This window comes from Amborella trichopoda, chromosome 1, assembly GCF_054954075.1.
Source record: "Amborella trichopoda isolate Santa Cruz 75 chromosome 1, AtrichopodaSantaCruz75HAP2 v2.0, whole genome shotgun sequence".
NCBI lineage: Eukaryota > Viridiplantae > Streptophyta > Magnoliopsida > Amborellales > Amborellaceae > Amborella > Amborella trichopoda.
The window spans coordinates 10,227,115-10,371,293 of NC_142336.1; the positions used below are offsets into that span (position 1 = coordinate 10,227,115).

Genomic DNA, 144,179 nt, shown 5'->3' on the forward strand with positions numbered 1-144,179 from the left:
CAAAACACTTCTTTTTCATTTAGCAGTTACCACAAATATAACTAACTTAGCAATTAGATAATTGGAGTTATCGTGTTATTGGTATAGGATTTACCCTTTTAACTTTAGGTATTTTTTTAGGAGCCAGTATGGGCCAATAAGGCATGAGGATCCTATTGGAATTGGGACCCCAAGGGGATTGGGATTTTATTACTTGGACTATATCTGTAATTTATTTACATACTAGAACAAATAAAAGCTTGCAAAGTGTGAATTCAGCAATTGTGGCTTCGATAGGATTTCTTATCATTTGGATATGCTATTTGGGGTCAATCTATTAAGAATAGGCCTACATAGCTATGATTCATTCACATTAAGGTAAAGACCTAATTGAGAACTTGAGAATTGATCTTGAAGAAACAATCTAAAAAATATATTTAGGGAACAACGCCCTATGTCCTATTAGAATATGAAAATATAATAAATAGAATAGAAATAAATAGAAATTTCGTACGCTTTTTTGAAAATCATTCGAATCAAGAAGTGATTCGAATGATTCTAAAAAACCCCAGATGTACCTAATTAAAATTCTCCTTTTTTAACTTTCTTTTAGAGAAGAGAAGCAAAAACAAATAAAAATACTAGAATACTTCTTTTCTTTTTCCTTTTTTCATTGTCCAACGAACGAATCAATAAAAGAAACATCCAAAAACAAATTTATTTGATTTTTTATGCTATCCATTAAAGTAATTTGCTAAAATAGCTTCTACCTTATCAACTGAGAGCTAAAGAACGAAATCAAGATAAATACCAAAACCCATTACAAGTAGAAAGATAGATATTAAAATAAATATTTCTTGCGGTCCAGAAACTACAAAGTAAGAATTTGGAACATTGAATAGTTTGCATCCATGGAACATCTGGCATGACATAGATAATAAATAAATTGGAGTTAATATCATTCCAATTGCCATTACAATAGTAATTAGTATTTTGGGGATGAAAAGATATTTTGGGCTGGTAATTATTCCCAAAAAGACAAAAAATTAGGATCGATTTAAACTAGTTTATTTTGTATATGATTCAGCATGCCAACTATTAAACAACTTATTAGAAATATAAGATAGCCAATCAGAAATGTTATAAAATCTCCCACTCTTTGAGGATGCCCTCTGTGTAGAGGAACATGTACTAGGGTGTATGTGCGACTCGTTCAGATCATGAGCTAGAATAAACTAGATGATTTTTCAGTAGCAATGAATAGAATGGAAGAATTCCATTCACTATCTAAAAAGATCTATCATATACTCTTATTGCTTATGGAATTTATGGTTTCCATTGGTGCAAATCCAATCATCTCGATGTGAGATGAAAAGCAATTCCTCATCGGTAGCAAACAGGTATCCATTAAGCGGGGGATATGGTATTAAGAAAAGCAGAAAGATTATGCTCTTAACTGTTGCAAAAGCGGACTAACAGTGTCAGCTGCCTAGCCAACCTTCATAATTAAATGTCGTCATTGTATGGATAGATTTTATTGTGAAAAGACCTATTACTGGATAGTTGATGGGTAGAGCCGAACGGTATGAATTGTATGAGTTATCAATAACATTGATTAAATGAGAGGGGCTCCGGTGTATAGAAAGGGCCTCACCGTTTAAGAAGTACTCATAGAAATGAAGGAACCGACTACATTATTTTAGTTAATTTATCCTTATTTACTATTCAAGTTGAAATGACTGGATAATAAAATGTGGTTGAGAAAGTCATAGTGGCAAACACCATTGGAATTTTTATTTTATACATTGGAAGAATCTGTTTTGTTATTAATCAGGGCAAAGGGAAGAATGACTGAAAGAAAGAAATCAATTAGTTATTCATCTAAAGTTAAAGTGAAATTCAATCAAGTTAAATGACCAGAGTTAGACCCAGATATGTAGCCTGCAGACGTCGAACAAAAATTCGGTTTTTTGCATTGACCTTTCGAGGGGCCCATTCAAGACTTACTCAAACTGCTACTCAACAGAAAATGAGGGTTTTGGTTTCCACTTATCGGGATAGAGGTAGGCAAAAGCAAGATTTTCGTAGCTTGTGGATCGCTCAAATAAATGCAGCTACTCACAAAAATGGGGTATCCTATAGTCGATTAATAAATGATATGTACAAGAGGCAGTTGCTTCTTAATCATAAAATACCTATACAAATAGCTAGATACAATCTAAATTCTTTTTACATAATTTCCAAAGAAATCATAAAATAAAAAAGGGATTAAGAGGAATCCATCCGCCAGAATTGAAATGAAATGATTCCAACGGAATCGAAATGGAATGATTCCAATAGAATCTCCTATAGATTCCCTCGGGGAAGGTTAGAGTAGAAATTAACATGATAAAATAAAAAATATATATAAATAAAAAAATTCAATTCAAATTAAATTAATAAAAAATCAAAGTACTAGGTAGTAGGAATGAATAAATATATTTCAATATCCATAAAGAAAGAATGAATATTTCTTTCTCCATTTTTTCTTCCAATGTAACAATCGAATCTACATCAACCACTGCTTTTTTGAACAGAACATCCATTTAAATTTTGATTTGAGTTCTAATCCAGTAGGTCTATTTCTTTATAGTTCTAGTACCAATAATTCTAGGGAGGGATTCAGTTCTCTCAAATTGTTCCTCATATTTAAGAAAAGGTAACAGAGATAAAATACGCGCTTGTTTTATAGCAATAGTAATTAATCGTTGTTGTTTTAAGTTCAATCTATTCACTCGTTTGGATAATATTTTTCCTTGTTCGCTAATAAATAGATCAATTAAACTCATGTTTCTATAATCAATTCGATCCCCCGATCCAATTGGGGGCAAACGCCTACGAAAAGATCACTTGGATTTATGAAAAGGTTACTTGAATTTACTGATGGTTTATTCCTTATCTCCAAAATCACATTTTATTTCTTCATTCATCTTGATCCGCTCGAAATAGGATTTGATTTGTTCATATAGAATATTTCATTTCTTCCTATTTCTTGGAATGTTGGCACACATTCTATCTATTTCTTTATCTCCACGTGAATCATATGCTTCGAACAATAAGGACATAATTTCTTTAATGCCGATCGACTAGGTGTATTGTGTCAATTCTTTTAAGTAATATATCTGAAATGCCTAGTGATTCTTTTTTAACATTAGCACCATTTTGAGTACAACTGGTACATTCCAAAATAACTCTTACTCTGGCATCTTTACCTTTGGCCATGAACCTCCTTTGTATTTTGGATTCACTCAACTCTTCTATTTTTGATTCGAACAAAAAGAAAGAAATATGAGTTGTTCACTTTAAATCTAATTATGAAAGATATGATTTTGTTGCAATGGAAAAGTAATAAGTAATACAATTATTTCTAACTATCAATCATTATTCCTAAACCGGTATTTCATTGCAATATCTGATATGATCTCGAGTAGCCTGCCTTGGATCCACTTTTAAATTTTTGCCCTCCCCTCTATTCATTCTATCCCAAACCTATGGTCGACAAGTATGATGGTTGTAATGATGATCCTGCACGTATTTCGTGGTTATCTCACAGGCGGATTTAAGAAACCTCGTGAATTAACTTGGGTTACGGATGTGGTTCTGGCTTATTGACTGCATCTTTTGGTATAACTAGTTATTATTTACCTCTAGACCAAATTGGTTATTGAGCAGTCAAAATCATGACCCGCGTGCCTGAGGCTATCGCTGTAATAGGATCACCCTTGGTAGAGTTATTACGTGTAAATGCTAGTGTGGACCGATCTACCTTGACCCATTTTTATTGTTTACACACCGTATTTATGTTAATGCATATTCCAACGATATGTAAGCAAGGTATTTGGGTCCTTTATAGAGAATTTAATTTATAGAGAAAATAGATCATAGACATTAGTAATAGATCATATATATTTCAGGTAGGCACAAACAAAACAATAGTATTTCATTGCTACAAATATGGATTATTGAAATCGAAAAGAATAAAACATATTCTTTGAATATTTCTCTTCAACTCCTAAGCATTCTTTACATTATATTATACGAATAGTTGAAGCAGATCCTCGAAAGAGAAGCTGGGTTCTGGGAGTGTTTGACTTGAACGGTTGATTGGGCCATGCAAATATATGAATTTATCTGCTACATTGAAATTCACAATCAAATGTGTCTCTGTCCAACCACCGCGTAAATTCTCCCTACAGAAGATAGGTTGGTTCTCTTGAGGAGAATATTTTCTATGATCAAACCTGAATCATGTCATGCATGAGCAGGCTCTGTAATATCCATTAGAATAAGTGAAAGTGATTTGACATTATTCAGATTATGTTCTATCTATTTCACTTACCTAGAACCTATAGGACGGAAGTGCATTCATTTCCCCTGCATTGATCCTCGATCTATGATTCTATCGGAGTGAAACAAGAGATCTAAGGAAGAACATAGGTTAGACTTTATTAATAACAAGTAAATCCTTTGTATGCAACAAAAAAAGATTTGAGATATTGTGGGGATAAAAATCAATCACAAGGCATGAGACGATCCAAAAAGCGGTTGATAATGATCAAAATTAAAATTGCAAGCCTACATGGGTATTGAGCATTTACTTGTAAGAACTGAATTCCTTGTAATGGATAGTTGTAACTTCGTATAATTGAATCCGGGAAATCTCTTCTTACATAAAGTCATATATATATGTGTGTGTGTGTGTGTGTGTGTGTGTGTGTGATGTGGTGGATATCTATGATTTTATTTTACCATTTCATTTGATTCTTTTGTTGCTCGAGCCGGCTTATGAAAAATTGTCATGTCCGGTTCTTTTGGGGATGGATCCGTAAGAGTTCACCTAACCCAATAACAAAGAAACCTGACTTAAATGATATGTATTAAGAGCTAAATTGGCTAAAGGGATGGGACATAATTATTATGGAGAACTGGCATGGCCTAATGATCTTTTATATATCTTTTTAGTAGTAATTTCAGGTACTATTGCATGTAACGTGGGTCTAGCTGTCCTAGAACCTTCAATGATTGGTGAACCAGCATATCCATTTACAACTCCTTTGGAAATAGTACCCAAATGGTACTTTTTCCCCTATTTCAAATACTCCGTACAGTACCTAATAAGTTATTGGGTGTCCTTTTAATGATTTTTGCTACCAACAGGATTATTGACAGTACCTTTGTTTGGAGAATGTCAATAAATTCTAAAATCCATTTCGTCGTCCAGTAACTACAACACTCTTTTTGTTCAATACCATAGTAAGTCTTTGGTTAGGTATTGGATCATTATATTCATGTTAACTATTTTTTGATAAATACTATTAATTGATATAAAATATAAAAAATATAAAAAATATAAAATTTTAAGTATTTATCACTAAATTTATATATGTATCACTATATGGTCAAAATAGGATAAGTAATATTTAATTCAAATGTTGATAAGTAATTGATAATACTATTTAATTATTTATCTCATGTTCCCTCTGCAAATCACATTAGCAAATAATAGAAATATCATAATAAATCAAACCAAAACCGTTAATTTTTTACTCAATAATTCAAAACAAAATCCTGCAATTTTTATTCTAAATACAGGGATCTAAATTTTCTAAAAAGTCTATATGCAAAAAATAAAAATTATCTTCTCTATCAATCATTTGCCACATTTACCCAATTATTCATGTCATCCAAAAAAATAAAATAATAATGAGCCCTAATGAGCCCCTTTTTCCAAATAAAAGTTAATGTCACAAATTATCCAAGCCCAATAATGTAATACATCAAAGTAAATCTCCTAGATCATATGTTCAAAATGCCTAGTAAAATAATGTGTAAAAAAGAATTAAAATTCGTATAAAATAATAAAAGACGACTGCAAAACTCTAATTTCTTAAGGAATAACAGAAATCATACCTCATAAGACAACACATGGCATCATACCTTGTATGACAACACATGGCATGCTTTCTCTTCTTCCGTCTTTTTCGCCATGGCCTCTTACTCTCGAAAAACTCCTAGCTACAGTAGATCACTTTTCAAATTTCATAATGTGTGTATGTACATGTGATTTATACTTAAGAAAAAGAAAAAACAACCTTCTTCCATGATCAAAACCTTAACTTGTTCATCAATGGATCAAAAATATCATGTGTTTGGCCCACAACAACACAAAAGAAGAGAAAACGAAACATGAGAACCAAATAAAGGACATAAAATAGAAACAAAGAGCACCCATCATTTCTTAAAAAAAAAAACATGAGAACCAAATAAAAGACATAAAACATAAACAAAGAGCACTCATCAATTTTTTAAAAAAACGCAGACACATGCACAAAAAGAAAACAAAAAGAAGACACTAGATCGTTACCAAGCTGAATACTAGATCGAGAGAGAGAGAGTTAAAAAGAAAACAAACATTACACACCTCTAGAGAGATTAGATGGAGAGAGAACTAAAAAGAAAACAAACTTCACATACATCTAGAGAGAGAAATGCTATATGTTAAGTGCTAAAAGAAGAGGCAAAAAAGTCCAACAGCTTCACGCTAGAAAAACCACACACCTCTCTTTCCCCTTAAACCAGGCTCATATCTCTCTAAATTTCTTGTTCTCTAATTTCTAACTTTCTATCTCTCTTTTCTTCCCTTAAACAACACACCACTCTTTCAAAATTTCAAACTTTTACATATCAGCTCTCTCAATAACTTTGTATATATCATCTCTTTTTAGAAATATGTATATGGAAAAGGTTTCTATACTTCCGTTACAGAATAAAAGATCTATGCTTTCCCTACCATCCAGCTGTCCAATTTTGATCTAGAGAACCACTCACCGGTTGATCTTAGATCCGACGTCTCAAAGTATTTTATTTTTAGTTGTTTCTATACAAATTGTATGAATATGAAATTTGCTATGTGTCATCTTCTCATTGGGGCGCACCTATAAAAAATATTAACAAAAACTTCTTGATAAAATAAAATGACCAAAATATCCCTTGAAAATTTCAAGGGTATTTTGGTCATTTTATTTTTTGAAAATATTTTTTTAAATATTTTTCACTAGTGCGAGTTTAATAGAAGATTGGACGTCACAAATTAGGTGTTAAAATAGTTTATAAAAAAAAATTAAAAATAAAATAGTGTACAGACGTGACATTGAGATTGGGGCAATCTTAGCTCTCCATTCAGAATGGACAGTTGGATAAGGGGAAGTATATAACTTTTATGTTGTAGGAAAAGCGTAGAAAGCTTTCCCTATCTACATTATGTAGAGCTACAAATATTTTTTAGAAATAAATATATTATGTAGTGATAGAGATGTTTATAGAGAGACATGAGAGAGATGTCTAGAGAGATAGAGAAAGATAAAAATTTGTGGGTTAGATGAGATGGAGATGTCTACATAGAGACATGAGAGAGATGTCTAAAGAGAAAAAGAGATGTGAGAGAGAGAGAGATGGAAATTTGTGGGAGAAATTTAAGGAAAGAGGTAAAGAGAGGAAAATAGATAATGAGAGAGATAAATATATGCAAAGAGACGTGAGAGAGATAAAAATTTATAGGAGAGATTTAAGGAAAGATGTAAAGAGAGGAAGAGAGAAAATAGGAGAGAGATAAATATGTAGGGGGATATTAATGAAAGAAAAGAGGGAGAGATATTATGGCTTTGGAGAGAGAATGGACAGAAAAGGCAATTATATAAAATAAAAGAACAGGTGGTGCAAAAATAGCGATGCTATTCCTCTCACTTAATATAGAGTAGATATAATCCCTTGTTATATATGGGTGTGGTTTCCATAAGGTTGTAATCTTAAACAATCCAATTAAGGTACACCTTCAAATTTTACTATAACATATAATTTTGATGTAAAATATTCTTAGGATTATCTCAAAATCTAATTTTCCATCTAATTATAAATTTTAAACTTTAAAAATGGTTAAAATCAAGTAGATCTATAAACATGTGAAAATGTTGAAAATGGACAATCTAGATAATGTATTGTAAGATGCACTATTTTTGGGACTCAAAACCTTTTTTTGTCCCATAGTCATACATCTCAATATTGAGATGATCAATTAGAGGGTTTCCAACATTAAAACAACCTTCTCCAATGGATTTTTGAGGTGCATTCGTATTTTAAAGTTGCAACCTTATATAAACTTTTTTCACAATTATATTATACTATACTATACTATAAGTTATTCATTAAATATATTATTTACTAGATAATATACTAGTTAAAATATTAGTGAAAATACAACTTGAGAAATGTTTTTCCATAAGGTGAGGTGTAGTGGTGTTTTTATAGAAAATGGACTATTATATGATAAGGTATTGGGAAAGTATAGAATGAGACTATTTACCTTTGGTACAAGGTAGTCACATTAATCTTGATCATTAGATGTGACATTGGGTGGCTACAATTATTCCATTGACCAAGCTCAAACTTCAAAAGAATTTTTCTCGAACTTTGTGACACATCCGAGTAATCAAATTTCACATTGGATGGTTGTAGGTTATTGTGACTGCCTTATATCAAAAGTAAATGGTCTCATTGTATACAATCCCTAAGAGCGTGTTTGTTTTTCTTAAAGTATTCTTTCAAAAAGTATTCTTTCATATTTTTAAAAAGTTTCCCATTTATTTCACATTTTCCATCTAATGTTTGAAAACTAATCTTTCAATAAAAGTTCTCATTTCCTTGTTAAAAATTGAAAGAACAAATTCCTAGGTGGGGGTAGCGACATAATCTTTTAGAACTTTTTTGCTGATCATTGTTCACTCTGCATAATATAAATACATAATATTCGTATTATTTATATGATATAGTATAATTCTTTTGATAGATTGCTGAGTAAAGCCAAACTGTCTATTTGGTCCTGGCTCTCAATTACTAAGGAGGGTTGGGGATTTCACCACCAGATGTTCTATTGAATTTGTCAAATTTTTCTTTTGATGGGTAGAATAAAGATGAGACCAATGAGTATTTGGGTGGCACCAGAGAGTGGGGGACTTAAGTTAAATTTTGATGGGAGTACTCTGGCTAATCCAAGTTTGGTAGGCATTGAGGGTGTGGGGCGATACTGTTTTGGAGAGGTCATGTTCTCATATGCTGGCCCTATTGGTATAACCACGGCTAACCAATCAGAGTTAATGGCATTGTTGCAAGGGTTACAAATGTTTATCACTAGAAACATTGGGAGTAGTTGCATTATTGAAAGAGACTCTATGAACGCATGTAATTGATGCAAGAAGAAGTAACGTATTCCATGAGAACTGAGGTCTAGCTGGCTGTAAACCATGGATCAGGTGGATCCACTTTCAATTCCTTTCTTTTATGTTTTTCGCGATGTGAATTCCTTGGCTGACTTTCTTGCTACAGGAGGGGCTTCTTTGTTCGCTTTAGTTATTTCCTCTTATGTAATTTGTTTTAGTAGATTTTATAAATAAAATACAGAATATTTGTTAAAAAAAATAACATGTAATATAATATAATATTACTATAACATAGTATTACATAATATAATATTATATAATTATAATATATATTATACTTTTGTTATATATATTATATATTTATATTTATATGGTTAATATATTTATGTTATGAAACGCAGTACCCAAAACTTTCTTAACATTCCAGTAGGTCATCAAACACAATACATATAACTTATTTAAACCCTTTAGAACAAAACATTCAATTTTTCAGAGGATTTAAAAATATTCAACTTTCTGGAAGATATCTTTAAGAAAAAAAAACACACCCTAAAGTATTTTATCATGGGTTTTATTTTTTTTAGAAAACGAGCTTGGGTTTAACTGGTTAGCGCTTGACAATTTACATTGCTATGTTTTAGGCTCAAACCCAGCCCTCTCGCAATTGATTTATTTTTAAAAAAAAGAAAAAAAAAGCATGTGTAAAGGCAAATTTTTTGTTAATTCTATATTCTATAATATAGAGTTGACAAGTTATATATATTGTTTTCATAATTAGATTCACATCTTTTACGGTACTATCTCGACCGGCTCTGAGATTATCTGACCCCCCTCATGCGAGGTGCTTTCTGGTTAATAATCATCAGATGCAAAGTCTAATCGACCTCAAAGACATGGCCAAATCATATGACTGCAGCAATGAAGTGTTTGCGGCACCCATTCGCGTGGTCAATCTGTTGCACCTCATACTGATTACCATTTATGTTCTTGACTGCAATTTCCCCAATTTATTGCAGTAAACACCACCTCACTCTGATTTCATACATATATACATATATTTCTTTAAGTTCAGTTAATTGGAGAGTCGGGAGATCGTTTCAGTGAGAATCGTCAAGGTAAAAACACCCCATCGTCTCTTTTATTTTTAATTTTTACTGCAGGGATGCAATATGAAACCCTAGATTTCACTCTCCTATTCCCCCTCTATGTTCTTCCCCTCCATTGCTTCCGACCCATTATTTGATGCATACTTTCATCATAAAAGTTTATATTAAGTTCGTGGTAGGCTGGGAAAGGCCGAACCTCTAATCATAATGGAAATATCAGTATGTGGTGAAAAGAGTCTACCATGAAATTCGATATTCTAGCTCCTATGCTCATTTTATTTTTTTAAATATTTGGCACTAGTGCGAGTTTAATAGAGGATTGGACGTTCAAAATTTGGTGTTAAAATAGTTTATAAAAAAAAATTAAAAATAAAATGACGTAGAGACGTGACATTGAGATTGGGGCAATCTTAGCTCTCCTTTCAGAATGGACAGTTGGATAAGAGGAAGTATATAAGTTTTATGTTGTAGGAGAAGCGTAGAAAGCTTTCCCTATGTATATTATGTAGAGCTACAAATGTTTTTTAGAAATATGTATATTATGTAGTGATAGAGATGTCTATAGATAGACATGAGAGAGATGTCTAGAGAGATAGAGAGATATATAAAAATTTGTGGGTTAGATGAGATGGAGATGTCTACATAGAGACATGAGAGAGATGTCTAGATAGATAAAGAGATGTGTGTGAGAGAGAGAGAGAGAGAGAGAGAGAGAGAGAGAGAAATTTGTGGGAGAAATTTAAGGAAGAGGTAAAGAGAGGAAAATAGATAATGAGAGAGATAAATATATGCAAAGAGATGTGAGAGAGATAAAAATTTATAGGAGAGATTTAAGGAAAGATGTAAAGAGAGAGAATAGGAGAGAGATAAATATGTGGGGAAATATTAATGAAAGAAAAGAGGGAGAGATATTATTGCTTTGGAGAGAGAATGGACAGAAAAGGCAATTATATAAAATAAAAGGACAGGTGGCGCAAAAATAGCGATGCTATTTCTCTCACTTAATATAGAGTAGATATAATACTTTATTATATATGGGTGTGGTTTCCATAAAGTTGTAATCTTAAACAATCCAATTAAGGTACACCTTCAAATTTTATTATAACATATAATTTTGATGTAAAATATTCTTAGGATTATCTCAAAATCTAATTTTCCATCTAATTATAAATTTTAAACTTTAAAAATGGTTACAATCAAGTAGATCTATAAATATATGAAAATGTTGAAAATGGACAATCTAGATAATGTATTGTAAGATGCACTATTTTTGGGACTCAAAATCTTTTTTTTTCCCATAGTCATACATCTCAATATTGAGATGATCAATTAGAGGGTTTCCAACATTAAAACAACCTTCTCCAATGGATTTTGAGGTGCATCCGTAGTTATAAATTTTAAAGTTGCAACCTTATATAAAATTTTTCCACAATTATATTATACTATACTATACTATAAGTTTTTCATTAAATATATTATTTACTAGATAATATGCTAGTTAACATATAAGTGAAAATACAACCTGAGAAATGTTTTTCCATAAAGTGAGGTGTAGTGGTGTTTTTATGGAAAATGGACTATTATATGATAAGGTATTGAGAAAGTATAGAATGAGACCATTTACCTTTGGTACAAGGCAGTCACATTAATCTTGATCATTATATGTGACATTGGGTGGCTACAATTATTCCATTGACCAAGCTCAAACTTCAAAAGAATTTTTCTCGAACTTTGTGACACATCCGGGTAATCAAATTTCACATTGGATGGTTGTAGGTTATTGTGACTACCTTATATCAAAAGTAAATGGTCTCATTGTATACAATCCCTAAGGGCGTGTTTGTTTTTCTTAAAGTATTCTTTCAAAAAGTATTCTTTCATATTTTTAGAAAGTTTCCCATTTGTTTCACATTTTCCATCTAATGTTTGAAAACTAATCTTTCAATACAAGTTCTCATTTCTTTGTTAAAAAGTGAAAGAACAAGTTCCTAGGTGGGGGTAGCGCCTTAATCTTTTAGAATTTTTTGCTGATCATTGTTCACTCTGCATAATATAAATACATAATATTCGCATTATCAATATGATAAATATAATTCTTTTGATAGATTGCTGAGTAAAGTCAAACTGTCTATTTGGTCTTGGCTCTCAATTACTAAGGAGGGTTGGGGATTTCACCACCCGATGTTCTATTGAATTTGTCAAATTTTTCTTTTGATAGGTAGAATAAAGATGAGACCAATGAGTATTTGGGTGGCACCAGAGAGTGGGGGACTTAAGTTAAATTTTGATGGGAGCACTCTGGCAAATCCAAGTTTGGTAGGCATTGAGGGTGTGGGGCGATACTGTTTTGGAGAGGTCATCTTCTCATATGCTGCCCCTATTGGTATAACCACGGCAAACCAATCGGAGTTAATGACTTTGTTGCAAGGGTTACAAATTTTTATCTCTAGAAACATCGGGAGTAGCTGTATATTGAAGGAGACTCTATGAACGCAATTAATTGGTGCAAGAAGGAGCAGCGTATTCCATGATAACTGAGGTCTAGCTGGCTGTAGACCATAGATCAGGTGGATCCACTTTCAGTTCCTTTCTTTTATGTCTTTCGCGATGTGAATTATTTGGCTGACTTTCTTGCTAAAGGAGGGGCTTCTTTGTCCGCTCTAGTTATTTCCTTCGATGTAATTTTATTTAGTAGATTTTATAAATAAAATAAAGAGTATTTGTTAAAAAATATATCATGTAATATAATATAAAATTATTATAACATAATATTACATAATATTATATTATATAATTATAATATATATTATATTATGTTATATATATTATATATTTATATTTATATGGTTAATATATTTATGTTATGAAACGCAGTACCCAAAACTTTCTTAACATTTCAGTAGGTCATCAAACACAATACATATAATTTATTTTAACCTTTTAGAACAAAACATTCAATTTTTCAAAGGATTTAAAAATGTTCAACTTTCTGAAAGATATCTTTAAGAAAACCAAACACACCCTAAAGTATTTTATCATGGGTTTTATTTTTTTTAGAAAAAGAGCTTGGATTTAATTGGTTAGCGCTTGACAATTTACATCACTATGTTTTAGGCTCAAACCCAGCCCTCTCGCAATTAATTTACTTTAAAAAAAAAAAAGCATGTATAAAAGCAATTTTTTTGTTAATTCTATATTCTATAATATAGGGTTGACAAGTTATATATATTGTTTTCATAATTAGATTCGCATCTTTTACGGTATTATCTCGACCGGCTCCAAGATTATCTGACCGCCCTCTTGCAAGGTGCTTTCTAGTTAATAATTATCTGAGATTATATGAACCCCTCATGCGAAGTGCTTTCTGGGTAATAATCATCGGAAAAGTCTAATCGACCTCAAGACGGGGCCAAATCATATGACTGCAGCAGTTAAGCGTATGCGGCACCCATTCGCGTGGTCAATCTGTTGCATCTCGTACCGATTTTCATTTATGTTCTTGACTGCAATTTTCCCAATTTATTGTAGTAAACACCCCCTCACCTTGATTTCATACATATATACACATATTTCTTTAAGTTCAGTTAATTGGAGAGTCGGGAGGTCTTTTCAGTGAGAATCGTCAAGGTAAAAACACCCCATCGTCTCTTTTATTTTTAATTTTTACTGCAGTGATACAATATGAAACCCTAGATTTCACTCTCCTATTCCCCCTCTATGTTCTTCCCCTCCATTGCTTCCGACCCATTATTTGATGCATGCTTTCATCATAAAAGTTTCTGTTAAGTTCGTGGTAGGCTGGGAAAGGCCGAACCTCCAATCATAATGGAAATTTCGCCACAAAAATTCGATATTTTAGCTCCTATGCTCAGAGATTCCTCTGCAAATCCCACTTCAGTGAAGCTGCATGCTGTTCTTACAAACCCAATGCATTTCTCTGCAAAAAAGTTGAGACTGGTCCTTTCTGTTCAAAGCTTCCCCGGAAATCGGCCACTAATGGAGCTCCGAGTTGTTCTTACGAAACCTAATGCATTTCTCCACAAAAGAGCGAGATTGGTCCCCTCTGTTTGGAGATTCCTCTGCAAATCCGCCATTAATGGAGCTCAGCTTCTTTGCAATGCAGTCCTTGCCAATGTTTCAGTGCTTCCTCTCAAAGTCTGTCATTAAGGGAGATCGGAGTAGCTCCCGAGAAAATGAGCTCCGCAATAAAAGGCTTCTTTTAATGAAGCTCAGGGCTGTACCTTACCGAGAGCTCCTTCTGCAAATTCCACCATTAATGGAGATTCAGAGTTGTTTTTGCAGAGGAAAAGGAGAGAGAGATTGCTGTCTGGTAGAGAGAGAGGGGCATTAGAGAATTCTGCTTTCTAATACACACACTCACACATTTCTGATTTCTGCTTAAATATTTTGAATATTTGAAACTCAAATATCTAAGAAGTATTATGATCGATTATCATTCTAGAGGTAAATGCTCCATAATGTTTTTGTCGCCTCAACGAATCATACTTCCTTTGTGTACATCATTTCTTCGAGTTATATGTGATATGCATGGGGTTTGTGCCTCTTTGTCCTTCTCACTTAGTTTTCTTGGTGAACTTTAGATGTCAATTGGTGAAAAAGATCGGACTGAGTTACAAAAGAGCCACTTGGACGTTTTGGGAATATGTTGCATTTCAGAAGCAGCTCTCATTGAGCGAATTCTCATGTCTCCCAAGGGAGTTCACAATGTTTCAGTTCACGTGCCTTCCAAGAGCGTCATTGTCACACATGACCCAGCTATGATATCTGAAGCTCAAATAGGTTAGCATTTCATTTTATACTCTTGGCATCCAAAACTTTTAGTGTCATTAGCATTTCATTGGGGCATCTGGATTATTTGGTTGTGTCAAAGAAGTAAAATTCTTTTTCATTGTTTTGTAAACAATCATATTTTCATACTCTTGGCATCCAAAACTTTGAGTGTCATTAGCATTTTTTTTGGGGTATCTTGGTAATTTGGTTCTGTCAAAGAATAGAAATTCTTTTACATTGTTTTGTAAACTATCATCATCACCACCACCACCACCACCACCACCACCACCACCACCATCACTAAGGAAATTCATCAAATCACACTACAGTGAAACTATTTAACATTTCCCTGTAGGTATTCTTGGATAAATTTCAAAACCCATAATGATATTCACTTGATGGGTTATTTGAAATTTGATCAACAGAATGATGGGTTATCAGAAGTTTGATCAAAAGATATGAGTAGGATGTTAAATAGTTCACCTCTTGAGTCAGTTTTGATATTTTGTCCTTATTATTATTTACCAATTGCTTACAAATTGTAGTTTGGTCACTCTTAACTATTGAGTTTTGAGAGTTTTTATTTTCCTTGTCATAGTCAACAAATAATTCCTTACTTGAGGCAAATGAAATAAATATTATGAAGACATCCACTAAGGGAAAGTATACTATTCAAATCTCATGCATGAAATTCCGGACATCCCTTAGGTTTTAGTGATTGAATAGCAACTTAGAGCTCATAGGGATTATCAAGGTAATCAATTTTTTAAGATTATTGATCTGAATCTAATGGGATAGCTAACACGTTGATCATGTATTGCTTTCCAAATATACAACATAGATGTTGTGAAATCATGGAATGAGAAGGTATATCATACGCCAATGGTCTATGATGCATCATCCGGACATTGCTAGCTAAACTATAGACCTCTATGACGGACATTGATCTTGATATATTCAGTTGGTTTGCTACCTATGAAACACAACTATTTGAGTGGATACTGTCAATTATACTGTTTTGTGCTGTTCTATGGAACTTCATTACGACCCTTAGGCTAATTTTGGTCTTCTTGAACAAAATCTTGATTTTATTTTATTTTTTTGCGCCGTATACTACAAATCAGAGAATCCTATGTGCATGGAGATATCCACCTTTTGCTCTCAATGATAGGCAATGGTGATCAACTGTACTGGGAGTCCATCCATTGTTTAACTTGTATACAATTGAACTCCTAGATCTGGCAATGCGAATTGATGGTGGATGTTTCCAATGAGTATATCATACTACATTAGTCTATGGTATAGTACCACAATTTTTCTTAGAATTAGCATTAGTAGGCCAATGTTTTCTCGGGGAAATGGGCTGAGGTCACGGTGGTACTACCTCCAATGACCCAGAAAGAGGTCTCAGACTCAATTCCCATCAAAGTCTGAAGTTACTATTTATAAAAAAAAAAAGCCATTTTTTTTTCTTTGTAAAATCCAATTGTATCACTATAATTTATAGAAAAAGGGAAGCTATTTGAAAACTCCTTTCCCTTACCTCTCAGTGGTTTTCTATCATTTTGTCAGGTTCTTTACATGATTTTATGATATGAAGGCATTGTTTGTTTCCTTCTCTTATCTGTATAATCTTCTTGCAGTTGCGATACTAAACTCTGCAAAACTAGAAGCGAGTGTTCGAGAGCTCGGGACGGTGAAAAATAGAAGAACTTGGCCCAGCCCATTTACTGTAGTTTCTGGGGTTCTTCTCCTCTTGTCCCTCACAAAATTTTGGTTTAAACCCATGCATTGGTTGGCTCTTGGGGCTGTTGTTACTGGACTTCCTCAAGTTGTTGTGCGAAGCTTCGCAACCATACAACAAAAGATTTTGGATATTAACAGTCTCATGTTAATTGCAGGTAAATCACAAACCAATAGTGTTCATATTTCCACCCACTGAAAATAAAACTTGACTTCATACTACTCAATTAATAGATAGGACTAATAGGCTGGAGTTCTAATGCAGGAAGGTAAGAAATTAAATCCACCTTTTCTCCCAATCCTCAAACAAGAAAATCTGCAATAAAGGGTAACCGTGGCTGTAAATCAAGCTAAGAGGAGAACAACTCTCTTCTTTCATAAAATAATTTTCATTAAAAGATAACATCGACCTCCCAAAATGTGACATCTAACCTGTTATGTGCCTATGAAACCCTAACATTAACTTGAGATCCAAGTAAATATTTTAGATTTTAAAATGCCCCAAAACAATACTAAAATTTCAGAACTACCCCTTTGAATAGTACCATTGAACAATACCTATGAATAATAGTAGGTGAATAGTATGTAGAAATATATAAAAAAAAACCTAGAATCACTAAAAAACTTGAAAACCCTAGAATTAGACCTTGAAACTAAGATTAAACTATGCATCCTTTGACATTAAATAATATTAAAATAAAAATAATCTTGTGCTGCATCATTATCCCCTAGTTGGGGAAAACTCATTCTCGAGTTTTAAAGTTGCTAAGATGAATTTAGCTTCAAAAGCACATGCTTCAACCTTCTTCTTCTTTATTGGCTCAAATATTATTCATAGTAAAGGGAATTCCTCATATAAACGGATCCTGATATGGATAATAAAGAATTACTACAAACTTATCAAATTCGGCTATCCCTGAACTTGCGTTGAAAATTCCATCCGGAACTTTAAATGCAATTTTTTTGTCTTTTAGGAGCTTCTAGACATCTCTTTCATTATTCTCTGAAATCAGGGTCAATTTGTTGCTTATGACTCAACCACATTTCCATTGCACTACTTTAATTCCAATGCCCTAACTCTCTTGAATGCTCCACCTCTTTGATATCCTTGAGATCTTCAAAGGTCATGGTTTTGATCAGTTCCCCTACTGTCTTTTCTCTCCATATTCTTTTGAGCAAGATCATCTTCCGAACATATCCCTGTCATAGATAGGTTCTTGAAATTCTTCAACTTCGTCCCATGGTTCATCAAAAATAGGATCACCATTAAAGAGAATACCTGGTTCTTTATTAAAAATAGGATCAGTATCAAAGATAAGACCTTCTACTGATTTCAGGAACATTGAATCCGATTGAAGATTGGATCCTTGTTGTTCTCCTTCAAAGTTTTGCTCATGTTGACGCTATCACGCATCAAACCCATCGTTAACTTCACACATCATCTCTTTGTTTCCACTTAGTCTTGGGTTGTGATTCATGAGATTGTCCCTAAAACCCTTAGGAATTGGATCAGTCCCTGGAGATTCCTCTTCTTTAAGGGCATGTTGGTGCTAGTCTCGCTTGTGCAACAACTGTGTAACCCTCTCCATCAAGTTGTTGATTTCCTTATGCAATCAGATCAGATTGGCATTCCTATGACTAATACCTCTACGACTAGCCATCAAAATCTTTAACCGTCTTCGAATCGAGCTCTGATACCACTTGATTAGGAAGGAAAAGTATGAAATTAAATCCACCTTTTTTCCCGATCCTCAAACCAACAAATCAGCAATAAAGGGTAATCATTGCTGTAAATCAAGCCAGCATAAGAAAAAATTTCTCCTTTTATAAAATAAATTTCACACATAACATTGGCCCTCAAAATGTGACATCTAACTTTTTATAAGCCTATGAAACCCTAAAATTAACTTGATATGCAAGTAAACATTTAAGACTCTAAAATGCCCCTAAACAATACTAAAATTCTAGAATACCCTTGTTAATATTAACACATGAATAGTACCCGTGAACAGTAAAAACACCTATGAATAATAACCAATAAATAATAAATAATAAATATAAAAAAAACCTAGAATCCCTATAAAACTTAAAAACCCTAGAAATAGGCCTTAAAACTAAAATTAAAATATGCATCCTTTGACATTAAACAAATATTGAAATTAAGAATAATCTTGTCCTTCATCAAGTTCTCTCTTCGTAAGAGATCATTGTAAGGAAGTGTTCAAGCTGACTATGGACTAAATATAATTGAAAGGTTGAAGTTGTTTCCTTGAAAGCGGCCACTTCTCCGCTAAAGTAATCATATCAAAGGTAAAAGTTTTGGTTTTAGTTCCAAACCAAACAAATCAGTGTTACCAACCCTAAAGAAAGAAGAACAAGTGGTTTGGACAAAATGATAAACCAAATTGTGTTGGGCGCATTTAAATTTTTGTTTTGAAATTTGAACTTCTCCTAGTTCTAGCTGCAGTGATGCATATACATATATACACACACACATATGGAAGCCACTACGCAACATCTATGGATAAAAATGAATAGTATTTTCACCCATAGGCTCGGTGCCATCCGAATTTTTTGGACGGCGTGGATAAATCGATTGTATTGGACATGCTACCTCTGCGGTCAATTTTTCACGCAAAAACACGGGAAACTACAACGGCTCTCGTAGAGCTGTTGTGGGGTGAAACACTATACATTTTCACCCTATGGCATTTTTAAGCCCTATATATATATACATATGTACATATATATATATATATATATATATATATATATATATATAGAAGATACTACAAAACGCCTATACGCGAAAATGAACAGTGATTTCGCCTACCCTCATCACCATCCAAACTTCATCGCACGGTCACAGTTGTTCAGTAGTGTTTCAATTTTTTTTTTACTAATCGGAATGATCTGAAATTTAGAGCGTGTGTACATCTTAGTGAGGTGCACCTAATAAAAATATGAAAAAATAATTTACAAAAATATAATAGATCAAAATACCCCCATAAATTTTTGATATATATATATATATATATATATATATATATATATATATATATATATATATATATATATATATATATATAGAAGATACTACAAAACGCCTATATGCGAAAATGAACAGTGATTTCGCCTACCCTCATCACCATCCAAACTTCATCGCACGGTCACAGTTGTTCAGTAGTGTTTCAATTTTTTTTTTACTAATCGGAATGATCTGAAATTTAGAGCGTGTGTACATCTTAGTGAGGTGCACCTAATAAAAATATGAAAAAATAATTTACAAAAATATAATAGATCAAAATACCCCCATAAATTTTTGAGGGTATTTTGGTCAATTTATATTTTACGAATTATTTTTTTTCATATTTTTATTAGGTGTGCCTCACTAAGATGTACACACGCTCCAAATTTCAAGTAATTTGGATTTGTAGAAAAAAAAATAAAAATTGAAACACTATCGGACAACTGTGACTGTGCGATGAAGTTTGGATAGTGATGATGGTAGGCAAAATCACGGTTCATTTTCGCCTATAGGCATTGAGAAGAGTTTTCTTATATATATATATATATATATATATATATATATATATATATATATATATATGTGTGTATGTGTGTGTGTGATTTCATTTTCGCCTATAGGCGTTGGGAAGAGTTTTCTTATATATATATATATATATATACACATATAGAGGAAAATGCTGAGATTAGCCTACTAGCTCATATGAGCCCAACGGCCCAGATTGAATTTGGATCGATCTGACAATCACGACCTCATTTCATATTTTAATTTTAATATTTTTTCTACAAATCCAAATAACTTGAAATTTTACGAGTGTATTATTCAAAAATAGGATAATCTAATAAAAATATCAAAAAAGTAATTTAAAAGAAATAAATTGACAAAAATACCCCTGAAACGTTTCGGGTTATTTTGGTCAATTTATCTATTGCGAATTATTTTTGAAATATTTTTATTAGGTGCGCATTGATAAGAAGAATGGACGTTTAAAATTTCGAATTATTTGGATTTGTATAAAAAAATTAAAATTCAAACATGAAATGAGGTCGCGACCGTCAGATCGGCCTAGATTCAATCTGGACCGTTGGGTTCATATGAGCTAGTGGGCTAATCTCAGCCAACGACCCAAATTGATTTTTAACCAACAGCCAAAAAAGGATTAGATGGTCAGCTTTCAAGATTTTCGTATGTTTATAGATCTACTTGATTTTAACTATTTTTGGAGTTTAAAATTTTATAATTAGATATGAAAATAGATTTTGAGATAATCGTAAAATATTTTTACACCAAAATCATAGGTTATGATAAAATTTGGAGGTACGCCTTAATTGGATTGTTTAAGGTTGCAACCTTATGGAAACCACACCCATATATATATATATATATATATATATATATATATATATGAGCAATGATCCGATGCAACTGTTGTATGACAGTATAATGCAACGACACTTCCAGAAAACTATGTTGTGGTATTTGTATGACATCAATTTTGCACACACACTCACTTCATCTCAATAATCAAAACCCCCAAAAAGAAAAGGTTCAATTTGAACCCTAGATATGGTCAAAATGAGTCCTCTCCAAAAACGAATCTAGACCATTCATTTTGTGAATTTCAAGATCTTAGCTTTTATAAACTCAAAATCATTTTTTTTTTTTTTAGTGTTGTTCATCTAATGATAATAAAGCCATCCAAAAAAATTGGAAATGAAAAAATCCGTCTAAGGCTTAGATGTAAGCATCTCACCAAAATGAACGGCCTATGTTAATTGGCCTAAAAAAATACTTTCTAGATTGTGTTTTCAATTTTTTTTTTTTTTGTGATTATTCATTAGAATGAAAAGAAAGTATATTTCAAAACTTGGATCAAAAAAATGGCCATAAGATGGTATTTAAGGTTGTTGCATCATATTACCATACAACGGTTGCATGAAATCATTGCCCATATATATATATATATATATATATATATATATATATATATATATATATATATATATATATATATATATATATATATATATATAGATTTGTGTGTGTGTGTACGTGAGAGAGAGACTCCTCACTGTTTTCTAAAACTCTGGGTGGTAATGGTGTAGTCTAATGCCACTACAGTCGTCTAGTTTTTGCAAAAACATTACAAGATTTGCAATTATTTGTAGAGATGCATTTCTATAATTAAGTTACTCAAGTTACTTCTGTTTTTTCCAAGTTTACTTCAAATAATTCTTCAAAAGGAACTTCTTTTTATCCCACTTGAAAGCAAGGTATTTTTTGTGATTCCCTATTCATTACAAATCTCCCATTTTTGGCAGTGGCAGGAACAATTGCTTTAAAAGATTACGAGGAAGCGGGATGCATTGTATTTTTGTTTGCATTAGCAGAATGGCTGGAATCCATGACTAGTCAGAAGGTCTAAACTCTGCTATGTTTATTTATGTTTGTTTATTTTGTCATAACATTTTAAGAGAAAATCCCACGAGTTTTTGTTTTAGCAGGTTGGATATATCAGGATTCAAATGTTTTGGAACTGGATATCCAATTCCTACATGACCATGGCAAAGGGCGCTAGAGGAGCAATTGACGATATTGATATTTTCTTTTAAAGCATTAGATTCAAGCAAATTAAAAGGTTTTGGAATACCTTTATTTTGTGGGAGCCTTCTAAATAATTGCCATATAAGTGCCTGTTAAAACACGTATTTTGTGAGGTCAATTATCCACTGCTAGTAAGTTCTTCATTCTGTTTCTTTTAAAAAACATAAATATTTCATTTTGTTTGTGAAAAGACATGACCAACTGTGAAATACAAATATCATTGCTTGTTTAAAAAGTACCTATGGAATACCAGAGTTTCAAATACTCTGTTACATTTTTAATTAAAAACAAGAATAATTAAATGAAAAATTACGAAAATTTATAGTACCATGTTTTCATTGCTTGAGATAAGGCACTCATGAAATATGGCATATTTCAAACTAGCTTTATTTGAAAGATAGAATGGTGGTGTTGGCGAAGTATCAAGATCATCAATTGCCCCCTGGCACCCTTAACTATACAAACACATACACACACAAGAGCAAAACAATTTGGTCCCCCTAGTTCTTAGGTTGGACCGCCAAAGTGTATGTCCAACTGCTTTTTGGGGGGTTAGGGTCATATATTGGGGGCATCTATTCTAAGATAGGGTCATGCATTACAGGAAAGAAGACGATGGTATTTGATCAAAACCTTAGGGTGGTCTCTTTATCCCCAAATTATATATATGGATCTTATAGCATGAGACTGTTTACCTTTGAAACAAGAAAGTTAAAATCACTCGTAGCCGTCAGATGTGAAATCAGGCAGCTAAGCGTGTGTTACAAAGTTTCAAAAGAAGTTTTTGTGGACTTTGCTTACAATCAATCACACACCCTCAATAATTTGATTTCGCATCTAATGGCTATAAGGGTAATTGTGGCCTTCTTATACCAAAATGCTAGGTCTTATTGGTTTGTACATGATAAAGTGAATGTAAATTTCTATTGTACTTGTTGCACATGACCCCAAACATCTGGTGCTAATATAGGATGGCTGGGGTCCTCCAGAAATTTGCCAAATTTTGCAGACTTTGAGCAAAGGAAAGACTCTGTTTTCGACTTCTGACTGTTTGGGTTGTGGAAGTATTATAGGAAAGTTAAGTGCTCTCACGCAGTATGTCCTATGGATCCATTTGAATATTGTATAAAGTGCTCATAAGGCAACTTTCTACATGGCCTTCATACAACAACTTTATACATGGCCTTCATAGCATGAAGTTTTTAATATGCGGCTAATAGTTACAGAATATCGGCCCCACTTGTATGGAAAGATACCGTTCTATAGCTTCAGAGAAGATGTTTTCCTTCCATTGCTTATAAGTTAGTCACAACATCAAAATAGACACTAGACACACACAACTGCCTGTTAAGAGTATTTTTAAATTTAGTAAATATGGGATTCTTTTGCCAGGCTCAAATAACAATGTCAGCTCTGATGAATATGGCACCTCAGAAGGCTATGTTGGCCGAAACGGGTGAAATTGTTGATACAAGAGAAGTGCCACTCAACACTATTCTTGCAGTGAAAGCCGGGGAGATGGTTCCAATAGATGGAATCGTGGTCGAGGGAAGAAGTGAGGTTGACGAGAAGAGCCTTACTGGAGAGCCCTTACCAGTTACAAAAGAGCCTCAATCTGCGGTTTGGGCGGGTACTCTGAACTTAAATGGTACATCCACACCTTAGCATCTCTCTCTCTCTCTCTCTCTCTCTCTCATGTAATTGTGAAAAATGTATCTATCTCTATTTCACATTGAAAATGCGTTCCCAGACCTTGTGAATGTGCATATTATTCCAATGCAAATTAAGATAGAAAGGAATTCCTTCAGACATAGTGAAACTCTGCAAATTTTCCCTAAAATTTAAAAATGTTTTTGTTTTGGGTATGATTCAACCTTATGAAATCTATGAAAGAAATTCATCTTCTCTATGTAACTTGAAGCAATGATTGCAGAAAAGAAACTAAAGTTGGATGGTTGTCTCTTTAGACAATTATCGAGTTTTCCACAAAAGTTTAAAGGGTTTTATATGTTAGTAGCATAGGAGATTTGTTTGAATTGGATGAATTAACTTTGTCCACTTTTGTTTGTGAAGAACAGTAGTATATTTGTGTAGGTTATATGACCATAAAAACGGTGGCCCTTGCTGAGGATTCAACGGTGGCGAGGATGGTAAGACTTGTAGAGGCGGCTCAACACAGCACCTCCAGAACGCAGCGGATTGTGGAGGTGTTTGCACGATATTATACTCCAAGTAAGGAAATTTTGAAACTTGTCTTTTGAAGAAGAGGGGCATATTCCGCGTCTTTTGCACCATTTATGCAGATATCCTGGGATGCTCCAAATGTTCCTACATGCTATTAGAAAAGGCAACAAAATCAACCAGCTGACCTGTTCTTTTTCTTAAATTGGCAGGTGTACTGATAATTGCTGCAGGGATGGCAATAATCCCAACCATAATGAGAAAGGAGAATTGGCACAGCCATTTATATATGTCTTTAGTTGTGCTTATATGTGCGTGTCCTTGTGCACTTGTCCTCTCAACCCCGATTGCCACTGCTTGTGCCTTGTCGAGGACAGCGTCCGAAGGGGTACTAGTGAAGGGCGGAGACTTTCTTGAGACCCTCGCCAGAGTCCGAATTGTAGCTTTCGATAAGACAGGAACTATAACGAGCGGGAAATTTTCAGTGGCGGAAATGGTGTGCCTCATTGAAGAAGACGACATCAGTTTAGACATGTTGCTCTACTGGTAAGCTTTAATACAAATATTTTCCTTTATTTGTTCATTTTTCTTCTCTTTTTTATGAGTTCCGCTCCTGAATCGAAAAAATTGGAAATTATTCTTTTTCATTTTTTTTCTTCATATTTTCCACTTAACAATGCTTTTCATAGTTGGGTTCCATTCCTCTTGTAATGAAATATAAAAAAGATGTCGAAAAAGGGCAATTTATCCTCATGAAAATTTCTCAAAAGAGTAGAAAAAGAAAGAAACCTCATTTGCTCTACAATTCTCATGGACCATTTTGGACTTCAGAATATTTCGGCCCAATATATAAGGTAAAAAATTGGAAGCATGTTTTTGGCCCAAACATTGATTTTCCTCCCATTAACCATAATATTGTGTTCGAGTGTCTCATAACACAGTTAAATGTGTTTCATTTTATACATTGAGGTGTACCCTTTCATGCATGTAGTTATCACCTTAAGGAGAAAGTGGCATCCTGACTCTATTATAGTTCTAAGTATGTATAATAATTATTGATTGCTTTATATAAGGCCATACCATATTAATAGTGGATGGACATATATATATATATATATATATATATATATATATATATATATATATATATATAGGGAAAAGATTGAATGTGTGAGGTCGCGTATGTGGGTTGTATATGCCAACTGTTGGGATCGCTCATCTCAAATCGACGGTCCACTTCAAAAAAAACATTTCCCTGTGCATCTCTCTGTCAACTCTCTCTCTCTATGCCCCCTCTCTCAGCAACTTTGTCCACTTCAAAAATACATTTCCCTGCGCCTCTCTCTCTCAACGCCCTCTCTCTGTAAGCCCCCGCTCTCTGCAACTTTCCCTGCACCCCTCTCTCTCCCATGTTGTCCCTCTCTTTCTATGCCCCCTCTCTCTGCATAAGCAAGCATCAATCATAAGCATGCATCAGTAAATCACGTGTCTCTCTCTCTCAACGCTCCTCTCTCTCCCAGCCGTCCCTCTCTCTATGCCCCCTCTGCCTCTCTCAAATATCTGAAGCACGCCCTCTCTCTCTCATCGATAGCAGGCATCTCTCTGTGAAATCTAAATCACGCGTTTTCAGGTATGGATGGCCATTTTTCATTTTACTGATACTTCACCATTTTACCATGGCCATTTTACTTTTTACTAATGCTTCTTATGGATGCCATTAGCAAGGTTACTAATGCTTTTTATGGATGCCATTTTACATTTTACTGATGCTTCTTATGGATGTTATTTTACCATGGTTGCTTATGAATGAATGATGCCCATTTTACTGATGCTTTCTTATGGACGAGTGATGCCATTTTACTGATGCTTGCTTATGGATGAATGATGCTTGCTTATGATCTGTACAAATTAATCGATCACATATTTCTTGGCCACATTTGGGGGTTTCGGTTTGTCAATGGTTGAATGCCTTACACAGAGCATAAAAATTTCTTTAGAAATAGTTATCTCGTAGATTTTGTGGCCACATTTGGGGGTTTCGGTTTTTCAGTACTTGATTGTCTTACACAGAGAATAGAAATTTCTTTAGAAATTTGTGTCTCACAGATTTTGTGGCCACATTTGGGGGTTTCGGTTTTTCAGTGCTTGATTGTCTTACACAGATCATAGAAATTTCTTTAGAAATTTGTATCTCATAGATTTTGTGGCCACATTTGGGGGTTTCCGTTTTTCAGTGCTTGAATGTCTTACACAGAGCATAGAAATTCTTTTAGAAATTTGTATCTCACAGATTTTGTGGCCACATTTGGGGGTTTCGATTTTTTAGTGCTTGAATGTCTTGCACAGAGCAACTAAACTATTGTGGATGCCATTTAACATGGCCATTTTACTTTTTACTGATGCCTCTTATGGATGCCAATTTACCATGGTTGCTTATGGATGAGTGATGCCATTTTACTGATGCTTTCTTATGGACGAGTGATGCCATTTTACTGATGCTTGCTTATGGATGATTGATGCTTGCTTATGGTCTGTACAAATTAATCGATCACAGAATTTGTGGCCACATTTGGGGCCATAAGACAATCAAGCACTGAAAAACAATTAAGCACTGAAAAACCGAAAGCCCCAAATGTGACCACAAAATCTGTGAGATACAAATTTCTAAAGAAATTTCTATGCTTTGTGTAAGATATTCAACCATTGAAAACCGAAACCCACAAATGTGGCCAAGAAATTTGTGATCGTTTAATTTGTACAGATCATAAGCAAGTATCATTCATCCATAAGCAAACATTAGTAAAATGACATCACTCCTCCATAATAAAGCATCATTAAAATGACATCACTCATCTATAAGCAACCATGGTAAATTGGCATCCAAAAGAAGCATCAGTAAAAAGTAAAATAGCCATGGTAAAATGGCATCCATAATAGTTTAGTTGCTCTGTGTAAGACATTCAACCAATTAAAAACTGAAACCCCCAACTATTGCCATAAAATTTGTGATCGATTAATTTGTACAAATCATAAGCAAGCATTAATTATCCATAAGCAAGCATCAGTAAAATGGCATCACTCGTCCATAAGAAAGCATCAGTAGAATGGCATCACTCATCCATAAGCAACCATGGTAAATTGGCATCCATAAGAAGCATCAATAAAAAGTAAAATGACCATGCTAAAATGTCATCTACAATAGTTTAGTATCTCTATGTGATACATTCAAGCATTGAAAAAGCTAAACCCCTCAATGTGGCCACAAAATCTGTGAGATACAAATTTCTAAAGGCATTTCTATTCTCTGTGTAAGACATTCAAGCACTGAAAAATAGAAACCCCCAAATGTGGCCACAAAATCTGAGAGATACAAATTTCTAAAGAAATTTCTATGCTCTGTGTAAGACATTCTACCATTGAAAAAGTGAAAACCCCAAATATGGCCAAGAAATCTGTGATCGATTAATTTGTACAGATCATAAGCAAGCATCATTCATCCATAAGCAAGTTTAAGTAAAATGACATCACTCGTCCATAAGAAAGCATCAGTAAAATGACATCATTCATCCATAAGAAACCATGGTAAATGGCATCCACAAGAAGCATCAGTAAAATGTAAAATGACATCCATAAAAAGCATCAGTAACCTTGTTAATGGCATTCATAAGAAACATTAGTAAAATGGTCATGGTAAGATGGTGAAGTATCAGTAAAATGAAAAATGGCTATCCATACCTGAAAACGCGTGATTTAGATTTCACAGAGAGATGCCTGCTACCGACAAGAGAGAGAGGGCGTGCTTCAGAATTTTGAGAGAGGCAGAGGGCGCATAGAGAGAGGGACATCTAGGAGAGATAGACCCGTGATTTACTGATGCATGCTTATGATTGATGCTTGCTTATGCAGAGAGGGACGACATGGGAGAGAGAGGGGCATAGGGAAAGTTGTAGAGAGAGGGGGCTTAGAGAGAGAGGCTCTGGGAAATAATTTTTTGAAGGGGACAAAGTTGCAGAGGGGGCATAGAGAGAGAGAGGCTCAGAGAAATGTTTTATTGAAGTGGACCGTCGATTTGAGATGAGCGATTCCAACCGTTGGCGTATACAACCCACATACGCGACCTCGTGCATTCAATCTTTTCCCATATATATATATATATGAGAAATGATCCCATAGGACCCTCTTCCACCCATGTGTGTAGGACCCCAAATGATCATCATTAAATCTGGCACGGATCTATACAAAAGTCAAATCCTACACCCATGTGATAACTTTTCTGGAGGTCCGTGCCAACTTTAATGGTGATCCTTTGGGGTCCTACACATATGGGTGGGGGAGGGCCCTAGAGGATCATTACTCTATATATATATATATAGGAAAATGCTGAGATTAGCCGACTAGCTCATATGAACATATGAGCCTAACGGCCTAGATTGAATCTAAGACAATCTGACGGTCACGACCTCATTTCGTATTTGAATTTGAATTTTTTTTTCTATAAATCCAAATAACTTGAAATTTTAGGCGTCCATTCTTCCCACCAAAGCGCACCTAATAAAAATATTTAAAAAATAATTCACAAAAATAAATTGACCAAAATATCCTCGAAACTTTTCAGGTGTATTTTGGTGAATTTATTTATTGCAAATTATTTTTTTGATATTTTTATTAGATTCTCCTATTTTTGAAGAATACATGCTTAAAATTTCAAGTTATTTAAAAATAATAATTCGTAAAATATAAATTGACCAAAATACCCCAAAAAAGTTTTGACGGTATTTTGGGCAATTTATATTTTACAAATTATTTTTTTATATTTTTATTAGATTCGCCTACTTTTGAAGAATAAACGCTCAAAATTTCAAGTGATTTGAATTTGTAAAAAAAACATGAAAATTCAATTACGAAATGAGGTCGTGACCATTGGATCACGCCCAGATTCATTCTAGGCCGTTGGGTGACACTGTAGCAGTCAGCCCTTGGGCTGACAAGATCGTTTCCCATATATATATTTATTTTGTTTAGTTTTTATCCAATTTTTAGCCATAAATGTCTTACATGTTCATAAAAGGTTTTTTATTTTTAACTTTTTCATGCATTTTATAAAGGTTAGTTTTCTAATATTAACAATTATTGTGCAAACCAATGTTCAATTTAAAACAAGAAGAAAATACTTTTGAATCACATTTTGAATTTAAAGTAATTTAATGTTTACAAATATGGCTTCTTTTTTTTTTCAAAATTTTCCAAAAATTTATTTGACAATGTGATTTTTTACATTTATAAAGAGTAATTTATGGTCAAATATTTGGGAGTAGGAAACTTAAATCACCTTTAAGAGTGGGCTTGCTAAACTATGCCCTTATTCGTACCATGGTGGGAGTAACTTTGGCAATTTTATTTTATACTATGCTTTAAAAGAAGCTGTGAATTTTGATACGAGTATTAATGGATCTGGCTGCTCCCATCTGGAATGGTTTGTGAAGTCAAAATCTCTTGATATGCTCATATATCAGTGATTTTGGGGGTTTATAATGGCTGTTTTACATGGGAATGATGGTTGATATATCACTTTCTCAAAATTTGAGATCAATGGGCAACATAAACCCACGGTATCCAATTCTTTGAAAAAAAAAAAAAACTCTTCTTTTATCTTTTATAACTTAATTGATTCTGGAATATATTAATAAAAAGGATGACACGACTATCTTATCTATCATAAAGTTCACTACATCATTCAATTATATCTGGCCTAGTATTTGAACAACTAATCATTTCTTTTCATGTTTGAAGCACTTATATATCAAACAATATGAGATTATATTTGTTGAGGTCCCAGTTGCTCCAAACCTTTATGCTGGTCTTTTGAATATCTAAATCTAAGTGAATAAGAAGTGTGTATGTCTGCATGTGTGTGTGTGCATATATATGTATATATTCAGGGTTAGCAGTGTGGAGAGCAAGTCCAACCATCCGATGGCCGCTGCCTTTGTCGATTATGGTAGATCGAGGCAAGTCGAACCAGCTCCGGAAAAGGTAGAGGACTTCCAAAACTTCCCAGGTGAGGGCGTTTATGGCATTGTTGATGGGGCTGCTATCTACATCGGAAACAAGAAGATGGCATTAAGGGCTGGGTGCAACTCTGGTATGGTCTCTTGGCCTCTCGTTTTTCTCTGTTTAATTCATTTTCCTTTTCAGATCTTTACTTTTTTATCCTGCATGATCTCTTTTATGGTTGATGATGACTTCACGAAAATATGTTCTATGAAACTTTTTTTTGCTAAACATGTTCAATAAAACATGCCTTTTTTTTTCACTAGATATTTTTTCTTAGTTAAGCATGTTTATTGAAGATTGATGATATTTTTGTTACTTTCTGGGGGTCAGATTTAGCCACTCACGTTCATTATCCACCAAATGTGATGGGTGACTAAAATCCAGAAAACAGTGGGTGGGTATTAAAACTTGATTGGCTATAATAGGAGTAAATTGTGCACTCCTTTGGGGAAAACACCCACTTTCAGGGATCTCTTTAATCTAAAATTTTAAGAAAAATCTTAAAATGACTGGATTGGTAATTCCAAATATAAAAATGATACTGAGTTTCCAAAACACATTTCGAAAATGTGACGGCTTGTATCCACACTGGGACTAGATCTTATATAGGCAATTTTAAAGCTTGATTTTAACTTCTTTTTCTATGTTGGTTGCTAGGGTTGGGTAGGTTACACCATTCCCAAATACTCCTAGGTAGGTTTTTTCTAGGGAGAGCACGTTTACAACTTGCTCATATGAACATTTCACAATATTCCTAAACTTGTGCCCCCTCACCTCTTGCTCTTCCTCCTTCACTGCAGCACTCCTATTCTTGTCAAAAGATGCCTCCATTGAGAAAATTGATTCTAATGCCCTTTACAACATAGCACCATTCAAAAAAAAAAGAAGAAAATTATTGTTAGAGTATATTATTGGAAATTTGGAAGTTTTCAACTTCCACAATAACCACAATGCCCATGCATGCTGTGATTGCAGATTTCTGTTCTCAAGTTTTCTTGATACATTCCCTCAAAAAAGAAAAAAAGAAAAGAAAAAACGAAACAAAAAAAAACTTTATGTTCTCAAGTTTTCTTGATACAACCATCTTATTCTGATGGATACGTGATGTATCATTGATTTGGTTTTCCATTTTTTCAGTTCCAAATATAAACGAACAAGAGCAGGGTGCTACACTGGCGTATGTCTTTTTGGGAAGAAAGGTAGTTGGGATGTTTAGCCTCTATGATGAAGTCCGACACAGTGCGCTTGGGGTCATTAGGGAGTTAAAGAAATTGGGAATCAAAATCGTCCTGCTAACAGGAGATGGCCATGCAGCGGCTACTCGTGTAAATGACCAGGTACTATTAGACCACTCTCTCTTTCAATTTCCAATCAGCAAAGCACACGGAATTCTCTTTCCACTATCTTAAAATCATAATCAAACAAACTCCAACTTATGACATTGTAGACATGGCTCCCCCAACAAATAGAATGCTATTGAAACCAACCAAGACTAGGGCACAATTGTAGCTATAGGTTTTTACCCAAAGTCCAATCCCAACCTCACGAAAAACTCTACCTCACATGATCCCATTTTATCTTTACAAAATAATATTTGAAACCATCATTTCAAATATTCTATAGTGGATGAAAAATGCCTCCAAAACCACAGGGGTTATTTGGGTATTGCCAACCCAACAATCTCCACCTTGATATAAAAGTCACATCCTTATCTTGCCAACAATATCCACTCATTATGTTGTTCCAAGAGCTAGAGAACTTAGCCAATACCACGCGATTTTTAGCCAAATAATATCTCTGAACATGTGTTGCCCAGCTTCCTTCATGACTGTTTTCCCCATGCTAATTCCACATTATTCAACTCCTCGACCTTAAATTTTTGAGGCCATGTGGCCTCCTTTCATGCTCTAAATGCAGTTGTTGTTTCACAACTACAAGAGGAATTGGTGCTTGATCTCTTGTTACTGAGATCTATTGCATAAGCCATCTTTATGAAGACTTTCACATGCTAAAAATTATGGCAATATTTACACACATTTTAATTATCAAAGTAGCCATATTGCTCTATTCAAAATTTTTAATTCTAAACTGACCACATGCCAACTGAGAAACCATGAACAAGTGTTATGACCAATCTCTTACCATGGTAGTTCTCAAAATCCCAATTAGAGTGGTATACAAACCTCTAGTTATACCCCTCTTTCTTTACTAAACTTTCAACATTGGTTTGAAGAAAGTTCAGAATGAGTGGCATTATAACTGGCATCACATCCTCGATTGGAATCTCCAAAGCATCATTTGCTCCGTCGTGCTATATATTCTTGCTAAGAAATTTTTTTGTATTCCCAATATCTTCCATTGCCAAACCATGTTCCCAATAAATTTATGCGAGCTTCTTTCCATGACTCTCTACATTATAACTAAAGCCCTCTTTAAACAATCTACTCCACCTTGCCAGATAAATTTTTAAACTTCCAAATCGTGAGAAGCAATATTAACTCCTTTAAATCATGTGCATGCCTCACATTTTTAAGTGTTTGGACCATCCTATCATATATCATTGTACAAACTAAGCTCATTCCATCGATTTTCGCTGATCGAGTTGTTTTCCTTTGATGCCGACCTCCCTCACATGGCTCATATGCATTAAACCTGATCTATAGAGGCACGTATGATGCGTGACTCCAATATCAAGAATCTAACTTTGACGACTTTATCATAAGGCCACCCGGAACTTTCATCTGAAATGAGACTTACGACTTTCAGGAATTTTTTGATGAACTTATTGCCTTCATCTGATCACGCTCATGCCATAAAAATATCCATCCTTGGGTTCAGCGGGCCATCTATCAATACCTTCTTTCAAAGTTTAGCGTAAAGAGGGCAGTACAAAGCAAACCCAAATGGTGGCTTCTTGCTTGTTGCAACACAATGTAGAAACAAAATTATCACAAGTCTCAAATAATGAACAAAGCAACGTTATTGCCTTTTCCTCATATTTCATCTACTCCTTGATAAACTTGAGTTGAAAAATGATGTTAAACGCGTTCAAAGGTTTCGACACTTTCTCACCCTCTCTTATTCTCAGAGAATACACATTTTTATTCAAGAAAATCTGATTGCTGACACCTTGCCATAAAACCACCATCTAATAAACCTCCACTGATGATGTTGTCTCCATAAGACCACCATCGTACAGACCTCCATTGTTGATATTATTGCCATGGCTCCACTAGTGGTTGAAATTACTGAAGAAACCACCCAAGACTATGGGAGAATGGTGGCTAGGTTTATGAAGTTGTCCCCTTCCTCAACCTCAAACCTCACCCAAAACCATCTTATAACATTACCTTCCTCTCTTTACAAAATGAGCTTTTCAAGGTTCAAATAATCGACTCGGCCAAGGTACTCGGGCCCTGGTCAAGGCGATTTACTGAGGTGAGTCTGAGTAACTTTCCCGAGTCCAACTCCTTTTGTGAAGGAAAATGAAGATAAAAATTTAATGTATGTATATATATATATATATATATATATATATATATATAGATTATGACTGGCACAATTTATCACATAGCAAGTGATTGGCATTGTGGTTATCGCTCCCTGCAAAAAAGGCCTATCTACAAGAGGTATCAAGCTCCATTCCGCTGGGGGTTACCTTTTTTAAAAACTCAAAAAAAGGTTACGTTTTTGAAAGGTGTGAAAAAAAGGGTCTAATCATGGGATTCGAACCCTGACATGCTCGAATTGTTTGGGTTAGCAATAACCGTAACGGCACTTTAACGCATTTGATTAAATGTTTAAGTATTATTATAATTAAACTAAATAAATATGATGTACCACCTACTCGCCTGCAGGGCGAGGCCGAGTTCCCTTGGTCGAGCTTGAAAATGCTGGACCTTTTAAACCCTTATGTCAAATAGTTTTATTGTGGACAAAAATTCCTTTTAAGAAAAAGAAATACCGTGGTGATCTTGGCATCGCCCCACCCCACACTAAGAGGTGGGATTCTGTGTGGACTTTAAAATTGCAATATCTTTGTTTATGCACTTTCTTTAGGCACCCTGTATAAAGTGATTCAAAGAGTAGAAACTTGGAAGCACTACATATTCATCGCAACAAGGGCTTCTCTACTTACCCAAAAAAAAACAAGGGCTTCTCTGTCTTGATAGGCTGTTTTATTAGCAAAATTTGTCTTTTCAAATGTAGTATGCATCCTTTCTAGTGACTAATTGCAGTCATAAAATGTCTTAGCTTATAATTTGTTGGTATAACAAGCAAGTTTATCCAGAAGCTTTTGGCGGCCAATGGCTCAAGCAATTCGGTGGGTTAAAAATTTGATGCCCATATAACAATGGCCTCCAAGACCTTGAACTCTGAGGCTTTTGGCCCTCCCTGCCTCCTCAACTCTAGCTCTACTCTTCTCATCTCTATCCCTTCCACCTCCGCTGCCAACCTCGCAAATCTGTACAAGACGTCCCTAGTTGGTGTTTTTCATCCCCAGAGTCCAAAGGCATTGAAAGATGGGCCAAGGAAGGCTGGAAGGAACCAGGGCTCAAGGCTAGAAGGAGCCCTGGCTTCTCTTAGGAGTTCCTCCCTGGTCTCGTTCAAGGGAGCCTCCCTTCACCTTTCCAAATGGAAGGAGGATTTGGGTGCTTTCCGTCGGCAAAAAGTCTGGGTAACGGCATTTGAGATTCCTCTTCACTTCTGGTGCCTTGACACTTTTAAAGCTATCGGCAATGCTTGCAGCACCTTCGTGGTTGTACATTGGCAATCTATGGAGAGCATTGCACTCAGGTCCCTTCTTCTCATAGTAGACGTCCTGAACCTTCAGACCATCCCACCTTTCCCCTGGTTAGAAGTGGCTGGGAATTTCTTTCGGGTCTTCCTCTCTTGGTCGATGGCCTCCCCTCCCTCATCACGTTTCGTCTCTCCGGTGGACCCTTTGCAGGGAGAGAACCTTCACAGACATCTGTCTGCTTAGTCCCTCGAGCCTCAAGACAACTGGACTATCGTTTCTAGGAAACGACAACCACGCAAGCTCCATCATCAATATTTCCCGGTGTGACGCCTCCTTCTCTGCCTTCCACCTACCACCCCCTGTCCCCCATCACGAGGCCGCTCGTACCCAGGGTATTCCGAACCCTCCATCGACCCTTCACGCTTAGATCCTTTTCGGCTCTTTGCCAGAAATGCTTCACCTACTACTCACTGGTTTGTACTCTCTCTCCTTCTCAAAATCTCTCATCACGTCAACTACCGTAGCCCGCCACCCTTTCGCTCACCCGCCATCATCACTATCTCCAGAAGCCTCGTCCGGCCCGGTGGACAACACTCGGTCCCAATCCTCCAATCCCTTACCCATGGCACCTTTCTCTCTCCCTTTAACTCCGGACCTGACCCTGCCCCTCCCCCGTCCCCCCTCCTAATCGATTTTGACTTGGATAGGGGTGCCAATCAGGACCACCTCGACCCTTCTTCCTCTGATCTTCCTGCAATGGCAGACTCCTCTAGAGCAGAGAAGAACTCGCAAACAATGGATCCTAGCATGTTGGCCAGCCATGTGCTTCCATCGGTTATAGTTGGTTTTCCTGCCGACCCTCTTAGCGGCGACCCCATCATCATCTTTGTTCCTCTGGTCCCTCTTTCTCCCACCCCAGTTATTCTTCCAAACTTAATCCCACTGCCCACTCCACCTTCACCTATTCCCTTTCTTGACCCCTTCGCCGCTAATCTACCCCCCAACTTCTCAAATCCTCTTTTTTCGGCTCTTGTTGGGGAACCTTCTAGCCTCACTACCTTTTCCCCTCTTCCCCCTTTTCCTGTCATCCCCACTTGCTCACCAACCTTTGGGTTAACTCCACCCTCTGTACCTACCCCCCACTCTCCCCACCTCTCTCCTTCCCCCTCCTCCCTTCTTCGTAATAATGTCCCTCATCTCACTATTATGTTTTCGCTTCTGGGTCGGTCTCTGCTTCCCCGCTGTCATCACCTGCTTCTCTGGGGATTTCTTCTCCTCCGCCTCCCCTCTCTCTGGCTGAACCAAGTGCCCCTTCAATAGGGGATCCTTTTGGTATTTCGACGGGTATTTTCAGACCTACTGCGGCAGATGGCCTTCCTTTTCCAGTGTTGCCGACTCTACCTACGCCTTTTGTGCTCTCCTAATCGGATTCAACAAGATCATATCTCTTGGTCGATACCATGGGGGATCCTCTCTCCCCCCCTTCGGTGGACTCGGATTGTCAATGGCATCGATGCAGGACAAGGCCAGATCCGGGGTGTCATGAAAATGATGGGTTCCCCCCACACCGGACCCGATGGACCTTTCCAAGAATTCTTCAAGGCCGATATGCAGTCTCGCATTCGGGTAAGCAAGAAGGGTTCTCGCGAGTTAGCTAATCTAGCTAGCAGCATAAACTACGACAAACCTTCATACTCTCCTTCCTAAGGAACACACTAGAGGTCTTTTGGTGAGACGTTCCCTCAAGAACTCTCCTCTCTCTTTCACCCCTCAATCCTGATACTCTCTTGGAACATTCGAGTACTCGGACTGCCCCTCAAGAAGCAGGCAGTCAGGGATCTCTGTTTCAGGCACATGCGCACCTTTTTGGCTTTGATCAAGACGAAACTACCTAATCCTTCCCTGTTACTGGTCCGACAAGTTTGGGGGCGCCGACCCTGTCAATGGGTTACTCTCCCCGCTGAGGGTGTCTTGGAGGGAATTTGGGTTATTTGGGATCCCACAGCCCATTCCCCTGGATTCCACCCACTTAGCTAGGTTCTTTGTCTCCATTCTTCTGTCTAGGATCCTTGACAGTCTGCAGTGGAAATTTTTTGCGGTCTACAAACCCAATTCTAATGCCGATAGACCTGTTCTTTGGGATGAACTTAACCTCGTTGTCCAGCTTCCTCACCCAGTTTGCTGTATAGGTGGGGACTTCAATGTCACTAGGTGGTCCCATGAGAGAAATACCTCGTCCAGAATAACCCTGGCTATGTCAACTTTTTCTGACTTCATCACCCTTAATAACCTGGTCGACTTACCTGGTCGACTTACCCACTCAAGGAGCTCAGTTTACCTAGTCCAACCACGTCTCCAACCCGTCCCTCTCTAAATTGGACTGATTCTTGATTTCCATTGACTAGAACTCCACTTTCCCTGGGACTCGCTCTCTAGCCCTTCCTAAACCCACCTTAGATCATTGTCCCATTCTATTAGACTCTAACCCAGTCGAGAGTGGTCCCAAACCTTTCAGATTCGAGTAGGCCTGGTTAGAAGAACCTTCCCTTCTAAACCAATTTTCAGACTGGTGGTTGTCTCTTTCAAACCTGGTAGTCAGATGGGCCGACTTCAAACTACAGCGCAAGTTGCAGTTATTGAAGGCACAACTCAAAACATGGAATAGGGGTCTTTCGGGGTTCCTAGGGCCACATAAAACCTCCACCTTCAGTCCGTAGACACTCTAGAAGAGTCCAGATCTCTCTCAGATCTTGAACTCCTTCAAAGAGACAAACTCAAATTACAATACCAATCCATCCTCAAGAAAGAGGAAATTTTCTTGTATTAGAGGTCCTGGATCAAGTGGCTGAATGCCGAAGATCTCAACACTGGCTTTTTCCACAGGACTGCCAATTGTAGGCATAGAGACAACACCATCTCCCATCTTTTAGTGGGAGAAAACCTGTTAAAACAACCTCCAGAAATAGAGCAAGCCATCCTTGGCTATTTCCAAAACCTTTTTTCTGCTCCCTCTGGTCGTTGGCCTCTCATGGGGGACCTTGAGTTCTTGGTTCTACCTCCAGGCAAAGCCTGTTGGTTAGAGAGACCTTTTTTCGAAACCGAAATCCTGGCTGCCATCTCTGATTTGGATTGGGATAGAGCCCCTGGGCCCGACGGCTTCCCCATTGCACCTTTCAAATTGTTTTGGGGATAATTTAGAGACAACTGTCTCATTCTCTTTGATGAATTCTTCTCTATGGGGATTTTACATCGGGCTTTGAATGCTACTTTCATCATGCTTATCCCCAAGATGGAAGGTGCAACCCAACTTAAAGATTTCCGCCCTATAAGCCTAGTGAATTCCACCTACAAAATCCTAGCTAAAGTTCTGGCTTCCCGCCTCAAAGAGGTCCTCCCTCTAGTTATTTCTCCCTCTCAAAGTGCTTTCATCAAAGATCGTCGGATCTTAGATGGGGCCCTTGTGGCCCACGAATGCATACACTCCAGACGCTTGGCCAATGACCCTGGTATTGTAGTCAAGCTTGACTGGAAGAAGGTTTACGACCATGTAGATTGGGACATCCTTGAAGAAACTCAGTCTAGGATGGGTTTCGGTATGAGGTGGAGAGCTTGGATGAGAGCATGTTATTCTCATCCTCACTTCTCCATCCTCATAAACGGAACCCCTAAAGGATACTTCCCTTCAACCAAAGGCCTTAAGATAGGGAGATCCCCTTTCCCCCTTCCTCTTCACAATCGCGGTTGAGGTTTTCAGTCGATCCATTTCCAAAATGTATACGACTGAATGGCTGCATGGCTTCTCAGTTGGACCCCGGGGGCCCCCAAGGTCTCTCATCTCTAATATGCAGACGATACCTTGGTATTCTGCAACGCCACACCCGAAGAGATCCACTACCTATGCTTCTTTCTTAGGTGCTTCAATTTTGCAATTGGCTTCAAAGTCAACTTTGACAAAACCACAATGATGGGGGTAGATGTAGATTCAAACAACCTCACGAACTTCGCTGATAGGTGGGGTTGTGGGGTTAAAGTCTTACCCTCCAAATACCTAGGGCCACCTCTTTGCATAGGCAAACCAAAACAAATGTTGTGGTCTCACATTGTAGACGAAGTGGATCGTAGACTTGCTGGATGGAAAGGTCGTTGCCTCTCTCCGGGAGGAAGGTTTACTCTGATCAAGGCTTCCCTTGCAAACATCCCGATCTACCAAATGTCAATCTTCCACATGCTTGTGGCAGTTAGTTCTAGAATTGAATAGTTAATGCGAAGATTCTTCTGGTCAGGAGACAACTCCAACAATGAATTCCATTTGATTGCTTGGGACAAAATCTACCAGCCTAGGAAAAAGGGAGCTCTAGGGATCAAGAACTTAAGAACACAAAACTTGGCTCTCCTAGGTAAATGGTGCTGCCGTTTGACGACATTAACGGACCAGTCTGCTCATTTTTCTGAAGTTTAACTCTACCCCCATTCTTCCCTTAGCTCCTGCTGCTGTCGCCGCTCAGGCCTGGGCATCCTTTGTACCCCCTAAAATCAAGATCTTCATGTCACTGGCTCTCTCCCAGAGAGTCCTCACAGTAGACCAACTGGAAAGAAGAGGAATCTCGATTCCTAATCGATGCGTCATCTGTCTTGCAGCCGAGGAAACCAATAATCACCTACTGCTGGATTGTCCCTTTGCCTTCAACCTTTGGGGGCAATCCTAAAACTCTTCAATGTTCAGTGGGTGTTACCGGCAGAGTTGACATCCATTCTCTCTTCAATCCAACCTTTCCCCTGGCTTAAGGCTGGGATCCTTCTATGGAAATCAACGGTGGCTGCATCTCTTTGGGCCCTCTGGATCAAGTGCAACAAAAGAATCTTCCCGGGGGAGTTCTCCCCTTAGCACAAAGTGTTTAACAAGCTCAAGTCCACGATAATCTTTTACTGTTTCAATGGAGTCTCTGCTTCGGCTTTCACCCAGGATTGGTGCAATGTCCTTCAATTCCATCGCATGCTCCAGCGGAGGGCTTGGAAGCGCCCGCCTCCTGGTCAGCTTAAGCCTAATTTCGACGGTTGTTCCCTCGGCAACCATGTCCCGTCCAGCATAAGATCCATCCTCAGAGACCTCCTTGGTACTACTGTGGCGACTGTTTCGGCCACGCCAACTCTATGGAGGCCGAAGTGTTATCACTTCTTGAAGGCCTCAAACTCATTGAACCTCTCCATCTGCACTCTCTAGCTGTGGAAGGAGACTCCAAGAATACCATCTCTTGGGCTCAGAGACTTTCTCCCTCCCCCCCCCCTTGTTTGGGGAGATTGACCACCTTTGTAGGAATACGTTCGTCGTGTGGACACATACCTTGAGGGAATGAAACCAAGAAGCTGATACTCTAGCAAACGAAGCAGCGGCGATGGCTGGCAACTAGAAGATTTTTTGGTTGCTTGGCCTTTTTTCTCTATTGTGCTTTGTGGATCGGCCTGTTTTCCTAGGTTGTTGTGCCTCACTGTAACCTCCTAAAAGAGGATTTTGATTCTGCTTTCCCTGGTCTATTTTATCCTTGAGCATTCTCCTCTGTGGATCGCCAAGGCCTTTTGTACTTTTTTTTTTTCTCTATTAAAGGTTAACATTCTCAAAAAAAAAAAAAATTTGCAGTCATAACCAACTGTATGTTTCTTCAACTCTATTGTCGATTGTGCACTTTCTAGCTCCATTACACCGCACATGAATGAATTGTTCCCAGAAAAGTTTGGTTCTTTAATGATGGAGCTTAGATATTTCCAATGTTTCAAATTTAAAAACAGAGGAAAAAAGGAAATCCTGGTGTAAATTTGTAATGACTCCTTAAGAACTTAAGCCTCATCTAAAAAGCAGGTAAGAAAAAGAAAACATGGCGCACATTTATAATGATTCCTGATAAACTTAAGCCCAATTTGGGTGAGCCAAATGTAAGTAAATAGGACCGTCTTTTCTGCTTCATGCATTTATGAGTAAAAATGACATATTTTAATGGCCTTTAGAATTCATGTGCAGTGGACTTTCAGAACCCTGCTTATCAAATAAATGTTGCCACAACTCCCACCTGTAAAACTATTTTGTTTTTTCACTCATTAACAATTAGCTCCATGCCTTTATTCACTTATTGGGATGTCCAAAAGGGTCTTCTCCATTTCTAATGCAGCTAGAGAAGGAGATAGATGTGATCCACTCTGAGCTGCTCCCAGATGAGAAGGCACAAAAGATAGTAGACATGAAGAAGTCACATGGCCTCACTGCAATGGTTGGGGATGGGATCAACGATGCACCCGCTCTCGCTGCAGCTGATGTGGGTGTTGCCATGGGCGCCTCCGGCTCTGCGATTGCTTCTGAAGCCTCACATGTGACCTTGATGTCTGACGACCTCCGCCAGTTCCATGAGACCATTCTTACCGGCCGTAGGACCCGCTGGAAGATTGCTGAGAATATTAGCCTCTCTGTTGTCCCAAAGGTCACAATCGTAGTCTTGGCTCTTTGTGGCCACCCATATATGTGGGCTGCCGTTTTGGTAGATATGGGCGCATGCCTTCTTGTCATAATGAATAGCATGCTGCTTCTTGGCATATGGAATGGCAAAGGAAAGAGCCCCGTATGTTACAGGGTTGCAGGAGGTCTCACAGACCAATATCCATGCCTCCCAGCTGACCCCTTGTACAAATTCTTGAAGGTTACAGGTGAGGACACATCTGAGAGCACCGTGGACATTCACGAGCCTCTCTTGCGTGCTGAGGTGAAACCCACTTGTGCATGTTGCCAGAAAAAAGCTGAAGAGGTCAGGATTCCGATGGTCGATGATGTTTACTAAATCGAAAATAGGTTGCTAGATAGATAGTTTGTGTTCATTTTTTTTTTTTAATTTGTGATTCCACCAATTTCAGACGCGTGTGTGCAGCAGGGTCTGGCCGACTATCCCCCAAACCATCTTGTATAAAATGTTTCTCATCACTAGAATGATTTACCATCTATTTCCCTTAGGGTGAGGTTTGTATAGTATTGAAGCAAGGTGTACCTCAAAACTATGCAAAAAATGCAGTTTCCGTGCCACAAAGCCTTGCAATAATGAAATTTAAAGTTCCATGAATGTGACGATCCAGCAGATCTTTAGACACTTGAAAATATTGAAAATTGACGGTCCAGATAATGTGTTAGAAGAACTATTTTTACTCTTAAAAATCGTTTTTTTTTTTTCATGTCTATGAATCCTGAGGTCGAGATGACTGATTTGGGGGTCTTCCAGCATAGGAATAACCTTCCTAGTCGGTTTCTAGGTGCACCTCACTTGTACAGTATCAGTTGACAACTTATATGAACTTTTTCCTTTCCTTTATGTTTATCTCAATTTACCAAGTTTGCGGTCGTTTACTATACGGAGGAATGATCTGGTAGAGCCTTACCCATAGTTAACAATTCATGTGATGGCACTATATTAGCAAACCAATAAGCCAATATTAATTCAATTTCGGCCTGAAAAAGCCGACATGAAAGGTCAAAAAACTGAAAAAGAGTGTCGAAAACTCGTTTAGTGAAAGAAGTGATTAGTTTGGTTTTGACTCAAAAGAGGAGACTTAAATACCAGGTATATTTATGTGTATATATGTGAATGGAGGACAGTTAATTACATCAACTTTCAAGAAAAACGAGAGAATCAGTTCCAATGTACACAACTAACGAATAAACCAATATTAGTACCTTCTTGGTACTCAAAAGGAGATATATACAATTGCAAAATCAACACAAAATAATAAAAAGGAATGCACTAATGCCATTTTAAACAAATTTTAAGATTGGATTTTTGAGAAAATGCTAAAATATGGTAATATTTCGTTTTCTTTAAATAAGTATTTCAAAAATATTTTGAAAATCACACCTTTTAAACTTTTCATGGAAATATTTAGCTTATTTTCTTCAAAAAAACACATTTTAAATAGAGTTTTGAATATCCTTTCTTTTTTTTTGGAGCTTGCTTCATAGTATTGTCCAAACGATGGTTGGATGGGTTTTTTGAGAGATTGAAACAAACTGAGGCGGGGTTTCATTTTCAGTTTCGTCTTTCGTGCTACCGGATGGGTTCCAATCCATGGATGGAGATCTGCTGGTTCAGGAAAAATAGGTTGAGATAGTTTCTCTTATGCCAAATGCTTATCCTTTTGATTCAGAGTTTCCTCTAATGAAAAATGGAGATGCTTTTAATTCTACCTTTGTTTGGGGATGGTAGGATTCGAACATGGGATGTTGTATTGTAATCTTTTTCTCTTTCACCAGACAAATAATGTGTCAGTTACGGGAATCGAACTCGTGTAAACTAAACATAAACAACTTCTTTTGAGCGTGGTAAGATTCTGAAGTTCGTTGATGTCCTTTTCGGAAGAATTTTCTAGGCTTGAAGAAATCTATTGGAAACAGAGATCTCGGGTTAAATGGCTTAAGGAAGGGGACCGTAATACTAAATTCTTTTATGCAGTGGCTAGTGCTCGTAGAAGGCATAATGATATATCAGGCGTAATTATCCCTGGGGTTGAGGAATACAACAATTTGGAGTGGGAAAATATAGTTGTTCATTTTCGAAAAGCTTTCTCTTTTGAGGTTCCTCTCAAACCTAAATTAAATGGTTTGTCATTTATGTCCATCCTTGAGGCAGTTGCGAACAAACTTGAAATAGGGGTAACTATGGAAGAATTAAAAAGTGGAGTTTTTAAACTTCCGGGTGATAAATCTCCAAGACCGGATGGCTTCCCGTTATTCTTCTTTTAGAAATTTTGGCCTATGGTTAAGGTGGATTTATTGAATATAGCGAGAGAGTTTATGAATACGGGTGAATTGTTTAAGGGTGTCAATGCTACTTTTATAGCATTGATTCTTAAGAGATCTATGATTTGTTCTCTCTCTGATATAAGGCCTATCAGTATGCTCACCAGTCTTTACAAAGTCATTGCCAAAATTTTGGCAGAGAGATTAAAGTTGGTCCTCCCTCTGCTTGTCTTTGATACCCAAGCAACTTTTATTCAAGATAGGATGATCTCTAATAGTGTGTTCACAGCGCTAAGAATGTATCCATTCCAGGTTGTTAAGTAAGGAACTGGAGGTGGTAATTAAGTTGGATATAGATAAAACTCATGATAGAGTGGAGTGGTGTATTTTAATGGAGATTTTAAAAAAAATATGGGTTTCGGATCTAAGTGGAGAAGTTTGATTTTTGGGTGTCTGTCGACGACACACTTTTCTATCCTTATAAATGGAAGTCCGAAAGGTTTTTTCAGGGCATCGAGGGGACTTAGACAGGGTGATGCCTTATCACTCTTTCTATTCACCCTATATGCGGAATGCTTCAGCATAATGATTTGCAAAATAGTTGAGAGGGGAAATTTTTCAGGCTTTAAGGTGGCTTAGAGTGGTATGCAAATCACCCATCTGCAATATGCAGACGACACGTTATATTTTTGTGATGCAGATATTTCTCAAGTAGCTAACATTGAGAGATTTCTGAAGTGTTGTGAGGTGCTCATGGGGTTGAAGGTTAATTTTGGAAAAACAACAATGATTGGGGTTAATTGCGATGAGGTAGTGGTGCGAGATCTAGCAGGGAGGTTTGGTTGCAGGGTGCAGAGTTTCCCTTTAAATATTTGGGTCTTCCGATTTCAAATGGCAATCTACCGGTAGCTGTCCGGAACAGTGTTATTCAGAGAGTGCAATTTAAGTTAGACCTTTGGAAAGCAAAATATCTATCCTTAGGAGGCCGTGTAACTCTTCTATCGTCTTGTTTGACTAATCTCCCTATCTACCAAATGTCTCTATTACTTATGCCGATAGCAGTGGCAAAACATATAGAGTTTATGATGCGCAATTTTTCATCTTATTAGATGGGAGAAGGTGTGTACACCTAAGAAGGAAGGGGGTATGGGTTTTCGAAGTTGCCTCTGATGAATGTTGCGCTTTTGTGCAAATGGTGGTAGCAAAGCATTCACTGCAATGACCAGTTGTGGTGTAAAGTGCTTGTATCTAAATATGGGGTGAATAGATATGACATGTGGATTAACATGGCAAGCGGAAGGGATAACATCTCTTTCCCTTGGAGAGATATTTATGCATTCAAATAAGTGGTTGATCGTAATGTTAGATGGTTACCTAGGTCGGGGGCTTCTATCTCCTTTTGGCACCATAAGGGGTTGGGAGTTGTACCCTTAAGATATGTTTATCTTCTTCTTTATGAGACGGTTAGCGTTCCCCAAGCGTCTGTTGCATATCTAGTGGAAATACGGAATGATAAGGTTTGCTGGAATAACACCTTCCCTTATGATAGAATTCATAGCTATTTATATCAGCCTCTAATCAATTTGTACAAGGATCTTGAGCCGATGTATATCAGGCAGCATAATGAGGATGAGATTATTTGGAAAATTGAAAAAGATGGTCAGTTCATGGTTAATTCGGTTTACAGTCTTCTGTTTCACGATAGAGTTCGATGGAATCTCCTAAAGATTTTGAAGATTTGTAAGTGACCTATTCCTCATAAAGTACAAGTTTTTATATGGTTAGCAACTCAAGATAAAGTTCTCGCAGTTGATAATCTCATTAAGCGTGGGAAGATAATTACGAATATGTGCCTTACGTGTAAAGCTGATGGGGAGATTGGGGCGCATTTATTTATTCAGTACCTGTTCATTTCCAAAATTTGGTGGTGGTGTTTACAGATGTCAAGGATAAATTTAATGTTGCCCCAACATGTGGTGGATTTGATTATTCAAATGGATGTTCCCTTACCGAAAATTGGTAGAGATTTTGGATGATTCTATGGGGGGTGATACTTTGGGAAGTGTACCTGGAAAGGCATCGAAGGACTTTTGAAGGGGTGGTTTGGAGCGTTGGAAGGGTTTTGAACAATATCAAGTTGCCTTTGTGGTCTTAGTTATCAGTCTCAAAGGTAAGCAGAGGAATCTCTTAAACCGATATGATGATTAATATGAGTAATCCTTTTCAATTAGATGTGCCTAGAAGCAGACCAAGTGCACGGTGGAAGCCACCTGACCAAGGGTTACTGAAGCTGAACTTTGATGGTAGTTCTTTGAGTAACCCAGGCCCGACAGGATTTGGTGGAGTGATACGTGATTGGCAAGAAAACATGGTAGTGGCTTATGCTGGTCCAAGTGGTGTTACTACGACAAACCATGTTGAGTTACTTGCTATCTTAGATAGTTTGAAGATTTTTGTGGCTAAAAATTTTGATGGTGGCTATATCATTGAAGAGGATTCAATGAATGTGATTAAGTGGCGTCAGAAAGATCAGTGGTTCCCATGGCAGTTAAAATTAATAGGTTTGCAAATTTTCGATATGTTGTCTGTTTTGACATGTTCCTTAGCTCATGTGTATAGGGAGGCAAATGATTTGGATGATTTATTGGCTAAGAGGAGAGTGGAAATGGAGTCCTTAATGATCTTTGATAATGTAGAAGCCTTGATGTAATTTGTTTTATCTTAATAAAGGTTGAATTTTGTCAAAAAGAAAAGAGAGTGGTAAGATTCTCACCAACTCAAATTGAGGGCCCCTACTCAGTTTTATTAAACGGTGCGGTTTGTATAGAGCCTAGGCTCTAAACAATCAAATTAGAGCTTACTTTTAAATAGTGTTGAGAAATGTGGTTTCAATATTGGAAATCTTTGAGATAGCCTTAAAATATATTTTTGTCTTTATTTTTAAAGTTTAATGCTTCAAAAATAGTGTAGATCAACAGATCTATGAAAACTTGAAAATATTGAAAATTGACAGTCCAAAAATACATTACAAAAGACACTCTTTCCAAACCTTGAAATCCATTTTTTTCTCATGTCCATGCATCTTGATGTCGAGATGATCAATTTGAGGATATTTGAGCATCAAAACAACATTTCTAATGGAATTTTTGAGGTAGGCTCTAATTTGATTGTTTAGAACCTCGGCTCTATATAAACTTTTTCTTTATGACAATATAAAACGTGTTGATACATATCATTTTACAGCGGGTGCAGTTTGTATAGAGCCAAGGCTCTAAGCCCACCTTCAAATAGTGTCCAGAAATGTGGTATCAATACTGGAAATCATTGTGATAGCCTTAAAATATATTTTCATCTTTAATTATAAAATTCAAAGCTTCAAAAGTACTGTAGATCGAGCAGATCTATAAAAACTTGAAAATCTTAAAAATTGACAGTCCAAAAGTGCATTACAAGATGCACTATTTCCAAAAGTTAAAATCCATTTTTTTCTCATTTCCATATATATCTTGATGTAGAGATGATCAATTTGAGGATATTTGGGTGTCAAAACATCCTCTTCGAATGAAATTTTTGAGGTGGGTTCTAATTTGATTGTGGAGAGCCTCATCTCTATATAAACTTTTTCTTTTTACAACCCTTCTGAAAACTAGCAGCATTATATAGAAGCAAAGTAATGAAGAAATCAGGTGGCAGCCAACCCCAAATAGTTGGGATAAGGCTAAAATGATATGGTGACATCAAAGATAAGATGTAGTATTGCAATTGTCTACTCCTAAAGTAAATAGCTTAGACCTAATATTATGAATAGTTATGGGGTAATGTGTGGAGAACAAGCCCGTTATATCCTAGCTCCCGATTTCTACCAGTCCACACCTTGAGCCAGATGACGCAAACGGCAGTGCATGGTATAAAATTATGTTTTTTTTTAACTATTACTTCTAGGGAGATGATTGAGAAATAAAATGTTGGCATGGAGGTCATAAACTTGATTTTAAACATATCTAGACTGCTTAGAATGTAGAAAAAGAATAGAATTTCTCAGGTACCTGAAATCATGAAAACACCCGATTTTGTACACAACAGTGAATTTAAGGAGCATGCACGCTATGCTTCCCCAAGAGCAAATATTATACACTTAATCCCTTGGCAAAAGATCTATCAATGGTGCCGAAAACGATACAAGATGGAATAAGTAGCTCTGGTAGCATTAAGCCTTTTCTTCTGGCACATTTCGATTCATAAGGGTCAATTGGCAATCACTCAGAATATGAAGAAGGGTGAAAATCTCCAATGACATTATCAATGGCACCAACTTCTTTCGCAAATATGTTGGGTCCCGAAATCCCCTATTTTGTACCAGTCTCAGGCACTCTGAGAATACCTTCAGAGGCACTTCAGTGGCACATGAAGTTGATAATGAAGGTACCAATGGCGTCAACGCTTTTACCCTGGAACCCCCTATTTGAATTAGGTTTCTCAAGAACACTGAGAACGCCTTAGAGATTTAGTGGTTATAGGAACACACATTACAGTAAAAACAGTAACTCGAAAACATGAAGAAAATAGGCACACAACACTTTTCATTTCTAAAACAAAAGTCTGTATGGATGATTAAAGGACTAAATTGAAAAATAAAATAAAACAATACTGAGAAAGAAAAACAAACGGTGTCACTCCTCGCCCTTAGAAGAGGAAGCACTAGCAAAATCACCATGGCACTCGAGCCAAGAAGAAACCCGAGCCATCATTTCACGCACTTGGTCAGGCTTGGATCTACCTTGCTCGGGATCCCGCGAGGACCCGAGTTCGATTGACCCCCTCTCGAACAACTGCCTTGACCTTATGAGCGTGTGTGCGTCTTGTGTGCCACGCACGGATAGGTATGTCCAACTATGAGAAGATTTTAATGCGATGAAGAAATGGACTCAAGCACCTACCTCACAGCTGTTTTGAGTTCGTGGGATAAGCTCGGGCTATTACCCTCTTAGATCAATGAATGAAAACCTTCAAGTTATCCAGCAGCACGGTTTAGATGCGGCCCTCTCTTTAAACTCAACACCTCACCTGGACTCTCACTTGAAAACCGCTAATGAAATCCAAATATAATATAGTCCTCTTTGATGTGTTTTATGGGTTAATGGTTCTAGTTTTGGGATAGAGTGATAGGACAAGAATAAGAGGAAATTGATAAGAAATTGGTTTAGAGATGAGAAGAAGAAGAAGATGAAGAAAAATACGTAAAAGAAGCAAGGGATGACCCAAAGAAAATTGGGCAGCCTCATGGCGTAACGTCTCCCAAGAGGTATTATACTAAGCATGAAGCCCTGATACCTGGAGGATTTAGAAAGTGGAGTTATAAGATTGAGCCTATAACTATGTCACTAAACCAAGGGCCCCCCTAAATGTGATTAAGGGAGATAAGAAAGTGTGAGAGAGAGAGAGAGAGAGAGAGAAAGATGATAGCCTCTCACAACCTGAACACTGTGTCACTCAGTGGTTAGAGTAGTGAAACACTTATGACTCTAAATAAAACTAACCCATGATGACCCCAACTCAAGTGACCGAGTGTAAGATAATCAGTGTCTCTTATGACCTGACTTCATTGTACGAACTGATGGTTAGAGTAGCAATCCAAGAGTTAGAACCCTAGGGCACTATCTCAAGATGACCCCAAATCGAACGCTCAAGAGATGAAAGGAATAGTAAGTGAAGAGAGAAGTAAAAGAATAATGAAATAGAAAAAAAATAAAAATGAATGAGTAGTTGGGGTATGATTTAGAAAGAGAAGAGAATGATTAAAAGTGAGAAAATGGGGTGAATAGGGTCAAAGAATGATGGACCCTCCTAAGGTGCGGGTCCGGGATATGTATGAGGTAGCTTGAGGTAGAAAAGGGTAAGAAGGGATGAAAGGGAGATGGACCCGCCTATGCTTAGGGTTCGAGCTACAAAAAGGGGATGATAGGGTAGGGGAGATAAGAAAGAAGAGAGGGGGAAGATGGACCCACCTATGGCTGGGTACGAGCTCTGGGGGAGTTGAGAGAATAGAGGGGAGAAGAGAGTGGGAGAGAGAGAGAGAGGAGCGGACATCAATTGAGAGAGAAAGTAAGAGTGGAAGAGAGAGAGGAGCGAATGAGAGTGGGAGAGGAGCATACCCGCTTATGGTGTAGGTCTGTGACACAAGCGAGAGGGAGAGAGAGAGTAAAGGAGAGAAAGAAGAGAAGGGAGAGAGGCGGACCCACCTATGGCGTAGGTTCGTAACTCGAGCGAGAGAGAGAGAGAGAGAGAGAGAGAAAGTAAGGGAGAGAAAGAAGAGAAAGGAGGGAAGAGAGTGTCGTGCCCACCCTAGGCGCGAGTCTGGAACTAAACGAGAGAGAGTACTCGGACCCACCCTATGTCCAAGTGACAGAGAGAGAGTGCTCGGACACACTCTGACTCCAAGAGTGAGAGAAAGAAGAAAGAAAAAGAGAAAAAAAAAGAGGGAAAGAGAGAAGAGAGATGAGAGAGAGTAGATCTAGAATGGGCTTGAGCCTAGATGCACCTTCATTGGTCCATTTGCATACACATGAGAGAGAGAGAGAGAGGCCTAAGCCTTAGGTCAAGGTTAAGGTCTAAGGATCTAGGTGTTTAGCTTAGGTGGGTTGGGTTGAGGTATGGTGTATAGCAACTAGGGTGTATGGGATTGGGTAAGTTATAGGCTAACTAAAGTATATAGGATATTATGGTGTATAATGTACTATGGTGTATGGAGTAGGATTGGAAGCTATGGGTTTTAAGGTGTATGAAAGTTAGAAGTCCTAGGGAGTATGGAATTGGGAGTTGGGAATCCTAAGGTAGTTGAAACTTTGGAGTTTTAGGGAGTAGGGTTTCTAGGGGTATTTTCTCTCTCTAAGAAATGTTTCTCTCTTCCCTCATTTTTTAGTCTTGAACTTGAAAGCAAAGTAAAAGAACAAGCTCCAAATGCTCAAGTGTTCAAGAGTTTGATTACAAATGACCAAGAGAGTTATTACAAATTACCTGAGTTCCTTATATAGAGCAATCACAAAACAAGGGTGGAATGTTCAAAAACTACTAAAATTATCAAAACATACACATTTTATGAATTAAAATATTAATCCCAATTTTAGACCAAATGGCCAAAATACCCTTAGGCAATTTTCCACAAATGACAAAATCATTCCTCTATGAGGGGCCTCTTGTCATTGCTAGGCCTCAGGAGCGTTTTCGGATACTTATAGAGGTAATTCGGGCGATCAATCATCGTAGAATCGATGCTTGAACTTTTGTGCATGTTTTGATACCCTTTGATCATCTTGAAACATATTTTTAAGGAATAATACAAAATTCGACCAAGTTTCATAAACTTGACATAGAGCTGCATCTGCTACTTCTTTCATTATTTCGGTAAGGACAGAACGGTCTCGATGGCCCGCTTCAATGCTATGAAAGGTGTCGAGATATCTCTCGACTGGGAAGAAGCGGCACGTCACGCTAAGCTATAACTAAGCAAAAAGCTCACTTACCTTAAGGCTTCGCTTGGGTAAATGGCTTTGAACAAGAAAGTCGTTGTATGGATGTGCTTCTTCGATCACCAATCCGGCATAATCTATGATAGTTCAAGCCTTCATTTTGATCACAAATTGAAGAGAACACTAACACAATCATTTTGTGATAAATTTCATCCATTTTAGTCTTTGTTTGAGCATGTTCCAATTTTAGGAAATCGTCAAAAAATAGGATTCTAGTGACTGAAAAAGTATGCTATCTTCGACCTCAAAATTCATGTCATCTGGCCCCCGATCGTTCATAAAAAATTATATCAAACAGTAGCTCTTCAAAGAACAGTTGCAATAGACCTATACTTGCGACTATCCGACATCGGGATCTTGAGCTATGGCTTGTATGTTATTCTTTATAAAATTTGAATTTTCATATTTTGAGCTCATTTCTTCTCTAAAAATTCTCTCGTTTCAAGTCACACCATGACACATGTCATATGTCAAAACCAGCGAGTCGTCGAGATCTAGCTCATGTCCAAATTTGAGCTTAATTGGACTTAAAACGGGTAAGTTATGAGCATTTGAAAATCATTCCAAAATGAGAAAATATAGTTTTTCATAAATAGAAACTGGTTCACCAAAGCGGCACCGCAATAGTGTATAACCCCCCCTTTTATGGTAATTTAGGCTCAAAATTATCCCAGAGGGTCCGATTGAACTGAAATTTGGTACTTGAGGGTTTTCGACATTCCGGATCCAATGGAAGTGGCCTGATATTATTTTGAGACCCAAAAAATAGGTCTATAATTATAGGGCCCATTTTCAACATGAAATGAACTAAATTTGAAAACCAAGTTTCATCCTGATCGTATCAAAACTCGTCAAAACATGGTGAAACTATGTGGGTATCCTTAAGGTACCTAAAACTACCCTCTCATAAAATTTGAGGCCATTCTGACACTGCTTCAAAGGTCGCACAATTTTAGGCTTATTGCTACAGTGTTCCCGTGGTCTGACAGTGTCTTGGGCACTGACCGGACCAGGTTACTGCCGGCTTTCTTCTTATTCGTTCCGATGATACAAGTACATAAAAAATGACGTATAACAATGCCTTCCATTAAGGATGGCTCTAGGTCCATGTGGGGGAGCTTGACGCTCAGAAGGAGTTAGAGGCACAACCTCGACCCTTCTAAGATCCCCTTCAAGAGGTAAGGGCCAAAAAGGGGCAGGGATGGCCCATTCCCACCACCCTTGGTGCATAGCCGAACTTCTTGGAACCTCTGTCTTTGCTAGTCGCTCCCTACGAGAGGATGAGCAATTCCACCAACTCATGGTTATCAGCTAAAGGATATTGTAGGAATAACCCCGTATGGGGTAGACGGGGCATCAGTTAAAGTCGCTTTGATCCAAGAGATACCCATGGCTGAAACAGAGATACCGAAGGACTCGGTGGGGAAAGTAATCCTCATAAGAGCTCGGACATCAAAGTCAGAGGGGTATGCCGGCAAGAGGGGAGAATAAGGATAGTGTTCTAAACACTAGATGCACCAGACAAACTCAAAAAGGTTGTCTAGTGCATTCCAGTACTCATCTAGGGGCAAGGATCTGGCCCCATCATCCTCGTAGACTAAACCCCTTTCCTCGACCACAATAATCTGCTCCTATATAGGTTGGAATACTATGATATCTTCGTAAGCCAAAACCTAGCCAAAATAAAGGAATAAATATATGAAAAAAATAACTACTATAAAGCATAATAAAAAAAGGAAGTGAAAATGCACCTGCAAAAATAGCATCCCCCCTTATAGATACCGGCTCATGTGGGCAACACAGTCATAAAGACCTAGAAAAATCCTAGCCAGGAGAGTTGGAACGATAGAGATCTCGCGACTATCCCAAAAGGTAACCGCAAGAGGAATCATCAAAGAATAGACGGTCCTCCAACCCGTTGGAAACAAAACGAGACCAACCAAGAAAAAAATAAAAGGTTTGGACCCGAAGCTCGGAAGACACTCCGGCTTGGGCTCGGACCACGGTTTTCAGGTCGATCCATTTGGCCTTGTAAGGGAACTATATACTTAGGAAATGACGACCTCCAGGCGCATGATTATCGTTCCCAATAGGAAGATGGTTAGGGATATCTCTAAGCCGAAGCCTCGAAATTCAAGCCAACTCCTCTAAGGTGAGCGTGGTCTCGCCAGTATGAAGGAAAAAGGCATTGGTGAGCAGCTTGAAATGATCAGCTAATGCCTCTAGTAGATTAAAATTGATGTGGGAGGTCGCCATATGGAAGACCCCCATCATAGACAAAACGGATAAGGAAGTGGCATGTTTGCCAATCACCAGCAGAAACATACCACTCTCAAAACCGGGATAAGGGGGTAGCCTCAAGGCTTCTCGTCAGCAAACAAATCATGGGCAACATGTGTAGGGAGCCCCATTGGTGATGGTTTGGATTCATTAAAAGTAAGGATGTCCTCTTCTTAAGCAAGAACGATGGCACGATGTCGCCCAAACATGATTACAAATTTAGCAACAAGCAAAAACATCACAAGGAATGTGCTTAATAGAAGTTCAAAAAACCCTGAGAATCTAGGGACTTACATTTATAAACTCAAGTCCGCAGTGCCCAACAAGCTGGACAACGTAGTTGATGCCATTGCCAACCTTATCAAGGACTGGTCACATTGTTTCAAACGGCAAATCCGAGACGTCAGAATGCGGACTGAAATGGCAAGTTTCAAATAAGGGAATGGCCGACCACCTTAATGACGTTGTCAATAGCATAAGAAAAAGATAAAAATACCCCCAAGGCTCTAAACGAACTTCTCAACTTTGTCGACACATGTGTCAACCTAGTCAACAATGAAAAGCCCTATCAAACCCCAAAGAAAGCTTCTGGACCTAAGAATGACTCCCAGCCAGTCAAGGGTACCAGACCTCCTAAAAAGAGAATTACTGCCCGCTCGACCCAAATCCAGTAATTTGCTTTCCCAACAAGACCAAATCCAGTAGTCTATTATCCCAATAGGATCCTAATGACATCTACTCAAAGCAGTGTACGTTAAGCTTCTTAGATGGTGTTCCTAATCGCATGAGCCTAAACTGCATTTTTGAAATGTCTTAAAACCCAATAAAGGGACAACTTTTATCCATGTATAGAGGTGTCAACAGGTTGAGTACCACAAGAAGAACTAGACTGAAAATATAGCTTATGGACCCGTACCCATACCCATATCCAACGGATCCAATACCCAAAAGGATCCAGAACCCAAATTTGTTCATAAAATCCCTTATCCTTTTTGGCGTTTTACAGGATCCAAAGGACTCAAGATCCAAGAAGGGGAATTTACAGCCTTCCTGACTTTTTCATGAATTTGTTCATAAACTACCTTATCCTCTTTATAGGGCACACACCCCTGCGAGTCTATGCCCCTCTTCGATGCGGGATTAATCCCATGTAACTCTATGCCTCATGCTCCCATTTGGGCAATGTACTGGTAGCTTAATAAAGTTTTCACTTTTAAAATAACGGTTGGGCCCATAGTTCCCTTTTAAGTTTTAGCTTTTTAAATATGAGCAGGCAGCTCACGATGAAGAGGAGTGGTCGCAGCTCAGGATGAAAAGTCACGGAAGATTAATCAACTTTTGACTTTAGTTGGCCAGCCTTTGAGCCACAGGACTATAAAACACAGGCATATATTACATAATCTCTCTTCAACAAGTGCATGGGATTGATCCCACATCGAAGAAGTGCATTATGCCAAGGGGGTATAAGGACTATAAAAACGCTCATGAGGCTTTGATTGAACATATATAAGAAAAGCGAATAGTTGTAAGTCCCATGTGGTTGTGTCTATGCGTCAAGTCCTTGGTAAATGTGTTAAAAGAAGTGGGCTCAACTCCTTCCTAAATATATAACTACGATAACTAATAAGTATTAACGGGTCTCGGGTTAGGTATTGGATGGGTCCACTAATACTCAGAATCGTACCCAAAAAGTTTTACCTGTATTAGGTATACCTGGCTGGTCTCGGGTCAGATTTTGGTCCATTGCCACCCATATCTAGGTACTCTCAGCCTTTTTTGTTTGTGATTTTCAGATTTTCTAAACCTTAATTCCTTTGGTTCAAATCATAACCTAATGTTAGTACCTCCTTTTAAAGAACTCTCCTTGATTTTAAAATCATCCCAAAATATTTAAAAAAATGAAAGAGTCGGACCCCTGCCCAATAAGGACGAACAGAGCACACAAAAGGCTGCCCGAGTTTAGAAAGGGAAATGTTGTGAGGAAAAACACCATACCATCCATGAACCCCTAAAAGAAAAACATCTCACTCGATCAAAATTTCTCTGCCTTCTCATTTAACACATCTTCATTGTTATAAACTCGACTTTCCTCGAAATTTTGGCACCACGACCTAAGCTAACAAATGGAGAGCGTAGTGATCGCCCCAAACGATGGGCTAAGCTCACCTCTAGATCCTAGAGACCATATGCATCATAGGTCAACTAATGTCAAGGTTCCAAGCATGGACGTTAATACGCATTACTCGTGTGCCTTTCCACTCAATTATATGTCGCAATCGTCTACTTCTTTTCTGCTCCATCTCGCACCACACGTGTATGATACAAGCGACAAAGAGGGGTGACTGTAGACACCCCGATCCTGATCTAGGAAACTAGGAAAAACCAAAATTATTTGAGACAACTGTCCCAAAACCTGAACCAATCTCCAAAACAAACTACACCCCAACACCCAAGTATTATGTGGCTTAAACAACGTATTATGTGGCTCGTAATTAATGATCATGCAACAAGTATGCCAATTTCGTTAACTAAATTGTCAATATAGGTTAATTTGAACGACTTAGTTTTGATCCCAAACTTCAACAGTGATCAATAAGGATGTTTTCCTATAAACATGGGATCAATTCCCCAATTTCGGAGAATGGATACCTAACGTATACGCCCAAATTCTGTCGCACTAACCCCATACTTGATTATACCTAAAACCTAACCTAGGTCTCGGGCCTTAGAACCTCGGCCCGACTTCCCCAAACCAAGAACCACAAATAACCTAACCTTTTGGACCCTACTTATCCGTTTCCACCTCGTTCAGAAAAACCTTGAAGGATCGGGAGTAGTCATGCAATCATCAACTCTGAATCGACACCGACTCCGAGTGTCGTGCTTGAAGGCCAATCCTAAGGTACACCTTTATTTCATTTCTATTTTCTATTATTTGCTCTCTTTCGTATTTCCAAAATTTCATTGAAATCCCCTCTCCCCTTAAAACCAAGTTCTAAACCTCTTTTGGACTTCAGATTCAAACATATTGGAAGCTGGCTCTGCTGGTCTTGCCCAGTTAATAATTTGACATGAACCTTTTCTCTACCTAATCCTTTGACAAGTTCACGCCCGAAAACAAGGCGGGGATCAAGTTCTCTACCAAATAATTTTAGTATAAACAATCATTGTGCAAGTACGTTATTCACTACTTCACTGACCTAGCATGGATGGTGTTAAACCCTTCTTTACTCCGATTGCAAGATCGATGACACCAACCTTTCACTCCGGTGATCCATTAGAAGACATTACATCATACTGGAGTATGGTAGGGGCACTTTAATAACTGACTCTCATGCAGCCTAACAGTGTCAACAAAGTCTGTGAATTCATACATCGAACTACATCTGATCACTGGACAATCATAAAATAAATATTATGCCATCTGAAAGAAACCATGAGATGGTCTCTTTGTTCGCAAGTCCCATAACCCAGACCTCTCTACATATCCAAAAAGATTCTACATCTTACACTATAAATGGACCCAGTTCATCTCACGTGAAACACGAGAAATATAGAGGTTTTCTCAAATTTGGCTGAACGTTTTCGCCCTAAACCAAAATATGCTTGAAAATAATATGACCAGTGTCACTGTGTGCAAGGGAATCTTCTGAACAGGGTCGAAATGTGATGATGACCTTCAATTCAAAAACCTTATGAAAGAGACATTTAAATCAATTTGCCCGTTTTATTAGGGCCACAAAGGGAGATGCCGTTGGAACATGGAACAAGGTATTGAATGCATTCATTAGAAGCAAAGGACTTCGCTTTGTTTTAAAGAGTCGTGTCACATTCAGCTTCATTATTTTAAGATTGATAGGGAAAGTCGAGGCCAGAAAAGCTAGGCACGGGGAAAAGAAAAACAGATACAAAATGATTGGGATTTGAAAATCTCGAACATGTCATACTGAAAAGGGTGTGGATTTTATTAGGGATCCACACTAAACAATCAAAATAAGACCCACTTCTAAATGATGTGTTATGTTAATTGAACCCTGGACAATGATAACTGCACAAATTAAGAAAGGAAAAAGATTATACAAGGGTGACATAAAATAAGAAAAAGATTTTAAATCTTGAAAATAGTGCATCGTGTAATATATTATCAAGACTGTCAATTTTCAAGATTTTCAATTGTTTATAGAGTAAATAGTGCATTGTTTAATGTATTATCTAGATTGCTAATTTTCAAGATTTTCGAGTTTTCATAGATATGTTCGATCTACATTACTTTTTAAGGGTGTGGTTTCTATAAGGTTGCAATTTTAAACAATCTAATAAAGCACATATAATTTTGGAGTAAAAAATCCTTAAGATTATCTGAAAATCTATTTTCATCTCTAATTATAAAATTTTAATCTTCAAAATTAGTTAAAATCAAATAGATCTATAAACATATGAAAATCTTAAAAATAGGCTATCTAGATAATGTGTTGCAAGATGCACTATTTCTGAGATTCACAATCTTTTTTTCTTTTTCTTTTTTTCATATTCATAAATCTCGATATCGATATGTTCAACTAGAGGGTTTTTATTTTAAAACAACTTTTTCCAAGAGATTTTTGAGATGCATCTTTTATTCTACATTTTAAGGTTGCAACCTTATATAAACTTTTTTTATTTTTCAATCTTTAGATTTTATAACCAGAGATAGAAAATAATTTTTCAAACCATCACAAATATTTTTAATATGGGAACAAAAATGTTTTGGCACCATTTGAAGGTGGCCTTTTACTTTGATTGATTAGGGCCTCAGCCTTATATGAACCACACCAAAAAGAAAATGGTTCGAATTTTAACACTAAGAGAGTAAGATGGCCCATTACTTACCAAAGAAATCAATTAATATTAGCCCGAATAAACCAATGCTCCACATCTAGAGATCTCAAAGAGAGTGTGAGAGAGAGAGTGGGAGATAGAGACTTATTTGTTTTGGACAAGCTTTCTATATTTCTCCTACTGCATAGAAGTTCTATCATCTCCCTTACCTAACCATCCATTTTAAACGGAGAGCTAAAATTGCCCCAATCACCATGTGATCTCTACACTATTTTACTTTAATTTTTTTCCTATAAACTATTTTGACACCAAATTTTAAACATCTATTCCTCTATTAAACTTGCACTAACAAAAAATATAAAAAAAAATATTTTTAATAAAATAAAATAACCAAGATATTCCTAAAAGTTTCAAGGGATATTTTGGTCATTATATTTTATTAAAAATTAATTTTTAATATTTTTTTAGAAATGCGCCCCAATGAGAAGATGGCCCGTACTAAATTTCATATTCATACAATTTTATAAAAAATAAAATATTTTGAGACATCGGATCAAAGATCAAATGGTGAGTGGCTCTCTTGATCAAAATTGACCATCTGGATGATAAAAGAAAGATAGTACTTCTGTGCTGTAGAGGAAGCATAGAAACCTTCCCCATTTGCTACAGAAAAATAAATCCCTAATAGAATAAGACGACCCATTACTTTCCCTGAAATGAATTTATAGTAGCCTAAAATCATTTCTCTCGTATTTGCTTGAGGGAACTTGTTTCTCTCCTAACACTATAGCGATTTCGTGTATGACACAAAAGAAGTGCTACAATGTCCAAAACTTATTGAAACATTTTTATTCCTCGACTTTCCCATTTTACTTACCAAAGAAATGAATTTATATTAGCCTAAAAAACACCTAATAAACCAATGCTCCAAGTCCAGAGATCTCAAAGAGAGAGAGAGTGCGTGTTAGAGAGAGAGAGAGAGAGAAATATATTTCCCAATCAAATCTTGCCCTTTCCGTTATGCTCATAACCATAGTAATTAAGGTACCACTTCACAAACTTCTTTAACCCCGCCTGCAAATCCGTGGTGGGCTTGTAGCCGAGCTCCAACCTAGCCATGGTCACATTGGCATGGGTGAAGGGCACATCCCCGTTGCCAGGCATCTCCACAACGTTCCTGGTGGCCTTCACCCGCAAGTGCCGCTCCAGTATGCTCACCAGCTGAGGCACGCTCAACGGCGTCGTGTTGCCCAAGTTGTAGATCCTGTACTGCGCGCTACCGCGCTTGCGCCCACCGCTGCCCGTGCTCGGCTGCGCCGTGTCGAGCGCAGCAACGCACCCGCGCACCACATCGTCAACGTAGGTGAAGTCACGCGCCAGCTCGGCCCCGCCGCGTGCCCTTTGTTCACATAATTAAATCGTTTAAGTCACAGGTGTCCGTGTTTGAGCCCTGATTGGTGTGTGCGCATCATCTACTCAAAAAATAAAAATGGCGAATTGCATCTAAGAGGTCAAAAAATTCACGTAATCATTAAACTTTTTAATTTTTATTTAGCAGAGATATCTTAAAAATGTCCTATTAATTTGCATTTTCTTTTTTTTTTTTTTACTCAAATACCTCTCGGGTTAAAGCTTCGGAGAAAAGTTTATATATAGGTTTGCTCTAATCTAATTTAAAATGTCCTATTACTTTGCATTTTCTTTTTTTTTCTTACTCAAATACTTCTAGGAGAAAAGCTTAGGATAAAAGTTTATATAGAGTTTTACTCTAAACAATCAAATTAGATTAGAACCCACTTCAAGTTGTTTTGATGTCTAAATATCCTCGAATTGATTATCTCAACATCAAGATGCATCATCAAGATGCATGAACATGAGAAAAAAAAATAGATTTCAAGTTTTGCAAATATTGCATTCGGTAATGTATATTTGGACCATCAATTTTCAAGTTTTTATAGATTCGTTCGATCTAACATTATTTTTGAAACTTTAAATTTTATAATTAAATATAAAAATATATTTTTAGATCAGTCAAAGATTTTCATTATTGAAACCATATTTTTTTAGAAGGTGGGCTCTAATTTGATTTTTTTAGAGCATCAGCCCTATACAAACTGCACCCCTTTAAAATTATCCTAAAAATATCCAAATACATTGATATCAGCAAATCTAAGGACACTTTTTATGAGACCTAGGACTCATCGATATGTGTCCCTTCTCCATGATCTATTATTTGACATAGATTTTTTCATCAAATATTTTAGGTATATATAATCTCTAAAATAGATATTATAATCTCTAAAATAGATATCATAAAAAATAAATAAATTTTAAAAATTAAAAACGATAATTATTTGAAAGAAATTTTATTAACCGTTTGCTTTGACATAACCCTTTTTAGAAAGAAAACAATTCCACATCTATGCTTAAGATGGATGTGGTGATGCCTCAGGGATGCAAATGTAGTTATGCGTCGCATTAAACCACTTTTTACCTTAATACTGCCGATATTTTGTAATTTTAAAAATAAAAATTTATATTTTATGTCCCATTTTTAGAAAGATGTCTAATATTTCAATTTTATCCTTTTTCTAAAAATCGAATTGAGCTCAAATTCTGTGTGTTTATACTTCTTCTCTCCACTCTTCATATGTAAAAATATAAAAATAATTAAATAAAAATAAAATTGCCAAACAACCATATAACATTTTAGGGTGCTTAGGTCATTTTATTTATTTAAAATTAATTTTTTGTATTTTTTTACTAGTATATTGTGGTCAAAGTGACACCTAAAAATTGAGTAAAATTAGAGGTATTGAAAAAAATAAAACTGAAATGCTATATATTAAAAAAAAAAAAAAAAAAATTATTTCCTGCTGTCTGGACCACATTTCTACAATATGCGTTTCTACAATATGTGGTCCCAAGGTATATAGCATCCATCTAATGCAAATAGGTGGTCCATCTAAAAACAAGTAAAATTAACGAACTAATTGTTTCCCTAATAAAATTATTATTTCTAATTTTTAAAATTTATTTATTTTTTATATTCATAATCCATGTTAGAGATTACATCTCCTTAAAAATTAAGGCAAAAAATCCATCTCAAAAAATAGAATTTTTAAGAGGTGACTAATTTCTACCTGGACTCGTAGAAACTGTATCCTAAAAAAAGTGATAATATTGGAAAATATTTTCAAAATTTAAAAATATAGTAGATATTTACATAAATGTCCCTAAAACATTCAAGAGATTTAGTTATTTGAAACTTTTTGTACTCCCCTTAGCCTGTATTAGCCTATAAGTTTGGATCAAATATTAAAATATTTGGGTACTTGTAACATATTTTCTGGTAAGGTATCATTGAAAATACATCTTGTAATTCTACTGAAATCTTTTGCCCAAGGGAATTGATTTTATATTTTTCACACGACGCCTGAGACCTAAAATCTGAAATGAAAAAAATACAGGCCTTTCGGCCATGGAGTAAGCTGGCCAATGCGCTCTCCTCTTTTTTAGCAGAGAGAAGATGGCTACCTGTAAATGGTGATGGCTTTACCCTGCAAAATGTTCCTTGTAAAGGCGAAATACGCCATGTCGGGCCGCCCCCAAGGTCCATAAACGGTGAAGAACCTCAACCCGGTCACCGATAGCCCGTATATATGGTTGTAGGCGTGTGTAATGGCCTCTCCGGCCTTCTTGGTGGCGGCGTAGAGGCTGGCCGGCCGGTCCGTCCGGTCTGCCTCACAGAACGGCGCCTCACTGTTGAGCCCGTACACCGAGCTCGACGAAGCCCACACGATCGCGGGCTGAGGGTTGGCCTTGCGGCAAGCCTCCAGCAGGGACACCAGCCCCGCCACGTTGCTGTGGACATAGGAATTAGGGTTTTCCATGGCGTAGCGCACACCGGCCTGCGCGGCCAGGTGCATGACATGGGTGAAGGGCACGAAGTCAAGGAGCTTGGAGAGGAGCGCACCATCGTTGATGTCCCCCTCGGCCACGAAGATCCCATGCCGCGCCAGCAGCGACTGGCGAGCACGCTTCAGCGACGGGTCGTAGTAATCGTTGAAGTTGTCGAGCCCTAGTACCCCATCGCCTCGTTTCTTCAGAGCCAGAGAGACGTGGGTTCCGATGAAGCCGGCGGCGCCCGTGACCAAGACGACCTGGGCGTTGGCGCGACGGGTTTCGCAGGATCGGCGGAGCTGCTTCTCCCAGGCAGGGCCGCCCCATGAGGCGGCAGCGGTGGTGGCGCCACGGGCATGGCTCTGCGGGACGGTGAATGAGGTTTTGAGGCAGGCGAAGGAGGCGGTGAGGGCGAGGAGGAAGAGGGACCAGAACACGAGGGTTGCCGAGGAAGAGAGCCACCGGTTGATCTGACGGCTGAGATTGTAGTGACTCCGATCGATCTTCACTTTGCCTGGGGTTGAGGGGAAGCTGTCCTGGAGAGAGGACGGCATGATCTGATAAAGAGAGACAGTGTGGGAGGGTTCAGATTAGGTCAGATCGGTGGGCATTTTTAGAGAGAGAAAGGGGTGAGGCGTTAGAGAGAGAAACCCTGGGAATCGAGATGGAGGAGAGTTCTAGAGAGAGAAACACTAAACTAGGGTGAAATAGGGAGCAGGATCGGTGCGAGCGTGAGGGGATTGGATGATCTGGATGATGGTGTTTGTTGTTGCTGAGAGAGAGAGAAACAGGGGGAGGAAAACACGAAACAGAGGTTGAGGCAAAAGGGGGAAAAGTGGAAAAATCAGTCAAATCCCTAACTGAGAAAGAGATAACAGAGCAGTTTAGTTAGAGAGAGAGGTAGAGAGAAAAGGATATTCTAGAGAGAGAGAGAGCGGTTCAGTGAGTGGGAAATGTTAAAGAGGCGGCATAGAGAGAGAAGGGGGCGCTTCAGAGAGGATGGCGATTTGACTAAGTGACAGAGAGAGAGAGAGAGAGAGAGAGAGAGAGAGGGAGAGGGAGTGCACAGAGCGTGACGAGTGAGAGAGAGAGAAGCAGTTCAGAGAGCGTGAAGAGTGATCAATGCAGCGCCGGGCACACGTGGGTTGATTTTGTAAATGGAATGTATAAAGCCAGCGCTGTTTCCTCGATCGCTCAGAGGCTAAAAGAGAGAGAAAGAGGAAGAGAGAGAGAGAGAGAGGGGAGAATCTCTTACATGTGTCTGAACTAGGTCATGGAATGAATGAAGCTGGCGTTGTTTCCTCGATCTGTTTAAACTTCAAACTTCAATGGCCTCCCTGCAACAATTGACGCATAAAATCAAAGTTCAAGAGAGAACCAGAACGAGAATCGTTGCCATTAACGCTTGCCCCCCCTCTCTCTCTCTCTTCCCCTTCAACTTCCTCAACTGTGTTCGTTCGGTCCCCTCCCCTCCCTTCTCTCTTCAGCAACGGCTTCGCTCTCTTTCTCTCTCTAACCCTGCGTACTAATTGACAAATCTTAGAGAGAGAGTCGTTGCTTGTGTTATAAGAGAGTGACGGGCAGGCAGAGTTTGGGTCCCGCAGCCGAACTTTTTAATTAATCGCTTCAACTCTCTTTCGGAATTGTTAATTTGGAACTACACTCATCGGGGGGAAGTATATGGACCCGGTTTCTATGCGGCCAGCCCGCATATTGTGGAAATGCGGCTTGGCAATAGGAGGGATTTCATACTACAGTTGTATAGTAATATAATGCAACAACTTTTAAAAGCTATGTTAAACCCATTTGTTTAACCTCAATTTTTAAATATACATTGTTTCAATTTAATGAACAATCACAAAAAAGAAAAATTTAAAAATACACCCCCAAAATATGTTTTTTTAGCACAACTAATGTAATTCGTCTGTTTTAATGAGATGCTTAGATCAAGACTTAAAAGTATTTTTTTTGTTTCTAAAATTTTTATATTGCTTTAGTATCATTAGATTAACAATGCTAAACAATAACAAATTGATTTTGAATTTGTAAAGGTCTACATCTTGAAATTCACCAAATAGATGGTCAAGATTTATTGTTAGAGGGCGCTCATTTTGCTCATTTTGACTATAGCTAGAGTTTTATTTTTTTGGTATCGATTATTGGGATGAAGGGAGTGCGTGTGCAAAATTTGAGGTCATACAAATGCATTAAATATAGTTTTCTAGAAGTGTGGTTGCATTATATTACTATATCATTACATGAAATCATTCCCCTATCTTTTAAATATAATTTTATCTTAATTTTTAGCGAATATATAATCTTTAATATGGAATTCATGAATATGAAAAAAAAAATGAAAACTAGAAATAATAATTATATTAAGAAAACATTTGGACTATTAGTTACATTTGTTTTTAGATAGATAACTTATCTACATCCATCTTTAAGATGGATGCTTTAGACCTATGGACTGCATATGGTAGGATCGCATTTCTACATATGAAGTCTAGAAAGTGTTAAAGCATCTATTTTAAAGATGGAGGTAAGTAGCTGTTTCATCTAAAAACAATAGAAACTAACAATCCAAATGTTTTCTTACTAGAATTATTATTTTTATTTTTAAAATTTATTTATTTTTTCATATTCATGATCACATGTCTTTAAAAATTAAATCTTAAAATCCCTCTCAAATATAGATTTATTAAGAAGCCCGCATTTCTACATACGTGGGCTTCGCTGCATAAAAACCGGGTCCATAAAAAAATGGATAATACACTATGAGAATATTTACATTGGACACATGTTTTATGAGTACCCGGACTCATACATAAAAATGCGGACCTTCTTAATAATCTATGGATTGTACACTATGAAAATATTTACTTTGGACACAATTTTTATGAATACCCGGATTCATACATAGAAATGCAGTCATTCTTAATAATCTATTTTATAAATAAATTTTGACTTTGATTTTTAAGAAATGTACAAGCGGATATGGAGATCATTAATATGTAAAAAAAAATTAAAAAATGATATTTTTAGAAGGAAATATTGGAGTGGTGTTGGCAATTGGCTTGGAGGCACAACCCAGTTTGGTCGATCTGATCCTAAAAAAGTAGGGCTTCACCGACAAACTGTGAATCGAGGGACAGGTTAGGGACAGTGTCATGCCTGCCCTGCCCTCTTTTTTTCATGATTTTGTTTTGTATTTTTGCTTAGCCCAACCCTAACATGGTTAGGGCCGGGCTTGGGTTGGCCCTAAGAGACAAGGGCTAGGCTAAGGCCAAGTCTAGCCTCGCCCATTGCCACATTTATATTTAAGCTATTGATTTACCTTTTTCTTGGAAGGGCCATCACGTATATCTATATTTAGATAGATAATTTATACCTGAGGTGACGCAAATACACTATCCCTAGCATATAAACAAGTTTTCCATTTATTTTAGATAGATAATTTATACCTCAGGTGACGCAAATACACTACCCCTAGCATATAAACAAGTTTTCCATTTATTTTAGATAGATAATTTATACCTCAGGTGACGCAAATACACTATCCCTAGCATATAAACAAGTTTTCCATTTATTTTTGTTACAAAGACAAAAATCATTCTTAGTCATTAGATGTGATATTTAATGGATTGAAGTGTGTTGTAACCTTGGAGAAAAATTATTTTAAACATTATGTTTAGTCAATGACGCATCCCCAACCAGTTGATTCCACATCAGTTAATAATAATTGTGATCTCCATGTATCAAAAGTATATGATTTTATGGTATATATTTTTATAAAAGAAAATTCTTTAATATAGGCTAGGCCGCATTTCTACAATATGCAGTCCAGAGGTATAAAGCATCCATTTTAAAGATGAATGCAAATATGTAGTTCATCTAAAAATAATTATAACTAACGGTCCACATGTTTTCTTAATATAATTATTATTTCTAGTTTTCATTTTTTTATTTTTATTTTATATTCATGATCTCCATATTAAAGATTATATATTCTCTAAAAAGTAAAATCAAATTATATTTTAAAAAAATATTTATTGCCAAGCCTGCATTTCTACAATATGTGAGTTGGCTGCATAGAAACCGTGTCCTTTTATAAAAATATATGCCATAAGGCACTCGAGTTTACCTTTGTTACAAGCACGTCACATTTACCGCCAGAGGATTTGAGATTTGATTGTTGGGGTTGTGCTGTTAACATGCTCAATGCCTAGAATAATTTTTCTTGGACTTTCACATGCATCCTAGCTATCTGATTTTACATCTGATGGCTAAAAGTGATATTGACCTTCTTATATCAATATTTAATGTTTCTTATGATATAAATTTACAAAAATATAATTTAAATAGTAATTTTAGCTATTTATGTAAAGATATGAGAAATTAAACATGACATACTTGATGGATCCAAACATCAAACAACACATCTCAAATGTTCGTGGCTAATTATGGATTGTTCAGGATCTACTCTCCGCCCAAACAGTATGTCGAATACCATCATACTACACAATCCCAAATTAATTTGTGTTTTAAATCTTCTTATTTATTCCCTAATGTGTTGTGTATAAACATTTATTTGTTATGCAGCCACTACCTGATCATTACTAGAACCAGAGACTCTGTTAAATCAATATTACGAGGAACTGAATTTCAATTAAAGGGATTTCATACTCTGATACTATTTATTTTTTGTTAGGTCATAATTACTATTGTCATAAGATGTCAAATTGGATGGCTTGGGTGTGTTATAAAGTTGAAATTCTTTATTTTTTATTTTTTATTTTGAGTTAGGTCAATGACACACTCACAGCTGCTGGATTTGAAATCTAACAGCCAAGAGTGATTGTGACCTTCTAGTATGTTATAGTATGAAAAGTAAATGGTCTGTTTACATATTTTTCCTTAATCGTAAGCAGTCTAAATTAAACTTGATATCTTGTTTTCTAAAATGAACTGAAACAGTAAATTCCAAACTTAAACAGTAAATCTAGACTGAGCACTGAATCAAGGAGTTGGTTTTGGTTATGTTCCACAAGAAATGATCATCACAAAGACTTAGTTTTTTGTGTTGACATACAGGTCATGATCTTGATTGGTTATTAGTAATTTTGAAGCGCAATCCAAAAGTTTATGCTTGAATTTTCTAGCCCTAAGCTTAGGCATTAAGCATACCTGCTTCACATGTGGAACCCACTTTGAACGGAGTGAAAATTTTCTAATAGAGAACTTGAAAAAGGGGTTGACATAAATACAATTAGAGTAATTGGTTTCAAAAGCTGAGGGGTGAGGTTTGTATAAGGTGTCAACCTTATACTATTGAAGTAAGTACCGTCAAAACAATGTCAAAAATGCAGTTACGGTGCCGCAAAGCCTTGGAATGATATGACAATCTATTGTTGTCCCTAATTATAAAATCTAAAATTCTAGAAATGGTGATGATCGAGCAGATCTATGTACATTTAAAAACTTTAAAAATTGACGGTCTAGATAATGTGTTAGAAGATAAACTAGTTTTAGGATTAAAAATCCCTTTTTTTTTTCATATCTATGAATCTCGAGGTCGAGATGATCGATTTGAGAGTTTTGCAGCATAGGAACAACCTCCTATAGTGGATTTTTTAGGTGCCCTTACTCGTACAGTATACGGTTGAACCATTTATAAACTTTTTCCAAAACTGAGAATGCCACCCAAGATGGCTTTAATGAAGAAATCCGTGTGTGGTTTCGAGTGATTAAATTCACAGGTTTCACCAATTCATGAAAGAACCTTGAAAGCGCACGCTCTTAATTTTGGGCATTGTATACTGTTATTCCTCGAGAGTGTAGTTTACTTCTGCTGCCTCAGCTAGGAGATTTAGGAGATTTATTAAGAAGGATTTTTTCGATTTGAAATTTTGGGAACCGAATTATTAGATAATTATTTTCAAAATAAAAATTTTGAAATTTGAGTTTTTTAATACTTAAATCTCATAATCTAAAAATTGGATTGTCTCTATTCAATCGAGAGGCATTAATTTTTTTTTCCAATGTATAGAGAGTGCAATTAAGAAAGGTTTTTTTTTATTGAGGCTAATCTTTGGGTTGAAAAGCTTAATTCTCCAAATTTTGGGGTCCTGAAATTAATTCTAGGTGGGGTTTTGCCTGAGGGAGCAAATGGACATTATGCACCCACAGGAGTACAATATCTTTTGGCCTTAGTTTTAGGTAAAAATTTATATGAGGTTGCAACCCTATACTTGATGAAGTAAGGTGCACCTCAAAACGTTTCTAGAAGAGAATGTTCCCACATTGGACGACCCTCTAATTGATCATCTCGACCTCGAGATGTGTGTACATAAAGAAAAAAAGAATTTCAAGTCCTTAAAATATTATATTTTATGATAAATTATGTGAGCCGTCTGTTTTCAAGATTTTCAAATATTTATAAATATATTCGATTTGTACTATTTTTGAAAAATTCAATTTTATAATTAAGTGTAACAATAGATATTCAAGTGTTTCCCATACTTAAAATATATCTCCAAGTAAATTTTAGAGGTGTGTGCCACTTCTATATTATACGAAGGGAGCCTTATATAAACCTCACCGTAATTTTAGTGATGACATTATAGGGAAATGCAGGGAAAAGGAAAAAGTGTGTACAAGGTTGAGGCCCTAAACAAACAAATTAAGACACTCCTAAAAATTTCACTAGAAGAAGTTGTTTTGATGCTCAAAAAATCTCAAATCGATCATCTCGACCTCAAGCTGTATGGACATGAAAGAAATAGATTTCAAGTCATGAAAATAGTACATTTTGTAATGCATTATCTAGACAGTCAAATTTCAATATTTTTAAGTGTCCATTGATATGTTCGATCTACAATATTTTTTAAGCTTATTTTATAATCAGGTATAAAAATAAACTTTTAGTTCATCACAAAGATTTTCAGTAGTGAAACAACATCTTTCGACACCATTTAAAGGTGTGTCTTTCTTTGATTGTTTAGGGCCTCAGTCGTATGTAAAGGGATTGTCTTCAAAGATATCATTTATCTTTGTATATGGAGGTCACAATCATTTTTACATATTAGACGTCAAATTGGATGGCTTGGAGTGAGTCACAAAGTCGGACAAAATAAATTTTTTTTTTTGAAATTTATATCTATTTAATGACACTCTTACAACCACCTATTTTGAAATTTAAAGAACAAGAATGATTGAGACATCCATGTGCTAAAGATAAATAGTCTCAATTCCTTATGCAAACCATGACAATAGGGAAATGTTATGATAAAGTTGAAGCCACACTCTAAAAAGCAGGGCTACAGCCTCATTAATGGTCGATTAATTTTGGATGGTGAATATCGTCACAATACTTGGTGAGAAGAAACGTATCTAGTTACTTCCTTTTCCAAAATTCTCTCCTTCTAACCTTCTTTTCACTCAACCTCTCTATACATTCACTTTCTCTCTAACCTTTCACTACCTTCTTCTATCTCTCACTACGATCTCATTCCTCTCTCTCTAACATGCATGGTAAACTTTGGGGGAGAGTTAGGGCATATTTGTTTTTCTTAAAGATATCTTCTGGAAAGTTGAATGTTTTTTAAATTTTTGGAAAGTTGAATGTTTTTTTCTAGAATGTTTAAATAAATTATGAGTACTGTATTTGATAACCTGTTAGAATGTTAAGAAAGTTCTGGGTATTGTGTTTGATTATCTGCTGAAATGTTGAAGAAGTTCTAGGTAGTTGTGTTTGATTTACCCTAGAACTTTTGAACTGGAGACTTGTCAACCCAGTTTGAACAGTTTATTTATTTTTTAAAGTGATATGGAGAAAATTTATGAATGAAATTTATGACATTCTTAATCTCCTAATTCCATCCCAACGTTTTAATTATTATTATTACTATTATTATGAACTTTATTTCATATTTTGATATATAACCATAACCAAATAGTTAATATTGTTTCTTAATAATATGTCTCAAAACTTGTAATTGCAAACCAAGTTAAAATTGAAATAAATATATTTTCTTGACTATTGTGGGTTTATAATTTGTTGTCACAGTACAATTATGAAGTGGAATAGGTGTTTAAATCTCATAAGTAGGTAGTCGATGCCTTTCTTCTTAAACTGAATATCTCTCTCTCTCTCCATTTTCATAATAGTGGTTCTCCCTCTTTGAAACCAAAATTTGCATTTCTACTAAAACATTGGAGAAAAACAATCTTTCTCTCTCTAGTATGTACATAACCAAATATTTGCATGGTCAATGAGCAATTGTTTAGTAATGGAGTGTGGATCATCTGAGTTGTCAACCCTGCCTCAAACATATGCAACTTCTCTGTATAAATTGACTTTAGATTTTGGAGGCACACAACAAGGTGCATACTGTAGAATATATATGTAAATAATGACATGTTCTTCATTTTTATCTAACCAACTACGACAGTGAGATGTGAAACCCCAATGCTATACAAACTCAAGTACCCCCCCCCCCCCCCCCCCCCCCTTCCCCACACACACACACACCCTCTCTCTCTCTCTCTCATATACACACACACACACATGTGCACACTCATATATTTCACCGGTCATGGCAATTATCGACATGGTTTCCTGTATTCAATTGGATTGTGCTATTGTTTGCCTAATAATTTAGCACTTTTTGGCAGAAGCCTAATAATTTGTCAAAGAGTAGTATAGGAACCAGCCACCAACAACTAGTAAAGGAACCAACCACCAAGAAATTACTGGGGTACATCACACCCATAAGACATCAATAATTTTCACACAACTGAGTGACATATACTCACCACTCATGCATCCATATCCCAACCTCTAAAAAAAAATCTCATTCAACAATAACCTATAATAGCTTCAACGAAACATACAACCACACATTCATAATTCATGCTTTCATATACAACTAGATACAAAACCAACCCATTCAACAATAACTTGTAATAGCTTGAACACAACTTAGTGACATACATTCACCACTTATGCATCCATATCCCAACCTCAAAAAAAACTCTCATTCAACAATAAGCTGTAATAGCTTCAGCGAAACATACAACCACATATTCACAATTCATGCATCCTTATACAACTATATACAGAACCAGCCAATTCAACAATAACCTCTAATAGCTTGAACACAACTTAGTGATATACATTCATCACTCATGCATCCATATCCCAACCTAAAAAAAAAATCTCATTCAACAATAACCGATAATAGCTTTAGCGAAACTTACAACCACAATTTCACAATTCATGAAGCCATATATAACCATATACAAAACCAACTCATTCAACAATAACATGTAATAACTTGAACATAAGTTAGTGACATACATTTACCATTTATGCATCTATATCCAACCTCAAAAAAGAAAATCTCATTCAACAATAACCTGTAATAGCTTGAGCAAAACATACAAACACACATTCACAATTCATGCATCCTATAAAACCATATACAAAACTAGCCCATTCAACAATAACTTGTAATAGCTTCAACACAACTTAGTGACATACATTCACCACTCATGCATCGGTGCCTATCTCATATTGGTCCCAACATTAAAAAGCAAAAATACAACAATTAGAACTTTAATGAAAGCAAAGACTGGATGCCTAGGAAGATAGCCTTGAAATGTCGAGATGCCTCTAGGAAGACATCAACACCTATTTCTTCCCCATTCCACATGGCTTCAATCTGACCCATCCCTTGCTTCAGTGCCAAATATCTTCTCCAATTCGTTGAAGTATACAAGCAAAGACTTGCCTTTATACTTTTTCGCAAAACTAAACTCATGTAAGTAGAACACACTTATGTATAGTGAACATCGCACTAAAACTTGCAAATCCACAAAGAAACATACAATATTGCGTTTCAACACACCACTATAAACTGAGCCCATACGGCTGGTTCGGCAGTCACCATTCGAATAGCCTCATTCCAATCAAAACCTGGTTGTCTCATAAGTTGTTCTACTTCTATGTACATTGAAACAAACTACTTAAATTTACTATTCAGCCGTTCCAAGTCATAAAAATTCCCATAATTACCTACCATGTACTCTACCATCCAGTTCCATATGCCTTTTTCAAGCACCTTCTCAATGGCTCGAGAAGGTGAGGCTTAACTAGCTGTCCTCTGTTGTGCACAGTGGATAGTGACGTACCCTGCTTCACATCACTATAACTTCCAAACTGTGAAAATTTTTTAAGATCATTTGAAAGTCAAAGTTCGAGCCAAGACATATATCTTTCCAACAAGCCCAATTTGGAAGTATTTGGACTCCATTTGGATGTTCAAAAGTTTGGGCCAACAAGGTGATAGTTCTGAACTTTATCAATACTGCTCACAGCAACATACCTTCATAAAATAAAGTATAGCTTTCAATCTAAAGAAACTTTCAAAATATTTTCTTCATGCAACTTTTAGCCCATTCAAAGATATTTCAAATAGCTATGGTTTGGCCAAAAATGGACATCGTTTGGTTAGTTAAAATCCATAAATATAGTGTTATTAATGAAAATCCAGGGAAACAGTCCACAGTGACATACCCTCCCATTTTGAAGCATAACTTCATTTTTGTAAAGAATTTCAACAGTGGGAAAAAACAAACATTTTACTAAGCTCGTGTATCGTTCCAACAATAGTAGTTGGAGGTTAATCGGTTTGGCCGTTCAAAAGCCTCGTTCAAGAACACACATATTCTTAAAATTTCATGGTTTCATTTAACATGTGTCAAGATTGCATTCCATAACCACCATTTCGTAATGGAGAACATGATAACATCCATTCTCCCACAATATGAACACAACATGCATTTCTTATATAATCTAAGAATCACAACTCCATACTTACACTCATCATTATCATAAAACAAAAACCCCAAATTTCCATTGAAAAATGCGTAAGGTTTTCTACATCACATACTCTTCTATTGCTCATTCACATGCCTAAGTTTCCATACATTCCCATGACTCCAATACAAGGGTAATGAATCCACTTACCTAATTAACAATGGGGCCTTCTCCAACCTTTGCTCACAGCTCTCACCCGCCCAAGAATGGCTGCTCACAAAGTCACTTCTTCCACTTTGTGTCTTAGAGAGAGAGAGAGAGGGGTAAGAATGAGGGGTGTGGGTAAGAGAAGAGGCTTTAGTACTCTCATGTTTGGGGTGACTGGTCAAGTGTCACCAAGGAGGCTCAAAATCTGGATAAGCGGCACCCACATTAGCATGCATTAAACAAGTGTCACCTCCAACTCATGAATGTCAGAGACACAGCCGGTGCTGGCCTCTCTAGCGCTAGTACACTTCCCCTCGTTTCAGCCGGCGCTGGCCTCTTTCTCCAATACAACCGGCGCTGGCCTCCTTCTTCAACACAATCGGCGCTGGACAACCCAACCGGCACTGAGCAACTCAACCGGTGCTGGCCTCCTTCTCCAATACAACTGGCGTTGGCCTCCTTCCCCAACACAACCGGTGCTTCCTATTTTGAAAGCATTTATGTAAGATACTCCTAACTCGTGCCGGGATATACATCCTATCAGTAGCTCCTACACAGTCCTGTTAGAAATCCAATGACAAGCCGCATTATAAAAAGCATTATATATGTTTGTACCTATTTATGAATGACTCAATATTAGATTACCTTGAAATATGGATAAAATCTCTCATTGTCATTTGCAATGTGCGTAGGTGTTTCATTGCTCACAGGTTATAGGAACATGGATTCCAATTGTTTGACCACCAATAATACTATGTGAAAATAGAAACTTATAGTTTGACCAGAGTGCTGGAAGCGTTCTTGGACCACCCTATTTCGTTGATCATGTATTAAGGTCCTTAAGAATTTGCTATTTGTTTCTCAACAGTTAAGTGTTTAGTGTTCGTAATAAGCGACTTCTCCTTTAGAATATTACATAGATCAAAGAAGGCAACCTTCTCCATCTGCAACTTATCAAAGCATTTTTATGATGCCCGCAAGTAAGTACTCGACATACTTAGCCCCTGTTAGGATTGAGGTATGCACCCGCTGCCATCTCACTTGGTTATTTATATACAAATATGTCGTACACCACATTACACACAAGGTAGTAAATATGACATAGTACTCCTGTTCTTGGGGGTCCATAACTACATGAAATATTGCTATTTTTTTGTTGAATATTATTGTAATAGCAAATGAAATAATGATACAACCATCCAAAACCAAACAAAGAATTTACATAAACCATCCATAAAGTACTTAAAGCAATTGTCATCCATAAACCATCAATAAGGCAATCAAAGTAATTGTCATCTCTAGAGCATCCATAAAGAGAATAGTTATCGTCCATCAACTATCTATACAAGCTCAACAAAATTGTTCTTCCAACATAAAAAGTAAATTATTCTTCCACCATAAAACACCATCCATAGACAAGAAATGGATGTTGTTTAGCCGCCATAATACACCATCCATACACAGGAAAGGGATATTGTTCAGCCACCATAACACACCATCCATATGCAAAAAAGTGATATTGTTTAGCCACCATAACAGGATCTATACACAAAAAAGGGATATTGTTCTGACATCATAACAAAAAAATGAAATTGTTCTAAACCATAAAGCACTATGATGTAAGCTCATAGGAAGGGCCTCGTCTCATCCTCAAGAAAGGTCTTGCTTAGTTCTGGGTTTTTGATGCCTAAGAAAAAAATACTTGCTTGGAATTTAAGAAGACTCTAATAGAAATATCGCCACACTCGTACATGGTTTCGGCCATCTATGTGCATTCCTCATTGCGCTTCATTCTTTGCTCTTCAACAACCAATTAAGGATCCTCCTTGGTCTTGTTAGTCATCCAATACTTGAAGTTAGATACCAACATGGATATGACACCTACCATAATCCTATTGGTCGTAGGTTGTTTTTTCCTTGTCTGCGTGGCCGTTGGATATTGTGCACCTTTTTGACCTAGAGGACATTGCAGCATCGGAAGAGGATGAACCAGAGTCCTCAACATCCATCACTTCTCGCGACACTGATGGGGTCACATCAATTGAAGGTGTGTCGGCACCATCCATATTAGTCCTTTCGGGGTGCTATTTGAGGCCACCTTTTTTGAAATAAGGTCACCTCCTACTCCAGAAAATGTGACATTAGTTGCACCTTCGCCGAATATCTTCTCCAGATCGTTGAAGTATTCGGGTACAACCTTCTTACGTTACTTCTTAGCCCAATCATTAGTCTGTAAGTACCTCACAAATATTCTTGTTGTTACGCCATTACATTAATACATATAGATAAATACATTCAATAACAATAACACTTTATTTTACTCACCGCTATCAATTGGGATTATAACTTAGGATCTGCTTGTACCATTCTCGTACTCTCGTAATAACTCCAACCTAATTGATCAAGAAGTTTATTTACTTCCTCGTAACACTCCAAGAACCATCTTTTCTTGCTCTTGAGTCTATCTACGACATACAAGTCACCAAACTGTTATTTCATCGCCTCTGCCATTTGGGACCATGCATCCTTTCACAAGCCCGCCCACCTTTCATGACCTCAGGTACCAAGAACTCAATGAAGTGATACTCTGCCTTAGGGGTCCACAGTGAAATTTTTCTAATACTTCTTTCCTTATTAGCTGCTATAGAGCCACTGTTGACACTAGCACTTGCGCAAGAGGAATTTGGCGCCATACCTTTAAATAAGAACAAACTATAATAAGAATAAGATACTCTATCAGAATCTCAATTTTCTTTTTTCTTTTTACAATTTTTTTGGCATACAAAATCAACATGAGATACTCTAGCGAACTTGCAACTTCACACATTCGAAAGATTTGTCGGTAAAAAAATATTTTATACAGTTTTTTTTTAGAACTGGAATAAAGTGTCTCACTGTGATGCCTTCTCTTTTAAGACCTCTATTCCAACTCTTTTTTTGGTCTCTTGACTTGTTAGCAAAATAATCACCCTATGATAACTACAACAGGCCTGAAAGTGCCAAAAGGATAATAATTTTAATAGAATAAATGATGTTTCACTCTTTAACAAGTTGATATTGGTGTTGTTTATTTAAACCACAAAACAACAAAAGAGTGAAATGCTCCCATCCCCATTATGATTTAAAGTTTCACTTTACTTGTTGTTGGTTAAAAGCTTTGTCAATCAAACTCTAATGGTCAAAGAGACATGTGAATCAAACCACTGACTACAAAGTTAATCTCCAACTGCACAGCATATGAAAGGCTAAACAAGCTTTCATGTGTGACAATTCATTCCGAGCGAAGTGAGACATACATATTGCAGAAAAAGGGTAGCAATTCACTATTCAAATATTTTTTTTAAAAAAGAAAGTCATATTTCCATCCAAAACCATAAGAATACCTTCTCATAGGCACTAAGCACCAAATCCAAATCAGAACAAAGCAATATTAATGCTCATCAATGTAGTAATCTGAAGAATTTGTTGATACCAAGTAAAATTGCACCTTCAACACATTTAGCCTAAATAAAAGACCAAAATCTAGCTTGATCACATCTATTGGAAGTTGAAACTCATGATACATAGGTTGCACAATTATCTCAGTGTACTTAATGATATACTCAACAGTTATGTAATCAACAATTTGTATTACTGATATTACTTAATATAAATATTATTGATTAAGTAGTACAACCCACATTGACCATTACATTGTATATTATGGTTAAATTGTATAAGAAATATTATTGATCAATAATATTATTTATAAAATAACATAATTTTGATAGATTATTTATATCACAAGTAATATTTACTAGTACATCCATGCTGGGTTCATTGCGTCTCACAGGATTCCCATGCTGGGTTCATTGTATATCATTATATAGATCTACTTTTGCTTTATTTCTACTACTGCTATACCAGTAAATCTATGATAGGTTCATTGTATATCATTGATGCGTGCAAGGTAATAGGAGCTCAAGAAAATAGGCCTACTGTGTGAAACCTTAGTGTGTACCTATTTAGTTTGACTAACTAATACATAGGAAAACACCAATTCCATATAATTCCTTTTCATAAACAGGTAAACTAATTATAGGGCTGAGAACTTGTGTTGCACAAATTTCTTTCATCCATTACCTCCTTTTCAGGATCTCGAATGGAACTTGCTTGCAGCAATCAATATCATGGCCCTCTATAGGTGTCAGAGGGCTTAAGCTGCACAGATGACCATGTACAACTCCTGAATCTCTCAAATGCAAAAGAATTATATATAACTACAATTGTCGTAAATCACATCAACAGATAAATGGCACCAATAACCAAATATAAATGTTCTTAACTGCTTTACAAATCACTAACCACCCTTTCATAGTGTATCTCAAAGAAAATAATCTATAACTAATGAGTCCAAACATTTCTACTTATGCACATAAGCACCTGAGAGAGCCCACACCAATATGATATTTGCCTTTAAGGCTTACGGCAATTGCCTTTGGCAATTTACAAGCATTCATTCGCAAAGTTCGAGCTAAGCACTGTAGTACTTAGTACGTACAATTCTGATCAAGCTACCCACCTTGGATACTAGCATATTCATAGATAATACACCTCATAGAGCCTAATTTATTTATCTTCATAATAGTATATAATCTGTAGACTGTAGATAGTGATTTAAGCAAAAAAGGACATGATCATATCAGTGCATGACAACACAAACATAAATTATCAAACCAATAAAGTAATGAGCCTTTTTTACTTTGTTTAGGATCTCTAAACCATAATCAAGTAAAAATGCACAACATCAATGAAACAAAGACTTTCTTTCCCTTCCATCAAAATCTATATTTTTCTATTACTGAATAGAAGCCTCCAAATGGTCTCTCTCCATGACATCCTTTTCTCAATAACAATGATCAAACGCAAAAATTTAAAAGGAGAAGGCATGGACTTTATTACCGGAAATCATCATATAAAATCAAAATTGTAGAATACAACTATGTATATCAATGTCAAAGAATTTTACACAAGAAATGGTCGATTTTCTAAGTTAGCAAAAAAGGGAAATTGCCAACTTCACATTTCTAGGTTAGCAAACAAGGGAAATTGCCAACTGCATATTTTTCTAGTTTTGGAGAATAGCTTTTTTCAATTAGCAAACAAGGACATGGCCATAAAAAAGCCCCACCGTTTTATTTTTGTTTAAGTACTTCTAACAGACAGCTCTCTCCATACTTCATGTTAGAAATATCCCCTATTTGTGGTCTAACGATAATTATATAAAGATAATATTATCTACAATTTAAGTAAGTCGATTATCCAATATTAAGATAGGAGAAATGATTGAGTGTGGCCCATTTGGGTCTCTTTATGGGAAATGTAAGCTTCTCTTTAGAGAGGTAGGGGTTGTACAAAGGAGGAGGAGCCTATAGAGAGACAAATGAGCTTCCAGTGTGAGATATGGTCCGTTTGTGCCTCGTATGGAGAGATACATTTGTTTATTATAGAGAAGTGGTTCCTATAGAGATTTTGGGTAGTGTCCCTTTTATACAGAAAATCAATTTCTTGATGCTCTAGCATCTCTATTTGGTGAGTTTAATAATAGTTATCAAAAGTAAAGAGAAGGAAGAATGGCATCTGATGTTGGTCAGGAGAGTGGCTTCAAGGCTTATTCAACCAGGTATTGACGATAGTTAGTAAGGCACCTCTTGTATTTAAAAATCTATTAATGTACTCTTACTGGTATGGTGGATTTCAGTTTGTCATGTCTGTGATTGGGGTGAACGACATAAAATATTGGTATTCTTTTAGCATTATTTTATTTCTTATTTTATTTTTCTTCTTTTTTATTTGCTTATTACCAATTCTATTCACTTTATTTGCTAAAAATCAACCTGTCAAGTTTTAGATCTTTTGTGTACAAGAGAAGCCTACTTTGTAAGGAAGACGTGTTAAAAGATAAAGAGATAGAAGACAAAAAGAATAGGGTCGATGTTTAGGCGTTACATCCGGCTATGTGATTCTCCATTGAACTAAGAAGATCTTCCACATGACTAAACAAAGAGAGAAAAGATGGAAGATTGAAAACTAGGGTAAAAAGAGAGAAGGAAAGTATTCTTGTCTGTGGATGTAGTCCTTTGGGGTGAACCATATAAAATATTGGTATTCTTTTAGCATTATTTTATTTTTTATTTTATTTTTCTTGTTTTTTATTTGCTTTAATACCAATTCTATTCACTTTATTTGCCAAAAATCAATCTGTCAGGTTTTAGATCTTCCATATACAAGAGAAGCCTACTTTGTAAGGAAGACGTGTTAAAAGACAAAGAGATAGAAGACAAAAAGAATAGGGTCAATTTTTAAGCGTTAAATCTCGCTATGTGATTCTCCATTTGAAGTAAGAAGATCTTCCACATGACTAAACAAAGAGAGAAAAGAGGGAAGATTGGGAACTAGGGTAAAAGGAGAGAAAGAAACTCGGAAGCCCCAGTTTCCTTTTGAAAGAAGTACTAACATTTTCTTTGTCCCAATAAATGGATGGTGTAGATGGTTGCAAGCTTACTTCAATAGACAGGGTTGTAGCCTATGATACATAAAAGCGGACATGTGTCTGTTTTCGACATGGATGCAAATGTCACAAACATGAACTCTAAAAATGATGTCTAGACCCGACGTGTCTGTACAATACATGGACATATATGTATATGTGCATGTCTATATATACATATTTTGAAATTTATGTGTAGTTCACATTGCTTTTACATATTCAACCATTCATATGCTATAACAATAGTAAAGCATCACAAAAAAATTAAATAAAATTAATAGTCCAAAATATATAACTTTGTAAATATAATTTATTAGAAATTTATTATACTTTAATTGAAAGTTGTGTCATAACAATATGGAAAAAGAGTAAAAACTATTAGCTGATTTTTAATTCAAAATGTAGCATCTTTATTATATAGCTATTGAATAGGGTCCTTAATGTATGAATCCAAAATTATATCCACGCCACTCACACCCTCGATGGAAAATAAATTTTTTTATTCTAAAATAATTTTATTATTCCAAAATATTTTTTTAAAAAATAAAATAAAATATTATTCGTTGAAGAATGACTTTTCTAAACAAAGAAATGCCAAATTCTAAAACTAAAACATGTCTAAAAAAAAAGGATACACTATTAGACACTCCATACGAGTGTCATATGTCTGTAAAAGTGGTCAGATCCATGAACACATGTCTCCATGTTTACTTCTTTATTCAAATGGCTTCCTTGCTTCACATTCAAAGAATAGGACCTCGAGCCTCTTGTTTTTGGAGCTCACTGTGCACATAGGAGTATTTTCTGTGTCGCAAAAGACCTACTTAGGAATATTTTCTAAAACTAAAATTGTGTCTCCTTTACAATCTCGGGATGAGCATTTTGATTATATATATATATATATATATATATATATATAATTTTAAGTCTCTTAACCCTTAGATCTGCCCATCAAAAAATCGGACAATCTCCATTTAGTCATTGGACATTATATTATCCGAGAACAAATATAATACTTATGATTTATTTATTTGTTTATGTATATATTTATTTATTTATTGAGGTTAGTTGCATTAGGTACCAAAAAAGTACTCCTAGGTGTTTTACCTCGGCGCAATGGCTTTGCGAATATTTTGTAAGACATTCGGGTTGGAGCACGCTGGACAATGATGTATCTTGGAGGGGGAATATTTTCTTATTGGGTTAGTTTTTCTGTTGATTTGATTTAGGCAATGTTTATCTTTTAAGAGGGTAAGTATTACAGCTCTATCTCCATAAGATTTATGTATTCTAGAAAGTTTACAAATTTAGGAGTAAAAGAGAGCAGCATGCAGGTTTTACTAAAGGGATTGTATACTACGAGAGAATTGAATTACTCCTAGTCATTAAACGTCAAATTAGACGGTTTGGTTGTATCATGAAGTTCGATTTTTTTTTTTTTTTTGAGTTTTGAGCATAGTCAATGACACTCTTACAACCACCCAATTTTAAATTTCATAGACAAGAGTATTTGTGTCAAAAAATAAATGGTCTCTTTGTATACTTTTTTTTTTTTTTTTTAACGAAATGTTCTTTCTTGTGCTCTAGCTTCGCATTTGAAGTTAGTAAGTAAAAACTCCAAAAGCTAACCAAGAAAGCAAAACCTTCAACAAGCTTTTCCTCACTATTTTCATTGTTCCAAATTACTTTTGGAAGAAAATGGCTTGTTTGGCCTTTAGTGGTTGAGACCGTACGTATTATTTTTCACATGGTATTTGGGCTTTTGTGACAGGAAGAAGTATTGTGGTGCATGTTGTTTGCAGATGACATGGTTTTGATTGGTGAGACCTGAAATAAAATCAACACAAAGTTAGAACTTTGGATCGATGCTCTAGAATCCAAAGGTTTTAAAATTAGCAGGACTAAGATAGAATTATATGGAGTGCAAGTTTAGTAATAATAAGAGTAGAGATGAGGAAGTAATTACGATTGACAGTCAGGAAGTACAAAACAGACCGCACTTTCGATATCTTGTTTCGATAATCCAAGAAAATAGAGAGATTAAGGAAGATGTTATACATAGAATTAGAGTTGGGTGGGCAAAGCGGAGATGTGCAACTGAAATTTTATGTGACCGCTGCATATCAATGAAGTTGAATGGCAAGTTCTATAGGATAGATGTGAGACCTGCTTTGCTCTATGGGGATGAATGTTGGGCAGACAAAAAATAATATACTCATAGAATGAGTGTAGAGGAGTGAAAACGTTGAGATGTATGAGCGGTAAGACAAGAAGAGATAGAATTTGAAATGAATCCATTTGGGAGAATTTAGGTATCGTACCAACAGGCGAAAAGATGAGAAATAATAAACTTAGGTGAGCTGGCCAAAAGATGAGAGAGAGTAGACTTATATGTGCCGCCGACCAAGTACAACACATGTTATGAGGTGTGAGTTAGTTCAAGTGGAAGGACTTAAAAGGGCATGGGGTAGGGCCAAAATGAAGTGGTTGGAAGTAGTTCCAAAAGATATGGGGACCTATATCTTTATTGAGGGTATGACCAAGATTCATATAGCCGACCCCAATTAATTGGGAAAAGGCTATGATAATGATGATGATGATGATGATGATGATATGGGCTTTTGTAAAGGATTTGACTATTTCTTCTTGGTAGTCGAGTGGGTGTTATAGTTGATCCTAGATAGTTGAAAAAAGGCTTTGATGATGATGAGTTGAGTGGGTGTTACTCGTTGGAGACGAAAGGTATTTCCCAAAATCCTCTGTGCTTAATTTATCTAAGTTGATTTTTGTTGTTGGAGTTGAATTTATGTGACAAAGGATGGCATATCTATACAGGTTGGAGTAGAAAAATTAATATGTCCCAAATATGGGCATTGGAGGTTGTTTATGGAGGTATTTTTCCATAGCCAAGATATTTGGGATTTGGTTTCCAGGACTAAGGTGATGCCAGAGGATACACTGGATGATAAGCTAGACAAAAGTAGAAGATTAAATATGACAAGATTCAATTTACATTGAGGGTATCAATATATAAAGATTTGACTGATCACATTGTGTAAGAACACTATAGGAAGAATGAATAGTTAAACAAAAAATCATTTATGCGGTTTGATCAATAAATTTACTTACAAAGTGCTTTTCTTAAAAATCCTTTCATTTAGGTATCTTGACACAATTTGTATTAAAAAAATATTTCTATTGCCGAATCCTTTCATTTAGGTATCTTAACACAATTTGTATTAAAAAAATATTTATATTGCCTTCGTTTTGTAATTCTGAACATGGTAATTTGATACTTATAGCCACTACCTAGATACCCTTGTTTGTTCTGGCATCCAAATTTGGAACATATTTGGGCTTGGAATCAAAAACAAATCAGGGTATTTATATTTTTTTAACATAGGTGACTTACGTAGGATCTAGTTATCAAAACCCAATTGTTCCAAGTTTTAAACAAGGAACAACATTTCTTGAATGAGAAACACGTTCCAACTTTGGTGCTCGAACAAGCAAGGTATTTACTTCATTTAATTTGTCTAATTTAGGTTAGACAAATTACCAAAAACCTTGACTTGTTCAGAGTAACAAACCTGACAAATTGAGCATTTCTTTAACTAAAGTTTGAGAAGGTATAAAGAAACTATTCTTATAAACAAATCACTTTGTTGATTTAAGAACCTTAATAATAACTTGAGGTGGTTTGGCCATTTTAAATATAGTTTCTCTAATATGAAAGATTAGAATAGTTAAAAATGGAATCGGGCCTTGGATCGTCAGGATTGATTCCCAATTCCAGTGATACAAATAAGCAATTTGCTATTCGTGTTACTACATAGATAGGGCATGAAAAATCAAAGGGAATCAGGTAATTTCGGGCTGCCCTAGACTTGGGTTGCCCCCCCATTGGTTCCGATTTGAATTGGGTTGATTTGATATGATGTAGACAATTTTTAGGGTCATTAATAGTTGTCTCAATATCTATGCTATGTTATTAAGCAGTAGTTAAAGGGTGGACTCATGTCATAACAGTAGAAGGGACCCTACGGTGAGGGAAACATTGGGGCACGGTATCATAGAGCTATGGTATTTAATCATATTTAGGAACTAGGGCATAGAAATCAAAGAGAAATCTCAAATTTTAGAAATTGATATAGGATTTAGTTAAAGAAATTTGTTTCGGGGACCACATTTTTACATTTGCTGTCCTTGAGGTATAAAGCATCCATTTTAAAGATGGATGCAAATAGATGGTCCATCTAATAACAATTGAAACTAAGGGTCCAAATATTTTCTTAATATAATTATTATTTTTAATTTTTAATTTTCAATTTTTATTTTTTCATATTCATGATCTCCAATGTTAGAGATTACGTGGTCCAAAAAAACATATCAAAAATGGATTTTTAAGAGGTGCCTTATTTGTATATGGACTCATGTCGATAAAGAATCCGCAACCCGTGGCTCTGATACTCATGTTTGGGATTTGGAAAATGATCAAAGGAATTGTTTTATACATAATGCAGAGAAGAGTGAAATCTAGGGAAAGATGAAATGATCGGAGATGGGGTATGATTCCTTCAGCCAGCAAGGACTGGTCGGGTTAGAAAGTTTGGGGAAGCCATAGGCCTTTGGCTTAGTTTGGGGGCTTTGAGTTTCCTTCTTTGCAAATACCTCAATAATTTTAAGGCGTTTATTTTCCTAATATAGCATAATGACCATTAATGCTGCCACCTCAATTGTCCCGTTGTCTTTATCTCTTTCTGATTTATTTGAGGGATCATGACCCCATACTACTAAGAATGATCTGATAATTTGATGTAAGCCTTCTAAATTAGGTTAAGGTGATAATATCAAAGATTATTGCCCCTATCTTCCATTTAGTTTAAGGAAAATTTAGCTGTCGAATACAATGCATGCACCACTTTGTGTCGAATAATATAAGGAGATAAATTATTATTTTTTGAGTAAAACAGTGGGGAAGAAGAAGACAAAAAAAAAAATTACAACGCACTATTTTACGACCCTATAATAGGAAAATTATGCAATATTATTAAGTAAAGGAAAATAAATAAATGCCTAGAGCGTCAAATAGTTACATATGAAACAAGGAGATAATTTTGGTAATTATTCTATAAAGAGAGGTCTCTCTCTCTCTCGCTCTCAACGCAAACATATTGTGAACTTGTTAACGTAACAATTCCTTGCGTTAACCTATTAGTTTTGTCATTTTGGGCTAGGGTTGGTTTTGTTCGTTTGCAATATTGAAATATAAACAAGGAATAACATACATTTATTGCTCCATTAGACAATTGTTAGAAAACTCGGACTCGCATTTCAAGCTGAATGGTTCTCGAGTCCGGTAGTGTTTGGCAGACTTGGTCGAGTCTGTAAATACTCGGCTGAGTTTGTCCAAAATAAATAACAAAATAATGTGAATCAGCCAAACTTGGCAAGTACCAATGTGTATGTTTCCAGACTCAGCATCCTGAGCTCGAATGACTCGCCCAGTTTGAGTGGGCTTGTCCAAGTTTTCGAACACTGGCTTACAGTAGCATCATAAGTATGTGCTAGTCTGACCAAATCAACCTTGCTTTGCATGTATTTGTGGGATTTCCTCTAAGAAAATGATAAGCTAACCTTTGCCAAAGATGATTTTGCATCCATATTTTTGTGAAGAACATAAACAATGTACACCACGTAGGATGCATATTATCTAATTTCACGTATTTGCAGTTAGATTGGACACCAAGGGCGGGAATCCTGATCTCCTGCTAAAATTTCCTATCTATTTTTTGAATAATATCTTTTTTCCAATTGTTTACTGATTGGATTGACGATCCAGATTGATCGGGCCATTAGGCAACTCAAACCCTAATTTCGGTTCTTAAAAATTTAAGGGCTTGTATACCATAAGATTATTTATTTTTAGAATCACAATCATTTTTAGCCATTAAATGTTAAATTTAATAGACAAAACTATGATGCAATATTAAAAAAAAATTATATTTTTGACTTAACAGCCAAATAATGATATGTCCTCAACCACATAGATTTTCAATTTAACAGTCAATAGTGATAGTTAGTATCAAAAGCAAATGGAAAAGTTTATATAAGGTTGCAACCTTAAAATGTAGAATCACAAATGCACCTAAAAAATCTACCGGAATTGTTGTTTTAATGTTGAAAAAGCCCTCTAATCAATCATCTCGACATCGAGATCTATGAATATGAAAAAAAGAAGTTTTTTGAATCTCGAAAATGTCCATTTAAAAAAATTTAAAAAAAGACAACACGTTTAGATTCTTTAAAGGGAAAATTACAAAAAGCCCTCAAGACTGCAACTTACCTCCAACCTAATTTTTTTATCACTTTTTTTTTAAAATACACTTTCTAGGCAAATACCCCCAACCAAATAAAAAATAAAAAAATACCTAAACTACCCTCCTTTATTTTTACCTTACCCATGACTCTCTCTATCCTCTATCCCAGCAAAATGGGGGCTCGAATGCGGTCCGACATTAGGGCTCCATTATTGTTTAAATTGTTGTCCAGTAGGGCTCTAGCACTATGTAAAGTGCGGTCTGACAGCAGGGCTCCGACACTGCGTAAAGTACGGTTCGACAATTGCAAAGTACAGTCTAACGCAGTTGCAAAACGCGGCCGGACTATTGCAAAGGGCAGTCGGACAGTTGCAAAGGGCGGTCTGGCAGTAGATATTGTAAAAAGCGATCCGACATAACTCAGTCTAGTAGTTGTCTCCGACATAACTCAATCTAGTAGTTGTCTTAGGGCGGTCTAGCATGCAATGGATTGGTTCCAAAAGTCAACGTCAAATATGACTTAAATGATTTTTGTGTACGAAAAAGATATTTCTGTCTAAACAAAATGAACTTTTTCTTTTGACGGTTATTTACAAGTTTGTTTTCGGAAAAAAAGTGAGTGCAAATTTGATTGGGGTAAGTTGTATACAAAGTGCGGTCTTTTTTTTATTATTATTATTATTTTTATTTTTATTTTTGTAATTTTTCCTTCTTTAAAACTGGATTATAAAGTATGAAAGCTGGGTTTATTATAGGGGCACAAAGAGAAATGGAAGCGTGGGTTCCTCTTCTAGAGATTTTCCTCAAGTCTTCCTGTGCTGAAGGGGAGGCTTCCCTCTGGTTACAGTCCAACCCTATGAAAGCCCTGCACTTCGTTTCCAAACTTCTCTCTAAAGATGTACTTTTCTACCCATCAGAGGATACCTCATCTCCTCTCTCTGAAACTATCAACCGGTAAGGCCTCTTTTCTCTCGACCCATTTATCTTTCACTTGTACTAGCTTCAAATCCCAGTTCCTCTATATAGCACATTACCAGTTTTTTAATCAGTAGAAGAAACATATTATCATGATTAAAACATTATGCATTGATTAGACCTGTGAAATGTATTTGTTCTGCTTCAAAATCCGTTCTTTCTCTAAGAAATTACCAGTCTCGACCTATGAAGAAACACAATAACATGGTCAAACAATCTACTTTGCTTATGCCTGTGAAATTGTCTTAATTAGTTGCAAAGCGATTTTCCTTTGAAGAAATTGCTTGTGTTTTTCCCAATGAAAGAAACATAGTATCAGGGTTAAACAATGTACATTGGTTAGTCTTGGGAAATGAACTTCCTCAGCTTCAAAAATCAAAACCCTTTCTTTCTCAGTAAGAAAACTAGTGTTTTTTCATTGATGATCGATGGTCGGGAACAATTTATGTTGCTTAGCCTTGTCGAATGAACTTGGACATGCAGGTGCATGTGGATTCAGACTCTACCCAATTCAATGCAATCCAAAATTTTATCGTTTCTCTCCATTGAACACAGGCGATTTCATAAAAGAGACCTCGAAAATCTTGCCATTAACATATTGAAAGAGCCTGATTTGGACTTTTGGGTGATGAAATCTGCGCAAAATCTGCTTTACTTAGTCACTGAAAATGCTTCAATTCCAGTACCTGTGATTCAGGAATTCGATGCCATGCCTGACTGGTTATTTGGTCAAGAAATTTACAATGAGCCAGTTCTTCCATGGCTTCCTTTGAATTCACAGATAAAAAACTTTGATAATGGCTTAGAACCCAGGAACCAGAAGGAGCCTTTGGACCAATCTGATAACTTTGTGGGAAAGGATCCTGACCCATGTTTTGGTGAACAATCTATGGGCAAAGCTTTCTCTCTCGTCGAACCGGTTATGGTCAATAAGGAACATGACCCATGTGGGGTTGAAGAATCAAAGGGCACAGCTTTCGCTCTCATTGAACCAATTGTGTTTGAAAAGATTCCTGACCCATATGGGAGTGAAGAATCAAAAAGAAAGGATTTATCTCCTATCGAACCGATACCTTTACAACAAGAGATTCACTCGAGATCTATATGTTTGAGAGAAGAACTTTTGAGCCTTGATTCACCTGTTAAAATCTCCCACTTCAGTAACCAAATTAAAGAGCTCTGCACCCTGTCTGATGCGCTGACAGTTTGGGGCTTGATCAAGCCATGGGAATTAGATGAAGAATTGGGGTTACATTTGTTAGCCAATATCTTGGAAGAGAAAGAAAATTATGAGTGGTCAAGCCATGTACTATGTGCTTTCCTTCTTCCCAAATTGCTGACTTTGCAGGAACCAGCTTCACGTATTTTGGTAACAACTCTCATAAAATATTCCAAATTGTATCAAAGAGCAGCTGTTGATGCTCTTTTGTTTCCTTCTATTTTGCGCATTGAAGGAGTAAATATTCCCCTTTGTGAAGTGCTTACTAAGATTGTTAAGGAGTGTCTGCATCCTGTTCATGTGTCATCATTTTGCCAGAAGCTTCTCTCAAATCAAGAGGAGCCCAAGAGGTTCATATGTCTACCCTGTCACCAAGGACTAATTGCTGAAGATTTGGTATGGACAGAGGCTTTGTTCACGTTGTTTCAAAACATTCTGAATTGCAATGTTTACTTAACTCAAGATACCATTGATTCTCTTGTTCTTGAATTGGAAGAAATAGCTGAGAAGTTCTCCACATCCTTGAAGTTTGCAAATTTTGTGTTATGCTTGGTGATTAAATGTTCTTTCATGTTGAAAACTCAGAAGCATTTGCTGCTAAAAGCAGTTGGGAAGACTAACACTTTCTTGACAAATAGCATTTTGTCTAAAATAGGTCGCTTGTAAATTGGTTATATATGATCTTAATGCAATTATTTCAGCCTTTCAATTTTGAATAGTAGCAAATAATTGCGGCTTTTTATATGTTTGCACATTATTCTATGCACATTGAGCTTATAGTGGATTATTATGGTTTAACATTTGAGTCCTACATAATGATGTTTCTTGCTGATAGTTGTTCTCTCTTGTAAAAGCAAAACTTATCTTAGTAATGGTATCAGTTATCCAAAAAAGAATGTCTATTGACTGATAAAGCAAAATTGGGCACACCACCACTGCTGCTATTACTTCTATCACACACATGCACGCACCCCTTAGGGGTTTGAGTTTGATATTTAAGAGAAATGTCCTCTCCTATGAAAAAGAAACCTCTCTCAGATAAACTATTAGTGACCTGAAGAAATTGATCACAATTAGTTTACAGTTGTTCAGAGTTTCCGTTAGTGGAGGTCTTTTCCTCTCTACATAGACTTGCGTATGTATGTGGTTGTGTATTGTTTTGTGGCTTATGTGGCCATGTGGATATCTGTATATTATATGCGTAACATCTCGAGATTTAGAATTGACTTAGGAATTTGAAGCCCGGAATCGTGCGCAGCTAGGAGATTCCTATTTTTGGAATCGTGGTTTATACAATGTGAATTGCAAGAGTTGAGATTCCTACTTAATGGGAATCTTGTTCCAACCCAAATGGAATCAAGATTCCTACCACTTTGGAATTGCACACCAACCCGTTTGGAATCAAGATTCAAACCTATTTGGAATCAAGTTTCAACCCAATTGGGGTTGTGGTGGTAGCACCTGCCCCAGTTAAAGTCTTGGCTTCCGTTCTCACCTAACACATTAAAAAACCACTAACGATTTGAAAAACGGGTAGGGGCTCGTCATCCCTACTGAATTACCCCAAAAGACAAAAACTTAGAACCACAACAGAAATCAAGAATATACAAGTAAAAATCCTTGATTTGTTAATAATGAAATTTTAAAAAACCAAGATATTTATTTTCCGTTCTCAGAATTTCGGAATGACGTTAAGTACAATTAGCATACATAGAGATCTTATACGCCAATCATTTATCAATGATAATAAATTTGGAATAACAGAATGTTTCGCTAGTCCACTAGGGAATTCATGATAGTGTTTACAAAACATAGAAATATTATCTTATCTTATGTATATTGAAAATCATATATAGAGTTCAAAATGGGACTTTGTTTGTGTCTTGGTGATGCTCTATGTTGTAATCTGAAATTTGAAGTCTAGATGTTATAGATTGATATGTAGCAATCATCTTTGGCAACTGTTCCTCTGAATCCAAAATTTGTTTGTCTTGGTGATATTCTGTAATCTAAAATTTGAAGTATAAATGTTATAGATTGATATGTAGCAATCATCTTTCTACCAAGCTCTGATTAACAGAGGCTGTAGTACTAAGGCTCAATCATGACAAACTTCATATGAAAACTCATCAATTATTATCTGCAGTAGGCCAACCTAAGATCAAATATTTGTTGCATTCCAAACAGTGAATATAATTGCTCAGTGTCTCTAGTTGTCCACTGACTAAGCAATTCCATCTTTAAAGCCACATTCTCCCTCCTTGGTAGCCTCAACTCTCTCATTAGTATTGATTGCTAGCCAATCCATTCACCATATCTGTTCAAATTGGGCAAGGATGCATCTGCAGGAAGTGAGCTGGAGACAGTGGAGAGATGGCTTGCATCCAAAGTTGCTTTGGAATGTAGTGACATTTTTGGGAGCAAGAATGTTATGTGAGTACATGGTTTTCGCAGCTAAGTTTGTCTTCTCCATGGTTTGAAAAGACAGACTTGGAACAGGACACCTGATAGTCCAGTCCGGGTTGACTTGTTAAAAATTGACTCAGTCTCATGAGAATTGGTCAGCCTTAATTGAAACTTGTCGTACATGGCCCGGGCCTCGGAGAGTCCTGAGTGAACTCACCGTCTTTTTGAACTTTGTTTCCCTCTCAGGGCCCCTTTCCTGTTTCCCCTGTAAATGTCTCTTCTAAGATCTCAACTCTTGATTCCTTCACCAGTTCTCCTTCCATTCCTTTTCTAACCAAATACATGCTTCCATCTCAAAGGACTGAACGATGTAAAGTGCGGGTTCATATAATGGCAAGAGAGCTTACATCCTGTTGGCTGATCTCATTAGGCTGGTTTTTATAATGGAAAGCCAGTTGATATGTCAAATTAGGATCTCCATCAACTCATTGGTTTTTTTGTTTTGGCTTCACGTGTAATTCATTTTGATTCAATGTTTTGGCTTCATGTGTAATTCATTTTGATTCAATGTTTAGTGATTTAGTGATTTAGTGATATTTAGTGATATTTAGTGATTTAGTGATTTAGTGATATTTAGTGATATTTAGTGATATTTTAAGTGATTTAGTGATATTTAGTGATTTAGTGATATTTTAAATGATTTAGTGATATTTTAAATGATTTAGTGATATTTTAAATGATTTAGTGATATTTTGTAAAAGATGATGTGATAATTGGGAATGTGGACTGTCATTTTGTTATGACGAATTCATGTTTTAACAATTTTCAGCAGGATAATCCATAGCTCCATTATCAAATTCCTTCATCCCAACGACCATCAAAACATTGAGAGGACTACATCGTTTCAGCGTTGCTACCAACGACTCCATCGTCAGCACTTCTAACAACGGGTCCTGAGACTGGCATTGCTGGTTCCTGACTTGAGCGTCATTGGTAGCAACGATAAGGCATACGTGCTTCAATGAACACCGAAGTTTGCCGGCAACTTCATGTTGGCGTCAGAAATACATATGTGCCCAAGAACGACTATTTTTAAGTAGTTGAATGAAGGAAAACAGGCACATCATGAACACACAAGACAATCCGCATTTTATTTGTAAGGTAGGATTCGTAGGGACCAATATAGCAGATGATAATCCAAGAGCCTGACCTACTCCTACATGTCATTAGTGGATGGGGCATTGGCCTCAGGCTCGTGGCTTTTGAGCCACTCCGATTGTCTCCTGAGCTTCTTTAATTGAGGCTGGTTCGAGCTCCGCCAAGCCCCTGGGGGGCCTAGGTGGAGTAGGCGGAGGAGCCTCTTCCCTCCTCCTATCTCCATCTCTTCCCTCCTCCTATCTCCATCCTGCAGTGGGGGCAGGAAGGGCATGGGAGAGGCTTGCTCCCAGCAACCCTGATGTACTGCTGAACTCTCAGGTATCTCCCTCTTCGAATGACGCTCTTTCCTTTGCGAAGAGCATGCTCGCCACCGCATCTTCGTCCGCTGAAGTACATGGTAAGAGAAAGGATGCAAGGGATAGCATGAGCGCCTGTAAGAGAAAGGATGCAAGGGATAACTTGGCCTCGTGATCTTTATAGGCCAAGCCCCTCGCCTCGACCGTGGTTATTCTTGCCCACATGGGCTTGAACAATGTGTTCATAAGCCCACACCTGCTACATAGAGAAAAACATGTATAAGAGTATAAGAGGACTGGAGCCATACAAAATAATAAAAAAGCAGGACGAGTCAAAATGTATACATACATATACCTACAAGAACAACATTCCGCCTCATAGGTATCAGCTTTCTAGGCAGACTTGGTCACAAAGACCTCAGTAGATCCCTGCAAGAACTGTCGAAACAATTGACATCTCACTATCGTGCCAAAAAGAGGTCGTTAGGGGGAACAAGGACGAGGGGACAATCCTTCTACCGGTCGACAACAATACAAGTCCGACCAGGCAGAAGAAAAGGTTCGCGCGCAGAGCTGAAAAGGTACTCTGGCCTGAGCTTGCGCCAGATTTTGAGGTTGATCCACGCAACCATCATGGGGAACCGCACCCCCAGGAAATGTCGAACTGCCGGAGCATGATTGTTGTTCCTGATGGGCAGATAGTAAGCGGTGTCGCTTTATTGCAACCCGGAGATGCGAGCCAGTTCCTCTCAGGTAAAGGTGGCTTCACCGGTCTTAAAAGAAAGAAAGTATTAATGAGCAGATTGAACCGCTCTGCCAATGCCTGAAGCACGTTGAAATTTATGTGGGAGGCCATCACCTAAAATACCCCTTGGTCATGGAGAGCACGGTAAGTGAGATCGCCAGGTTGGCCTAGTCTCGAGCAAAGTCATATCGGAACCATACCGGGATCAAGTGAAAGACTCGAACGCAGCGAGGCCGCTCCCCAGCAAGGATAAAATGCACCAAGTGATTGGGAATGCCTTCCGGAAGGGAGACAGCTAGCACATTCTCAAGAAACCTCAATTTTCTATCTCCAACCAAACCCTAATTTTAGTCTCTAGGAAGCCCAAACTTGAGCCTCACGACCTTAGTCTCTAGAACCATTGCAGAGAAGAAAAATCTCTTCTTTTCAGCATCTGAAGCTTCAAACCTTTGAGATTTTAGATCCCCCTTTAAGTCATTTCATTCAAAGATCAAGTTCAGTTATTCATTTCATCAAAAGAAGTTCATTCGGTTAATCTGAGTTTTGATCAAGGCCTCTATTCTGAGTGTTGGGCCATGGGGCCCTGGCCAGTTCTTCAGCACTTTTTTTTTTTATTTTGAACTTATCATTTTATTAGAACTTATTTCATTTTCTGGAACCTTTTATTTTATTTTGCTTACTTTGATGTGATTTACAAGCAGGCCCTGCAGACGATCTAAAGAGGGTTGGATCTCTAGTGTGAGATCAAATTACCTTTGGCCCCTGATCTCGTGCGAGATCGGTCCCAAATCTAGTTGTACACAGGTGGTCCTCATTAATCGTACCTTTGGCCCCTGATATTTTGGCATCTCTTATGAACTAGACATATTCAATCAGAAAAAGGAAAGAATCATAATAGAGAAATAAAGTATAAACTTGGGAAAATATCATTTAAGGGATTAAAACCCCAAGAAGTTTAAAACATCGTGAGTAAAACTAGATGTTGTGCTTTTTAATTTAAATTTTACTCAAATACTTCTTCAAAAAATATCTTCAAAAAATATCTTTAAAAATGTATAAACTTCCATCTTTAGGGTTGGAAATTCATAATGCTTTTTAATAGTTCTAAGAGACCCCACCAAATGATGGAAACCTGCATGTATTTGAAAATATTTGTTTAGGAGTACCTGCGTGAAATACTGTTTTTTTTTTTTAAGTGTTTTGACCTCTTTTATAAATTTCTAACGGGTTTTGACCCCCTTAAATGATATTTTCTTTTTGGCTTTTATGTGTGAAACAAAACATGACATAACTGGAATTTTGAAACCAAGCACGTGGAACTGTGTTTTGCATAGAATATGAGAAAGTTGCTAAAATATCCCATTAATTTACCATTATTAGAAAAATTCCACAGAAACATATTAGTATTATGTTCATACTCTTTTTATGCATTTTTCATTTTTTTTCCCCAATTGGCCTTGCCCAAATTTAGAACTTGAGATTCGGAAGTTTTCCACCTTTTTCCATAGACTCTAGAAAAAAAATTCAATTTTTTCTTTATGTTTTGGTCTGCATCATCGCAAAGAAACAAAGTAAGTAGTTTTGGTTAGTAGGCAAAAAAAACTTAACGATTTAAAAACCCAAAGCTTGTTTTTGGATCTTTTCTTTGTGGTTTAACGTAATGAACTTCAGATTTTCAAGATCTTAAATATTTTTTTCCCCTTAAATACATTCAAGTCAAGTGTCAAGATTTGTTATACTTCGGATATAAACATCGAGTTTTCGAAATCTCAAGTATGGACAATCTCATTATTTTTTAAAACAATTGAAATAAGGGTGTGGTTTTTATAACGTTGCAACCTTAAACAATCCAATTAAGGTGCACTTTCGAAATTTATCACAATATGTAATTTTGGTAAAAAAAATTCTTAAGATTATCTCAAAATCTATTTTCATATCTACTTATAAAATTTTAAACGCCAAAAATGCTTAAAATCAAGTAGATCTATAAACATATGAAAATCTTGAAAATTGACAGTCTAGATAATATGTTTCAATATGCACTATTTATGGGACCCAAAATTTTTTTTTTTTTCATATTTGTACATCACGATGCCGAGATGAACAATTAGAGGTTTTTACAACGGTAAAACAACTTTTTCAGATGAATTTTTTAGGTGCATCTGGAATTCTAGGTTGCAACCAACTTTTTCCTTGAAATACTTTCTACCCGGCATAAAGCAGGTGCTGGTTTTCCTTGAAATACTTTCTACCCGGCATAAAGCATGAAGCACCTGCTTTAGAAAGAGGCATGGAAGGGTGGGAAAAAGTAGAAAAAGAGAGAGATAAAGGGCAGAAAATAAAAAGAGAAGAGGCCCCTACCCTATTATTAGAAACTCTCTAAGAAAATGAAGGAAAATTAATGCAAGATAATTTCAAGTTTCACTTGGTTACAACGCATTTAGTAGACATCTAAGTAAAATTAAAAAGAATAGTAAATTAAGAGGTCCAACATTGTTACGTGTGTGGTGGGAACATAACAAGAGGATTACACATGGTAAGAGGGTTAGCACCATAAATATTGCTTTTGTATCGAACAAGCTTTCGTTCCAAAATCGATGCTTTTGTCTGGTGCATGCTCCATGCCAGTAGCAATGGGAGCTTTGAAAAATAGGAAGCATGAAGGTGGGTTTTTTTTTTTTTTTTTCTTAAAAGAAATTATTTATAAATATTACGTAGTTTTATTGCATGAAAAGACGATTATAAGGCAGCAGGTCAGGTCAAGGTCAAGGTCAGATCTAGACCTGACCCGAAGTCACCGGACCCAGACCTAGACCCGGAAATATAATGGGGGACCCGGATTCAGACATGGACCATACCCAAAAATTAAAATATCTATGTATTTAAATTGAAAAATTTGAGACTTGGACCCGGATCCAAATAGTATTCAAGTCCAAGATTTGGAACCAAACCCAACCTACAGGGTCCAATTTTTTGACCCATACCCGGATCTGGATCGGATCTACCCGTCTGGTGTGGGACCATTGCCACCCCTACAAGACATCAAAATAACAGGCTCTCATAAATTACCAGATTCTATAAAGCAAACCCTCCCATGGCTAGACCATCTACCAATTCATTGACCACTCCACACACGTCTCAAAGAAATCACTATCATGCTAAAATAAATCCATAATTTGCTCAAGCCCAAATTTCTTGCGAATTGGCGCATGTTATATTGCTCTAAATCTATCCCCCTATGAAGCGGCTAATCCTTATCATTTATCATAATTTAAGATGGAAAAATATATAATAAGGTGCTTAAAGTTTATTAACTTTTTTTTTTGCAAAATTTATAGCACATTTTTAGCCACCTAATTTTAGGTCTGATGATTAACAATGATATTCTTGTAGCAAAAGTAAATGAGGTTATAATATACAATCCCATATATGAATAAATAATTGAAACCTAAAAGAGTATAATATATTTAAACGGAGTTTTGGTTTGTCATCCAATGTACTTATTTTATTTTTTTATTTTTTTTTGCCAAAATCCCATCTTACAAATCGATTTTGAACTTAAAATCTTACAATTTGATAGTTTCAATGACATAACATAATTTAAAAAAGTAGATTTTAAAATTAAAGTAGACTATTTTATTGATTTCTAACATAATTTGAAAAAGTAGATTTTAAACTTAAAATAGACTATTTTATTGATTTTTTTTATACTTTTTACTTCTCATCATCAAATATATGTTAATTTTTAGACAGCAAATGCCTCTAAAGTGACCCTGTTTTAGATCCTATCTTGAATATGGATTGGGGAAGGGACAATAGAATCTCCTTTAAATTTTCTATATATATATATACGAACCATGAAATCTTGCGCCAAAATCACAACCGCACATAAATACCACTGCACGTACATAGGAATATAGGATATCATATCATCAAGGGCATCCAAATCTACGAATGAATAAAAATTTAGAAAAAGTTTATCGAGGGTCTAAACAATCAAATTAAAGCCTATCTCGCTTATCTCAAAAATTTCATTAGAAGAGGTTGTTTTGATGCCCAACTATCCTCAAATTGATCATCTCGGCATCAAGATGCATGGGCATGAGAAAAAAATGGATTTCAAGTTTTGGAAATAGTGCACCTTGTAAAACAATTTTGTACAGTCAATTTTTAAGTTTTCATACAGAAGTTGGATGTATACTATTTTGAAGCTTTAAATTTTATAATTAAAGATGAGTTTTCATGCTTGATCTACACTATTTTTGAAGTTTTAAATTTTATAATTAAAAATAAAAATCTATTTTAAAGCTATCACAAAGATTTCAGTTTGAAAGCCACCTTTCTTGATACCATTTGAAGGTAGGCTCTAATTTGATTGTTTAGAGACTCGGCTCTATACAAACCTCACCCATATATAAACTCGGCTCTATACAAACCTCACCCATCTTATATATGTGTGCATTATCAAAATTTATCAGTAGGGCCTATGAAATCTTGCCCCAAAATCACAACCACACATAATCACACCGCCCGGCATCCAAATCTACCAATAAATATTATTTTTTCTTTAAAAAACAAACTCTCAATTTCTCAATTGCTTTTAGCCGTTGGTTGATGAGATGAACAGCTCAGATGAGATCACTCCAACTGTAATTAGAAAACGAGGGCCGTGGCAACCGTGGAAGAGCCCAGTGCTCCATCTGTCTGAAGCTTTAATGGCGCGTTCATGTATCCTGGGCAACGTTTAGAAGAGTAGATTAGTTTCAGAGGTAGTTTTTACTGTGTTTAATTCTCCAGTGTTGGGAAATTTTTGGAAGTGTAGAATAGTGTCAGAGCTCTTTTTTACTGTATTCGATTCTCCATTGTTGGTGGTTTTGGGTTCTGAGATTTTCAGCACACAGAGACAAATAGAAAGGAGAGAGAGGAGAGAATGGGTACTCTGATTTCCTCTGCGTTCGATTCGAACTCAGGGAAGGCGATGGTGGTGGCTGTGATCCTCATGATGGCTTCTTTCTACAGCGGCACTCTTTTCGGCAGCAAGAATGTAATCTCTACGCAGGATCCCTTTAAAAACACATCAGGTCTCTCTCTCTCTCTCTAGAATTATGTGCTCAATTCTTCAATTTGTCTCAAAACCATGCAAATCATGCTTAACTGGACCCTTTCATAGTGTCACTCTCTTCCATCATGGGGTTATCGTGAGTCATCCGATTATCTTTCTAACTCACCCATTTCTTCAGTTAGTCTCGAAATCCTAGAATTCCGATCCTTTACTTCTTTGTTTCTCTCTCAACCGTAACTTATAGTGGCGAACCATGAAACATTCACAATTTCGCTACAGTTTAAGAGTTATAGTTGGTTGATGTTTGATTTACACAGCATTTTCAATTTTTTAGAAGAATTTTTAATCCTAGTTAGAAAATATTGTAAAAGGGAAACTAAAGATCATGAGTGATAAATGTCCAGTATTTTGAAATTCAATATTTTGGCTGGTTTTTGAAGAATTTCATGTTAATCATTCTTGAAATGTATGGAGGACATTGTGGCTGCGTGTTTATGTTTTAATAAGTGGCCACTGAATGCCTCCTGTAAAATGGAAGAAGCCTGTCATGATGGGTAGTTTTCCAAGTTGGCAAAGGATATGAAGAATAGTTGCTTTGCTGATGGTGCATTGACAATTTGGCCTTGCCCTGGTGAGCTAGTCGGACTCGCCCTATGGGTGAGGCCGAGTAGGGTGAGTTCTACTGCGACTCGCCTCACCCTTATGAATGTAGTAATAAAATATAAAAAACAGAAAAAATATAGAAAATTTGGTTAACACCACTATATTTGTTAGAAATAAGTTTTTTGATGACTTTGGTAGTTTTTAAAATGATTTGAGAACTTTCATTTTTTTTACCTTTTCTAAATTTTCTGAAATATTCGAAATCAAAAATCCTAAATCATAATTTTGAAAAATTCATATTTTATGGACCTCTTTCATCTTTTTAAGTTTCTAATGCTTTCTACTACCTTTTTTTATTTTTTTTCTTATTTTAACCATTTTAAAAAAAATTACCTTTTTTGTTTTTGACCTTTTCTGGTTGTACATGACATGACTGAGTCTGCTTAGACTTGGCCGAGTTACACGCCTCGGCCAAGGGCTGAGTACCTTGGTCGAGATGAGTTTCTGATCCTTGCTTCCATGTTTCCAATATGGAGAATGATTCTCTGCCAATGGTGTATTCTGAGAACATTTGCTTATTGATGTGTTGCATAGTCACTTTCCTTATGTCACGGAATTGAGGCGTATAAAACTGAAAATTATCCATGTGTCAGTTCTTATTCATTTATAAATGAAAAATTGGTTGAACCAAAGAAGAAGAAAGTATAATAATATAACTGAGTGTTCATGTGCATGGAAGCATAATGTGCAATAGCCCCAAGCTCTCCAGAGTAGCCCAAGTTGGCTAACTTTGATGTGAAGTTCACTTTCTTAGGACATGGGTTACACCAATCGCAGTAATAATGTTGGACTGTAAATCCATAACGTAGCAAATACTACACCGACATCTCCATCTGAAACCAATTGACAAAATTTCAAGGGATATCTTCATCGACCAATGATTTGACCAAAATGGAACTTCCTAGTGCAAACTGGACAGCAACCAAACGAGCTTAAGCTTCCATCCAATTTGAGTAAGCCGAGGATCTTTATTTGGATTTTAGCAATGGTGCTTGAAACAAGGAAACCTAAAGTTTGTTGCCCCACCATAGTCAGTATGAAGCACCCATATGATGGTACCTCATCATCATCCAAGCCTCATCCCAATTATTTGGGGTCGGCTACCATATGATGGTATCTCTGGACCTTACATAGTATCTACTCTTCATTCTTTGGGGCTCTAGTTAATAGAATGTTCCTCCCTATGAGTTTTGGACACCGTATCTTATAATACATGAGTTTGTTAATATGGGTGTTTTCTTTCTATTCAATTGCATGAAAACATTTATAGGTTACCAAAAAAATGAAAATGGTGTTTTAATCATGTCCACAGTCCCTATATTGCATCCGACCATCTGATGCATCTAAATACGGTGATCTTTTATCATCTCTTGGGCTTTGGTCTGGTGGTAGATACCCAGTTTGTTAGCAGGAGGTAGTGTTCAACCCTCGAGGCTTGTCCCAAGAAAAGCATACCAAGCTGACCTACTTTCTCTTAGGATCTCTTTTGATGTAATCAGCGGTTGAAACTTTTCATGATGTTGGTTGTTTGCCCATGTATATAGGAAGTGAGGAACTTCTATTGCCAAATAAGAGTATCATAGATTGCAATTCCTTTTGGACATAAAATATATATCTTCTCACCAGGTCCACGGTGCCTATACAAATGGTTTGGCTTATACGATCTAATGTTGTAACACGTTCCTCACCTATTCTTATGTGTTTTAGTGTTCAACCAAAGCAATATTTGTTACACCGTATGCTTGGAGCGGATGAGCAATGCTTACTAATTACCAGAGGCAGTATCCATACTATCACTTTTGAAGGCAGCTCTTATCAAGACTAGTGCTCATTATTTCCTGGTTAGTACAAAAAGAAAAAATAAGTACTGCTTTAGAAATAAGTACCTATCAGACGAGAAAAATTCTAGAAATATTAAAATCTTGAAGGCATGAATTTGTTAGTGCTGAACATCCCTTATTGAAAGCACACTTTAATATCTTCCTAACTTTCTAAATTACTATTATTTTGTAATATGTTAGTAAGAATTCAAATGACTACATACCACCATCCATATAATGACTAATGAGTGGAAAACAGGGCCTTCTCTTGGGAGACATGGTCCTGAGGTACTACATCTAGGAAGGCAGTGCTGAACTTGGTAAAAAGGAGGGAATTAAAACCACCAGAGCTTAAGTATGTAGGGGACTAGCTGCATGGATTGCTTCCATCAGAGATGACCGTAGCATTATCTAACATTTTGATGTTGATTCGAGGAGTCACATAGCATGGAAGTTTGCTTTGCTTATTATGAATTGGTTTGCTATGTGAAAGCAGATATTTTTTAGGGAAGTAGTGGAGTAGTGTATCCAACAGATGTATACCGTTTAAGACCTGTTATTCTTACTCTAAATGAACTAAGTTTGTACAATTTGGCACTTAATTTGCTTATGCATATTACATAAAATTTTTGATTGTGGTAATAGCTCTGACAATAGACCGATTAATAAAAGCCAATGCAAATCTGTTTGTTGCAGAAGCCAAATTTTCTGCTACAAACCACCAAATACTGATCACAAGATATCACCTTTAAATTTCTTGTCTGCTGCGAAGAAGCTATCAGTGACCAAATAGATTTACACTTAAGGATCATGAGACAACATTCGATATATTGTCGCTGTTAATTGCTGCAGTACATCATCTCTATTGAACATGAGAAACGATTATAATTAATTTAATAGTAACTGTATTTACTGTTGCAAGAGAACCTGTTGTAGTATATGATCTCTAAACCTTATTTGGTGCTTTATGATACGTGTATTGCCTTTTGCATTTTATTGTTTATCTTTATACAAGAATAATAACAACTGAATAATTAGTGATCTCCTTGGGGCAATTTCTCTCCTTGGAGCAATCTTGGGCTTCCACTACCATCTAGTTTCTATGCATAGATCTTGTTTTGGGTGCTGGTGAGTGATGATGCTGATATGTAGGTAAAATGAAGGTTCTAGAAATTGGACACAATTTGGACTCATTATAGACTGAAGCTGAGTTAACTTGGGACTCGGGGACTCAGCTCTACTAGCCTTCAATTTTAAAAAAAGAACTGAAAATTTTGTAATAAATGGAAAAATGTGAAGAATTATATACTCTAATACCAAATTTTTTCCCTGGTCTTTAGATAATGTGGCTTGGGCTATGTCATTTTTGTCTTGAAATGCCAAATTTATAGATTTATTTTATATCATCTTTTTGACAAATTTCAGAAACTTCTGACTATTGCGCTGTTAATGTGATTGAGGAAGTCTCCTCGCTTGACAAGTTGAATTATTTGAATGATTTAAAATTCATAGAATTTGTCATATCAAATAGGCCTTTTAGTTTTAGTGATACGTCACATATGTTTACATCTGATTTCATGGGAGATGATAGTTGTTCCACTATATACAGCTGCAGCTCTGAGCAATAGAGTGGTGCTTAAATACAGGCGAACACCAATCTTGATACCTAATAATGGGATGGACATATGTCCCTTAAAATACAATGAATATGTTCCTTGCCATGATTTGTCTTATACCAGTACTTTGCGAGCCAAGCTGGATCTCTTAAGGAAGGAGGATCTGGAAAGGCATTGCCCTCCACTTGAGAAGCGATTATTTTGTCTAGTTCCTCCTCCAGAGGACTATAAGATTCCAATTAAATGGCCAATTAGTAGGGACTACATTTGGCGTAATAATGTGAACCATACACATCTTGCTGAAGTCAAAGGTGGACAAAATTGGGTTCATCAAAGAGACAAGCTATGGTGGTTTCCTGGTGGTGGAACCCATTTCAAGAATGGAGCTCCAGAATACATTCAAAGGTAAGCTGTACTTTACCATCTTTTAGTCATTTCCCTCTCCATGCACATTTTGTTTATGAAGTTTCAAGACCTTATATGTGTGATTTTATGCTGATTGAGTGACTACTGCGTCTCAAATCACTCCAGTGGATATTGCCTGTTTGCCGCCCAATTTTAATAAATATTCTGTTGCATAACTGCATTAATATTGCTTTGGCTTGCAAGCGGGTACTACTTGTAATGCCTACATTTTCAAGTATCTTAGCTGATAGCTTAAGAGGGTCTTATTTGAAATGAACTTTTTAAAATTTTGTGGAGTCTTTTGCCAAGTGGATATTTTGCTAAACTTGGATATGGTCGATCATGTTAAGTTTGTAGGGAGGCCAATTTCCCTAATAACCTATAATTGAATAGGAAATTCAGTTGATAGTCAATATATCGCCTGGTAGAGAAATCAGTCAAAGCTTATCATTTTGATAAGAAGGGACAACTCATACTGGGCTGCATATACTGGCTGCAAGTTGTCTCAAGCTATGAAGCATGATGGTAAGGTTATATATCTGGGAAAATTTGCTGTTTGGCCAAAGAGGGGCTTAGCAAAAAATAGGTCCTTGAGGAAAATATTAGATTGAAGATCTGCACAATCAACCCATAAATTTAACTCTGTCTCAATTATAGCGTTAACTTGTCTCAATTATAGCGTTAACTTTAATTCTTATTTATTTATCTTTTCACTAGTAATGTTAACTTTCTTTTTAATACAATATTTTTTAGAGAGAAAGAAGAGAAATGTACATGTGCTTGTCAGTATACAAATTTGTGGTATACATGTGATTGTCGGTCTGACTGTCAGTAGACGAAAATGTGGTATGTCGATGTTTTGTATGAAGCTCCCTAAGGAAACCAAAAAACTCCTACTCGAGCCTAGGGCCTTGTGATTGTAAGATTGGATGAGGAACAGCCATGTTCCACAAGGGCGTTGGTTATCTAGTTTAATTTATGCAATGTACCCTACAAGGCACTTGAAATCTGCTGCCAAACTCAAAAATTTGGTCCAAGATGGGTTGCAGTGTCCAATGGCACAGAATTGATTTTCCCTCTAAATTTATGACATCTATCAAGTGTCCTTCAACCAACAGTGGGGAGCCTCAGCTGCAACCAAAAAGTTTGAGCCCACTGAGACCAGGGCTTCCGCAAGGATTGAGCTCCCATGTCCTATTGGGCCTGAAAATTGTAATGATGGTTTCAACTGAATCATTACGGAAGATGTCTCCAATGCCAGCCATGCCTGGGTTCCCAAGAGCGGAGCCATCACAGTTTAGTTTGACAGCACTAGTGGTAAGACTTCAAAGTAAAGATTTGTTAGTATGCATGGGCTTGGAGCAAAGAATGTTTTCCAGGTTTTGTTTGAAATAAGCCTCTGAAAAGCATAAAAAAACTCTTGGTGATACTGAACCTAGAAGATAATGGTGGCTTTGAGTCGGTTAATGGTTGCATTTGTGTGGCTCTCCTTACTTTTGAAGATCCTTCTGTTCTGTTCCAGCCAAATAGGACAAGCAGCCTACCATAAAACCAAGCCCAATGAAGAAAAGGAGGGAGGAGAAAGAGGAAAATACTTGGTCCACTGTTTTTGGCGTAGCACGGGCCTAACCAAACACATATAAATTGAAGCATAGAATCTTAGTGACCATCCTGCAATGAGTAAATAGGTGGTCAACAAACTCCTCTCTATCCTTGCACAACACTTACCTTTTGTAAGATGAAACCCCCCTTCATTGCAACTATTCAACCGTAGGATTTTTTTTTTTTTGGGATCTGACCATTTGAATGTCTGGACCTTAGTTGGGGACAGATGAACCGTGCTCTTGAGACTGCATAAGGGGCCGAGTGGGTGTGGTTACTTTGGGTCAGGTTGGAGTAGAAAAAAGAAAATCGAGGAGTCACCTGTAGGAGAGGGATACCGATCAAATTTGTCACTACCATTTCAAGGGATTGTTCAAGCAGGTCCAGCGAGACCACTAGGTGCAAAACTTTTTGTTTGGGAGCTTCCTTCTAAATTTGGAGGCCAAATGATTTGGTCCATAATTACCGGGATCCCCCAAGCTGGTGTCGCTCCAGTTCCTGAAGCTCGATTCTAGTCTGGACCAGGGATCTCGATTCTTGACGACGTTTTTGAATTTAGGGATCTTGATCCACAAAACTGGGGATTTAGGGATCTAGATCCACAAAATTGCGGATCTAGATCCTTAGTTCATGGTATCCAAATTTCTTTTAACCAATGGGCCCATGAGTAAGTGGAATTGAGCCTCCACTAACCTGGAATCGAGTTTCTTTTACATTGGTACCAAAGATCACCAGCACATTTCGAGTCTCATGCACTAACCTTACCACACATTCTTCTGCCACCCATCCTCTCTCTAACTCGCTAGCCCACTCTCTCCCTCTCTATGCAAGAGCATATTTCTCTAAAAATTCTGAAATCTGAATTGGCTTTTAGTGTAGAAATCAACCAATTGATAAACAGTCCTGTTGCCTGCAGCAGCCACTAGGGTTGAGTGCTTGAAGTTTGAATTTTGAACTTGTAAGTCACAAAAATAAACACCATAACATACAAGTTGATGCCATATTACGTTATGGAATGGAACCCGTAGATGAAGGGGAGCCGCTAAAGTTACGTAATGTCCTATCCTAAATCCTTTTCATTTCACTTAGTGGAATATCTCTGTAAGCTTTATACAATTGATCTTTGTCTTTAATGCCCCCTCATTGACCATATCCAATATTAGAGAGTCCTTTGCCGGTGGACTCTTTCTTTGTATGTGGACCCTTTCTTCCTCTAAATTTAGACAGCGTTTGATGAGTTGCATCCCAATCGCATGAAATCTAAATGAGGGAAAACAAGGACACTACATTTCCATCAAACACCAAAGCTTCTTTCATGCTCGAGGACTAAAATTTGAATCCTCATTTTGGGTTTTCAGTTCCACTTCTTACTTATGAAACACCCTCCAATGATAAGAAAATTTTAAAATATTTTAGAAACAAGATTTTTGTATTTAATGATACCTTGATTTTAGAGTTCCAAAACAGCATTAATCATATCGAAATTTTGTTCCCGAGCTAGAGCAAATTACTTGGGGAGCATCAATTCCTAGCTGGATGGACCTCAATTCCGTGTACTTTATCATTCGATCTTGAACAAAATTGTATCACACACTCCCTTCATATTGGGATCACGATCCCTTTAACTCACGGTGATCTTTGTGCATTTCTCGATCTCGCTACCCTGATCCATCCGGGATCTAACCTCGCTTCCTATCTACATGGTTTGGCCATGTAGAGCCCCATTACATTGGGAGATCGAAGACCTGTAGTGATTGGAAACAGATTAGGAAATTCCTCTTCCAAAGGCCTCTCGCCCAACCAATCATCTTTTGAAGCCTGATTTGGTCTCCACTTTGGTATAAATCTGGTACTTTTGAACTCCAAAAAGGAGATTACCACTCCTTTCCAGGCTCCCAACACCCAGGCCCTGTGGTTGCTTTTGGGGATCCATCCAGATTTATGTAGTATGACCTACTTCCAAAGTCATCCCTCTTGGATGGCAAAGCACCATGCCATTTGCTTAAGAGGGATGTATTGCGATCAGAGGTCTTTCTTTTTCCTAGTCCTGTCTAATTTGGCTAGCAAACTGTTTCCATTTAGCTAAATGGAATATTTGCATCTCAATAGCCCCAATCCATAGAAAATATCTCATTAGGTGTCCTAATCTGTTGATGATAGCTCAGCATTCAAAACAGGCACATTTGGTACACCAGGATGTTCGACATGATGGATATGATGAGAGTTATTTTCCACCTAGGCACCTAGCAATGGAACCTTTCCAAGCAGCGAGTTTTGCTTAAACTTTTGGACCACCCCCCTGTTGGTGCTTGGAGGGTCTGCCTAAGTAATAGGCATGATCTAGGTGTTTTTTGAGGATGGTGTCCGTAACCCAACCAATCCTCCTCGCCAAGTCCTGGAAGAGGTCGGGGACATCAGGGCTGACCGCAACCCCTATTAACATGGTTTTACCCATGTTGATTTCCAGGCCTATGGTTAATTCGAAGCATCTAAGAAACAACCATAGTCTGTCTTTGTCAACTTGTTTGGTGCAAGCATTGAGGGTGTCATCAGCATATTCGAGGTGTGAGTTTGTGGGACCTCTCTGGGAAGTTGTGAAAGTTTTTTAGGGGCACTGGTTATAAGGTTCAAGATCGAAATATTGATAATTTCAGCGGCTATTGTAACAAAACGGGATAGTGGATTCCTCATCGGAGGCCCCACAATGAAGGGAAGAATCCTTGAGGGCTACCATTTATTAGAACTGACAAAAAGGGGGATGTGATGCAGTCCGAAATCGTCTTTCTCCAATTTTTGACCAAAGCCCGTTCTAGTACCTAGTCGAGGATTGTCCTGTCAAAATTGTCCATAAGCCTTTTCCCAGTCTCACTTCAAAACCAGACGTGAGGTTTTTGAGAGGTGCAGGGCCCGAATACATTTGTTAGCTATGAGTGCACTGTTAAGGATTTGCCTATCCTGAACAAAAGCCCTGAGTTGGGGATATGACAAGATGAAAAACGTTTAGGAGCCTAGCAGCCAAAACCTTAGAGATGACCTTGTATGTGCTATTGGTTAGACTTGTGGATCTGAATCCTTTCATCTCTTTGGATTGTTCTACTTTTGGATTATGGGAAATGAAATTGGAGTTCATTCCCCTATTGATGACCCCTTTGTGGAAAGATTACAAGAAAATAGCCAATAGAACAGGGCCAATGTGCTCCGGAACTAGTAATTACCTTCCGTACTGATCTTTAGATTTGTGATACCATGTTAAAGAGCAAATTGTCGGTACGAAAGGCAAATCCTTTTTTATTTACTTCTCTATAACCAAAATAAATCCTTTTTTATTTACTTCTCTATAACCAAAATATTTATATTATCATGCTTTAAATGTTTAAAGCATCAAGTATGGCAGAAGAAGTACACTACTTGTTGATGTAATGTACTTAACAATGACAATGGGCATGGTGGATATATTTATCTTTCCAGGCATTGATGTTTGAACTTGTTATTCCATTAATTTAGAATTTAATTAGACTGGATTTATAAAAGTCATGTAACTATATTGAATATTCCTTAGGAGATAGGACCGTATCTCATCATAAACATGGAATGCAACCCATTATTGCTGACTTGTCTTTCATCTTTTTGTCTATCTAACACTTTGAGCTATTGTTGAATACCTTATAAATGCTTCCTTGCTGTTATATGGTGGCAACAGGTTAGGAAATATGATAACTAATGGGACAGGTGATCTACAAACAGCAGGTGTAGTTCAAGTTCTGGATGTTGGGTGTGGTGTTGCAAGTTTCTCGGCTTTTTTGACTCCTTTAGATATCCAAACAATGTCTTTTGCTCCCAAGGATGGTCATGAAAATCAGATTCAGTTTGCTTTGGAACGAGGAATTGGTGCAATGATTGCTGTTCTGGCCACGAAACAGCTACCATTCCCTGGAAACTCATTTGAAATGGTCCATTGCTCCCGCTGCCGTGTTGATTGGCATCTCAATGGTAACCTTTGCCTCAAATGGCTCCATTCCTAGTATTTTGGTGCAGACATTGGTGATGCAATTTTCTTTGAATCAAGTTACTTGATATTATTGAAAACTTTTCAGTATTGACAAATATTATTTGATCTCTGATTACTTCAATCAATATCAATGATTCCAAAGGAAATTAATGAATGCCATGCTATATGATAAAAGATAAAGTGTACAATTATTATACTTGATTATTGGGCATTATGATTTTCTGCTTGGCTATCTTCCTTTGAGCTACATATTAGTTAAGTTTTTTAAATAACCATTTAAGGTTTAAAAGCTGCAATGGTTGATTGTCTTTGAAATATTCATAAATAGGTTAAAACTGCAATGGTTGATTGTCTTTGAAATATTCATAAATAGAAGAAGTACTCACAGGCTGATTATTGCCTTTCTTTTCCTTAAAACACATTGCTATTCTTGTCTAAGTTTAATGTTGCTAAGATTGTTGATCCATTAAAACCTTTACAATTTTCAAGTTGTTGTCACCTCCTTGGTCTTTACCTTTCTTCAGCATCCTTATATGCAACATCGACATATAAAATTCGAATTTAGATGCTATTTTTGATGCTCGATGAAGGTTGAGAAGATTTTTTTTTTCATTTTTTTTCTTGAATGATAAAACTGGTGGTATTAAGGTTTTACAAGAACTAATATCTCATTCATCATATACTAGTTGTTTGTTCATTGACATCATCCTAGACAGAAGGGTGAGTTGTCTTCAGCTCGATTCTGTTAATGCCTTGGATGCTGCTATTTTCTTAGCCCAATGTATTGAGGGTCTAGCATTTCACAATTCCACGCAGCTTTGTACCAACTAGCTGATTTCTAATAATGTGTGTTGCATGCTTTGCTTTTGGTTCTACAGATGGTATCTTACTGAAAGAATTGGACCGCCTTTTGAGGCCTAATGGCTATTTTGTATACTCAGCCCCACCGGCTTATAGAAAGGATAAAGATTACCTAATGATATGGGACACATTGATGAATTTGACAACAGCAATGTGCTGGAAGTTCATTGCTCGACAGGTACAAACTGCTATTTGGCAGAAACCAGCGAGCCACAAGTGCCAACTGGAGAACTCTGAAAATAAGATATTAGATATATGTGATGATGTGGATAATTTGGATGACACTTGGGGAAAACAACTAAGAAACTGTGTGAAGTTAATTCCAGAACCTGAAGATATTCAGCAGCTCCCTCCAAGGCCAGAGCGTCTCTTAGCATATTCTACGTCTCTCAAAAAAATTGGTAAGTTTTTTCTTTGATTATACTATCATTTCTTGATACAATCAGAATGCACTTATGATATATTTTGTTTTCTATTATTTTATAACTTCCTAACTACATGAATTAATTGGTTCTTGAGGCCGCAATTCTGAATGCATATTGTTAAAGTTGTATGGGGATAGACTAGTGGACTGACAAGTGAAAGCAAGTAAATCGACTCAGAATACACAAATAAGAAATCCTCTCTTTCCAAGATGTAAATATCTATGCTATCCAAAAACCCTACTTGGGGCTATTACGTTAATGCCATGGAGTACTACAGAGAACAAGTCAGTAAAGTGGAGGATGCTCCATTGCTATTTCCTGCTTGGTCTGTCAACACAAGGCATTTAAGACATCATCATCATCCAAGCCTTATCCCAACTATTTGAGCTCGGCTAAACAGATCTTGTCCCACCATTCTGCTCTATCAAAGGCCATACTCTCAGTAAAACAATAACTCACCATATTTGTTCTCACTACTTCCATCTATGTCCTTTTGGGCTTTCCTCTTGCCTTTTTGGATCCTTCCACTTGAGCAAATCGTACCTCCTAGCCAGTGCCAGCCCACCTAAGTCTACTTTCCCTTATATTATCGCCTATTGAAGCCATACCTTAATTCCATAGAATGTATTCATTCCAAATTCTATCCTTTCTTGTCTCGCCATTCATTCATCTCAGCATCTTCATCCCAGCTACACTCATCCTATCGATACGTTGTTTCTTGACCGCCTAACATTCTGTTCCATAAAGCATGGCCGGTCTTAACACAAGACATTTCAGACATAGAATGATACTCGATAAGGGTTCCTTATAGACACATACCTAAGCCCTTCTAAAAGCAAAATGTTCTGGGGATACAAAATAAATTGTGAATTTAGTTTAAATGAACATATCAAAGATATTGTTCACAAATAGCATATAATGACCAAAGATACCCCAATGCTTGCATGTTGTACTATGTGAGTATCAATACCACATTATATTGATTTTGGCATCCTATGCTCCAAGGACACTTATATCACATGATATAATATGCACATAACGTGGTCATTAGTATGATACCATGATATATGTCAAAATGTTGTATTTAAAAGTGAAGCATATGGCATGCTAAACTCAATATGATACTTCTAAAATGTATTGGAAATTTCTTAAAATGTATATCTAAAACCTATATCTGAAATATAGCATTAATGACATACTCTATGTACCACATGCCACATGCTGTATGCACACATGAATGTAGGGAAGCAATGGAGTGTACTATATAACCCAAAAGGAAAGTGAAAATACCATAGTCCATTGGGTCATCACTTTCGATTGAAGATGCTGTAGCTGGCCTTTGGATTAAAATTCTTATTTTGCTCAAAGAAAAAAAAGGAAAAAAAAGAGAAGAAAAGAAAGTGTACCCTTACAACACGACATGATCCCAATAGTGGATTCTACTCTCTTATTCATCGTCCATCATTTCAATGGACAATTATGACACCATGAACTATGTTCTTGCCGTATTACATGGGATCACGGAATTTCGATTTGTTATGATACCTCTAGAATGTGATACAAAACATGTTAAAATGTAAAACATCAACATGAACATCGTCGTCATCATCATCATCCGAGCCTTAACCCAACTAGTTGGGGTTGGCTGCATGAATCTTGTTTCATCATTCCGCTTTATCAAGGACCATACCCTCAGTCAGACCATAAGCCATTATATCTTTTCCTACAACTTCTCCTTTAAGGCCTTCCCTTTGCCCTTTTAGAGCCTTACCCTTGAACCAAATCACCACATCTACCTTGTGTTATTCTAGGTCAATGCTTTACATGACTGGACCACCTAAGTCTACTTTCCTTGAACTAATCCTAAGTTCCCTTAAATGAATACATTTCCGAATTCTAGCATTCTTTTTCTTTCTACGCATCCATCTCAAGATCTTTATCCTAGCTATACTCATTATTCTATGGGTATGTTGTTTATTGACTACCTAACATTCAGTCCCATAAAGCATGACTAGTTTTACAGCCGTCCTATAGAACTTCTCCTTCCGTTTCATTGGTATGCGATGTTCACATAAGACTTTGGAAGCACATATCCACATCGTCCACCAGCTCTAATTTTATAAGCAACATCTTCTTCAATCTCTCCTTTCTCATAGATTATCGACGCGAGAAATAAAAAATAATCTCTTTAAGGTACTTCTTAGCCATCAGCCTTAACTAATTTATCGTTTCTATTCCTATTATAGCTAAACTTGCACTCCATATATTCTGTCTTAGTTGGGCTAATTTTAGATATAGCAATAGTAAAATAATATATCTAAAGTTATGCTTTGCACAAGGTTGCAACCTTAAACAATAAAATTAAGGCGCACCTCCAAACTTTGTCATAAAATGCAACTTTGTTGTTGAAAATTCTTACGATGTCCCAAGAATCTATTTTCATCACTAATTATAAAATTTAAAAAATTCTAGACTCCAAAAATGGTTCAAATCAAGTAAATCTATAAACATATGAAAATCTTGAAAATGGATGGTCCAAGTATTACAAGATGTACTAGTTTTGGGACTTAAAATATTTTATTTTTTCATATCCATACATCTCCCATATGACCAATTAAATGGTTTTCCAATATCAAAAACATTATTTTTTGATGTATTTTTGAGGTGCACCTTAATTGTAAAATTTAAGGCCTTAACTTTATATAAACGTTTTCTTATATCTAAAGTGACATGAATTCCATATTTTATGTGCCATGTTCCGTATGCTAATACACACATGATTGAAGGGGAGTAATGAAGTATATTAATCAGATGGACTTCGGCAAAAACAGTCCTTTGTATTAACACTGTATATTGAAAACGCACGGTGATGGAAAGTTTACCCCAACTGAAAAAGACATTGCCCCATTAGTGGGATCCACTCTCTTTCTGTCATCTTTGTCACTTCAATGGATAGTGATGACACAATGAACTATGGTGTTCTCATATTTCATTGGAATATTGTATACATTCCCATGATTATAAATATACGTTCCAACTTACAAAATAAGATGGTTGTATTCATACCTTTGTCCTTGATTTTTGGAAATTCTGGGGTGCATCCCTGATTCATATCCAAAACTGTAGTTAGTCATCTTAGATTACACTCAGTGAAAGCATTTTGACAAAAATAGGAATACGTGAAAGTACTTAGTTGTTCTCATTCATTATTCATCTTAAAACAGTAGAAAATTCAAAACTATGGATTGTCATTCACAATTTGTATTGCACACATTAAAGAGCCATGATAAAATGGTAACTGCAAAAAAAAAGCAAAAGAAAGATAAGCATTAGCACAAATCACCATTCTCAGTGGGAAATGCAGCACCATGCATGAACGTGTCGTAGCATAAACAAGTTCATAGTATACAATTAATTATAAGTTACGTGTATGATCTTTTTATGAAAATTCTTAAGATCCTGTTTGAATGATCCCTAAATTTGGTATTTTTGCAAATGGACAATTACGTCAACTTCATAAATTAGCTTTCATTTCACTAGCCATTGAGCCGTGTTTGCTGGGACCAGGCAGTAGATCCGCTTGTACTAAAAAAAAACCCTATTTTTTTATGCCTCCCAGAATTAGAAGAAATGTAATTCCCTTGGGGTTCCTTTTTTATGCCCCACCTCTCTATTTTGCCCACTTCTCTCTTTCTTTCTTCTACTTTCTCTCCCCTCTCACCTTCATCCATGCGAGCCAAACAGTCCACTGGGCGATACTATCAGAACCTCTATCTGGGGTTTCTGATGGAATTCCATATTGCATATTGCATATTTTCTGGTTAGCGTGCTGCCTTATGCAGACAAACAGTCCTTAAAGGAATCATCATGCTTGGGGTCCTGTCATTGCTCATCCTTATCCTCATGATCATCATCATTATCGCCCTATGACCATCAGTAAGAATGGAGTCAGCAGAACTATAGAGATTGAACACTTAAGAACTAATATTGAACTAGGAAGCTGACTTGAGGCTGACAAAAGAATGTCCTGGAGAAGCACATGGACTCTGGGAGAAGAAGCTTCAGCTCCAGTGCAGTGAAGAGTGTTTTTTCCTCAGTTATTGGAAAAGGTAGGGAAATGTCTGAAGGTTTGGGAATAGGAGTTGCCAGGATTGCCTCAAGGAACTATTGGTTTTGGGATTAGGAATGGTACCCATTACCCAAGAACGATGACCATACAACTAGCAGTGTCTTGCTATTGCATTCTACTTGCTTTCTCAGTTCTATTGCTCCATGAACGGGTGGAGATACATTTTGGGGTACAAGTTACATTGATTAATTTGATAAAACCAAGTTATAAAAATAAAACCAAGCTATAAAAAAAATGTTGACATCATCTGCAAATGAAGTTACCAAGGCATCAGCCATGAATGAAAGTTACCCATTTGTTAAAGACACAAGACTAGACTTAAGCTTTAGTATAACTTATTGAACTTGGTAGTTTTTTGCATGGTTGCTTGGCACAAAGAAATATGCAATGAATAAATTGCATTTTGTTTTTGGTATTTCCATATTTTAATTTTATTGGTTTCTTTCTAACTACACCTCAAAAACTATCTTATTACCTTGTCAGTCTGAATTATGAAGCATTATGCTCCTTAAGATGGTCTTAGATAATCTATCCTCATTCACTTTTAGATGCCTGTTTTTACTTTTTTAGTATTGGCTAAGAGAACAGGTTCCAATCAAGGTTGAAGTATCAGCATTGCTTTTTGTCATACTGAGTAATCTGGTCATGTTCATCTCACGCTTTTTTCCTGTAGGAATCAGTCCTGAAAGGTTTAGTTCAAATACCGACTTTTGGCAAGAGCAAGTTTACCATTATCGGAGGCTTATGGGTATCAACTACACAGACATAAGAAACATCATGGACATGAATGCTTACCTTGGTGGCTTTGCTGTTGCGCTAAATAAATTTCCAGTTTGGGTTATGAACATAGTACCGGTTGGCATGGAAAATACTTTGGTGGCCATCTACGATAGGGGTTTGATTGGTGCATACCAAGATTGGTGAGTTCTTGTGGTTTCATTGGTTTGCTTTTTGGGGTTGTTATAATTTCTAAAATAATTCTAGTTTTTTTCTAGTTAACAATTCTCCCTTTACTATTTGTTAGGTGTGAGCCATTTTCCACGTATCCACGTGCATATGATTTGCTGCATGCTTTTCATTTATTTTCTCATTATAAAGACCGTGTGCAAGGATGCCAATTGGAAGATATCTTACTGGAAATGGATCGTATCCTTCGTCCTCAGGTACTATACTTATTTCTAACTCATATCCTTTGATTGAAGCAATATATTATAGGAAAACATGGGAGGCTTATCCGAAATGATTTTGTCTTCACTTTTGGTTATTTCTGCTTACGTAATGGTAAAGTTAAAGGCTAAGACACTTGGAGACTTGTCATACTGATGTCAATATGACACTGACAACGACGCAGTATGTACTTTAAGATATTTGAAACTTTACAATGAAATAGGAACATGTAATAAATGGCATATAGATCCATTCAATGGGATACTATGTATCTAAACTTGTGATGTATGGATAAAAATATATCAACTTGATCAATGTTCGATTGAGCGCCGTGGGCCGAGTACTCTTCAAGCTAAATAATGTGAAAAAAAGTTTAAAAATCAAAAGAAAAGAAGGAAATATAGTTTTAAAGTAAGATTAAACAAAACACATCTAAATGAGGTTAAAAAAGTAGTAAAAAATAGATTTTAAAAAAACAATGTGACTGGGGTATTTTCGAAATAAAAAACAAAGATGGGAAAATGTAAAACTAAGTATTTACTTTCCAATCATTGCCAAAATGATAGAACACATAATGATGTCTTTAGAAAGAGAGAAAGAGAAACACGGGTAGAGAGAGAAAGGGAGGTGGGGTTTAAAAATGATGCATTTTTTAAATTTGTTTGGGCTAAAAAGATGGGATAAAAATGAGTAAATTTGGTTTAGGGGGTTAGAAGATATAATAGATAGAATGTTTATGCCTTCATATAGGTTTTGAAACCTTTGGTCTATGGAGAAATAAAACTTAAAAATAGGGTCTACGGAGATATTTTCTCTTATCTATATATGGGTAGTGATTTCATGCAATGGTTGTATCATAGTATAATGCAACAATCTTCAAAAATCATGTTAGGGCCATTCGTTTGATCCAAATTTTAGAATATACACTCTTTTCATTCTAATGAACAACCACAAAAAGAAAAATTTAACAACACAACTTAGAAAGTATTTTTTTAGCCTAATTAACATAGGCCGTCCATTTTGATAAGATGCTTAGATCTAGGTCTTAGAAGGATTTTTCTTTTCCAATTTTTTTAGATGACTTTATTATCATTAGATGAACAATGTTAAAAAATAAAAAAATGACTTTGAAGGCTAAGATCTTGAATTTCACCAAATGAATGGCCTAGATTCATTGTTGGAAGGGACTCTTTTGATCATATCTAGGGTTCAAATTGATTTTTTTTTTTTTTGGGATTCATTATTGAGATGAGGACAGTGTGTGTACAAAGTTTTGGGTCATACAAATTCTACAAACATGGTTTTCTAGAAGTGCGGTTTCATTATACTATTATACAACCGTTGCATCACTGCCCTATATATATATATATATATATATATATATATATATATATATATATATATTTAAAAATGTATTTTTATGATCCCCGAGTTGGACACCCATACTTCTCCTTGCAACTTGAGGTTCTTAATTCAAACCCTGCTTACCTACCTTAAAAATATGTATTATATCTAATATGAATATGGTTAAGATCAATAATATGTCACTGTAGTATATTAACATTTATGTGTTATTTATGTTACAGTATATTGTTATCAATGTATCTGATAGGATACTTATCCTTATGTGCTGTGGAATTTGGGAAATTTCAAGTTGGATCTCTGCTCCGCATATCCATATCATCTATATCTAGGCAACTTGGATTAAAATTGGTATGCTCGGGAAAGGATTTGGCAAGCCCGTGGCCTTAAATTGCACAAGTTAACCCAAGTGCCAAAGTCTTACCTAGGGCATTTGTTTTGCCTGAAAATTTTCAAATAATCAACCTTCATATAGTCAAAACTTCACCCAGGAAAAAGAAAAAGCAAAAAGAAATTTGGATTTCCATGCACTCCTAATCCAATCTTCCTTGAAATGAACTTTCTAGAGCTCCAAATCATTTTTTTCTTTTTTATGTTGAATGTAGCGATGAGTAAGGTTGGTTTCAGAATTTGGGCCCAAGCTAGGTTTTTGCTCATTGGGCAAACTTGTACAGTAGTAGGCCATAAGCATTCCAAATATTCCACTCAGGCACACAGGCTCCCATGAATACATACACACGCCCTTCCCCAAGTCCAATGGATTACTGTATACTCATTGTCATATGGAGTCATCACTGTCCGATGAAATGATGAACTGTTGGGATCCACCAGTGATTGTAATGGTGCTTTTAACTTTATCCGTATGCTGCTTATTACATTGAATGGTGTGGGTCCCAACGAAGCTAGATTTTTCATGTTCCACTATTATATTTTGACTACCTATTTTCTCTGTGTATGGTAAAAGAAATCAATTCATGTTTTTTTTAATAAACATGCTTATCCGGTATGTTTAACTGGCAGCATCAATCTATGAAAGTATTCTTAATTGCCACTGGCCCACATTTGAGGGAATTCGTTTTTTCTTTTACCTGCAATTGATGGATTAGTGTTTCCTAGAATGGGTTGTAATCCTGTTTCACAAAGATTTTTTAAATCTTAATAGCTGAAAGAACATGTAATCCCTTCTTTAAAAGCTGTGCTTCAATAAATTAATTGACATACTTCAAATTCGTGAATCTCCACTTAGAGCTGAAGCTCCTAAGAACAACAAAGCATCATTTTTCAACCAAATAGGTCAGAGTAGCATTCTTAATTATCATTATATTCTGCGACTTTGTGAGGGAATGACAAATTGATGGCTCGTCTTTCTACAACAAGTTATCCAATTTTATCGTTGGGTGCATTCTTCATTCCAGGGCAGTCTTGGCACTTCCCATAGCGGATAAATTAAATGGAGCAAAAACATGACGATTGAATCTTCTAGCTATAAAGGTGCAGGATGTAGTGCCTGTTATTTAATTGCAGAAAGACCTTGGATAGGCTAATTGCTTAGCATTGAAACTACAATATTCCAAATTTTACGTCTGCGTGATTTTGAGCTTATCTTTATTTAGAATCAAACGAAGAATGGAAAAGCGAAAAACCAAAAGAACAGGAAAGCATGTTAGAAGAGAAGCCAAGAAAATCACATACCTATGTGGATCAAATGCCACTTAGTGATATTTCCCACTGATGTAACTAAGGGTTGGATTTATGTTGTCCTTTTCTAGATGCATATGTTTAGTGGATAAAGTAATGTTTAGTGGATAAAGTAGCAAGTTGACCTGTAATCACCGAGGTGGCATTGATGTTGGGTAGTGTAAAACCTTTTATGGTTTTTGCAGTTTGTCTTAGTAATGTTTTGATATTACTCATTTTCATTCCAACTCTGATCTCGCTATCTCGCTTTATAATTTTGACTGCATCTGAACTGAATATTGGTTGCACGGATCCTATTTTCTTCTTTGACTAATTTCTTCATGGTTCTCAAGTTCCATTCCTACTACTGAACAACCAAAAAAAAAAAAAGAGGAAATCTTCATGGAAGTGAACAACAATTGTACATTCTATTATTGATTCCAGAAAGTTGACCCATTGGGAAACCAATTTTATTTGCTCATCTTATTTTCTGAGGCTTTGTTGCTCTAATCTGTATTACAAATTCATTCTGCAGGGATTTGTTATCATTAGGGATGAGCCACCCATAATTTCAAGCATTCGTGATCTTGCACCTAAATTCCTTTGGAATACCAAATTGCATAATTTGGTGGATGAGAAGAACCAGAGAGAACTTGTACTAATTTGCCAAAAGAAGTTTTGGGCAATTCAGTGAGATATATTTACTTTGATAAGGTTCTAAATTCCATTAAATTATCTTTTTAAAGTTGCATACCGAGCAAATGAGTGATTTGGAGCTCGCAAGCATGATACATTTGTAAAAAAAAAAATTTAATTCATTTTTGCAAGTTTTTCTCAAGGCAATGTTCTTGGTCTTGTGTTTTGGGGTTAGTTTGGTTGCAATTTGCCCCAATTCCTTGTCTTCTGCTTAACTCTATGGTCCTTCTATCCAGAACTCTAATTCTCACCCGCCCACTACAACTCAATCGTCCATTAAATTTCTTATCCAAAAGTTGAAGCTTGAGTATGCTTTAAAAATGGCCACTGCTTCAGTGAAATGAGAGGAGGTTTGGGGGGTAACAGATTTTAGCATAGGATCAAGATAAGAAACCCACCGGTTCTTTTGGGCCCAAAAAGCAAAATTGCTGCAAGAAAGAAGTCATTGTAGGGAAGAATGCCCAAAGTTCCAAGAATTTGAAACTGGTAATGATATTAAGGCATAGAGGAGGAGAAGAAAGATAAAGAGATTACAAAATTTGTAGGGAATATCGGAGCTCATATGGCTTAGACAAACACTGGGACGGTCCAGAAAACTGAACCTATAAGAAGCTCAAAGAAAAAAAGAAAAGAAAAAAAGAAAAGAAAAAAAGAAGGGAGAATGAGAAGAACGGTGTTGCATAGGTGCAAACTATCTTCACGTTCGCACGAATCTTGTTCAGATGTGGCAAACGTTTGGGCTGAGTACCAACCTATCATGACCCTTCCTTTTTCATCCTGGCTTGGGAGCTGCAATGTTGAGGTTACTCCTGAAGCCTAACCCAAAAAAAAAACCTGGATCACAGAGATAGATACATGCTCAGCCCTACAAGCAAAGCATGCAAGGCAGGCACCAACAAAAGATTAAGAGCATAAAAACCCAAGAACCCATTCTCTCTCGGACCCCCCAGTCCTCTTCTCTCTAAAACCCAAGCAACGTTGACCTGAATGAATGGACTTGGTCCTCTTGGACTTGCGGGGTGGTATGCACAGTCATGGTGAGAACCCCATATGGACAGGCAATTGAGATGGCCTCAACATTGGCATTTTTTGGGGCAAATTGAACTTTCTCATGAACTCTATTCTCATAATATTTGGTCTCTGAATATTCTTCATCATATGCACCCATACTGAGAATCTTGTCATTCTCAAAGTGAGCGATGTTCACCATATTTGCGGCCAGACAGTCAATTATGAGCACATAGGAAATGGGATACACATTTGTTAATTATCCCCGAATGCTTTGGTGCAAGTTGCTGGTTTGATGGACGCAGAGAAGTAGAAAACAACCCATTAGTTGCTATTTTTCACCTCGACATTTAATGCCTTTTTATTCCATTTTCTAAGATCAAAATTGTGGTTTCTCTTCTCTGGTTTCATATCTCTCTAAAACTGCTAAATGTCACCTCAGATTTAATGGCTCTCTGCACTTTGCTGGAATATAGGTGGGCTTTTCTTGCTTGGGAAGGTGGGTTTCATTGTCAGCCATGATTGTAGAGGGAGAGATGTTATTTTGAGGGGTGGGCATGTTGAATGTTGAGTCCTTATGGACGATGAGTAATTTTGTAGATTGAAAAAAGAGAGGCAGGGAGGCGTTTTTCATTTGATTTTTGCGGCTTTATTTGCAAATGAACAGTTGTTTCATTTTGGCATCCACATGTTGAAATTTGATGTACAGTTCTGACCTCCTTGCACTAAAACTAAATGGTCTCTTTGTATACTTTTCCTAATTATGAACTAATCGCTAAGATGAAATCATGGATGAGGAGGAATCCTCGAGCAATCTAAAGTGACCACTTTGTCGATAAATTGGTTGAATCAACCACCTCAATGATCTATTGAGCAGGTTTGATTGTTTTAATCATATTTTCCCGAATTTCTTTTAGAACTGCAATGGTCTCGTGGACCATTAATTTTTTCGCTTATTCTTTTCCTTAATTACAAAATCATTAAAATCTGTCAAGCCATCAGCTGGTCTCACAAAACGGTGTGCATTTGTATCTCAATGTTAATGTGCAATGCATATGTTTGACACAAACATGAAATAGTTAAGAAAACGCAAGCGATGAACTATTTTCTTGGCCTGTTGGCCTGGAAAATGTAAAAGATGAAGCAGTCTTAAGGTCAACAGTATCAGTGGCTTCTGCTTTGAACTGAATCACTGATTTAGCCACATTAAATGGACTTATAGCTTCTTATAAATCATTCTATTAACCATTCTTCTACTTTCATATTGACTGCTTCTCCTAGCACTTTTGTCGCCATAAAGAAGCTCGAACAGAGAAACCGATTTATTTGCACAAATTTTAGCCTATTATCTACTGAAATCGAACCCATACTGAATAACTAAATACCCGATGGACTGTCGAATTAGACTTCGGCATAAAGTAAATTCAGTGGATTCAAAGTAAAGTCTGGGTTCTAATCCCAGAAAGAAAAATTCCCAAACAGTGTGGGTGGTGGAGAGTGGTGTACATGCATGTGTGTGTGAGAGAGATAGAGAGAGATGGGCAACCCTACTTATTGAGGTAGGACTGCAGCCTTACCAAAACATTTTTCTTTGTCCAATGTAGTGAATGGGAATGCATGTATTGGAATCCTGGGAATCTGTAGTCTACCATGGGACTATTTGCAATTCAAGGATGCGATCCTTGCAAGCAATGGTGGGTGAAGGACCACTTGGCTGTAAAGGAAATCGGTTTTCGAATTCGTGGTTTCAAGCCAGTGGAAAGTGACATTGAGGACTAAAAGCAAAGTGGCTGAAAGAAGCATGTTGTTTAAGTATTCTTCCCACTAATTTAGTATTAAAAAATATTTTGGTCCTCTTAATGGTACGTAATGAGTAGGTCAACTAATTAAAGAAATAATGTGTAAAAAGTGTTCATATACTTTGTTTGGAGTTGGATTTGGGGAATGAGTATTTATGTGTGTACTTCTTAAGATTTTGAAAAGAATTACCTCTACATTAATCTAAATCATCATCACCTCATGACCAGAAAAACCTTGACCTCTTATTAAAAATCAAGTAGAATTCTTTATCTTGCACACATGTTATTGATTTCTACTCCAACTCCATTGTTTTCCTTTAATTATCTCCTTTTTATCCATGCTTTTATTTTTATAATGCTTGAAAAACTGCAAGCAGATTTTTGCAACCTCAAATCATCACATAAATTGACAATCAATAATTAATAAATGTTTACAAAAAAATTTCCTTTATGATATCCATTGGTAATCCTCACCATGCATGCAGTTTGAGATGCATTACCAAACATTTATGCTTAAAAGAACTGGTGGATTTAATAGGATTTAATTACAAAGACAAAAAAGGGGGAATTTTTGAAGAAGACATCAACAAAGAACCATCCCCTAGAATGATAGCCTAACAGTATCAAGCACCATTGGATGTGTAACCAGCTAGACAAGAGTGTGAAAAAAGACAGCTTTAAAGAAGGAAGCTTCACATACAGTACTGAAGCCATGACTTTTTGGACCACCTGCTCTCTAGTTTTTCTTCTGTGCCAAGAACATGATATCTTCCCATTTAAGGTTGTAGGCTGTCAGGAAATCCATGGGCAATGAGAGTTTCTCTGACATTCCATTGAAGAGCATCATGTGCCTCATATTCTATGATGCAAGACCTGCAACTAGAGAGGCACATGTTCCTCATGTTTCATGTTTCAAGACCAGCAACTAGGGAGCTAAATTTAGTTGGGAGTAGAATTACTGGTTTTTTATACCATAAATACATTTTAAGGTGTGAAAAAGAGTAGCTAGTTATTAAGGGATGCATGAGTGATGGCCAGTTTTTTTAATCCTCTTTCATGCTTACCTCTTATACTTTTCTCTAAAAGGGTAGGTTAATGGTACTTGTGTAGAATTTTTCCTTAAATACTTCAAGTTCCACAAAAAAAAAATCCAGTTTTGTCTTAACATACTGTATATTTTATGTAAATAAACAAAATCAATCCAATGCATCATATGATCAAATTACTCTCTCTCTCTCTCCATTTCTTCAGGAAAGCTTGTTTTAGACTTGATACATGCTTGTATTGTAGCTGGAAGGCAAATTGCACAACTAACCTGCATTTCCTAGGCAAACTTAAATTGAATAAAAAAAAGGTTTTTTACTTTGGATAGAACTGGCCCCATGTGTACCCCTCCAGTCAAGTGGAGTATGTATTTATTATTATTATTATGACTTCAACTAAATTGTGACCTCACTTTTTTTTCCCCACCCATGTGCCCCACATATTACATACCATAACACATTATTTGAAATGATTTGCCAGAAGTGTTCAATCTGTCAATTCTCTCCTATTAATTAATCATTAAACTTTTCAAATAGTTTGGTTCTACTCTTTTTTTTATCATATGACTAGGGGGTACTTGTAGTGAAACTCAAATTATTTACACAAAGAACATTTACAAGGAACCCACTATTTGCCGGGTCCAGACTAAGCCACCTGACGGTTGAGTTAAACTCAACTTTGATGGCAGTGGTAAGGGACAACTCTCTGACTTTAGGGGACTCCTCCGAGACAACCATGAGACTACGCTGTGTTCTTATTTTGGGAGGATGCACTCTTGTGAAATAATAAAGCTGAGCTTTGGGCATTGAAAATGGGGTTGTCTAAACTCAATCAATCATACCATAGGGTTATTATTGAAAAAAATTCGGCAAATGTTATGAGATGATGCAAAAAGAAAAATCTCAAGGTTCTAGCCTTGAAGTAAAACCTAATGAAGGGCATTATTGTGGTAGGTATTATAAGGTCACCAAAGGGCAAACAGTGCATCTACACTATTCATCAAAAACAATAATAATAATGCAAGACCACATTAAGAAACATTGGATTGGACACGTGTCATGTAGGCAATGTTGGACTAGAAATCACTAGAGACATAACAATGTGATGATGTTGGTGGCCTTGTGGGGGAAGAGAGAGAGAGTGAGAAAAGATGTCATGCTTCATGAGAGAGAGAGGGGGGGGGGGGGGAACATATCATGCTTCATGATGGGGCACAGGCAAGCACATGGATATGGTTGGTGTATGTCATGTTGTGCCCTTGCACCAATCATTCTTGCATGCTTGCTTTTCACAAGACATTTGCTAACTACTCCAGTTTTAGCAACAAGTGCTTGCTTCCCACCCAACTCACCATTTATAGATTGTGAATGTGTCACACACATTGGGCATAAAAACAGGAATTGGTCTTGGCTTGTGTGATTAGTAGCTGACGTTTAATAACGCTAATGGTTCTCACATAAAAAAATTCTCTCGTGTCGTTAAGTGTGGGAATATTTTTATATCAATTGATTTTATTGCATCTTTTCACACCAATTCATGACTAATTGATACAAATATTCCCACCTTTAACTACATAAAAGAACTTTTTTATACGAAAACATTTTCTATAAAACATTTTCAAACGAACCAAACATGTTAGTACTCACGTTCAATTCCTATTGATCTCCCAAGAAAAAAATACATGCACGCAAGATAAAGATCCTTTAATAGTATGATAACATAAGTTTGCTATACAGGAGTTTATACTAAGGAAGATGCTATGGTACGCCGACGGGTGTACCTGTAAGAATACGCCCAACAGCTTAGACTGCATCTGAGCCGATTTGCCGATCATGATACGGCCACGATCTTATTTTGTATTTGAATTTTTTTTTTCTACAAATCCAAATCACTTGAAATTTTAGGCGCGTATTCTTCTCATCAAGGCGTACCTAATAAAAATATCACAAAAATAATTCCTAAAAACTAAATTGATCAAAATACCCCCGAAACGTTTTGGGGGTATTTTGATAAATTTATTTCATGTAAAATATTTTTTTGATAAGTTTATTAGATTATCCTGTTTTTTAATAACATCCTAAAATTTCAAATGATTTTGATTTATAGAAAAATAACTAAAAATTAAAGCACGAAATGAGGTCGTGACTTTCAGATCGGTAGAGATTCAATCTTGACTGTTGAGCATTTACTGTAGCAGCACACGCATGGGCGTACAAGATCTTTTTGCTCATACTAATTATCTTCTAAATGTACAAAGAGTAAAACAGTAACACACATGAGAACATGAAAGGGAGTTAATCGGTTAAAACAACTTTACATGCAACAAAAGTATATCAATAATAATTGGAAAACGATATTGATGGAAAAGTTTATGTAGAGCCGAGACTCTAACAATCAAATTTGAACCTACCTCAAAAATTTAACTAGAAGAGGTTGTTTTGATTCCCAAAGATCTTCAAATTGATCATCTCGACATCAAGACGCATAGATATGAGAAAAAAATAGACTTCAAGTTTTGAAAATAGTATATTTTGTAACGCATATTTGAACCGTCAATTTTCAAGATTTTCAAGTTTTCATAAATCTATCAATCTACACTATTTTTGAAGCTTTAAACTTTATAATTAAATATGAAAATATATTTTAAGGCTATCACAAAGATTTTCAATATTGAAACCACATTTCTCGACACTATTTGAAGGTAGGCTCTAATTTGATTGTTTAGAGCCTAAGTTCTATGCAAACCGCACCCTAAAATAAAGGAAAAAGTTTATACAAGGGTGAGGCCCTAAACAATCAAATTAAGGCCATACCTCAAACTTTCATTAGAAGATGTTGCTTCCGATGCTGAAAAACCCATGATTCTATCATCTCGACTTCAAGATATATGGACCTAAAAAAAATAGATTTCAAGTCTTGAAAATAATACATTTTGTAATATAACATCTAGATTTCAAGATTTTCAAAGTGTTCAAAGATCTACTCAATTCACACTATTTTTTAATCTTTAAATTTTACAATTAGAGTTGAAAATAATTTTTCAGGCCATCATAAAGATTTATGGTACTGAAGCTAACATATTTCGCTACGATTTGAAGGCATGATTGCGTTGTTCCTCAAAATGAACTGAGTTTTTTTTTTTTAGATGTCATTTGAGAGGTCCAAGAAATCATGTCTAATTTGTACCGAAGCATTTCATGTGACCATCATTGCTGAAATTGGATGCCGATTCTTGCGCTTAAACGGTGCATTAAAACCTCCAATGGTTCAGATAAATGACGACAATTGTATAGAAAATTTTTAAGAGAAGATTACGTATATATTCAGTTTTCAGCGTTATTTAATTTTGACCATTGGTTTTCTTGTTATTACAATTATCCACCTGGTACTAGAATAATAACTCAAAATTTTAAAATGGCAAAATTGCGCTTTTTTATATTGAAAGTCCGTTTTAAAACTTTTGTATGTTCAACATCTGAAAATTTACATTTTAACCCCCCAGACCCAAAAAACTATTTTTGGATTTTTAAAAAAATGCCCTAACAATTTTGCATTTTGAAAATCCAAATTTTTTTGAAAATTAAAGTTCTGAATTTTAAAAATCCGAAAATTTCATTTTATCTTCCAAAGAATTTTGTATTTCAAAAATCCAAAATTTATTTGAAAATTGATTGTTTTTTTTATTTTCAGAATCCAAAAAATTGCATTTAATTATCCGTGAACATTTTTGGATTTCAAAAAACTAAAATTTAATTTAAAATTAAACTTTTGGATTTTCAAAATCCAAAAATTGCATTTTCCCTCTGAGTCATGAATTTTTTGTTAAATTTGGCCATTGAAAATCTAAAACTTTTTGTGAGGAAACAATAAAAGCTCGCCCTTCAAGATCTGAAAATCCGCAATTTCGGATCTTGAAGATAAAATATTTTTTTATCGACTTCAGATCTTGAAGTTCCGAAATATTGGCTACTTCCGAACCATAAAAAATTATTTGGGTATAGATGTAATTACCATAAATTATGTGTAAATTTTAAATAATATTAAATAAAAAATATTAATATAATTTTCTCTAGTTTATATAAATTTTTTTTACTTACTGGGGATTGAAATTTTTTATTTTCAGATGCCACACCTAAAAAAATATAAAAAATAATTTGAAAAACTAAATTAACCAAAATACCTAATAAATGTTTTAGAGATGTTTTGATCATTTATATTTTATTTAGGTGCTCCTAATTGAGAGGTCTAGACATCCAAATCTTCAAATTCCAATTTGCAGAAGAAAATTAGAATGAAAACATTAAACTGAATTGTGATAATCCATTTTCTTCCCATTTAATTTGAACTTTTGGATAGTGTTGCACACAATTCAATGATCCACGTGATGTTGACAATATAGAGGTATGTCCTACTGGGCCAGTTGGTAACCCAATTAATCACAAGAATGTGGGCAAACTACATCAAATTCCTGCTTATAAGCCCTCCAAAAAACCAATGCTCCACCAAAGTTTAGGACTTTTATAGAAATAACAAATGGATGTCGTATTATTAGACATGTCTGGTCTTTAGAATAGAAAAAGAGAGGCATATTTTCCACCCTCCCCATGTGTTGTAGGACAAGGGGAAGTGGACATGATTTCAAAGGTTTCCTAACTTTTACGAAGGATTTCACAACCCATGTATGAATCCTCCTAACTTTTACATAGAAGTTTTGGGTTGTGTGTTGGACTCCCATTGTTTACCAAACAAAAATTGCTTTCAAGGAGGGGAATGAGACATTTCAATGATACCCAATGCTTTAAAACCTTCAATAAATGTTCCCAATAAGGGGAAATATGCTGAATACTTGTCTTGATGATATCAGTCTAAGTCTCTAGCATGTCGAAGGAAAAGGCATGTACATCCTTGTCATGTTCGAGTGTGCATAGTCTGATGACATCTTTGTGTATATTAAAACAAGTTATCTTCTTGAATGAACTCATGTATATGAGTTCATTTTTACCAATTTCTGTGCATATACAACTATAAAATCTATGGTACCTTCAAGTAAGGCTCCATATGCACAGGTTAAGTTATTATTCCCCTCAAATTGGAAAACCTAAATAGTGCCGATGTGCTACCATGTCCAATTTGCTAAATTCACTTGAGATATCTTAGTTAGTGAGGAGAGAACGGTAGGAATTGATCTATGACGTAGTATTGCAAATTGTCAAGCGCTAACCAATTAAGCTCGGGCTCTTTTCTAGACATCTTCATTTTATATTGTAAATATCTATTACATACATAAAATATATTATACAAAAAAAATATATTATATTTTATATTATGTAATATATATATATATAATAAATATATGGTAATAATTTAAATATGGTATTTAGAACAACTATAATATATAATGTAGTGTATCTTATATTTAATTTTAATGTATATAATAAAATATCTTATATTACATAAATATATAATGTATAAATATATATTATATATATAACATAATAGTGTACTTTATATTTATTTTATTATATAATATCTAATAAAATATTATATTACATAAATATATATATACCATATAATACAAATATATTAATAATTTAATTATAAATAAATAAAATGTATTATATTTTGTATTTTTTCTATTAATATATATTTTTATTCTAAATATCTGTTATATAAATAAAATATATCATATAATAAAATATATTATATATTATACAATAAAATATATAACATATATCATATGTAACGTAATATAATATATAATATAGTGTATTTTATATTTATTTTATATACTATAATACAAATACAAATATAAATTAACAATATAAATAAAATAAAAGAAGGGAGGCAGAATAGGGTTTGAGGAACCAAGTTCCTATTTTAAGTTCCATCATTTTAGATGGAATTTTTTTCTTCAGCACAAGAGAATAAGGAAGCTCTAGGTAGAACTTCTTTACTATCTATGTTCCATGTATCAAACCTGGAACTTGTACAGTAATGGGGAAGTTCTTTCTTCATCTTTTAACTTCCTGTTATCAAACACCCCCTGAGAGCAGTGGGCTTCATAGAGAGAGAGAGACATTGCAATGGTACTTCCGGTATATTGGGGGGCAGTTTCTTGTAGAGAAGTGGTTCTCATGGAGATTTTCAATTTTATCCCATTTTAGTGAGAGAAATTCCTTGTTGCTTCCAAGGTTTTCTTCCTAGACATTGATTTAGCCATAGACTAAAGAGATAGCTTGACGTGCCATTATAAAAGACCTCCTTGGCTAGCTTTTGTCAAGGGTTTGAAATGTAACTTTGTGTCCTAAATCTATAATATAACTCTCATTGGTAAAGTGAATTTCCACTTGCTATTCACATGGACGTAATCCTGTTGGGGTGAATCATGTAAGTCTTTGTGTCCTTGTGGTATATGTACTTTTATGCTCATTTCTCATGCCTGGATTATGATTTATGTTCACCTATTTTGTTTGGTGGGATCCACTATTTGAGAATCATATTTCTGTAAATGAGAATGGTCTTGAAACTAACAATTAGTTTCAGAGATTATGATTTAATTTAGGGCCAGGGTTTATGCATTCAATCAAAGAAATTCACATAGTAAAATATGTGAATGCTTTGTTTTAGGATCCTGTAAGCTTGATGGGCTATACTAACCTAGTGAACCCTAGTAAACCATAGCCCATAATCGATAATCCTTGGGAAAACCACCAAATCTACCCAACGTTATCCAAATCTTTCCAAATTTATTTAAAGATATCTTCATTGATCTAGAATCATCCAGAACAACAAGACTTGCTCCAGACCACCATAATTGAACCAGACCACCACTGCTTATCTCAACATGGGCCTAGTGATGAACCTCGGATCACATACCCTTTTGGGTCCTGTATCTTCCGATGTGGTCGGCCTGGTCAAGGTAAATCCTTTTCTCTTCCTAATTTCTGGTTCTTCCTCAAAAATGCAAATTTTGGAGGATTTCTAGAATCCTAAACTCAAGAGAATTTTGAATTCGTGGGTCAAAGAATCAAATCTAAAGATAAACTTAGAGTAGAACTAGGACCTGAATGAAGTCTATATAAGCCCCCATCTAGCCTTCCTTATAACTAAATTCCTAGAGAACTTCCTTCAAAATTAGAAAAAATCTTTAGGTTAGAGAAAACCTAGAGAAACCCTAGAAAATCTTTGATATGGAAACCCTAATTCTCTACAACCCTCAAGCCCTAATTTCAAAGCCCAAAAGACTTAGGATGAATATGTCCTAAGAAATATAAAATCCTAAATTCAAGCAATCTCTGGGGTTGAGGTTGAAGATACATCAACTACTAGTCTATTCCAGACCACTAACTTCGGGTGTTAGGCTAGAGGGACCGGATTCGAAGTAAGTTTTTTTTTTTATTGAACTTTCATTTTATTTTTTTATTGTTTTTGTTTTTCATGTTTTTCTATTTGACTTTTGTACAATTTCAAGCTGGTTCTGCCGACAATGTGTGAGAAAATCTGCTTTAGCAAATCAATCTTCTCATATACTAATTTAATGGATTCTACTATTCTCTATTGAAAATTTTAATTGTTTAATTGAAAGCATAAATCAAAGAAGATTTCTTCCCAATATCTTCTCAGATTTGGTTCTACACAAGAGGAGAATAATTTTTGATAAAGACATTTATTTAGAAAATAATAAATAAAACATAAAGTTATTTGATGGTTGTTAGAATGTGAGTAGGTAATAATTGATATCAAGGTGGAGTTGGTGATATCTAAAATCACCATCATATGGAAATCTCATATTAAAAAGGATAGATATGGTTGAAGTTTCCTAAGTTAATTATTAATTCATATTTGGTACGAGATTGTCTACAAAGAAACAATTGATTTTTTGTACATGGAGGTCACAATCATTCTCACTCATTTGATGTCATTTTGGATGGCATGGGATGAGTCAAGAAGTTCGAAATTATTATTTTTAGAACTTTGTGTCTATTCAATGATACTCTCACAACCACCCATTTCTTTCCCACTCGAATGGCTTCGAGTGAATCATAAAGTCCGAGATTATATGTTTTTGAAACTGTGTTTATTTAATGGCACTCTCACAACCACCCATTTTGAATCTAAGGGACAAGAATGATTATGATCTTCATGTACAAAAGGTAAATAGTCTCTTTGTAGACAATTCCATTTTGTATATATTCCTAATTTATATGAGGAATGAGATATTAAAGAAATTTGACTCTCTCAAGAGGTAAAACTTCATGTATAGAGAAGTAAGGCATCCAAATGGAGAGAAGCGAGCTTCCTAGTGAGAAAAACACTGTGACGGTGTCTTCTATAGTGGTCATATAGAGAAGCGGTTCCTATAGCGATTTTGGGTGATATCCCTTTTTAACAAGAGAAAGATTATGTTACTCTCAAGGTTATATTTCTAGACAATGGTTTAGCTGTGGAATAGAGACGGGAGATCTGCAAGTGATGTCGGTCTTAGGAGTGGGTCTAAAGAGATTGTTCAATTGGGTTTTGTTGATAGTTAGAGAGGTAATTTTATGTCCTAAAATCTATTATGTAATTTTCATCAGTATAGTGGATTTCAGTTTGCCATGCTCGTAGATGTAATCCCTTTGTGGTACAAGTGTTTTTGTGCTCTATTTCTCATGCTTGTATAATAGTTTGAATTTACCTATTTTAAATTTGATAAAGATTAGCAACTTTGTGTTGTCAATTAATTTGTCAGTATTAATGCTAATAATTTTTAATAAGGCTATTATTAAAAAAAGTATTCTAAACCTTGAGTACATCTCGTGAACTCTGTTGCCAAATTTCTTTGATGTCCACAATTTCTACAATTGAGATTGCTACCTTTGGAAGGCATATAACACAGTTACTCCAATCCATCATATATAAAATCAGGAGCTGTGTATCTCATTCTTTTGTACAAAATTTGAAAAAACCTTTTTCAGATTTTGAGCATGGTCAATGGTGCACTCTGACAATTCGATTTCACATGATGGTAAGCGGTGGTTGAGAGTGTTTGCTCGTTACTTGCGTTGCCACTGTTAGGGAGGCAAAGTCATCCCCTCTATTGTACTAGTAACCTTTTTATACCAATGGTATATATATTTTTCTTGTAGAATTAATCCAAGTGAGCTCATTGAAGTAATTCCAAAAAATTGGGAAAGTAAACCATGATACTCATAGCATATAACTTGTATGGCATGCACCTTAGCATTAGAATTTAGCATAAGATAATAATACCGATGGCAAGCAGTACAATGCTCACCAAGAACTGGATTGTCGCATTCCCCCCTGTAGAAATACATTACTCATCATATATTGGATGGTTAGAGCAAAAAGAGTTGCAAGTAGATACCAATAGTCATGATACAAGTCACAAAATGTATGTGTGCCATACATATATCCATAGTCTAATGCTCATTGAAGGTTCATGCTAAGTAGGGAGAATGCTACAATGCACTTGATGTAAGCACAATCTCTTCCATAAAATATCCCCATCTTTTGTTGGATTTAGTATCTTTTAAAGCATTTAATACAATATTATTAAGATAATCGAATTACACCTAATTGAGGCATGTTCTTCATGGAAACCATTAATTACAATGGATCTTTGCCCACACTATGCAGATGATCATCTTCGTAGATAACCATGATGCGAATGCTCACTCTTGTTGATTTAACTATGTTGAGGTTTCCTTATTCACAATTTTCAAGAGAACTAACAAAGAACTTACTACCCTTCTAAGTAGGAATGTGATTCAAGGGCTTGTTGCGATTCTGATGCAAAATCACTTCCCAATTGGCATTCGCCTTTTAATTGAGGGTATTTTTGTTGCATAAAAAATGACCTTTTATGAAAGCCCATAAAAGTTCATTGCATAGAGAGGAAAAAAGAAGAGTGGCAAAGAGAAGTTTTGAGAAGAGATAAACCTTTTATGAAAGCCCATAAAAGTTCATTGCATAGAGAGGAAAAAAGAAGAGTGGCAAAGAGAAGTTTTGAGAAGAGATAAAGAGTGAGGGTTTTGCACAAATCTTAGCATTTTTTGCTCTTATATTTAAACGAAGTTTATCAACATTCATTTGCAATGAAAAAATTGGTCTATGGTGATAAAGAAAGGAGTCGATTGCTGGTGGTATTGTGGTAGGAAAAATCATTTTGGATTTATTTTGTCATTATGAAGTAATATCCACAAAACCCACAAAACTGGTAAATTTCATCTATTGACAATGAATGCATCATTGCTCTTTGCTTGTGGTTGTAGCCTATTTTGAGTGAACCATATAAATTGTTGTGTCGCTTTTACTTTTGGTTGTGTTGTTGTTTGGTGGTTTTTCATTTTACTTATTTTTGTTATTTTTTATATTTTATCATATTTATTAACATATTATTGTCCTTAAGCATTTTATTTTGTTGAAATCGACTTATTGGTGATTGGCAAGTCCATTTTGAAATGTTGGATTTAGTAATGTGGGAAGATCGTCATGTGGGGATTTGGGCTATCTCAATTTGCCAACAAATAGTACCAGAGCACAAGTATAATATTTTGGGAAAATAATGAATTAAGTTTGAGGTAAAGAAGTTTAATGGGAAACATGATTTCCAAATTTGAAAACTAAAAATGCAAGATGTAATGACACATCAAAGGCAACACAATGTATTATTTGGAAAAGATAAGAAACTAGTAACTATGACTGATGATGATTGGGGGGAACTTGGCATAGGGGCATGGGATACCATGCACTTGTGTTTGGCGAATGAAGTGTTATTTAATTATGTTAGGGAAAAAATGGCAAGAGATTTGTGGAAAAAATCAGAAAGTTTGTATCAAACAAAATCTCCAGCCAACTAAATTTTCTTGTAAAGAAAATTATATTTCTTGGGAATGAAAGAGGATGAAGAAGTGTCAGAACACTTGAATAAATTTAATAATGTCATTTGCCAACTTGAAAGTATTGTATTGAAAATAAAGGAAGAATATAAGGAGGCTGCATTAGTTTTTACATTGTCAAAATCCTATAATAATTTTGTTAGTACATTAACTCATAATAAAAAAATTCTCTTGATTTGAGGTAGGTTTATAATGTTCACTTTGTCAATGAACTTCAAAAGAAGAATTTTTTTTAATAGTTCAGTAGAATCAAAGATGGAAGCTCTTGTAGTACGAGGTCGACTAAATGAACGAGGAGATTCATTAAGGAATCATTCAAGAAGCAATTTCAAATTTCCATAAAATCAAGAGGGACTAGTTGCAAGAATATATGGGTTTTGTGGGAAGCAAAGTCATATAAAGAAGAATTATTTTGAAAGGGGTGAATGTTCTTTTTTTTTTTTTTTGGAGTGTTAAAAGAAGGGGTAAAAGGAAAAAGTTCTTAGATTTTCTTTGCCTTTCACCGCCCACATTAGGATCTTTTAAAAAAAATGGCGAATTCCTAAAAAGATAATGCTAGAGGTGAAAGGTATTGTGTGTATTTTTAGTCATATCATAAGACCAAGTACACGTTGAAAAATTGATATACAAGCGTGAAGGTTTAATGCAAGAGATAAGCATTAAACGGGCGTTAGATCTATATGTCTTGGTAGATAGTGGATCACTTTAAAACTCAATGGATGTGATTTTCAAAAAATATTTATGAGGCATACTCCTTGTATGATAGTGGAGTATGATGTGCCTAAGTGTAACGACCCTAAAATTTGTGGAATTAAAATATAATATTAATAGTATTGATAGAATTAAACACAAAATAAACAAATAAAATAAAATAAAATACTTACAATAAATAAATATTCAGAACGATAGTTCATTATACATTATAGGGACTATTATTTTCACTTATACGATTTTAATAAATTTTTTCCTAAGTTTGTGCCTGACCATTTTGTTAGTCCACCAACTTTTTGTAAGAATTTTTGTGTAAATGTGGGTGGCATCTCTACCTTACGTGGCAGCCCACTTACATCATGTTAAAACACTTGAGGGTTCAGCTTTATTTAGGTGGACCTTACGTCCACCATCTTGAACTTCATATCTTACCTACTTTGCTCTTAACGTGGTAGCTTTATATCCCTCTCATCTCGGTTTTCAAACACCTTGCAAGTGTTTCTTTTTTTTATTTGAAACTTCTCTCTCTCTCATACCTTGAGTTGCGTTTTCTCTTTTTAAGTCATAGGTAAGCTACGGGCCTTATGAACAACAACACTCTCTCTGTCTCTCTCTCAGTCTCCTTTCGTCAGGCTTTTTGTAAATTTTTTATTTTATTTTATTTGTTTATTTTGTGTTTATTTCTATCAACACTATTAATATTATGTTTTAATTCCACAAATTTTAGGGTCGTTACATTCTCCCCCTCTTAAAGAAATTTAGTCCTCCAAACTTTGTACCTATGGATTATGGGCCCACCACGACTCCGTTGTGCCATGGCTATGGCACATATACTATTGTTCATATATCTTCCATAATCTCCAATCCAATTTTCTTAATAAGAAAACATTGCCACCTCATATACTTATTAGCAAACTTTTATCTTTCTAGGATACAATGCTTGAGAGTCACTTGTTCTACTGATGCTCAACTTTTGATATTCAGCTTCTCTTTCTAGCCTCATTCTTGACCATATGTGAACTAAACCTGGCCAACTTAGTAAATTTGACTTCATACTGTGCTACCATCCTATTTCCTTGGACTAATTCCAGGAATTCCATTTCCTTTTGATCTTGAATAAAATTTGAGAAGTACTTTTCATTAAATGCCTCTCGTAATGCTTCCCAAGGCATGGTTTTATTTCTAGGATCAATACTCTTTTTGTCATTCACTACCAATGTTCTGTTTCACTTTTCAACATAAAGATTGTCAAGGTAGCCTTCTTATCATCAGGGCATTTCATTAACTCAAATATTTTCTTTAATTGCCTAACCCATTTTTCGACTTCTAGTGGAGTTGCAACATCCTTAAAGGATACCTGGCTTTCACCCAGGCGACCGGGGTTCAAATCCTGGCAATAGAATAATTGTCACACCCCAAGATTTCTAACATTCCCGAGGTGCGATAGACTATTCTTATACTAAAAAAAATTCAAATTCCTATTAATATATCTTGTAACAAAACAAATTTTTTTCTATTAATTAAAATTTGTACAAAGTTTGCTCACAACTAGTATTCACATGAAGTCTAGGTATACATCTCTTCATAGAACAAAAACTTATAGTGGTGAAATTAAACAAAAGTTACAAAGGAGAATTTAGTTATGACATGACTGTATCTTCTTCACAAGCTGGTTTTGATTTGCATTTAACTATGAGACTGCAATTACCCTGAAAAATATTTGAACTAGGGACCATTATTTTCACTTATACGATTTTAGTAACTTTTTTCTTAAGTTTGTGCCTGACCATTTTGTTAGTATGTGGTCCACCAACTTTTTGTGAGAATTTTTGTGTTTATTTCTATCAACACTATTAATATTATATTTTAATTCCACAAATTTTAGGGTCGTTACACTAGGACTCATATATTTTAGCTAATGACTGATGATAATAAAGGGTATCAAGCCATCTCAAATCAAGACAAATTTTGGGACATATATCCCCATTGTCACAATATGCAATTCCACACACTATTGGAAGAATTTGAATGCGGTAGGATATACTTTCAAACTCTTCATCAATCAAATATGTGTGACCGATAGTAAAAGACAAGCCATCTCAATTCAAGACAAGTTCTGGGACATATTCCCAAGGCCACAATATGTCTTTCCACAAAATATTGGAAGAATTTGGATACAGTGCAATATATCTTAGAACACATCGGTCAACTATGTACATCTTGGCTAACAATTAGTTATAAGAAACTATCTAGCCATCTTAATTTGAGCAAATATATGGGTCATATATCCTCGATGCCACAATATGCCTCTCCACACAATATTGGAAGAGGTTGGAAACGTTATTGTACGTCTTTGAATATGTCGTCAACTGCAGGAGTGTTTCGATAGCTGGATCATAAGGAAACCGCATCATATGATCGTATTGAGGTGTGTGCTTGCATATATATTCAATGACCCCTCATATACCGCTAGTTCAAGAATCATACAAAATGAACATTATTTGGCTCATCTCCTATAATTCGTCGACAACCACAATATGCCTTGACTGATGGCCCCAAACATAATATTTAGGAATTGGCTTGAAACTCTTGGGAGATCATACCTAAGGCATCATATCCCTTATCCCAAAGTTTTAGCTCATTTGAGGATGGCTTAACCTCTCATTCATATTTGTCATCTACCAGATTCTTACACATCGTTTTCGATACAGATAGTCAGGATAACTTTCAGTCACTAAAATTGAGATTTCTCCCAATCCATAAAGAATTTTGTCATGGAACCTAGACCTTGAATTCCTGACTCAAAGCCCTATCATTCATATAAGTGTAGTATCCTATCAATCTCTCATGTAAGAGTGGCAAGCTCCACAATGCTAACTATGAAAATTGTATAAAAGCTTAGCCATTGCTTAATGAATTCTTTCAAGATATGAAGAATAATTAGCCTAAATTTTTTGGAGATATATGTTATAGTTCTCTCTATAAATTATCATGCTCCTAGGGTCTATATTTTTCTATGGCAAGAACAATTGCACTTGTAATCTTCATATCTACTGTTGCAATCTGTAATACAAATATCGATGAGTCATATCTCCTTCGTTGTGATCCATTTGAGATGGGGTTTGAACCATTGTAATCATTTTTTAGTCCTCTATTATCTTACAAAATTTCTTGCTAAAGCGATACAACATCAGAGAATGGTAGTGGAAATACTTTGATATGTCAGAACCGTTCCATAGACTGACAGACGATGGATAAGATTAACTTTCCTTGATTTTCTCATCGAATATCATTGTGAATCTTGGCAGTTACGCACTCAAATTCAAACATTAAGACAACATGAAGATCAAACAATGACAAAGTTTATTATTAAAGCCATCTCTGAGTTAATCGTTTCAAGTGAATCATGAGAGAGGAGTGGATATGGTCAACGATTTGGATATGGTTCATTAACCTTCATCCTTATCACTTCAAAAAGCATATTTAACCCATTTTCTCAGTGAGAAAATGAGAGGACGAAATTCATACCCGCCTTTTTTACATTTCCCATTTTATAAGTGATAAAGGGAGAAACAGAGAGAGACATGAGAATGACTACATATTTATTACACTAGCAGTCAAGAGATTGGACTCTCAATAGTTTGTGAGTACGAAAGTCATCAAAGACAGAGGAAAGCAGTTGATTACTTGACTCACTTGAAGCCTCATTTCAAGGAGTAGATCCGTAGATAATATCCATGCATATAATCATGTATACAAGTCCCTATATGCCCCTTGATATTGATATTCTACATTTGTCTATATATTTTCCTTTTAGATATGTAAAATAAACATATAGAGGATTGATGTAAACTATAACAGAAATTAGAAGTTCCTGGACCTCCTCACCTACCCAATAGATGTGTAAAATACTATTCTTGTTTTTAGAATATGAAACTTAAGGGTGAATTTGGCCCTAGTTGCGTTATTCATCTACTTTATTTCTTTGATATGGAGTCATTATATCATAAACATATTTCCTAATACATTTTTGTGTAATCAAAAGGCAGAACAAGTCTAAGAAGGAAGCAAATCAAGTTGAAGAGTCAATATACGAATTCATTGAAGATGAAGTATGGATGGTGGCATACAATCATATGTTCTATCAATATCAGATCCTTGATAATGGAGCCATCCATCATAGATGCCCATATAGATAATGGTCTGACTCATTTAAGTCAAAGAAGGAGGATTGATATCCATGGGTAATAACTCATCTAGCAAAGTGGTTGGAATGAGTTCAGTTCATTTACAAATGTTTGATGGGGACCAATCAGACAATTACAAATATTAAGGATGCGCCAAAGTTAACAAAGGGCTTGATTTTTCATTCTTCTCTAAATTCAAAAGGTCACAAGTGTACCGGTCGAGGTGGAGTAATCAAAGTTTCACATAGAGTTCTAATTGTGACGAAAGGAGTCTGAGTTGAGAATTTGTACAAGTTTCTAGGAACCACAATAATAAGTGATGCGGTGAATTCAATGGTGGAAGGTGATGAAACTCCATTTTCTCTTATGGCATAGAAGATTGAGAGTATTTTTGTCACATAAAAATAACCTTATGTGGAGGCCCATAAAAGTTCGTTGTAAATATAAAAAAAAGAAGAGTGAAAAAGACAAACTTTGGGGGAGATAGAGGTTGTGGGTCAAACCCTAGCATTGTTGTAATGTTGTATTGAGCTAGATTTTATTAGTATTTCTTTGCAACAAGAAAGATGGTTGACAGTGATAAAGAAAGGAGTCGATTGACTGTGGTATTAGCGTCAGAAAATCAATTGAGTTTTCTTTGCCAATGCGAGATGATCTCTACAAAACCTACAAAATATGAATATTTCATCCATTGATAGTGAATGCATCTGTCACGACCCTACCCCCCGATCCCTACCGTACTCAGCTTCCCGTTCCAACATGAAAGTCCCCAATCTAACCTTTTACTCATCTAAATAGTGCAATGCATCAAATATCTTCTCCACTTGTTTTCTCCATCTCTCAGCTTTTTCCACTCCTCCATACCCCAAGAATGCTGGAGGTGCTAGCCTCGTGAATCTCTCTATTAAACTACTATCAGTTTAGTCTGGGGCAGGGGTAGATGAGGCCGACATAGAATCTTTCATCATCTGCGTCATGGCCTCTAAAGTCTTGAAAAATTCCCCGAAGGTCTTAGCATTCTCATTGCTAGAACTCGCATTGTTGGCACGAGTCCTTGTCATCTTGATGTAAAACAGAAACACCCAGTTACTAGCCTATTTAGAAACCATTCTAAGGACACTTCTAAGACTCTCTAGGCCAAAAATCATATCCTTGACTGCTCTGGGGTCGTGACATCATCTTTGCTCTTTGCTTGTGGATGAAGCTCATTTTTGATAGACCATGTAAGTTACCGTGTTCCTTTTACTTTTTCTTATGTTGTGGTTTGGTGGTTTTTCATTTTACTTATTCTTATTATTTCTATATATTTTCTAAATTTAATACACATTTATTGTCCCTGGGAATTTTTTACTTGAATTCAGCTTTTTGGTGACTGGCAAGTCCATTTTGAGGTGTAGGATTTGTTTTTGTGGGAAGTTCACCATATGAAGAAGGGATTTGGGTTATCCTAATTTGCCAACAAGGCCAAGTACTTGTTTACTTTGCATAATGAGATTTAAAACATAGAAAGTTCAGTCAAATCAACTAAATTTTTTTTTCTTAATCGACACAAACTATGAAGTAGTTCTAACACCTACGAATCCTAGAGAGTGCTGCTCAATGACCTTCCAACATACTAAAGAGCACAACTAAACTTCTAGAGTTTTTGCTCAATGACCTTCCAACATACTAAAGAGCACTCTACCTAGAGGCACATACAGATTTTCTAAACTAAGTGGAAAGCACTCAGAGGTGATCATCACTTATTGCCAAAGTCATTGAAACAATGACTAACTGAGTCACACTAGTATCTTTATTTTTCCAAATAGTAAATCCACATTGAAGATTTCTAAGTTTCAATCCTTTGGGATGTGCAACACTAGACCTAAGAGTCATTAGATGGCCCTGCTGCCTTTGTTTTAATAGATGTACTCAAGATATAATCTGTCTTTGATGCAATTGAGTATGGGGTGAATATACTCCCTAAATAAAAATGGGAAGGAGTGAAACACTTGTTAAAATATTCTTAGAGGGTTACTAGAGAGCCTTTTAGGGACTACATAACCCTAACTTGATCTTCCTTTTAGCTTAAACTATTTGATGGCTTACTAACAATCATGAGGAAACACATCTTATTGGAATTGGTTGATAAATCATTGATAAAACTTTGTTTCTTAGTTAACCATGAGAGCAAAGTTTTGCCTCCTTCAACAAATATTCTTATCAAAATATTTCAATTGATCAAAAGTTGTTAATATCGACTATGTTCACTATTCGTCTACCAGATGTACAGTGGAGTAGGTGGGAGCAATTAGAAAGGATGCCATGCATCAAAATCTAAGAAAATAAAAAATAAGGAAAATATTTCTGTTGTCCAGAATTTTAGGTTTCATTTCTCAACATACCCAATTTTTAGGTTTCAAAACATGTATAGAGATTCCATCTAATATATCTTCTAACCCCCTAGACTAACTGTACCCACTTTAATCATTATCTTTTTAACCTAAATAATTGTTAAAAGACATACATTTCTAAACTCCTTCTCTCTCTCTCTCTCTCTTCATGTGTTTCTCTCCAAACTTCTCTCTTTCTCTCTCTCTCCCCGTGATTATCTCCAAATCTCTCTCTCTCTCTCTCTCTCTCTCTCTCTCTCCGTATATGCCTAGATTTGGGATAAATCACGGAGAGAGAGAGAGAGAGAAGTTTGGGGAGAAATGTGGTAACAGAGAGAGAATGAGGTTTAGAAAAGTATGTCTTTTTAATATTTGCTTGGGCTAAACTGATGGGGTTAAAAGGGTTAAAGTTAGTTCATGGGGGTACCAGATATATTTTGATACCTTGGGTCTGGTAAGAAATGAAACCTAAAAAGAGTGTCCATGGAGATATTTTTCCAATAAAAAATACCAAGTAGATTAGGCCATCTCAACTTAATCATGATAAAACATTGTAAACCACTATCATTGCCAAAACTAACAGGTACCAAGGGAATTTTCATCTTTCCAATTGTTTCCTAATGAAGTTTAGGCATGAAATTTGGATTGAAACAATTAAAATTGCTCTAAGTCACTAAAAAACGAAAAAAAGTCAATTCAAACACTCATTATGTCATCAGACACAAGATTATCAAGAATCTTTGCATTGCCTAAGTACACAAAAAACTCGGTTTGAAGTTGGTTTGAAACGCCAATTAATCAAATTTTACAATTATTTAAAGCTAGCATTTATTCATTATTTATTGGGCTATCAAAATGAACATGAAAATGAGGAGATTAACTATTCTACATATGTTAAGCAACAATTACAGGTAACACATGTCATTCAACTAGAATAGGATCCTATGGAGAGTTAGGGTACCTATTGTAAGAGACCCTATAAAGTGGAAATTTGCGGTGACCTACTTCCTAATCTAATTCAATCTCTATCTCTTTATATTATACATAAGTTTTTGGTGAATAATTGAAAATAAACAATAGGAAAATCAATTGGACAAGAAAACTATCCATTTAATAAAGGGTAAGGTTTGTATACCAAAAATACATTTCCTATTTTAAAATACTAACAAATATTTTACCAAACAAAAATACTAACATTGAGTTTCATGTTCCAATATTATCATACATCACATACATACAGTATATATTAAAAGGAATGGCCCAAGAGTTATTGTTAGTCACTAGTGTTGTCAATTCCATGTGTTACCTCATAGTGTTACTAGGGATTTGAAGATTGGTCACTGAGTTGCAGAGGGGATGAGTAGAGATGGAAAGTTGATGGATACCATGATTTAAACAACTCCTAGCCAAATGAAAGATGACATATGGTACCTCCTCTTCTAAAGTGTCCTTCAAGTTTCCAAAACAACTATCCAGGAGGCTTTTCTTTCTTTTTCTGTTTTGAGGAAGAAGGACCCCATCTCTAAATTTATCGTATGGCAAGATGACACACATATTAAGAACTATTCTAGTGAAAGAATGATGCATTATTTACCCCTATTTTCACCCACCTTGGGATTCAATTCACGAGAGAGAGAGAGAGAAAGAAAGAGAGTTGGGTCACGTCAATCTGGTCGCAGACTCGGGGTCCATCTTGGAATCGGAACTCGGCACCGGTCGATATGGTTTTAGTTTGTTTTGAAATTCAAAAAAAAATTATATAAAATCTTAAAACCTAAAGGATTTGTTTATAATATATTTTTTAACGTTTTTTACTATTTTGAAAAAGATTGATTTGTCTATGAATATTCATTTTTATATTTTCCAATTTTTTTTAAAAACTTTTCAAAAATACCCCTGACACAAATGGATTTTTTAAAATCCTTCTTTTCACTAATCTTTAACTTCATTTAGATTTAATCTGTTTCATCATTTTTTAAAGAGAAAAGTTTATATAAGGTGGCAACCTTAAAATGTAGAACTACGGAACCAACTAAAAAATCCATCTAAAAAAAGTTGTTTTAATATTGAAAAACTCTCTAATTGATCATCTTGATGTTGAGATGTATGACTATGAAAAGAGAAAGGATTTTGAGTCTAAAAAATGATGCATCTTACATAACATTATCCAGACCGTCCATTTTCAATATTTTCATATGTTTATGGATCTACTTGATTTTAATCATTTTTGGAGTTTAAAATTTTATAATTAGATATGAAAATAGATTTTGAGATAATCTTAAGAATACTTTTACATTAAAATTATACGCTATGATAAAATATGGAGGTGCGCCTTAAATGGATTGTTTAAGGTTGCAACCTTATGAAAACCACACCCTTCTTTAAATATTCTTTTTATAGCTTTTTTAGATTTGGTTTATTGCCTACTCGAACCAAGCCATTGGCTGGTTTTCAAGGCCCGTTCTATTTTTCGAACACCAAAGTCAATAATACAAATCAAAATACATGTGTATGAGAGATATTAGGGTTTATCATCCAGCATTTGTGTACCCAAGAGAGATATGTAGAGATGTGCTAAATGTTTGATATTATAATAGAAACGCCCATATTTCTAGAGAGAGAGAGGTGGTATATCACATGCACAAACATGGATTTCACGCAAAATGCATAGAGAGAGGTAGAGAGAGTTTTCGGCTGTTAGGTACACTTCATGCCATCACACTCCTACACAAAGTTTGTATGTTATTTCAAACACTAGATGGGGTACAATCATGCCAAATACATACACAATGCGTGTAGTTTAAGAGAGAGAACCTTTGTAGAGAGAGAAAGAGGGGTGAGAGAACCTCTATAGAGAGGGAAAGAGAGGGGTGAGAAAGAACCTCTGTAGAGTGAGAAAGAGAGGGGTGAGAAAGAACCTCTGTAGACAGAGAAAGAGAGGGGTGAGAAAGAACCTCTGTAGAGAGAGAAAGAGAGGGGTGAGAAAGAACCTCTGTAGAGAGAGAAAGAGGGGTGAGAGAAACTCTATAGAGAGAGAGAGAACCTCTGTAGAGAGAAAAAGAGAGAACCTTTGTAGAGAGAGAGAGAAGTGAGAAAGATAGAAGGGTGAGAGACCTTTGTAGAGAGAAAAAGAGAGGGGTGAGAGGGACATTTGTAGAGAGAGAAAGAGAGGGGTGAGAGAGAAGCTGTGTAGAGAGAGAAAGAGGGGTGAGAGAGA

General features: G+C 36.1%; 4 protein-coding genes across 20 annotated transcripts; 3 read left to right on the forward strand and 1 right to left on the reverse strand.

Moving 5' to 3' along the window:
* Positions 1 to 13,574: 13,574 nt before the first annotated feature.
* On the forward strand, positions 13,575 to 42,575 carry LOC18442771 (cadmium/zinc-transporting ATPase HMA2). Of its 11 annotated transcripts, none has more exons than XM_088860848.1 (10): positions 13,575 to 13,773; positions 14,938 to 15,136; positions 16,771 to 17,028; positions 22,220 to 22,317; positions 23,895 to 24,150; positions 24,597 to 24,734; positions 24,896 to 25,229; positions 30,623 to 30,825; positions 31,875 to 32,074; positions 41,640 to 42,575. In XM_088860848.1, exons 2-10 carry the CDS (start codon positions 14,938 to 14,940, stop codon positions 42,297 to 42,299), a joined length of 2,346 nt encoding a protein of 781 aa, XP_088716974.1. In that variant the 5' UTR covers positions 13,575 to 13,773; the 3' UTR covers positions 42,300 to 42,575. The 11 variants fall into 11 exon arrangements, with proteins under 11 accessions (XP_088716974.1, XP_011626494.1, XP_088717001.1 ...); XM_011628192.3 differs by having other exon boundaries at positions 13,585 to 13,963; XM_088860875.1 differs by having other exon boundaries at positions 13,587 to 13,963; positions 41,617 to 42,575.
* A 17,115-nt stretch (positions 42,576 to 59,690) lies between these two features.
* On the reverse strand, positions 59,691 to 64,292 carry LOC18442770 (UDP-glucuronate 4-epimerase 1). 4 transcript variants are annotated; one of them, XM_011628191.3, is made up of 3 exons: positions 64,025 to 64,292; positions 62,404 to 63,326; positions 59,691 to 60,265 (listed from the first exon to the last, which is right to left on the reverse strand). In XM_011628191.3, exons 2-3 carry the CDS (start codon positions 63,321 to 63,323, stop codon positions 59,866 to 59,868), a joined length of 1,320 nt encoding a protein of 439 aa, XP_011626493.1. In that variant the 5' UTR covers positions 63,324 to 63,326; positions 64,025 to 64,292; the 3' UTR covers positions 59,691 to 59,865. The 4 variants fall into 4 exon arrangements, with proteins under 4 accessions (XP_011626493.1, XP_088717038.1, XP_020528354.1 ...); XM_088860912.1 differs by having other exon boundaries at positions 59,691 to 60,338; XM_020672695.2 differs by having other exon boundaries at positions 62,404 to 63,541.
* A 23,094-nt stretch (positions 64,293 to 87,386) lies between these two features.
* LOC18442769 (fanconi anemia group E protein FANCE protein) lies at positions 87,387 to 94,104 on the forward strand. Of its 3 annotated transcripts, XR_016051333.1 has the most exons (4): positions 87,396 to 87,601; positions 88,106 to 89,237; positions 92,077 to 92,408; positions 92,724 to 94,104. XR_016051333.1 is itself a non-coding variant. In XM_020672579.2 (3 exons), exons 1-3 carry the CDS (start codon positions 87,417 to 87,419, stop codon positions 92,089 to 92,091), a joined length of 1,332 nt encoding a protein of 443 aa, XP_020528238.2. In that variant the 5' UTR covers positions 87,396 to 87,416; the 3' UTR covers positions 92,092 to 94,104. The 3 variants fall into 3 exon arrangements, 2 of the variants coding, with proteins under 2 accessions (XP_011626492.2, XP_020528238.2); XM_020672579.2 differs by having other exon boundaries at positions 92,077 to 94,104; XM_011628190.3 differs by lacking the exons at positions 92,077 to 92,408; positions 92,724 to 94,104 and having other exon boundaries at positions 87,387 to 87,601; positions 88,106 to 89,550.
* A 3,693-nt stretch (positions 94,105 to 97,797) lies between these two features.
* On the forward strand, positions 97,798 to 119,082 carry LOC18442767 (putative methyltransferase PMT6). 2 transcript variants are annotated; one of them, XM_006852981.4, is made up of 7 exons: positions 97,798 to 98,527; positions 102,601 to 103,012; positions 108,315 to 108,604; positions 109,502 to 109,885; positions 114,712 to 114,958; positions 115,063 to 115,201; positions 118,780 to 119,082. In XM_006852981.4, exons 1-7 carry the CDS (start codon positions 98,377 to 98,379, stop codon positions 118,936 to 118,938), a joined length of 1,782 nt encoding a protein of 593 aa, XP_006853043.3. In that variant the 5' UTR covers positions 97,798 to 98,376; the 3' UTR covers positions 118,939 to 119,082. The 2 variants fall into 2 exon arrangements, with proteins under 2 accessions (XP_006853043.3, XP_011626491.2); XM_011628189.3 differs by having other exon boundaries at positions 97,906 to 98,527; positions 102,607 to 103,012.
* The last annotated feature ends 25,097 nt before the right edge of the window (positions 119,083 to 144,179 follow it).

Excerpts from the sequence above, each read along its gene's own strand:
- LOC18442770 (XM_011628191.3), bottom strand. The coding sequence starts at position 63,323 with ATGCCGTCCTCTCTCCAGGACAGCTTCCCCTCAACCCCAGGCAAAGTG. Across the intron at positions 60,266-62,403 it reads AAAGCCATCACCATTTACAG|GGCACGCGGCGGGGCCGAGC; the intron begins GTAGCCATCTTC and ends ATGTGAACAAAG.
- LOC18442771 (XM_088860848.1), top strand. The coding sequence starts at position 14,938 with ATGTCAATTGGTGAAAAAGATCGGACTGAGTTACAAAAGAGCCACTTG. Across the intron at positions 15,137-16,770 it reads GATATCTGAAGCTCAAATAG|TTGCGATACTAAACTCTGCA; the intron begins GTTAGCATTTCA and ends ATCTTCTTGCAG. Across the intron at positions 25,230-30,622 it reads TTAGACATGTTGCTCTACTG|GGTTAGCAGTGTGGAGAGCA; the intron begins GTAAGCTTTAAT and ends GTATATATTCAG.
- LOC18442767 (XM_006852981.4), top strand. The coding sequence starts at position 98,377 with ATGGGTACTCTGATTTCCTCTGCGTTCGATTCGAACTCAGGGAAGGCG. Across the intron at positions 103,013-108,314 it reads GCTCCAGAATACATTCAAAG|GTTAGGAAATATGATAACTA; the intron begins GTAAGCTGTACT and ends TGGTGGCAACAG. Across the intron at positions 115,202-118,779 it reads ATCGTATCCTTCGTCCTCAG|GGATTTGTTATCATTAGGGA; the intron begins GTACTATACTTA and ends TTCATTCTGCAG.
- LOC18442769 (XM_011628190.3), top strand. The coding sequence starts at position 87,417 with ATGGAAGCGTGGGTTCCTCTTCTAGAGATTTTCCTCAAGTCTTCCTGT. Across the intron at positions 87,602-88,105 it reads CTCTCTGAAACTATCAACCG|GTGCATGTGGATTCAGACTC; the intron begins GTAAGGCCTCTT and ends TTGGACATGCAG.